This window comes from Carettochelys insculpta, chromosome 13 (genome assembly GCF_033958435.1).
Source record: "Carettochelys insculpta isolate YL-2023 chromosome 13, ASM3395843v1, whole genome shotgun sequence".
NCBI lineage: Eukaryota > Metazoa > Chordata > Testudines > Carettochelyidae > Carettochelys > Carettochelys insculpta.
Window position 1 is genome coordinate 19417916 of NC_134149.1, and position 100998 is coordinate 19518913.

At 44.8% G+C, this 100998-nt stretch overlaps 1 protein-coding gene across 4 annotated transcripts; it reads right to left on the reverse strand.

Annotated features, from left to right (window-relative positions):
* Positions 1 to 366: 366 nt before the first annotated feature.
* CAPN6 (calpain 6) lies at positions 367 to 88037 on the reverse strand. Of its 4 annotated transcripts, none has more exons than XM_075008162.1 (13): positions 87519 to 88037; positions 74907 to 75086; positions 34501 to 34632; positions 33653 to 33861; positions 32685 to 32877; positions 28927 to 29120; positions 26431 to 26508; positions 24439 to 24634; positions 19941 to 20042; positions 16571 to 16773; positions 14511 to 14632; positions 5728 to 5864; positions 367 to 2710 (listed from the first exon to the last, which is right to left on the reverse strand). In XM_075008162.1, exons 2-13 carry the CDS (start codon positions 75069 to 75071, stop codon positions 2528 to 2530), a joined length of 1914 nt encoding a protein of 637 aa, XP_074864263.1. In that variant the 5' UTR covers positions 75072 to 75086; positions 87519 to 88037; the 3' UTR covers positions 367 to 2527. The 4 variants fall into 4 exon arrangements, with proteins under 4 accessions (XP_074864263.1, XP_074864260.1, XP_074864261.1 ...); XM_075008159.1 differs by having other exon boundaries at positions 19941 to 20063; positions 87519 to 88035; XM_075008160.1 differs by lacking the exon at positions 87519 to 88037 and adding an exon at positions 81891 to 81991 and having other exon boundaries at positions 19941 to 20063.
* Between the last annotated feature and the right edge of the window lie 12961 nt (positions 88038 to 100998).

The following is a 100998-nucleotide window of genomic DNA, read 5'->3' on the forward strand; positions in this document are numbered from 1 at the left end:
CTTGCTGCCCCTCACATGGCCTGCCCTGCTGAGCCCCCTACTGCAGGGGTGGGCCAGGCCACACTTTGGTTGTGCAAATCCTTTTTTAAAATTGCTTTTTCTTTCAATGGATGCACAGCTGGCACTAGAGGGAGGCACATATGTGTTTGTACTAGCAGTGCCAGAGGATAGTTACAAGAGAGGTTGCTAAGGCAATTGCCTTGCCTAGAAGACAATGAGCCCTCAGTCTCCCGAGTTAGGACACAGATTCCTGTAAAGGACACATTCAAGCGCAGAAACAGTTCCTTTCTGACAGCCAGTTTACCACTGACAAGGTGAAGGTTGCCTTTGCTGGCTCCAGTTACACAGACACAAAGACCCTAGTACTAACAAAGGTACAAATGTTTATTTTACAGCAGATGAATGTATTTTCCAAGACACTGAAGCCCCATTTCTGCAAAATGCTCTTTTAGCATGATAACCAGCAGTGCAAGAGGTGAAAATTTCTTCCTGCAGGGGTAATCCCATCTCAGGTCTTGGCACAATGGTGGTATGTACAATTGATCACAGTGACCTTGTTTAAATGCCCACGTTTTCAAATTTAGCATGTGGGCATCCACAGCTCCCACTAGGGTTATTCATCATCTCTGAAAAATTAGGCCCCTACTAGTACAGGACTTCTTCAACAGCCACTGAAGTTAGTGGGTCTCTTTCTATTGTCGTCAGTGGGCTTGGAGTCAGGCCTTAAATGAACAGACAGGCTGAAGGAAGCTGCTGCTGATCAGCGACCTTTGATTTCGTCAGGTGACAGTCACCATCCAGAGCATCAGTACTGGAGAGCCCAGCTCTACTGGCAGGCCTTTGTACCAGCATGTTCCTTCAGAGTCAGGAGAAAAGTAAGAGGTGACAAGTTAGCAGAACACATATGTAATGGTACTGGAAGCCCGGGTAGGAAGCACTAGTATTTATAAATACAAGAACAAGAAGGGTGAAGATAGGGAAGCAAAGTCAAAAACGAGAAAGGGAAAACACCTTAACACAATGCGTAGTTAGCTTGAGGTGCTCACTGCCACAGCATATAACTAAACAACCAGCTCTAGTTTCAAACTCTTTCCCGTAAATAAGACCAGCAAGTGGTGCTACTACAGGAAGATAAAGTTACAAGGTCATTCCCTTCTCATGCTTCACAGAATGAGCCATTCTCCAGCTGGGATGAGAGAGAAACTTCCAGTGCTGTAGGAGGAAATCCCAGGGGAAAGTGTGTGTGGGGGAACGAACCAGGAAGTCATACAAAATGCTTGCTAGGTTCACTTTTGGCTTAGAACATGTAGGGAGAATGTGATCAGACCTGGCCTGCAGCTGATGTCAATCAATGCATGGAGATTAAAGCCAGTGGTGCTATGCTGACCTATCGCAGCTGTGGATCTGGCCCCTCTGTCCAAGGAGCTGTCAGCTTGAGATCACCATACTGAGGAGGCAGTGCAGACCATTTGGAATATTTGTACAAGTTTTGAATGGGATTCAGCCAAAAGGCATGGCCTATTAATATACATGGGTATCTCATGGCTGCCCCTCTTCCATGGCCCAGCTGGGATAGAGAGGACACAGACAGATTCACAGCAAGAATGCGTGTGCACTCAGATGCCAATGAGTGGCAAGACAGCTTTGAAGCACCCATGCCTGGAAGCTGGTGGAACTGAACGCTGTAACTGCTCCAGCGCACTGAATCCTGAAAGGGCACTGTTACCTTCGACAAGCCAAAGGAGTCAGGATCTATTCCAGCAGCCCTTCTGCAGGCAGAACTCCCACTGGCTCCAGAGCCTGAGTAAGGACTGCAGATTTGAACAATGCCATTCTTCTTCCACCCAGTTCCCATGCCTAGGTGTTTTGAATGACAGCACTGACTGCCCTAGCAATGACAGGGCAGTGGAGGCATAGCAATGTATGATTAGTAGTAATAATAGTGCTGTTAATACAGGTTATTGTCAGATTAATTGAGAAGCCCTCGTGAGCAACTGTAACTCAGACGAATCCCTCCCAAACAATTATGGGCTCGGAAATACTTCAATGGGTGGAGGTGAATTTAGTCACGGGTCCCCCAAACTTCACTCCAGTCTGTGCCCCACGGATATTGGCACCTGGCCTGCAGGGCTCCACTCCCATTGCCCGGAAACAGACCACAACAACCCCCCTGCACTAGAAACCTCCAGCAATAGTTGGCTCCACTGCAAGGTTTCACACTTCCGTCTACCACTATGTCACCAGCAGCTGGCTCGTGGGGGGGTTGGGGGTGGTGGTTTTGCAGTGAACATTGTCACTGAATTTTCAATTGACCCATCTGCTGCCACAGTTGCTGCATAATATATATTTTTCCCTTCAAGAAAAGTCACGCCTCCCTCCTTCTCCTTCCTCCCCCTGCTCCATGCTTAGCCAGAGAAAGAGAGAGCTTGCTGGAAACCTTTGCTCCCAAGTCGGTTGCACTGAAAGCACAGACAAGCGTTCTTGCTGCGAGGTGACAGCCTTGTCTGGGGCTGCGAGGCGCTGGTATTCACAGCTCCATGAGGTCGTCGCTGGAAACAACCTTGATGGTGATGTGACCTGGCACTTCGTCTGCTTCTCGGCTGCCTCTTCCCCGGAGCTGGAGCGTCTGTTGCTCTTTGGGGTCGCCGGGTAGAGCTGCCAGCAGCACTTCTCCAAGAAACTGGTCACATAAGACGTTGCTATTCCAGACCTACCAACACAATTGCAAGGGAACAGAAATAACTGCCGCCAAGCCAGCCCTTCTCTGTTGCACACCACTGAAAAGGGTCATTCCTGCTGGAGAAGGGTCACCATGTTCACACTCTGGCACAGGAGTGCGGGAGGGGAGCGTCTACAGCTGGCTAATTATGTAGTCTGAGGACCGTTCTTGGTTTGCATATTAATTCACATACACTGGTAGAATAAAGAGCTGAACCTGCCCCGCCCCCAACACTGAATTTGGCTTGCCCTCGTATCTAACATAGGCAAGGAACAGCAATGGGCTGTTTGGGGTCATGACCAAGAAAACCCTACATCTAATTAACTTGTTTCCTCTTCCCTACATCCCATGCCTGGCCCTAGGCTACCCATGGCCCCAGGGACTGTCCCTTGTAAAGCCAAGCCCAGCCCACCTCCACCACAGGCTGCAGAGCTTTGTTCCCTCTAATTTTTAACATCTATGTGCAGAATAAAGTTTGTTATGTGCACCAAGGCATGTGAGAATGTGCACCACCAATAGACACACGTGCTGCCTGCTGTGGGCACTCTGCTCATCAGCTGGGTAGCACATGTCTCTCTCCTGGCTGGCCACCCAAGTGCTCAGATGACAGGGAACACTGGTAGGGAGGGGGCCTTGGGCACCTCTACAGCAACTCCACCACCACCATATGGGGGGATCCTCCACTGCCAATTTAAGGTTGGTTTGTGCTGCCGCAGTGGAACATGGAAAGCCTCAGAGGCCCATGCATCAGGTTCTGCTGAAACACTGTCATTGTATAGTAGTCAGCTTTTCTCTATTTTTTTTGTGCTGAGACTTAAGGAGGTGACGAGGGCTGTGTTAGACTGATCTCCAGAGGGCTTGTAATTCTGTACGGGTAGGTCTACACAGCACAGTCATTCCAAAATAACAGACGCTATTTCGAAATAACTAACCTAGCGATGCAACGGCTACACGATGCAGAGGCTATTTTGAAATAGATTCAAAATAAGAGGCATCTTATTTCAAAATTGCATGAGGCATAGCACCTATCTTGGAATAACTATTTGAAAATAGGAGCTGTTTGGACAGGGAATAGAGCTTATTTTGAAATAAGCCATAGTTTGGCCAATGGCTCTGTTTCAAAATAGGTATACAGATGATGTATTTAGAAATAGCGAAGTGCATTTTAGGGTGTAGCACTGTTATTTCAAAATAAGCTATTTTGGAAGAGGGTCTTCCGGAATAGCTTATTTCAGAATAAGGCTGCTGTGTAGACATGCATTTAGTGATGCATCCCCAGGACAAATCCAGTCCTTCCAGAATGGGCAACAGACCCTTTCCTTCAGCTGTGTTATTAGGTGACATTCAGATCCTAACTATACTCTGAGGGCTGTGTGATGCCTGTTTTCTCAACCTCCCATCTCTCCTACTGGATGGAGCAGATTCCTTTCAGCTGAGAGGAGAATGGTGCCAGAGGAATTCTGGGTACAGTGCAGTGACCTGTCAGAAAGGGTCACTGCCTGGATGGCAGTGAATTGTTCTTAAAATCCCGTGGAAGCACGGACCCCAAGCAAGGAGGAGAAAAAGACTTTAAGTTTTCTTACATTCTTAAGATACTAGGTACCTACTGATTGCAACAGGTTTCTATGTGGGCACGGTCCCATAACTGCACAGGTCTAGCTAAATCTGACTTCTCTTACGAAATGACTGGATGATTTACATAGCCCTCTGCTGAGGCTGCGGCTAGCCTGGGGCGGAAGCGGCTGTACAGCCCACCTGCCAGCTTCTCTTCGGGGCAGTGGGGGGCTCTACGGCCCAGTCAGTGGCTTCTTCCCAGGGCTGGGGTGCTTGCTGCCCCACCACCCCATGGTCACTCATGAATATAACTGTCCCTCTGTTTACTTACTCCCTGTTGTCACTTATGAGTAGAACTCCCCCTCCTATCACACCCATCCCTTTCTGTTTGATGTAAACCATTCACATTCCTGGCACATCCCATTGTCCTGACACAACCAAACCCTTACCATGATTTAAGTTATGATAAGAGGAACTACTAACCAAATGTGGTGGTCCTTGCTCTTACCTTTTAGGAGGATTACTTGAACAGACTCACAGATGGCTGGACGGACACATAGACAGACACACACAATCTCAAAAACAAACAGTATAGGTTGAACCTCTCTAATCCAGACCGCTCCCTCATCCAGCTAACTCCGTAATCCACCATGATTTCAGTTAGCTGCACAACTACTTATGGCCAAGTTTCCCACAGTCCCATAAAGTTTGTTTATGCCACCAGTGTTCTGTACTGTTATTTAGTTGTAATTTACTCCTAAATGTCTTCTAAGAGCCCAGTAAGCAGTGACAGTGGTGGTAATATACTAAAAAATATTGACCTCCCATCATCCAGCAAGTTCCCGCATCCAGTGCTAGTCAGGTCCTGAGAGTGCTGGATGAGAGAGGTTCAACCTGTTGCTGTGTGGTTCAGCTGATACAGTCTGAGAGTCAAAAGATTTTTTTTCTTGGGTTCTAGTCTTGGCTCTGCCATTAATTCAATGAGTGACTTTGGGCAAATCCACTCAGTTTTCTAGGCCACTCTTTCCTCAGCTACAAAAACAGGGGTGAAGGTGTTTAACCAGCTTTGTAAAATGCTTTGCTGCTTACAAATGAAGAGTGCTACGTCAGGCCCAGTTATTATTAATGGTGCCTATTTCAGGAGGTGGATATAAGAGAATCAATATAAATTGCTCTAGCCATTGGGCCATTATGGAGAAGTGGTAATTCCCCCATTCTTCTGCACCAGCTGCCCCCGTTCTGGTTATTGATCTTGTGAAGGAGCAGTTAATACTTGTCAGGCTTTTAACTCACCAGTGTCAGGTTTGTTTAAAACCCACCACTGCTTTGCTTTGCTGCATAAGCTACGCAGGGATGCTGTGGACGGACCTTTCTGTTTCACCACCTGTAGCTTTCTGCTGGTTGCCTTTAGGAGCACAGACCTTGCTGCAAAGCACTGGAATTCCCTTCCTTACCTGGACAATGATGGGACACTCCATGTTCTTTCTGTAGAAAACTGCTTGTGTGTCAAAAATGGGCTGGACAGTGTCTTGCTGGACAGCAGAGTGAACTTTTTGATTCTCACACTTGATAATCAGGTAGGGATCTGCTCCTGAAAGAGTCAGCAGAGACTTTATTAGCCCCACGGTACTAGCTGAGAAACTGATTCCGAGTCAGAAAAACTGGCGGGAGTCAGAGGAACAAGTGGAGGCATCACCGACGGGGATGGGAACAGGTGGCTTGGCTTGGCGGGTGAGAGTGCAAAGGGTTTGCAGATTCCTGATCCTGGCCTAGGTTGTCCAGTTGCCCTGTGATGTTCTGAGAGGGATGGATCTTTCCAGCTCTTGGCCATGGTATCCTTTGAAAAAACAGGGATGTCTGGAAGAGGCAACTGCTGAGCAATTGGAAATTGCTTACTCCAGCTCTGTAAATAGCACTCGTGCATGTCGTACAACAGAGGGTACGTCTTCACTATGCAGAAGATTGGCCCAGTCAGGATCGATCTTCTTGATTTTGTATGCAGAGTGGGAATGCACAAAACTGAACTACCTGGGCTCCAATGGGAGCTCAGAAATTGTGCTGCACTGCCCCCACCCCAGTAAAATCTTCCCACTCCCATCGGCTGCTTTCCCCAATAGGAGCGGAGAGATTTTGCTGTGGGCAGGGACAGCATGTGAAACCAGCAATGGGAGCTGAGAGATTTTACTGGGGGTGGAGGCAGGACCCGAAGCACCCTCGCCCCCACCCCACCCCGGTGGCTGTAGGCTGTGAGCTGGATTACAAGTCTTGGTCGGCCACATCCGGCCTGCAGACCATATCATGCCCACTCCTGTTCCAAGCCATCTTGAGCTTTACTGCTTGGCTAAGTGGGAACCCAGCCTTTATGTACTACTGCACTTTTTAAAACAACAGCAGGTATTTTTGTCCCTAGTAAGAATACTGTGGCTATAACTTTATACCCATATGTTCACCATCATCACCCTCCTGCCAGTGCTGCCCCCTCCCGTTTAAGGCAGAAGACAAAGAGGGGAAGTGATAGAGATCTGGGGTCCTTCAAAACTGAGCAATACACAATAAATACACAAAGTGGAGAAAAGATGTGAAACAAGCCCAGCTTCCACTGTGACAGCCACACTGGGCTGATGAGTATTTTAAAGCCCACAACCAAGAGGCCCATCTCAAGAGATGGCCTGCACTTAAAAGGCAGAACAGATGCTTTGATGGACAAGATGACAAAAAGGATTCCAAAGGCTCGAGCAATGAGTCTTGTCCAGCACACAAAGAAAGGCACTATTAAATATCCCTGTGCATTCTCTGTTCACCAGGGTCTTGCCTATCGTCAGCTAGCACCTGTGACCCCATTTCAGGAAAGAAAACCTGCCTGGGTCTTACCTTGGAATGTCCAGGAAAAGTCCCTCTCCCTTTGCCTTTTGCCAGAGATCAGAAGATTTCTCATCCCACTTGGGGATGAACTAGTTGTAATGGTCCTAACACTCCAATCACCATGAGGAATCATAGGGAAGCTCTCAGCAAATTAAAAGTAAGCTGCATAAAATCCAGGCTAATTGGAGGTCAGGGGAACAGCCTGGAAAGATGGAGCATGGCCTTCTGGTTAGAGATGCATTTAAAGAAAAGAGCATAGATGTGCCCTTCGTAAAGGTCAGTGGTGTTTCCAGAACTCCGGCTGTGTGATCTCTTTTAACAATACCACCTAGCTGGGATGTAGGGTTCATCATCAGTACACCTCAAAGCATTGCATCACGACGGTCATCATCATTAACTCCACTTTAATTAAGTGGGGGGTGAGGAAGGAGCTCATGCATTTCAGACTGGATAGAACCCAGGTATCCTGAGGCCTAGCACAGGCTTTGACCCACTAGGCCATACTGCCTCCAGCTTTCTTTCCCTGCTTTCTCCCCATACTATGGTCTGCTTGACAAACTCTCTCTGTCTTACTACTAGTTTACACAGCAGACTCTCTTTAAAGTCAAATGTGAGGGCAGTTGACACCTCTCTGACCAGTACGTGAAAAACATGAGAGGATAAAATTAGAGATGGTCAAGAGATGCTGATTCCCACCAAAGGCAATGAGAGACCACACTCAACACCCCTCAACGCCATTTTCATGTAGGTCCTGAAACAAAAAGGCTATGTCTCCACTATGGCTGCGTCTACTCTTCTGACTCCAAAATACACATGCAGATGCACAGCCCGTGGGGATCATCTGGAAGGAAATTCTCTTTCCGGAAGCTCCCTCTTCCTCAAAATTTTGTCTCTCATTGCCTTTGATGGGAATCCACACCTCATTAGCATCTTCAGGACTGCTCATTACCTTGCCTCTTCCAGAAGAAGCGGCACTTGTAGACAGAGCATGCCACAGTCCTTTTGAAAGATCTCCACCATAGACGAAAAAGCAGATTGAAAAATCGATCGGCTTTGTCGATTCACAGCGGCCACACCCCAGCTGCTGTTTCAAAAAAACAGGCAAGGAAATGCTGCAGATTAAAAAATCCAGGGCCATGAAGGACTGCTCTTTTAAAAAAATAGCGGGCGGGGGGGTGTCACTGAGGGCACCTAAACACATTTTCTTCCAAAAGGATCTTTCGGAAAAAGATATTGTTCCTCATCCAGGAGTGAAAGAGGGTGGCTGGAAAAAGTGCTGCGTTTTTCCAATTTAATATTGAAAGAATGCATTTTGTGTGTAGACCCTCTGTAGGATTTTTTAAAAGAGTCCTGGCTTTTTCGAAAAAAACACGTTAGTATAGTTGTAGCCAAAATTAGATGCCTCATGTCAAACATCCTCTTTGCTATTAGGCCCACAGCTGAGCAAGTATCTTTCCACAGAAAAGTTTCGCTCTCAGGAAATGTAGATTTGTCAAATTGAAAAGTTTCATGGGAATTTGTCAGCACTGTCGACAATGAAGCGTCCAAACAAATCATTTAAATACTCATTTTGTTTTAATGCTTTCAAAGCACTTTCAAAACACTATCGCTTTAGACACCCCCGTTCCAATTATTTTGTTTCTAGTTTTACCTTGAATCTATAATATTTATGTAACAATTGCACTGGACCTTCATTACTAGATATCTTATTTTAACTGACGTCCATTTGTACAGTGATAGCTCTCTGCTCACAAAGAGATTGCTTGGGGTCTTTTGACAAAGAGCCAGGTGTAAAAAATGTAATTCCTTGTAACCACTACATTTAAAGTGATTATAGATCCTTAATAGATCTGGTATCACATGCACATATTACTTCTCTCATATGTACCTTCTTGGTCACAAGGACAAACACCAGATTCTCAAACAAAGAAACAAGAGAAAAGCTAAGAAGGAGCAAGTACCAATAATATTTAAGAAAAAGGAAGAAACTTGCCCATATTCTGTATGAGGACATAACCTGGCTATCCACAGAATAAGACTGTTGCCCTGACAACACACCGAATTTACAGATTACTGCAGCAGGTACCAATATATTGGGTTTTGGCAGAAAATTCTGTGTCCCTGAGTGTGTTGATTTAGCCTTTGGGGCACACGGTTGCAGTCTGTTACAAGTGACAGGTGACCCCACCCATAGTCAATGATACTGTGAAAACTGTGCTTAATAAAATGGAGTCTTTTCACAAAATGGTTTCAAGCACTGTGGCTTTTGGAGACCAACACTGCAAAATGATAGAGCAGACACTTAATAGCAATCAGGAGAAAAAGAGGCACAGAGAAGAGACAGAATGAAGTACACAGAATTCTAATAGTTAACAGGCACATCTGTTTTTCAGCAGAGAACTGTTAACCCAGGTGATTTAAAGCAATCAATCAATCAATCAATCGAGATACAAAACCCAACATTTTCAATACATGAAACAAATCTGTTCAGAAGTTCCAAAGATACAGAAAGAAGGGGGAGGAACAAAAGAGATGACAAGTGTCAAGGCAGGATAAATTCATGGCTGGAAGGCTGAATTCTGAGACTGTAAGTAAAAAAGATATACTCTTCAGAAGGAACATGGCTCAAAAGCGACATGATGCCATAAAGATCTGAGAAAAGGCTAAGACATTTTCTAAATGTTTGTCAAGGGCCTGGTTTGCCATTGTCCACTTATTTGTAGATCCACACCTATACAAAGCAAGGGGTAAGAGCTACACAATCAGAATGGTGGCATTTCATATCCGCATCATACAAGGTGTACAGGCTGCAGAAATCAGCAACTAACAGGTGTCAGATGTAAAGCATCAGGTCTATGAGTCTGACTGTTCAGTCCCCAAGGTCACACCTGCACAGTCGCTCTACCACAATCCACTGGCTGTGATATATCACCATAGTGGGCACATGGCAATATAAGGAAAGGATAACACAGGGACAAACACAAAGCCAAGATCATGAATGAAAGCCAGCAGCTAATAAGAATGTAGCCCCAAGAAAAGGGGTGAACTAGCTGAAAGTTTTACTGAGCCCAACTGAGATCTGACTAGCATTCCCCTGATGGTGCAGGCAGGCCATTGCTTTCGGGATAACTGACTTAAGACAAGAACATTCACAATAAGTTGCTATTGCACAAGGCAAAAGCTTTCCAGATTATATGGAAAAAGCATTCTGCACTTCAGATCTTCAGCCCTTCGTCTGTACTCCATCCTTATTCAGCCAAACCCCCATTGGCTCAATATAAACTGACCAAATACATGGCCTGTGTTATTAAATAATTGCAATATCCTGGAGCTGACTGTTACTTGGCTAGTCACAGAAAGGTAGCCGTGTTAGCCTGTAACTTCACAAACAAAAAAGCAGCCCTGTAGCACTTTCAAGACTAACAAAATGATTTATTAGGTGAGGAGCTTTCGTGGGACAGACCTATTTCCTCAGATCAGAATTTTCCAGATCTGATGAAGTGGGTCTGGCCCACAAAATTATTTTGTTAGTCTTTAAAGTGCTACAGGACTGCTTTTTTGTTTTGTCAAATTACTTTGATAGCAAGCCCTTTGCTGCATAGACCATTGTTTTGTTCTCTGCTTGTACAGCACCTAGCACTGGGAGGCCCTGATTTATAAGTGGGAAGGCTAGGCAAAATAAACAGCAGAATACTTCTCGGGATATTAGGAATTGGGCAGGCGCACCAAGATTTGAAACTGGCACTCAAAACTCTTTCCTCTTCCCCCTCAGGGGATATTTGCAAGGTCTTATCTGCACCCTCACTTTTACCTGCTTATCAAAAGGCCACAAGTGACAAGTATTAAAATACCATTTTAGAAAGAGAGGAAGCCGTGAAACCACAGTGAAAGAATTACACGTGGGAATCCAACATGAAGCTTCAGTGGCAACATTTAAAAAATTTAGAGGCAGGGGAGTCAACAGCCTTGCCAGGCCCCTGGCCGAGGCAAGGGGATGGGAGGATCAGCCCTGTGCTCCTGGAAAGGGCCAGGCCTCAGGCAGAAGGGGCTCTGCCGGGGGCAGACGGCCCTCAGCACTGCCTGTACCCCAGAGCGCCCAACTCCAGCCCTCAGTGCTGCCTGCAGTGTGGCACTGGGGTGCTGCAGCAGTGATTTACAGGCCTGGGGACCCAGGGTTGCGAATTGAATCCTTGAGGGGACCTTTCCAGGGTCTGGGACAGGTTAGATTAAAAAAAACGTGTCAGGGTGGTGATAGGTCCTGCTGTTAGTGCAGATGTCTGGACTCAATGACCTCTCGAGGTCCCTTCCGGCTCTAAGAGATATGTATATCACTGCTGCAGTAGCAGAAGCCCTGGGTCCTTTCGAATCACTGGGCCCCAGAGAAGTTGCCCCCTTTGCACTCTCCTATCAGCAGGCCTGCTTGGAGGGCTGTCTGGTCTTAGAGATGAGCTGTGTTGGAAAGACCAAGACAGACAGAGCTGGGATGATCTTCAACTGGACTTGGAATGAAGAGAGGAAAAGCAAAGCAAACATCCCTTCTTTGTCCCCTTGCAAATCTGCCACCATCGCTGGCTCGACAGTAATTGGCGAAATCTCAGAATGTGTTCGCTCACAAGTGGATAACTTCCAAGAGAAGCAGAAAATATGCAAATATGTGCCTGGTATTTGAGCAAACAAACTCATTGCTTAACCTTATCCCCATCAAACAATCAATTATTTGGACAGGGCGGATCAAGTATAACAGCAGCAAGCGGAGCCTTCGGAGCAAGTATTTGAAAAACAAGTAAATGAAACAACATTCCCAGGGCAGGAAGTAACATTGTCACAACAGCCAGAACAAGAGCCATGCTCAGGCATGTGTTTGCTATGGCTGAGCTCTGCTCAGCTCCAATCTTTGAGTAGTTTGCACAGACATATGTATGGCTTTTCTCAGATATTACAGACAGGCTTTAAGAGGGGAATTGTGTATCCAAATTCTAGATTCAAAGCTGCTCCAATCAGACATTCCAGTTCAGGCCTTTCTGCACAGGACTTTACTGTGTGGTTATCAGTCCCTTACATGTAAAGCAACTATATCTCCCTGTCCCAAATACAGGACAACGAGATATGGGGGGAACAGGCGGCTCTTCCCAGCTCCACCAACCCCTGGGGAGCCAGGAAGGAGGCAGCAGCTGCTGGCCCTTCCCGAGCCCTGGGGAAGTGGCAGCTCTTAGCACTCCTGGGAGCCTCGGAGAAGCAGCAGGAACATGGAAGCCACCCATGCTCTCCCCGCTACCCTGAGGCTAGGGAAGTGACCTATGTGCTCTCCCGCCAGCAGCTCAGCTGGCAGAAAAGGTCAGCGGAAGGAGGGCCCAAATATGGAACAATTTGTCCCTTTTAAAAAATAAGTTGGGACGCCTTTTTGGTGTCTCATATCCGGGAGCGTCCCGCCAAATCCAGGACGGATGGTCACCCTACTTACATGACTGTTTACCCCACATCCTGATTTACTGATACCTTTGTGCTAACATTACAGCACAGACTGAGTTAGCAACTCAGTGAACTGGAAGATCCTACAGGGTCCGGCCTGTGTCCCGGAGGCTCAAAAAGAAACCCAACCATATTCATTACCACCAAGTCTTGAATCTTCTCTACCACAAGGGACAGGAGAGATGCCTCACCCAGAATCGATCCTGGCAGTTGGTGATTTTACACCCAAAACAGATAGTGAGGATGGCGGACAAGGGAAGCTAAGGGCAAGGAAGAAGGAAGTTGGCTTTAGAAGTAGGAACTCTGCAAATCAGAGAAGACGGGGCAAATGAGGAGCTCCCATCCCAACTCAGAAAACACTCACATTTACATAAACAAACCATGATGGGATCCAAGCAAATTGAGAGGCTCATCTTGTAAGTCAAGGGCTACAACTAGACACTCTAAATTGAACCCGGAAGATCGACCTCCAGAACACTGATTTGTGGTAAGTGTGAACAAGCCCTGACTTGTTTTTTGTTCCAAGTTCACCCAGCCTGTCTTGTTCCCTCTCTTTCTTCCTCTTAACCAGCTGCTCTCTGCCAGTTGTCAATGGCCACTTCTACCCCTTTGGTCACTGGAAGGGATATTAATTTAACCACAGGAGACAGAGAGAAGATGTGAAAAACTTGGGGCGCAAAAGACAGTGATGAGGCAAGTCTGTTAATTAGCTGTCAGTAACAGGCACCAGAGGGTTTCTGGCTTCTCAGCCCCAAGACAGCTTTTCTCCTTGACAAACACTAACATGTAACTGGTGCTGTACAAGTCACTTAACCTCTCTGCTCTATTTGCTAAGCTCCAAACAGTTGCAACAGAACAGTAATTACCTCACAGTGATTAAGCTGTAATTGGCTAGATAAATTCTGGAATATTGTATAGAGTTCTAGTGTCCGCATTTTAAAGTGGGTATTACAAAAATTGGGGAGGGCACTGAAAAGAACCGAAAGAAATTATTTGAGGGCTGGAGAAAGTTTGTTTCAGTGGGAGACTTAATCCAATTCATCTAGCCAAAGGAGATTGAGAGGTGACTTGATTACCCACAAGGGGAGAAAATACTGGGTGCTAAAGTGCTCTTTAATCTAGCAGGGAAAGGTGTAACAAGAACCAGTGGTTGGAAGCTGAAGGCAGACAAATGCATATTGGAAATGATTCAGATATTTTTAACAGTGAGGGGGAGTAATCACTGGAACAAGCTACTGAGGAAATAGTGGAGCCTTCTCTTCAAATCTAGACTGCATGCCCTTCTGGAATATATTCTTTAGCCAAATACAAATGATGCTCTAGTCATACAAGACATTGAACTCACTGAAGGGGAAAATGGGTGAAGTGTAAGGGCCTGTGACATACAGGAGGTCAAACTAAATGATCTAGTGGTCCCTCCTGGCTCTCTATGCTATAAATCTATTGAAACACAAAGTACATGTAAGTCCTCGGATGAAAGGTAGCTAGATGTACATAGCATGATGACCTCTTACAGGCCATTCCCACCAGCCGACTCATTGGTCATTTTCAATTTCAAAAAATAAGTAAAGCCCACAGAGCAAATGATTACTGTGAATTTCTGAATAATCCCCACTGCTTACTTATCAAAAGCAACTATCCTTTATGCACCACCTGAGCCAACAGGTTTAGCTCATAGTGCCTGTCTCTTGTGGCTGCCTCCTTAACCCCAGGTCTCCTTTTGAAATGCCACTCTGATATCACAGTGTGCCATAAAAGATAGTCGTACCTCTCTGGACACAAACAGCTCAAGCTTAAGAGACACAAATCATTTTAACAAAGTGAAAAACTTGCATCCCAAATGAGCATGGGCTCAGAGGAAACAGCAAATAATTCCCACTCCTTTAAAGTCTCCCTTTGCACCTACCACCGGATCTGTCTTGTCTCTGTAGGCCTTCTGCAGAGTGAATTTTAATTTCGGTGACTATGCGAGGGTAACCACACAGAATGCTCCAGCACGTCTGTTCAGGCTTATCTAGCTTCAGCTCCCTGGAAGATCAAGATTAAGCCGTTAAAACAGATGATAAAGCATTGGTGATGAATGTCAAGCAACAAAATGGTGAACTTCAGTGGAATATTAATCTTTCTGGAACATCACGTTTGTAGTTCTTCACCTGTTTATTGCCAATGGTTTCTGTTCCAGGACTGTCATATAGTTAAGTAAATAAAAATGGCATAATCTGTGATATGACAGCTACACATGGGGAAAAAAATCTATAAGTTATAGATATTAATATAAACACAAAAACGTAATGGGACTAATTGCCTTTTGCATCAATTTTAACTTACATGTTTCCATCAGTTTCAATGAGCTTCTCCATATTTGGTGAGCTCAAGAGTGGTCAGGTGTAGAGGCTGGAGCAAGAATCTAGCCTACCAGCTACAGCTGAACCTATATGGGCAGCTCGAAGAGTGAAGCCAACTCACAGCCTAAGCAAAAGGGTTAACTGGAGTAGCAGTCAGAAAATGTAGTGGAAGATCAGAGCTGATGATCAGAAGCCAAAGCCTAAAGGGAATGGGTAACAGAACTTGTAGTCAGAGGGCAAAACCAAGGATCTGAGCTGGGAGTCAGAAATCAGGAAGAAGCTAGGGCTGGAGAAGGAGCAGTTGAAGTCTGGCGGGGAGCAAGACTAGAGACAGTAAAGGCAAGGACAGGACCAAGCATAGCTGTAGCCAAAGGATGTAGTGAACACCCACTGGAATACTGATGTACTCAGCTTAAATAGAAGCCAGCTGACTCATTCGGTAAGACAGCTTCTATTAGAGCCAGCTGCACTCATTAGGTTGCCCAGAGACTGGCTTGGCTGCAGGCTGGTCCCTTGACAGTTTTGCACTCATGTAAAGAAAAATAAGAACCAATAACCGAAAAGGTTCGCTGTGTAGCTGACATTAGGGAAGCATGTGTTTGGGAGATTGCACGGCTGAGGAGAGTGGTAATGGGGTCCAGACCCTTTCCATCTGTAGATCCCCAGGTTAAAATCCACCCCGACATTGCAATTTATAGATGTTATTGTCATCTGTGCAGTGGCTTGTGATAAGTGAGTTTGGTGCTCAAAAGAACCTCTCCACCAACAGTACAAACTGGCAGTCGCCCTGGAAATGTCACAGTAAAGAAGTCAAAGACTGAATGGGCTGTGGGGAGATTTAACTATCCTTTCATCCCTATGGGTGATCCCCTCCAGAGCAGGTCACTGTGGGGGGTGTTTGGACTGCTGCTGCCCACCATGAAGTCCCAGTCCCATGAGGTTTCTCAAATGAATATCTCATGAGATTGGTTTTGAAGGCTGACTTGTGTCAGGGACCTCAACTCCTATTTTGCAGGTGCAAATATTTGGTGCCATTGACATGTCCCACTGCCTGGTTGGTGAACTAGATTTCAAGAGAAGTAAATGGAATCAACTGCACTTGCAAATACCAGTATCCACAAAATTGCACCTGCAGAATGGGAGATGACTATAAAAGTTGGATCCATGTGCAAAAATTTCTCAAACTTGAGTGACTACAGTGGCAGACTGACAATGTCTTGGCATGTCCTGGACAGATCTTTTGGACTTAAGATAAACTGAAATAACTTAAATGTCGTTGAATTAAGTTTAATACCTTTGAGGTCCATTGTATTAAAATGAATGGCTGTGTCTACACTGAGCCCCAGTGCCAGCAGTTTGATATAAACAAACAGCCTTGAAAATGCAAAATGGCAGCTCGTTGGCTAATGTGCATATTCATGAGGTCAGTTTGCACATTAACAACAGAAATCATGCCATGTAGACTGTGGACATCTAGCTTTGAAACTCTGAGAAACCAACCTGCAACAGCAGAGACTCATGTGGAGTCACACAGTTGCCTTCCAGGACTCATTGGTATTTGGCAGGTTAATCTCTGGGGAAAGGGGAACTGGAGTTTACACTGTTGTAAAGAAGCAAATACCTCAGTTTTGATGGCACATCCGAAAAGAGTGTCAGGATAAATGCAGTGACAATGCCAGGACGGTAGGTGGTTGGGATAATGACATAGCGACCCTGGGCAAGGAGCTTCCTCAGAAACACAGTGCGTGTGTTGACGTACATGGAGGTTGCCACTCTTTCTTGTATTTGCAGCTTGTGTATCCGATAGTCTCTGTTAAGCTCCACCTACAGTCACACAGCAGAACAAGACCTGGCATGTTTAGTTCTCACTCACAGTCTCCCTGGGTGCGTTGTCTGATACTGGTTTCCAGAGAGGAGAAGTGAATGCATACAGTGGGACGTTCAGTCATGAAGGCAGGAAAATCGAATGTTTGGGTTCCCTAGCTAGCCTGAAGGTACATTTTGGCACTTCCTGGACATCATTACAATGTGGTTTAAAATGAATTTTGTGCGAAAGCAGTTGGCTGACATAACCCTTCACCCTATCGGGACTGAGAGGCACCGCAGGCCTTGGGACAAGGTGTGTGGGAGCCCATTTCCATGTCCAAGAAAAGGCAGGGCTGAGGGAGGAAGGGGCGGGGCCAAAGAAGAAAGGGACTGGGCGAGGTCAGTCCACCCTTAGTGCTGCTCCAACTGTGGCACACTCCAACTCCTCCCGCCCCCTGCAGCCTACAGAGCCGTGCAGAACGGCACTCTGGCAGCAATTCAAAGGGGCTCAGGGTTCTGGCCGCCACTGTTGCTGCAGTAGCAGCAGCAGCCGGGAGCTCTGCATCCCTTTGAATCTCCAGGACCTGGTGTGATTGCCCCTTTTGTAACCTCCCTTGCCCCCAGTCAGTAAGCCTGCTTCACCCACAAACACCACATAGCAAAATGGGCCACATTTTCTAAAGATTAATATGATAAACTATTTATAATGGTCCAGACTAATTTGGAGCTTTTAATCCACGGATCTCAAAGCTTTACAGAGGGATCATTATCACCATCCCACAGATGGTGAACCGTTCCTGGAAATACTGCAAAACCAACCCGATGCATGAAGTGGCTGGCGCAAGCTCCTGTGCCAGCTTCCACATTTAAAATTCCACAGAATACAGAGTTTTCACAGAGAGACCACAGCAGGTATTGCACTGATAAGAATGACACTCAGTGAGGCAAAACACTTCTGCGGTAGAGGCAAAATTAGAAGGTCTGACTGCCCAAAGGGAGAGTGTGAAGGCCCTTCTCCCTGTCCTGCACTATGTATGCAATATATCTGTACAAGTGCACATGAAGGGAGGCTTGTTGATTTTTAAAGGGACACTGCAGAGAGAGCCGCCAGTACATGTGTCCACAGGCAGAGGTGCAGTAACAGAGCAGTAGAGCTCTGAAAGTAGAAACAGAAGCCTTGTTCAGGCCCTCGTTCACACACAAACATCTCAGTTCTTTAAACACTACTGCTCTGTTATGTATGATTATGACATATCTGTTTAGGTTCTCTGGCACCCATCACTAGAACTGTAGTTGTCCCTCAAAATTAACCCCTTAAAATATAAACTGTAACACCAGGAATATGGGCTCGCACTTTGCTTGGCGTTCCCTGTTCTGCTACTTGTAATCTGAATACAGAAAATGTTCAAATGACCTCTGTGCTTGGCTCAGAATTTTTAAGCAATATCTTTTTGAGGGCCTGCAATATTTTCTGCACCCTCATTACAAAATATATATATTTCTCCAGCCATTCTACTGCCAAAGGTAAACTAGATTTTCTGCTGACATAAATTTTTACTTCACAGAAACAAAAAAATGCCTTATAAACTTCAGAATGTAATTGGCCACATTAATTATAGGGCTCATTGAACATTTTCAATACTCAAAATTTTGACACCGCCCTCCCCTTCCCCCCAAAAAGACATTTCTTTCGTGAAAATGTTACGCTGTATTCAGATTGTTATCCTACAATTAGGTTTACTGAATAAATAGGAATACTACATAGACAGTTGATGTCATGTTCCATAAGCATGTATTAATTATACTTCTCCATGTATTTAGATATGTGAAATTATCAAATTTATAATAATTAAATGTATAGCCCAAGTAAAGTCTGCTCTACAGCCTTAGTTAAAAGGCAGATGGCTCTTAGCTTATATAATAAAGGCTTGTTGCTTGAGACCCTAAGGTCCCAGGTTCAATCCTACCTCTATGTGACTTGGGTCTGGCAACTTTACAAATGTAAATATCAACTTGTTCTTTATGACACAAATAGCTTGTGTACTGTTGTTAAGGACTGACTGATGATTATACAGTGTGGGGCTCAATGGCATTGTGCCTACAGCTTTGGAATGGCAGCAATAGAAATACTAATACAATAGTTGTAGGTATCATCAGTGGACTCTTTCTAATGATTGAAAAATCTTATCTGGGGACTCTGTTCATGCTGTTGGACCCTGTTTATTGGTACAATGAAAAACAAGGGGAAAATTAGAAACCTAACCACCCTCCAAAACCTTAGCCTTTCAAAAACTGAAAATTTTAGGTAATTTTTTTGCAACAATTTTTTTTAAAAAAAATGGTTCATTTCAAAACCTGAGGAATGAAAAAACTTAAACATTTTCTACAATCCTCCCCACCCCACTCAACTGACTCTTGTGTTGTGATGAGTGGTTCATTATAAGTGCAACATTAGAGGCTGTCACGAGGTGGGCGGAGTGGACACAATTGTTTTCCATGTGTCTTGCCATATCCTACTAATCGTTCAGCTCAAGAAGCACAGGCTTGAGCTTTGAAACTGAAGCTCCCAGCAACAGCCATGGGGTGCATCTACACTGGCATTCCTCTTTTGAAAGAGGTATGCAAATGAGGTAAATAAAAATGCAAATATGATGTGGATTTGCATATCCAGCATCTCATTTGCATATTCTAATTTCAAAAGAGCTTCTTTCAAAAGAAGAAAGCCAGTGTAGATGCTGCTCTTTCGAAAGTAAACCCATCTTCAAAAGAATCCTTCTTCCTTTTATTTAATGGGAAGAAGGATTCTTTCCAAGATGGGGTTTACTTTCAAAAGAGCAGCATCTACACTGGCTTTATTTTTTCGAAAGAAACTCTTTTGAAATTAGAATATGCAAATGAGATGCCAAATACGCAAATTCACACCAAATTTGCATTTTCAATTTACCTCATTTGCATGCCTCTTTCAAAAGAGGAATGCAAGTGTAGACTCACCCATGGTGTTCGAATGTATATGAAGTAACTGCAAGAATCATGTTGACAGAAGATCTTGGGTCACTGAGACCCCATTCTGGGTGAACAATGCATCTACCTGCCAAACACCGATTGCTGAGATGAAGCTGCAGTCAGATTCAGGCTTCCTGGCATGCATTCAGTTCTGAACCCACATTGTTCCAACAGTTGCCTACCTTGAAGATTTCAAAGCCAATAGGGAAGTTGTCACCCTTCCCGTCTTTCTTGTAAATGCGTTGATCCTGTTGCTGCAGTGAAATCAGCACTTTGTCCTCAGCCTTTTTGATATCAAAGACATACTATCAAGGGGGAGAAACAGGACAGACAGAGAGAGAACCAGCTGGTAAGGACAATATCTCTGGGATACTGTACTCAAGGGTTTAATGTACCTGGAAATGGTTTTGTTCCTGGAATGATCGTTCTGCATCAATGATCAATTCCTGACAAGTAGTAGCTGGAAATTAATTACTGTTGGAGAGACTTTGAAACTAACAGTGTCAGCGGCTGAGTCTAGATTCAGTCTGGCTGCTGGCAGCATGATGCAAAGGAGAGTTCACAAAATTGCAAATGGCTGCCATTTGCATATTCACTTGGCTTATTTGCACATTTGTGGCAGAAAACAAGCAATGTAGACACGGCTCTGCAGGAAGAATCCCCTCTGTCACCAGCTCCTTATCCATGAGTTTTTTCATGAACCCTCATTTGCATCATGCTGCTGGCAGCTGGAATGAATCTAAACGTAGCCAGAGATACTGAAGCAAGCATGCTATTCACTGCATGCTAAAAGCACATACTTCCAAGTACAGGTTGAACCTCTCTGATCCAGCACTCCCTCATCTGGCAACATCTGAAATTCATAATGACTTCAGTTAGTTGGACAACCACTTATCACGGATGTGACCAAGATTCTTGTAGTCCCATAAAGTTTGTTTATAGCCACCAGCCCTGGTTCTCCATGTTCTGTGCTGTTATTTAGCTGTAATTTACCCCTAAATGTTTTCTAGGAGTCCAGTAAGCAGGGGAAGTGTTGGTAATACTACTAGACAATACTGACCTCCTGTGATCTAGCTAATTCAGGACCTGGTTGATGCCAAATGAGAGAGGGTGCTGGACTAGAGAGGTTCAAGCTGTAGCTGTTCAAGTAGTATGACAGGAGATGTGCTTTGAAAACAATAGTCAAAAATCTTTAAAAAAATATAAAGAGGAAAAGAGATAAAGTTAAACAACAAACTCTAGACTGTTTGCTTTTTTTCTACATATCCAAGTAGGAACTGTTTAGATATTTGCCTAACGGGTGACATGAAAATGACAAATGCATTGTATTTGAGGATGTTTAAAGAAACAACAAAAAGGGTTCTTTGTTTGACACCCACAGCTCCCCAGTTACTTCAGAAATGTCTGTTTTAGTATTTCCTGGTTTACTGGAAATATGTGGAAGACTCACAAAATTGATGGAGAGGGCGGTTTGCATCTTTAACTGAGAGATAATTTATCCAAATAGTTTTTAAAAAAGGAATTTTAACTGAATATATTTCAATGAGACTAAACAAAAATCAAAATATTTGTACAGCCTGTATAAATTGTACTTCCCCTTCACAATGACTCATGCTACAATTGCTTTTTTAATTATGGCATCACTATCCCACTAGCTCATCAGGGATTCAGAGTCTTTTAGCAAAAAGAGGGTAAACAAGACCGACATTTCTAATGGATAAAAGAAGGCCTGAAGAGACTTTTTACCTCATAAAGAAGCAAATGAGGTCGAACACCAAATTCTTTCCCCCTTCAAAGACACCTTTAAATTCCCTATTCATTTCTCATTCTCACTTCTAATGGGCAAATCTAAGTTGTAGGAAACTGAAAAGGGAAAGAAATAAATGGTGCTATTTAGGTTAAAATGAAGATCAGCTAGGATGATGTGAGGGGAGTGACGCATTGCCCCAATCACGAGTCTAGTGAAAAACAGGATAACATTGCAAATCTGCCCAGCTGCACAGCACACTGATCTCGTTTTTAAAGGGCACATTGGAACATTTATGACCAGTATTGTGGGCAATGTAATCTGTAGCATGTTTAGTTTTCTTCCAGCCTGGGCTGCTATAAAACCTTCCCTCCCTAGTTCTCCTCTGGGGTAGACACTGGGATTACCTGTGCTGTTATTATTATCTAATCTACCACTGCTGAAGTTGTGAGATTCCTTTTAGTAATTCTGCCCTTTAAAATGAGGGATTTTCCTTTCTTTGCCCTCATGTTTGTGGCATTTAAATGTTGAGAAAATACCAATCCCTTGCAGAGGAAGTACAAGGAACGCTGTTCTGGAGAAAATTAACTCCCTTCCAGGCTCTCCTATTATTATTTCTTTCTGATTTAACTGTTGCTACTTAAGACTCAGGAGGCTTAAGGAGCCCTGCCTGGGGAGTGATAAATACAGGTCAAATCTCTCTAATCCAGTGCTCTCTGGTCTAGCAGCATCCATGGTAGAGCATGATTTTCGTTAGCCAGGTGTCCACTTACCATGGGTGTGTCCAAGTTTCCCATGGTCCCATAAAGTGTGTTTGCATCAACCAGTCCTGGCTCTCAGCATTCTATGTTGTTATTTAGTTCTCACTTATTTCTAGATGTCTTCTAAGGGCCCAGTAAGCGGTGGAAGTGTTAATAATGCTGTTAAACAATACTGACCTGTGGTTTGGCAAATTGTTTGGTTCAGCACCAGTTGGGTTCAGAGGGTGCCACACTAGAGAAGTTCAGCCTGTAACTGTGAGAACCACTGTTCTGGTTCCAATTTTGTTCTGGCAGCCAATAAAGTGACCAACAGGAGAAATTAGTCCTGGACCTCCATTGATACTTGATTATCAAAATGTTTAAATTCTCTTATTTTACAAAGGAAACAGAGGTCTTATAATCCCTCTGTGAAAATATTTGCTTCAATGGAGGCCTTCAAGGGAATTAGACTTTAGACCTAATCTAAATCTAATCTAATTTAGATCTCCAGATTCTTGTAGTATGTATCACAGAAATAACATCATTTAATTTGTTTCTAAGGGTATGTCTATACTTAACAGAAAATCAACCCGGTGCGCATCGATCTTCCACATTTTGATGTAGCGCGCCTAGTGTGGATGCACTTAATCAAACCATCAGGGCTTGACAGTCTACCCTCGTACTCCTCATTCTCAAAGAAGTAAGGGAGGTCAACAGGAGAGTTTGTCCCACCAACCTCCTGTAAGGAGAGCATGCTAAATCGATTTTAGACATATCAACTCCAGCTACACAATTGTCATAGCTGGAACTGTGTGTCTAGGATCAACTTTCAGGTCTAGTATAGACCTGCCCCAAATAAACAAAGATTTCACAGGAATGCTATTACCAATCTTGAAATTTATGAGTTTAGAGACAGGACTTAATGAAAGGAGCTCTGGTCACCGCATCTAACCTATAACATTCTTCTTACATCAGGAACTCTTCTTTTTACTGGCTGAACGCTTCAAAAGAAGATCAACACAAATATTGAGAAAATGTGTAAGATCATAAAGAGGAATTGCCACCTTGTGAATTGAATAAATTCCCACAAGTGCTGATCCTTTTCAAGAGAGACATTTGCAGAAGAGATAGAGGAAAGAGGCCATTGTTCCTTGCTAGCCACCTAAAGGCAAGAACAAGCGGGGAGTTACAGATGATTCCTATTCTGAGCAGTGAAGATTGTAGCTCTTTGGTGCCCTGCTAAGAAAATAGAAGGAATGCTGACAGAAACCACCCATCTAAATGCAGACAAGGAGGCACGAAAACAGTCTCTGCAATTGAAGGGGGTACTCCAAAAAATAAAAAAAATAAAAAATAAATTAAAAAAAAAAGGATAGGTCAATTTTCAAAGCAAAGCATGGAGCATTGACTGGCCAGCTCCCGATAACAATATGGGAGTTTCACATTTAATTCCTTATGTGCTCGGCTGGCAACGTATGACAAGGAGAAGAGCAAGGAACTGTCTAACTTCAACAGTTTGTGAGCAATCAGCTAGGAAAAGAAAAAAGACACTAGTGAGCAGTGATGTGAGAGTCCACTCTGGGGAAATTTCCAATTCATTTGTATATTATGGAATCTTATATGTCCTTATGGAACCTAAGAAATATCTCTTCCTCATACTCAGCCAAATTCTCTGCAGGGTTAATACTAGTCATAAAATGGATGTTTTAATTTTTGGACCTATGGTCCTGTGAGCGTTTGGGAGAATGGAAATGGATTCAGGGCAATGGGTCACTTACCTCTTCTCCTCATTATAATAGAGGGACTCCTCTTTCCCCTTGGACTGTGTGGGCCAGGCTCAATAGATCTAAAAAATTGTCTTAGATAAATACCTTTGTACTCTGCAAAATACTACAGAAGCTGAAACACAGATTGATCTTCATACAGTGACAATCTCTGACAATGCTTAAACCTAGGTGGGATGTTTGCCTAAAAGTTCGGCTCTAGGGTGAGTGAAGCCCCCAGCCTGCGTTATACAGGAGGTCAGACTAAGTGATCACAGCCACTTTTGGTCTTGAAATCTAGGAAACAATATGCTCCCAGCTACAGATGTTCTTTAGACAGAACTGTGCAGATTTCCTGTTCAAGAGACATCACTGACACCCATGTATTGTCTTCTCAATGCAGTGAGATGCAATGTAAATTAATTCCTACCTGGGGATTCTGTAAGAAAGTATCTCTGTAATCAAAACATCCTCCAGAACGGTTTTTCAGTGGTTCTGAATGCTTGGTCCAGAGCCCACGCACCATTTTCTTCTCCCAGGTTTTATGGATGCTGAAGTACGAGGTGTTTACAATACGACAGACGTCAACGTCAGTGAAGTTCTTGCACCAGTCATCAAATGCCATCCTAAGCCAGGGACACGAGTGAGAAATGATTTGTAAAAACTCCTCAGCTCTGCATAGAAATGACGATCTTGCCAGTCTGTGGCAAGGCATTGTATGGTCCCTTCTTAAAGCTTAAGCGGAGGCATCGCTCATCTTTGAACTTAAACCAGGAAGCTAACCGATCCATTAGAAATCTTTGCTGGAGGAAGCTGTGCAATTGGTTAATGCATTTCCTGTTTGTTTAATTATGGAATCTGGTTATAACTACTGGGCTGGAACTGGCTCTCTATGTCTGGATCTGGCACAAGGTGAATGCCATCTGTATATCTGCGGGAAAGGTTTCATCTACAACACAGAAGCAACCATTTCAGATGACCTTGTTACAGCCAGTTGGTCTCCATACATGGTTCCAATGTGCCTCCTTCCTGAAGTGTACTCAGGATTAGGTAAAGTCTAATACAGTCCTTAAACTGTGCTAGGACATGTGACACAGTTAAAAACCCATTTAAATCTCATCTATAAAAGAGTATTTTAACCAGGGAACATTGCTGTGGCCATGTCGCCTGACATACTTGCCCACGGGCCTGAAGATTAATATCCAGTAGGGTATTAATATCCACACTGCTTTTTTTTTTCCTAGAAAAAAAAAGGTGCCAGAACTCAAGTCTGATGGTGCCTCATAGGGTTTAGGGTGTCCTGTTTCAATGCCCCAGTCCCTGCATTGCTGTGGGACTGGTGGAGACCCCAGTCTCAGTTCCTGTACTGCTGTGGGACCGGTGGTGAAACATTTCTGGTTTTCTAATGGAAAAAAGGTACTAAAACTCTGTTGTGGTGTGTTCCATCAGAAAAAAGCCCTGATATCTAGTATGGTCTTTCTATCATCCCACAAGGCCTTCACCTCTGAGCTAGCAAGAGTAACACAGCTGTTCACAATGATCTGCTATATTACCCACCATGTCCCCAGTGCTTGGTCATGCTAAAGTCAGTCTAGTATTCATGGATTGGGGTCTCCTCTGACATAGAAGAGACCTAAAACTAAACTCTGCATTTAACTCCTTGTTCCCAGTTCTATAAAGCTAATAGGATGCAGTGACACACTGAGCCTTGGGACAGGAGAACCTCAACACCCTGTCAATGCTATGTCAGTGCAAGACCCTCCCAGATGACTCATTAGGGTTCCAGAGATTCTCTTTGGAATTCAGCTCCGCATCCCCGGAAAACAGTAACTAAGATCAACATTAGCTAGTTACACCTGTATTTATAGGTACCTCACTACTACAGTGATGTGTGCTTTGGAAAGCCATTAAGTGGATACTGGACAAGACAGATGCAGTTTCAGATGAAGTTAGGGAGAGTGCCTGATAGTTGATAGTTTGCCATGCACAAACGTAGGAAGAAGGAAGTTTTCTTTTATGCTGAAGTATCATGGCTTTGAGGTACAGGAAATGTAAGTACACATTCAGGGTTCGGTATTTTGTTCTTCTGCTACTTTCGCATGTTTTCCATCCCTACCGCCTGAGAATCTGAAGAAACACCACTAGCTAATATATAATGTCAGTAGCTGAAGAAAAGTTACATGTTTCATGCATTCAGAGAACTTATTCTTGAGGGAGGTGCAACTCCAAACTGTTGAACTCAATCAGCTCAAGTAGCGGTTCTCCAAACAATACATATCAGAGGCGTTAGTCTGTGTCCGCAAAAACGAGAAGTCCTGTGGCACCTTACAGACTAACAGATTTTTTGGAGCATAAGCTTTCATGGGCAAAGATCCACTTCATCAGATGGATATAGACAAACCACGCAGACATTTTTACTCACCAGAACTCTCCGTCATTTTGAACAGTGAGTCCTAAGCTCTTACGCTCTGAGTCGGTCACTTTCTTCCATTCTTCAGACCTGGAAATAAAAATTGGTTCAATACGTGAAATTAAATCTTCTCAGTTGAAAAAAAAAAGTCCTTTCCTTGTCCCCTCACATTAAAATACTGTCTGTGCATTGAAAACTTTGCTCGTATAGAGGAATGCTTTGTTACCTCATACAGAGATATTTTTTTCAATCATCACTGAAACGTTTGAAGACTTTAAAAGGCTAAGCACCGTCAAAGCAGCACTTGATTTACTTCTTTTGACAGCCTCTCCCTGAGCATAGCTGATTCACTGGCTTGGAAGTTCAGAGTTGGATGAAATTTCCACTTGAGAATGACATTATTCCACCAGGCCCCTCAGCAGTACGTGAGCCTCTCTGGATACAAAGCCGGAATTTCTTCATGGGCTGTTCATCCTGCTCCTCTCTTGGAGGAGCACGATAATCTAAGAGCTAACTACTTGAACATTCAGTTTGTGGCAAGCCTGGGTGTGAACCAAACCCACATTAGCCTGCCTGTTCAGGGGCCAGTCTCCTGACGTCCATTAGCACTTGGATCTAGCCCTGTTTCAAAGACAAAAGTGCTCTAGCTCACTGTTCACATCCAAACCTCTCCAAACCTAGACTAAATCACGGTGGGTTGGCAAATGGTTAATGGGCATCAGCAGGATGCAATCAAACAGCTAAACTGCTGGAGCACACTTGGTGAAGACACTCTCAACTGACAGCACTGAACTCTCTTGTCCACTCAATAACTCCACCTCTGTGAGAGGTAGAAGCTACGTTGACAGGAGACGCTCTCCCACTGACTTAGCAATGTCTACCTGGTGGGTAAAGGTTGATGTGACTGTGTCACTGAGGAGTGTGTACTACTTTTAAAGAAGTAGTAATGCTGAAGAAGACATGTAGCGTGGTCCAAGCCTGAGTCATTGAATCTCCTTGGAAGAAACAAGGAAGGGAGTATCTGAGCTCTTCCTATCATCCCAGGAGGCCTTCAACCCTGAGCAAGCAAGAGTAACACAGCTGTTTGTTATGATTTGTTATATTACCCAGTGTGTCTCCGCTGTTCTGTCATGCTAAAGTCAGGTCAGTGGGTGTTGCAGGCTGTCAGCTCCTTTCTGACACCACTCAGCTCGGCATGGGATTAAGTCCCAAAATGGTGAGATGGAGGGAAGGGAGTTAGCTGCTTAGGACACTCGTTTTACCACGTGGGATGCTCTTGCTTTTTCACTGCCTTGGGCCACAAACAATGGGTCGGCACCAGAGATCTTGCAGATGCCAAACTCTACCTAAGGGGAGTTTTACCTGAAGAAGGACCGAGAGAGCACTTCAAAGTCTGGCCCTGTGTCCCTAATATAAAACAAGACAACTTGTTCCGTTTTGGTTCAGGGCAGCTCTGCACTTTGTTTAAGCTAGGCAAGAGTGCCCACTGAGAGTAAGAGCCTCTGCGTCAGATAAAAGAGTAACGACAGGGAAGTTGATACACTCTCAGCAAGGGCCAACATGCACTTAAGTCTTGAACGCATTGATTAAATGCCCTAGAAATGGCCAACCTACTTTTAATGCATTATTGTTTTCTTTTGATGTTTAATGCCTCACGTCATGGAACACAACCAACAGAACAAGTCACTCTGCTCCTCCTGAACAAGCTGGAGGAGGTCTCTGCAGAACCCATGACCCATGTGACGATCCATTACAACATCAAGTGGGTTTTACCCATAAAAGCTCATGACCTAATCAGTTTGTCATTCGCTCAGGTGTTAGAGGGCTGCTTATTATTTGTGAAGCTACAGACTAACACAGCTACCCCCCGAGACTAACACCATTTAAGAAATTATACAATTCACACTTTCACAGCAAATTTCATTAGGGCTTCCAGATATCCTAAGAGGTAGAATTTTTCAGATGGGAAAGTGAGCCACAGAGAGATTTGGTGGCTTGCCAAGGTCTTGCAAGGGATTTGTGACACTCCTGAGCACGGACATCCTGCCTTGACTCGTCATCCTTAGGCATTAGCCACAGTCTGTGCTGCTTGCCAGAAAAATGCTTTAAGAGGCATGCTACAGTCCAGAACGTTAAGTAACCCATATCTCCCTCATGGCATTTATTCATAGGCTGCTACACTTGGGAAGAGAGGTCAGAACTCTTCCAATGTCAGCAAGGCTCTTGCCTTGTGGAATGATACTGCATTTCACAGAGACGCAAATCTGGGGAGCTGGTGTCTTCCACTGGACCAGCTTCTGCTGGTGGAAGATACAAGCTTCCAACCTACACAGAACCCTTTTTTTCAGCTCGGGGAAGGCTGCTTGAAAGCTCTTTACCTTGTCTGTCCTATCCTGGGCCAAACACTGTAAACAACATTGAGTTTCTTAGCATTTAATCACACATCTAACTTCCAGCAGCCACAAATGACAGCTGAATTATTGTGCCACAGAACCACTAAGTACATACTGGTCACTCCATGGACCGTTCCACTCCTTCCTTCCCCACGGGTTCCTCATTCTGATCATGAAGAGCTTTTCTGACTTAAAAGAGAACAGGAGCTGCTCTCCAAGGCGCACCTTCTGAATTGCTGTCACTGAGTAGGCATGGCCTATGATCAGACCCATCTGTGTCTCCACCTCAATGTCACTGGGGGACGAAGCCTGCAGCATACAAAAAAAAAAAAAAAGAAACAGAAAAAAAATCTCACACCTCAAAGAGCTAATAAAAACAAGAATAAGAATAAGAAGAACAAATTCAAAAAGGGCACTTTGTGTGTACATAAGCCAAAAGGTTTATTTTTTTATGTAAAGCTGTTGGTTGCCTTGTAGAAATATAGTAGCAGACAAATTGTCATAGTGGATTGAAGGCAATATGCCTCTGCCTCACTAACAGGCAGCCTAAGGATCCAGGGGAGTAGAACTCTAGTCTCTGGGGAAGCTGATGGCCTCACATTGCTATCAGGCAGCCATGCAGAGTAAAACCCAGGGCGTCCTGTGGAGATTAGGCACAAACAGCACCTCCATCCCACAAGGGTCAGAGAGACATCATCCTGTGACCATCTGATTGGTCCATGCTCACTATTTAACCCTGCAGGTGGCCCAGCAAACTGTCTGGGGCAAACACACATTGTTTGTTGTGATGCCACACTTCAGTTTGCTTATTGATCTCCAGTCTGTCCCTGATTCCTACCTGGGACTACATCTGATGTCTGAGCCTGGCCTGACTCTGACCCCGACTGTCACTCACCCATTGATCCCAGCTCTGGTCTGTGTGCTCGCTCCTGCTATGTGACAGTCCATGTCTCTCTTGCGTATGCTGGTGCTATCCCACTACTTTCCTCAGAGGACCTTAAATTAGACTGGAACCCTGGAGTGCTGATTGGCCTGACCAGTGACTCCTCTAAGAATGCTGGACATGTGTTTCTCCTGCACTTGGATTTCTACCTGTTTTATGCAGATGGGGCTAATTTAAAGCTATAGAAGCTCATGGAAAAAAAGACTCCCATTTAATAAATGGGTGTTGGTATTCTCCAGGAAGCCAACCCTCCCCTTGGAGCAGTAGGACTCAGTGGTTAGAGTTTGGTTCAGTGTATGTCTCAGTTCCCTGCACTGAACAGCACGACTAGAATTAAATGTCAGGGACTACATCACCCTTTGTGCTGCTGGGAAGAGAGGGACAGACAGCAGCTCTAGTAGCACTGTGTCACTGTGCCAGACATCCTTAGCCATTGCAAATCAGCTGGAAGATCTTAGCAGAAAGGGATTCTCCCCTAATACTTCTGTTTAATTAGCATGGCAGTGTTCCCCTCCTTGGTACATACATGAAAGAAGCAACAGAGCAACTTCTCACCACCTCTAACTATCAAATCAGGCCAGACTGCACAGCTTGAAATTGCAGGACTACTGCCAAGACCATTGTGCATTTCAGCAACAACAGCTCACAAAGAATCAGTTCACACGTTGTGCTGAGAGCTGCTGACATTTCCCAGGGGTTCCTCCTCCCAGTCTAACACTTTCTTCCATCAGTAACTGGTCAGAAACAAGAGCACAAGTTTCCATGACAGCAGAGGAGTTCAGAACTACTCCTGCCTGTTAAACTGCAGAGCCAGAAGAAATCTCCATTAGCAACCACAGTCTTCTTTCCAGCAGGGTGGCACCTGGATTTTCGCTTTATATTAAAGGCTCCTCCCCCTACTCCATTTTTAGATAAGATATGTAAACTACCTGCTGTTTGAACTACCAAAGGAGCATGTTGGGTAACTTCTAAATTGGGATGTAAGTCACTTACGTATTAAATGTTCTGCATTTACCAAGCACTGTGATACACAGAACACACTTATCATAGCAAAGAGGTAATAAGGTAGTGAGGCAGTTTTATACACCACGATAAATCATTAAACATAGGGCCTGCATAACAACATTGAGGAGCATTTGTTTTTTATTTGACTAATTCAAAGGGCAGACATATAACTTCAAGGGAGAATGGAAAGCCCTGGCAAGAACTTAGTTGATTCCAACGACCTCAGCTTTTATTGTCTCCCCAGCTGTTGTTATTAAACAAACAGCAATAGCATGTTAGTGATAATTTTAGTCACCACCCCAGGTATTTCTTTTCATTGCAATCACCTTACAAAACAGGATGCCAGTCTAAGAATCCGGGGGAAATTAGTGAAATTTGTCAGAATTTATTTTGTTTGTCAAAAACAAAACAAAACAAAACACAGCTCCCAAAATATTTGGATTGAGATATGCAGCTGCAGTGCCTCATGGGAGTTGTAGTTTCAGAGCATCATGTTCCCACTCTTCTCTAGAGCCTGGGTTCCCTGACTGGACTACATCTCCTATGCTGCACCATACTCTCCTGTTATGGGGAAGGAAGATAGTGCATTGAAACAGTGGAAGCCTAGTTGAGAGTCAATTCTTTGGGGGCACCTCCCAGTTTTGTTAACTTGCTTTGGCATCATGGGGTATCTTTAGATTACCACCAACATTCTGCTGCAGAAGTGGAGCAGATCTGATTTCTCTGGAATCTGCTCAAAAGTGCCAATGTTTATAAACTCATATTTTCCAGGAACAATTTCCAAATTAAGCAGGTAGTTGGGAAATTGCAGACTACACATACTACACATACTAACCAGGCAATTACCACGTCTTCTATGGGGGGATGTAAATGGTATAATTTCCTGTTTACACAGAGGGAAATGAAGCAGAGAGATTAAGTGACATGACTAAGTCCACTGAGTTTAGCCTGGATTTTTATGGGTCTACAGAATTGAAAGGAGAGGACAGTGCAGCCAGCAGCATCAGAGAACCTCAGTCCTGTCCTTCTGAGACAACAGGCCCTCTCCCGTCTCCAGGGCTCCAGTCCAGATAAAAAGTAAACCCCATTTCTAAATAATTTTAAAATAAATTCAGAGAAAGTCCTAAAATGTGTGGTGACCACTTTGTTTTCCCTTCACTTTTGACATGATCTCCATTTAGGGTGGGACTTTTCAATGGCTTACTTCAGGGGCCTAACCCTGCTTCCACTGAACTCAATGGGATTTCTACCAGCATCTCTGAGGGAGCAGAAGTAGGTTCATGACCAGTCCTTTTTATGAACCCTCCTTTCAACTGGTTTCTCCTTGGGGAGCACTTAGCCCACTGTACAGCACCTAGCCCACTTCGGGCGGTATGTAAATATATATAGGACATCTTAACCTGCAACTATTAACTGTGTTTTTATTTAAAAACAAGCTTTAGTTCGAAACATGAAGCCAATGTTCTTGCTGTGAAAGGCCAGGTGAGCTCACCTTCACCACCAGCAAGAAGACCTGGCTGCTTGGTGCTTGGAAAAGTGATTTCATAAACAAGTTTCAGAGAGAAGCTAAAAGTCTTACAGGCACATAGTGCCAGGAGCCTCATTTGGAAGTCAGGATTCTCTAAATGTATTCATTTCTGCTCAAGTTACAAACTGGGTATCTCTCTCCAATCAGAAAGGAGAGACCTTCAGATCCATGGTACGGTCAACACTGGGGCACATGACTGTGGTTTTCTGAATTATAGTTGGTGGTTTAGGGAATTGTTTTTGGCTGACAGCACTGCGAAGTCATTAGCCTTCTACAAACAGCCTTCTCAAAATACAAATTGAGGTTATGTTGAATATACTTATGCTAATATAATTTTTCCAGGCAAGAAAAACTCATCAGAATAAATCATTGCATATCAAAAAGACTGCACACATACCGTGATGGAACAGCTGATTAACCCGCCTCTTTTATGTACTTTCAGCAAGTCTTCAAAAAGCTTCAGCTGCTCAGATATATTCTCACTATATTTGCCCTTTACCAAGTCGATGGATTCTGCCACTGCTCCAGTGAAATCGATAATTGCCTCTGCAGCAGTACCTCCATCCAGGGCTTCATAAGACCCAGCCAGCCTAGAGGTAAGACAGAAGAAACTGACTCACCTTATAGCTGTTACAGCCATGCCAATGGGATTATTTATGTGTAATATAGGACACCAAACAGAAAAAGGATCACAAAAGATATGGGGAGAAAGATCAGTTACACAGCTATGTAATATACTCTAGAGTGTCCCTAAGATTTCTGCTCTCTGAATGGCTGGGATTAGATGGGATGTAGAGGAATCATGCATTTTGAAAAAACCCGGAGGAGGGACCACTCCCTTAAAAGCACCTCCTGGTCAAAAATTTTTTTTTTCAGTATGAAAAGCTGTTTTGATTTATTTGCCCCAAAACTGCATCAATGTCAACAAAAAAGTAGAATTTTTTTAAGTGTTGCCACATCCAGTTTTGATACTTTCAGAACAAAAAGTTTTGAGTCTTTTTTCCCAAGCAACTTTTCATTTTGAGATTTTTTTTAATCAAAACACTTTCAATAAATTAAAATGAATTTTCAGACTTTTGTTTTGAAAACATATTAAAACATTGGCTTTCTGTCCAGAATTGAGATTTTTTTTTTGTTTTGAAATGTTTCATGGTAATGAAAAGTCTGTTTTGACAAGTTCTGCTCCTATTAGTGGATTAACGCAGGGTCTTGGGGGCAGTCTCTGCTACATATTCTCCAAGAGGACAAACTGGGAAAGAACATTGGGAAATATGATAGGAATGAGAGAGGCATAGTATCTGAAATGACAGGGTGGATTTTTATGTGTAACTGAAATCACTGAAAGGAGATTAAGCTAATTCATACTTGGCATAAGCCTTCTCCAGTAGTGCACTCCAGAATTCATTCTCCACATTGGAATGGCAGTAGATCAGCTCTCCGTTAATTGTTGGCAATCGATCATCTATGACCACATCGTTCCACTCCCCAAAACACCAGAACTGGAAGTGAAAAATTCCACCATATTTCTGGGGTCTCTCTGAATCCCATTCTTGCTCCTTATAGCTCGGAATCACCTGGGAAGTGAAGAGAAGCACAGATGATCAAACACAATGAAATGAGAGCTGATCAGGGTGTAGTTCCTGGGCAGGTACCACAAAGAATACTGCTTTGGCAGTCCCATCAGCCTCTGAAGATCCTGAGGTGAAATCAGTGGAGTTGCACCCACCTGCACCAGTAGTGAGTTGGGTCCCAAAGTACATAATGTCCCCATTAGTGCAATACATGGGACCAATGAAAACCTGAAGCATTACAGGACAGGTGCCTCCTGGCTCTGCTACCTCCTCTGACTGATGCCAGTGAGGGTCTGGGGGGACTCAGCTCAGCAGACAGTTGCTTTCTTGTCCTCCGGGGAAGACACAGGTTAACAAACCCTGGAAGCAGCAACTTGTGAGAGGGCAGGCATATAAAAATAGGCAGCTCATGAAAATATGGACCTGAAATGTCAGCTACTCCCAGAAGTATATTCTTCCTGAAGAGAAGGGAAGGGAGGTACTGCTTTACTGGATATGCTAAATTATCACTGACAGGAAGGAAAATGAGGAGGTGTGTATTGAGAGCTGCCCTACCACTCTGCAGGACACCTGGGTTCAGAGCACTCAGGTCTCTGGAGGCAAGCGTTATGTCAAGCACCCCAAGCACACTGGGTCACATACCTTTTGCCACAGATTCGCCCGAAGAGCCAAGCAGGAGCAAGCCGCCACGAACCAGCAGTTCCCCAGCTTCCCTTGATGCAAGTCATGGGCGCTGATTCCATTGACAAACAGGCGTGGGTCATCACAGATCTCCTTACAGAACAAAGGGGAGGTTACTGGTGTGCTTGGCAACGAGCGTGTTAGCCTAGTGGGCAGTTAGAAATAGAACTGACTGGACTTAAGAACATGTCTGCCTAGGGTACATCCATATTTACCGGAAGATCAATGGGCTGGGGCATCATTCTTCCAGGGTTCGATTTAGCATGCCTAGTGGGGCTGTGCTAAATCAAATTGTCATGGTGCTGCCATCAACCCCAGTACTGCTGGCAGGCAGGAGGAATAAGGGAAGTCAAGGGGAGAGTTTCTCCTGTTGACCTCCTGCTGTGGGGACAGTGGCAAAAATAGATTTTAGGCATCTCGACTCTAACTACACAATTCTTGTAGCTGGAATTGTGTACCTTAAAGCAGTTTCATCTCCTAGCGTAGATCTGGCCCCAAGGATATTCAGCAGAGTTAAGGTGAAAGGAATGTTGGGTTTGCTTTTTTTCCCCCAATACTATTTTACTCATTTAATGCCATGTCTTGGGGAACTGTTGAGAATTGGGAGACACGGGTAACAGATCTTTTATAAAGTGCTCTATTCTTCTGTCAGTAGTTCTCACAAGTAGACTTCATGTATTAAAAATTTTACAAGAAGTTTTGAATAATGTAAGTCACCAGCAAAAATACATGGAAAGCTTGGTATGGCTCATGTCAGCTATGCACAGATTACTTATCTGCACAATTCACTGATTCCTTGTGCCTGGCTGGAATATACAGGAACTTTAGCACAGGAACTCAGGAAAGATCTTCAGCTTCTTGCTATGATTCAGACAGTCTGAATATTTGGACCTTTTTTTCTTTGGAAATGGCAGTAAACACTCCAAACTAAATGAGAATAACTCTCTTGACTGTCTCTTTTGCTGGACTGAAGTAATACTGGCAGTAATATTTTCTAGTTTGTTTTTCCTGTTGAAAGGTGGTCTTAGAAGCATAATTAATTTGGGTGGATTTGTTCTCAGGGACAAAGCTGTCCAAGCATTTTTGTTGCTGTCTCTTTAGGAAGCCAAAGAAAATGTACTTTTGAAAGAAACTAAGCACACCCATATTTGACATGTCCCAAAAGGAAATTTATCTCATTTTTATACCTTGCCAAAAATAGCCATATTAAACAACGAGCAGGAGATTGTTAGATAGCTTTTGTCAAAAGCCTACTATAGACCTTGTGTAGCATCCCCGAGTAGCTTGTGTTGAAATGCCAACCATGTGGATATGATTAGGGGAAACTGACCATGATGACCCAAAATAAACACTGGACAGAAGAGCTAGTCGGCTCTGCTTCCTTGTTTTTTCTTGCCTTTTTTAAAGATCCTGCCTGACACACTTTTACCTACTAAATATTTTACCTACTAAATATATATTTAGCACATTTGGAATACTTGAAGGTAATAACACAAATGCTGAGATGTATATTTTTCTTCTTATTAATTATAAACATTGAAATAGTACCAACTCTCATGGGATCTCAGTTTAGATGAGGCAACCAAATAACTCCTGCATGTAAACATACTGTTTCCTTTTTTCCTCCATTGTTTTCACAGTATAGCACAAGGATTTGATAGCATAGGAAACTATTGCTCCGTCTAGTCCAGAGCTCCTTGAAGAGGGTCAGATCTGTCTATATTGCAACTATCATGATCCTCAGGGTTCTGATCATGCTGTTCTTAGGGATCCCAGGGGCCTTTCCTGAGCCTATACCTGTAATTTAGGTGCAAATCCACTGAAATCAGTGTAAATACAAGGGTCTAAAGCTGGTGCAGGTGAAATAAGAAACTGGACCCCAAATATTTGCAGTAAAACCCTTCTCAATATATGCTCTGTCCCTTTACTAGTGTGCTGAGTCACTTGTAAACCTCATTGCCGTAAGTAATACAGGAAGAAAACATCTGGATATTACGCCTATATGTGTAGAGAATTCTGCCTTAGAAAACTCAGTTCACCCAGTAGTTCTTCATCACACACACATCTGCATTATGTGTAGAATTATAATTGCCAATGGTAAGGAGTCTGCGTGCAGTCTGGAAAGGAGGCAAGAGGTTACAGCTAATTGAGACACTCAGTGAAAATGATGATGAAGCCCTGTTTTCACAGGAGATTTTTATTAAGGTAATTGGATTCTGCTTGTGCCATTTCCTATTCTGATAGCTCTGAGTGATATATCTGTAATTTAATGTTCCTCGCACAATGGTACTGTGAGAAAGAAAGTGACGCACTGAGCCTCTTTGTCCTCCTTTAATTGGCAGTGCAGCCTGTTCTGAAAGCTGGCAAGCTGTGAAGCAGTGGGGACAGTCAGTGAATTGACTGGTGAGCAACTCAGCAGAATACTGAGCAGGTCAAGAGGGTAGAACGCATTACTGCCCATGACACAACATGCACTACAATTTTATATATGTAAAACCTATATTTTAGCTTTCGTCTGCTTGAGATCAAAATGGTTGGCTGGGACTTTATATGCTAGTGGAAAAGGGTTTGATGTGTTCCTGGCAAGAGTCAGAGATTTACTAGAGATTTCATTCTGAGTCATCAAGTGATTTGTACACCTCTGTGCAATGGAATCCTTCATAGGAGATGAAGGGCCAGGCCCGCCGACGAGCGGGTGGGACAGCAAAGGGGGCAACTGCCCTGAGGCATGGTGTTTCCAAAGGGCCTGGATCTCCCAGCCACCGCTACTCTATCAGAGTGGAAGCTGAAGGCCCTGGCCCTTTAAATTGCCATTGGACCATGGGGTGACACACTTTGGGTGGCTCATAGGATTAACTGGCAGGGGGATACGGCGTGACACAGTCCGGGTGGCACAGAGGGCTGGCTGCCCCCAGCCCTGCCCCTTCTGCCTGAGGCTCCACTCCTTCCAGGAGCACAGAGCTGCCCTCCAACTTTCCCAACATGTCTGTCAGCTCCCCTGTGAAGGGCTGATATTACCTGTGACTAAAGTCACAAGAGAGAGTTAGAGACTATTGGGAGACTAATTCCAGTCTAGAGGGTTGTCTGCAAAATGTGTAATTAACTGTGAACGATCAGACAGAGGAGACAATCCATTGCCCTCATGCAGTGGTCCTTGTTACTGGAAATAACTGTCTTTAGACGAGCTAGCTTTAGTGTCTCCTTTTACCAGTAAAATTGTGTCATGGTCTAAACATTACCAACAGCCATAGAACGGCATTATGACTTGGGCTTTTGCTGGGGAGAAGCAGCCTAGTTAGGCTTGTAAGGATTAGATGTTTATTGGTGAATGTTGGTAAACATCGACTTCAACATACATCTTGCAGCAGAGCTTCAGCTTTGCCTTGGGGGTCCTTCACTTTTTGGTGGTTAGAGCTAACCTGACAGGCTCACTATGACCCTCAGCACAGCCACTCTCCCTTTCCAGAGACAAGGGTCACTGCCTACCAACCCACCTTCATCACACGTCAGTCAATGAGTTTGCTGGAAGAACCCTCCATCGTCTCAGGATTCCCTTGTCTCGGTAGTGGTATGGGGAGAAACCTGCGCATGCCCTCTACTCTGGGTTCCAGCTCAAGGACCCTACTGCTGGTGACAACATATAGTTCTCCACCACTACCAGAGCTATAGCCCTTCATGGGGCCACTTTCCTGCCTTCTTCCTGGTACCTGACCATGCTCCTCCTTCCAGCTCTTCCACAGCACACCACCCTACTCCTACGCCCTAACACCTCACCCTTGCTGAAGGGGAGCCTGTTAAACTATTTCCAGCAGGTTCTTAATGGCCTGCAGGCATTTTGATTAACCTGTCCCTCAGCTGCTTCTAACAAGTTCTTAAATGGCTCCAGGTGTCTTAAGGTGTCTACCTGACGTGAATGATTCTAATACATTTCTGTTTGCTCTGGAGCACCCCCTGCCCTGGTCACTTGGGTTAAATCTACATGGCCAAGTTATCTCGGAAAAAACAGCCGTTATTTTGAAATAACGTTGGCATTGTCTAAATGATGCACACGCTGTTTTGAAATATTTCTGAAATAACAGGTGCATTATTTTGACTGTAGTAAGCCTCATTCCCTGAGGAAGAGCGCCTATTTCGAAACAGGCCATAATGGGCTCCAATGGCACTATTTCGAAATAGCACTCTGGACCAGGAAATGCTATTTCAAAATGGCTAAGTGCTATTTCAAAATGTATTTTGTGTTTGATTGTGTTATTTTGAAATACCTTATTTTATGATAAGGCTGTCATGTAGTTGTAGCTTCAGGGATCAGAAAACCTCATCCTGTGACCAGTATATTTACCTTCTACCAGATTACTGCAGCCAACTAGTCTGGGTATGTCACAATATGTTGGCAGAAAAATATTTCCATCAGAAGGCAATATTTACAGCTAAACAAGGAAAGAAAAATTCTACTTGAAAACTTATTAGAGTTTCATTTAAGGGTATTTATTCTATCTGCTTTAACGTGACAGTAACAGTTCGTATTTTCACGGTTACGAAGTGCCAACTCTTTGAATTGTATCATCTCCTGTCATTAAAAAATTACTATCTAACTCGCCATATCCCACAGCTGCAAACATTTAAAACAGACAAAAAGGCTTGAGAAAAGACAATGATATTATCCACAAAATGGTCAAAAATTGAATTCTTCCAAGCCTAAAATTAATTAATTCATGACACTGTTCACATCAGTACCATTGAAACTACACTGAAAAGCACTCTGAGAGGCTACAGAAATCTGGGGCTGGGAAGGATCTGATCTGTGCCTTGGACTGGCAAACTTGGAGCTGAAGAGAGGGTGGGTAAGGGAGAGTGGTTAAGGAAGAGGGGGAAAAAAATCATTCAAGCCGAAGTCCCCTGTAATTCCAGCAGGGTTTGGGTGTGTGACTCCCTCAGTATCCTTTGGAAATCAGAGCCTTAAAGATCTAAAAGTGAGACACCTTTGTCTTGCTTGTAGGACAGCTGGGGTCTGGGGTTGTCCTTGGGTCCATAAGGCTGGGGGAGCTGGAGACCATACTCAGAGCAGGTGAAAAAACCACATCTTTGTCAGCATCAAGTTCTCCTCCAGGCCCCTCCTCACACTATGTTATTTCAATGGGCAACTGGGACATGGCAGATGCAGTGATTCCTCTTTCCTGCTGTTGAATGCAGATAGGCAAGTTCATCCTTGGATACGGCTTACCCACCTCTTAAGAAGCAACAACATCTAAAAGGAGGCAGGGGAAGGACACAGCTGTGGGTTTTGTTGGTGTGGTATGAGAGGTAGGGGACACTGTTGGTCCCATAATAGTTCCCAGCTGTGCTGGCACATTTACAAGCCCTTCTCCATTTTGGGCTGGACGTCAAGACAACGGCATTTAACAATAATAAAAAAAATCAGTTCAGCTGTGCCAGATGCACAAACAACCTTTTAAAATTGTATGTCCAAGATGACTCTCTGTACAGTATGCAGCCTGGCTGCCATGCCTAGGAAATGAATAAAGAGAAGTCTTAATAATCATGTGCTTCTAATTGCCTTTAGAATGTAATAGAACTAGTAAGTTACAGGAAAGGTCCCTGTCCCTGATGGACTTACATTTGGGATTTATGACGCAGTCTAATCTCACTTACTCTGCTGTACATCAGGAACTAACTACTGAAATCAGTGATGTTTCCCCTGTATAAGTCAGATCAGGATCTAGCTCTTTCTTTTGTTTCTACACTGGGCAATTTCTATCCTCCTTTCACCTGTGCCCCACAATCTATCCAGAACTGTAGTGAGGCATGGCCCACTTCTTTTAAAAACAGAACCCAAGTATGCAAGCTGATCCAAGGGGCAGAAGAACATGCCAATTTTGATTGTTGTTGATTACACAGCAGGCGCTTCTTGTTAGCAGCTTGCACTATTTGGAGTTTAAGCAGCACTTTTTTGCCTCATATGAATCACGCTGCAAAGCTAAGAGCGTTACAAACATGTTTATATCAATCTTCTTTTTTGTTTTATTTTTGGGACTAACAATCATGAATGCTGCACAAAAGCCCAGCAGCCTGAGCATCACACAGGTTCCACAAAACAGTTTCTGGGGAGGTTCTGAGTCAGTGTTTTGGGAGGGGAGGGGAGGAAGATGCTGTGAAATGTTGTGTGGAGGTTTTTTTGGCCAGCACTCATCTTCCTCCTGACCCTTAGAATTCTCATCACGAACGCTGACATCTGAGGGAAAGGTTACAGCTGATTTTCCATAAGGGTGACCTTCCATTGAACCTCACTGGCAAGCAATGAGCTAATTACAGTTCTGAGAACCTTCTGACATGTAGACCTGGAAAACATGTCAAGACTATTGAGATTATCTAGTCAGCCCCCTTATTCTAGACTCATGACTCCAAGTGCTATATTATAGACTCATGGCCCTGTGTGACTTATACTATTGTTGGCCACGGTGATTTGGAGCATTATTGTGAAATACTGTGACGTGATAATTTAAGTATTCATTTTACATAAAGGCTGCCTTTATGAAGAGCAAAATACGGACTTGCTTGTAGTTCTTTTTGTCTTCTTTCTTCAAAAGAGGAGAGTTTTCTAGTTAACTGTAATACACTTTTTGTTACTTTTCTAATGGACTGACATGTAAAAATGCTATGCTTAGAGTGTAAACGATTCCACCATCAGACCCCCTTGTCATCTAATTTTCAGATCACCACGTATCCACAGCAGTGACCTGCCTGGTATCCATCCCAACATCCTGCTATAAGAAAGGAAATACAACTATGATCTAGTGAGCTGAAATTGAACCAGAGTACGGCTGGTCAAATAATTTTCACAGAATAGTTCTTTGATGGAAATAGGGTTTTGGACAAATTGATATTGCTCACAGAAAGGCTATTTTGCAAGAAAATTTTATACATTGTTGAAAAACTGAACAACTAGAAACTGAACATTTTTAGCCATAGCCAGCAAAGACTTTGGCATGGGCATCAAGGGGGTTCAGGTCATGTCGTTCAGGTGCCTCATTTCTCCATTTTCCTCTATAGGTCAGCAGAACCAGCCAGACTATATCTCCCCGATGCACCACAGTCAGAGGCTCTCTTGATAAAACACAGTAGCTCAGCAAGAGGGAGAGGCCTTTGTACATCATGGGAGATGTAAACAGCCAAGGGAAGCAGATGAGGGCACAAGAAATCCAAATTACCACTTCCATGAGTCACCATGACACAATTTTTAAATCAAATTGTTTTGTTCTAAACGGGAAGTTTTGGGTTCAAAATTTTTGGATTTTGGAAGAATATGTTCAACTTCTAAATTTTGGTCAAGGTAACATTTTCCCACTGCAAACAGACCATTTTCTAGTAATCTCTTATCCACAGAATTCTCTTCCAAAATGCTGTTTCTTTGGAATTTTGGAAGCATATGGGTCTGTCAAAAGCCACCTATTATCTTGGACACCTTCAGGAGATGGAAATAGATGGTTGGGCCCTTATTCAGCCTGGTGAACACTTGACATGCAAGCAGTGAAATCCATGGGGGTCTGGATGAATAAATTCTCACAAACGGGAAGAAAAAGATTTATCTGGCTTCAAATAGTTGATGAACTGCATTCATCATGTCCTATATAAATTCTGTGCGTTGGTTAAATAGCAGAATATTTGAACATGAAAATGGCATGTAGGAAATTTTAATGCCTTCTCTCTTTTGGAGCACTCAAATCTTAAAAATTTAGGAAAGTAAAGTATATATATACAGAAAGTATATAAATGCAGAGAGAAAGAGAAAAAAATCTGTTAATCTTCTAATGAGCCTCAGGGTCTTCAAATCTGAGCAATTTTTAGTTGGATCCTCAACTGGTGTAAATTAGCATTATTTCACTTAAATCAGTGGCTATAATGTGACTTACACCAGCTGAGGACCTAATCCACTACAGAAAAGGAATGAAAACTACATAACTGAGATCAGACTCTGGCTGTAAATCTTGTCCTAATTCTGCAAATCTGACAGCCATCTACAAATTCTGGATTACACTGCTTTTGGAAAACAGGCTTTTCAATCAAACTCTTGGACTGGTTTCATAAGATGGGAGGAAAACAAACAAAAAATTGGAAGTTGTCTTGAACAATTCTTCATAACAGTGAAATATCGAAAACTGGCCTAGTCTGGAATAAATAATTCCAAAGTCTCATAGTCTGAGCTCTTGTCTCGTTGGCTGAGGAACTGGCTGGTCTACCCTTATGTCAATAAGCACCATGTTGGCCTATGCTCTTGGCTTCCCCAGTTTGAGAGGTCTCAAGGAGTTGGCATTGGGACACGTCATGGTGGCTGGGTTCATGGCCAGTATGGGAATCACCTGTTTGCAAGAGGAAAGTTTAGTAGATTGTACTGAACTCTGATTTTTGCCAGTGTAGTCATACCCTGGATGGCCAGTGCCTGGCAGGAATAGTGTCAAGTCTTCTCGGAGATGTTGTCAGGGTGGAAAGAGCTGAAAAGGATGGTTTGTGAGGGCTGAAAGTTCTTGTTCTTTCCTGCATCCCCTGCAGTGAAAATGAATGATGCCGTGGGCACAAGAGAAGCTCACTGTGCCTGATATTACATATGATTGCAAGTGCTCCAGATCTGATGCAATTACAAGATTTGCCCATTTTCTCCTTTTCCACTTGTTTATGACACAAGCTACTAACGATACATGGCACTCATAGTGCAATTAAAAAAAGCACAGAGCAAATATTGCTCACCCATCTCTATAACAGAGCCCCCTTCCTCAAAAAAGTCCTGAACGTTCTGCTTCCCCTGCATCCTGCTTCCGGCAGGATTTTGTTTCAGTCTAGACAGTAAGATTTATTACATGCAGTATTCATCCCACATACTGTCCCTGAGACCATACAATCCTTCATGCTCTTTTCCAGATGTTGGTTTTCCCTACCCACCCCAAATTATATCTGACACCTTTACCAGGCACCTGGGCATGTCCCCTCCAATTTCACTTGCAAAACTAAAGCTTTTTGTTATTTGTTTTGGGGGGTGGGGTTGGGTCAGCCATAAAACATAAGGTTTCTATTTAGGTTTCTGGCTGAATTCTAAATGGATGCATGCCATTTCACTGCTCTAGGTATTCCTCCTTCACATCACAAGGTTTAAAAGGCTATGAGTTCTCCCCTGACATTCCCAACAAGAAACTCTGAAACTTAAAAGCTTGTTAAGCCTAATTCAGTGTTTGGTAGGAGGTAATACAGCTTGATTCAAAGTTCCAAATCTTGGGGCTTGATCCAAAGTCAGTGGAAGTCAATAGAATCTTTCCACTGAGTCTTCCATTGATTTCAACGGGCTGTGACTCAGGCCCTAAGGCTATGTTGACATTGGCATTTTGTTGACAAAACCTGGGGAGCAAAGGGGTTCCTAAGGCATTCTGTCACAGTAAATTGACAGAACGCAGCACTTTTGTCAACAGTCTTATCACGCTCCCCATAAGGCACAGCGCCTCTGTCAACAGAGGTCTCTCGATAGAAAGCTGGTCTGGACGCTCTGGGGGGCCCCTTATCGACAGACATTGCATCTGATGAAGCAACTCTTTGCTCACCAAAGCTTATGCTCCAGATTATCTGATAGTCTCTAAGGTACCACTGGACTTCTTGTTGTTTTTGCGGACACAGACTAACATAGCTATGCCTCTGATACTTGTCAACAGACAGGGCTTCTGGGACACTGGGCAGCCCTGTTTGCTGTGCTTTCAGTTGGCTGTTTTCTTGAGAGAGCACTTGGCAATTTGGCTGCGATCTTTCGAAAGAAGTTTTGGCAGAAGATATCTTCCAACAACAACTTCAGTCAACAAATCACTGTAATCTAGACATAGCCTAACATTTTGGTCTGGACATTCATGCTGGGAAAGGGTATAATGTAGAAACAAGGGAAACAGTTTCTGCTATTAGCTGTTGATACACCAGATACATTATAGGGAACTGTAAAAGTGCTCTTGGACCACTGGAACTCCACCAGAACCCACAACTCTAGCTCAAAGGTGCAGCCATTCTGGAAATACATTGTCCAGTCCTCATTACCGGGGGTGGGGCAGGGCGGGGCGGTCTTTGTGTTGTGATTGACTCATTGTTCGTTGCCGCAACCCAGCCTTGATCTGCCACCATGAGAAAGAAGAATGATAGCGTTATCTACGCCCTTCTGACTGCAAAGAAATATTAAAATGGAACTGTGCTATTGTATGAGGATAAACACTTTCTGATGCTATGATAGTTTTACAACAAGGAGCCATAACCCACAGAAAAATGTTGCTAAGAAACAACCACAAATATTGCAGTAGAAAACAGACAATCAAATCTACGTGACACACGTATGTCAGACTATCTGTGCAACCCAGTAAACCGATTTATGGAATACCACAGGTTGCATGCCTTAGGCTTGGAATACTTAGCTATACAAATGTAATATCAATAATAACATGCATCTTTTTTAACTCTGATTCTAGTACGAGAATTTTATGACTCTGCTATGTCAGTGTGGCTAATCTGTTATAAATTGAGAGAAGCTAATGATGACATCTCCATGTTTTAGTCACTCTTTGGAAATCACCACCAGCTCGTATGTCCACAGCAACCTTTAAAACTGTGCTCAGAATACTGTTCATTTAACCAAAGAAATTATCAGCACCTTGGAACAATTTCTGAGGCCCTGAGGGAATGTCTTCACGACAGCTGGATCTACATGCAGTGATCGGTGCAGTAGGTGTTGATTTAGAGAGCCTAGAATAGACATGATAAATTGACTGCCAAGCATTCTCCTGCCAACTCTGGTACTCCACCAAAATGACAAGAGTAACCAGAGTCAATAGGAGAGCATCAGCTGTCCACGTACCCTAGTGAGGATACCACAATTCATTCTTACTTATGAAGCCGAAGTTACATAACTTAGGTTGATGGCCCTCAGTAGTATAGCCAAGGCCTCAGTGATGAAATGGAACAAGCTTCTCTGATTGCAACAAGTGGTAAATTTCAAAGCCAGAATAGAAGATAAACTGTGATTTCCTTCTTAGTCAACCAATCAGCATGCAGTTCTCTCCCACCTTTAGAATCATTCTGATTTTGCCTAATGTATGTCTCAAGATTTAGTGACTTAATATGCAAAACTCAAGGCTAAGCAGCAAGCCATTGACATACCAGCTCATTGTCAGAGTTCCTATTCACATTCACTCACCTTCCTTTCCCAATCTCATCTCTCATGTTTCACTCTTGCCCTCCCTTCCATTTTACTGGTTTCTTGAAAGTGTAGGGAAAAGAAAAGGAAACAAAGGCCTGATCCTGAGATGTGCTAAGTACCTATTTCTCCCACAGTTAGTCAAAGGAATTGTGGGCAAGCAACATCTTTTCAGAATCAGGCTCCAACTGTACAGTGACCTTTACACAGCAACTTGGTGCCAACATCAGGAGAAACTCAACTTGACATCCCAAGGTGCTCACTCGTCCTACTTATTATTTCACTCTTGGAGGTTTCTTCTCACTTTGATGCCAACTACAAGAAACTGAAACCCCATGACTGCTATCATGCCCCAGGAATTTTCCCATTTAGATCTGGAAGCAGAGAATAAAGCTGATACAATGAGACATTAATGTTTACTGAGACCTTTGCTTTTCTGGAAGTAATAAGCTAATAATCAGCCCTTGTCCGAATGTTTACTCAATTATGATTTTATCTTGGTTGAAGTTCAGTCAGTTTTATCTGTATGGTTCAATTGTGAGGTTTGTAGAAAAGCTTTCACTGCAGCGATATGCCATAAAATAGATTATTTAGATGACATATGTTCATATGGTGCAGCATTGGATCTAGTTAGCCTCAAATTTTCCTAATGTGATGTAAATAAGAGACCTCTGGAGTTTAGTGCTTATTATTGCTTTGTGAAACACTCCACTGCTATGTCTACTCTAGAGCACTCAGATTAGGAAAGAACAAAATCACTCAGCTGTCGGAAAACAGAGACAAACTGGGTAATAAACGATAGGCACAAAATCGTCTTAACAAGCAACTTCAAGTTAAAAATACCGGACTGTTCCAATGTTTAAATCAACTCAATGCAGTGATCAGGAGGCATATCAGACTCACACTACAGTGGGTAATGGTTCATCAGGAATAACTTGAACTCTGACTAGATGCAACACTTCAGCCTCTTTGTTCAAGTAAGTTATATCTCCTTCTAAGTGTTCCACAGCATCTAGTACAGGTGAGTGTCAAGTTGTCCCCTGGGAGAACCAGTAGTTGAGAAGGAAATGAGCAGGATGACAACAGTGATCACTATGGGTTTCGGTAATATCAGTACCATCTTGATAAGACAAAATTAGCCTCTTGGCTGCCAATTAAGGCAAATTTGGTGGATGTACTGATAGAGAAATTCTGAAAATCTACCATATACGGCCAGCTCCTATATACTTCTACTGGTGCCAGTGGGACCCCTCACAGGGTCTGTTACATAACAATTTCCTAGACGATACTATTATTCCCTTGAATCACAACTTCTGATTCTAGGCTAGATCCTTCAAAACCAGGTGTGCATGAATTTCTGTGTTCAGTTCAGATACGGTCAAATTTTTCTCTCCAAGATGGTTTTAATGAGACTATCTAACCTTTCAAAATTTCTTCCCCTGAAGATAACAGGGATAGCTCAGTGGTTTCAGCACTGGCCTGCTAAACCCAGAGTTGTGAGCTTAATACCTGAAGAGGCCATTTAGGGATCTGGGGCAAATAGATTTAGAAGGGAAAAAAAGTCTGTCTGGGATGGTGATAGGTCTGGCTGCGAGGGCAGGGGACTGCACTTGATGACCTCTCAAGGTTCTTTCCAGTTCTATGAGATAGGTAGGCAAAGTATCTCTCATTTAAATGTACAAAGGAGATTGTGAACACAGCTGCTGTTGAGCTACATAAAGTCTAGCTATGGGGTGCAACAAGGTGCTTTTGGAATCATAACCTGTAGGAAAAGGAAATATTTTGCACTTTCCAAGTGGTGTCAGCTTAGCTGCATCTCCTGAATGGAAATTCCTGCTTGTTTACTTAGGCTGCATGGACAATAAAAAAACAGTGCAAACTACAAAGTTACTATGTAGAACAGCATGCAACAAACAAAGCTCCCCTGAGGAAAACGTTCTGTGAAGGAGCCTCAACACCGCAACATTACACTCATAAAAACAACAGAATACAGTGAGTTGAGTCAAATCAAGTCAGGCAAATAGCTAATAACCCATGTAGCCGGATGAACACCTCACTTTTACCCTGCCCCTGCCATGTATCTTATCTGAAATTAAATCATAAGCCCTTCAGATCAGAAACCAGGTTTCCGATCTGTATGATGCCCAGCAAATTGGGACCCTAATCATGTTGGCCCCTTTGGGTGCTAGCACAACATAAAACTGGCTTCAAAATAGGAAAAATGGGCTATAAAACGAACAGCATAGAAAGCTTTAAAGATCCAGAATTTACTCTGAATTAAATCTTGTTTGATGTTTACCTGACCATTCAGATCAGTGACTATTCATAGTACCGCACTAATCTCTCTTTTACAAGAGAGCCCTGTAGCAGACTCCCCCTGGACAAACCTTCCATTCACCCAAACATAAGTAATCAAGTCAAGTCAAGATGGGTTGAGCTGACCCACCACACCACACAAAATAATCTCAGCCATCTTGAGGAAATACCTTGTGATTTCTACCAGTGACAATATTCAATTACCTTGGCTTGAAATTCTAAAATTCCTAATGATAAGTTTTGCTGAACCCAGAAAATGTGAATGAAAGTTTGCTCTCAACTTTAATTACATTTTTGCTGCTGTAAATCATTTTACTGGAAAATCTGCATTTACACAATTGTCCCCCCAGACTCAAAAGGAGTCAATTAGTACTGTTTTGAAGCTTGGCAATGGATAGGTGATAAAACTCAGAGATGCCTTATAAAGGAAACACTTGTGCGAAACATGCTTTTAAGAGGCTTGGCTATCTGCAAAGCACAGAAGAGACTTCCAGCTATCTAGAAAAACATGTGGCTTTATTTGTTTAATTTATAAATTGACTTACCCCAGAAGGAAACATGCATTTAAATCACAGGAAAAACACTATGAATACTTGAATTAGTTTTGTAAGCCTAGAAAATAATGGTGTATGAAACCACAAACTTCAGCTCTTTTCCCCCACCATCTCCTACACTTCTAAATATGGAAGCAAACACAAGAATGGCACAAAACCCAGATGTGCAAAACATTATTTTCAGTTCATTTCTAAAGGGTGCTGCAACTTTTGGTGAAATGTCAACCGAATAATGTTTTTTTTTCTTTTTATACAATATATTCATCCTACCTTTTCCTTGAATGAAGCCCAACCTTTAAGGTTCAGTCCTTAGTCGGAGTCAACATAGCAGTCAATGAAGAAATACTGAGTTATACGAATTGATGATCTTAACCTCATTTTTTAGTCTTGCAACATTTGTTTTGAACATTACGAACATTGGAGACTTGCCCCGGGACAAATTGAAGCCGAGTCTCTAAGCAACCATTTTAATTTAAGAGAGATGAAATTAAACAAACTTGACTTATTAAACTTTTCTTTTAAGAAAACATTCAAAAACCCACAAGTCTAGTGTTTATTATCTAGAGGTGACACTGAGATCTTTTCTAGTCTCCATCCCATCTGTCGGATAGAAACACAAACAGGCAAAACTGCCAAAATAAACTATGCGCTGCCTGCGTGATGAGCATGTGTGTAATTTACAAATGCTTGCCTGTCATTATATCTCTGGCAGAGTTGGATGTGTCATACTGCTGACAAAGTTGCCTTTTCCAAAATAGTGTCCTTGCTTGAAGCGTGAGTAAATTTAACCATACTACTAAAGTTTCCTGAATATAGTGCCAGAGAAGTAAATAATGGACAGATATGCAAGTTTTCCTAGTTCTGGCAGTGGGAGGACGCACAGAACTGGCTAAGGCAATGGACTACAAAACCGGACATCCCAGTTCCCAGCTCTGTGACAGACTCACCTCCGCTGCCCCCATCAATCTAATCTACACAAGGTCAGCTACACAAATAGCATCGCTGAAGTTTACATACTTACCATGGTGTCCTCTGCACGGTAAGGTCAGCAGGGCCTGCTGTCCTGTCAACTTCTACTACTCTCCTCATCCTGGTGGAGTAGTGGAGTCAACAGGAGAGCACTCAGAGATCAACTTATCCTGTCTAAGTAGACACAATAATTTACTGCCAGTGGATTGACTGCTGCAGCATTAATCTATCATGTGGTGAAGCCAAACCCTTCCTTTGTGAATCTGGGATGTAATAGTTTGGAAGGAAATAGTGAGAGAGGCATCAGACACCAATGGGCACTGAGCCCATGGTTACTGATGTTGATGTTGACGTAATAGTTCCCTACCTTACAGGGGCTTGTCGGTGCCCAGTTACCATGCTATTGGCAGCCATACAACTATGTAGAGGATGGATGTTGAGGGACCACCTCTGAGGAACCAAAAACAGCTCATTTTCTTGCTTATTCAGTTTTTGGTCTTTCTGGAGAGACTACCAACAAGGGTGCCAGCCATATTGGTGAGTTTTTGTGAGGGGGGACACCTATCCTCTAGAAATAGGGTTGAGACCACAATCTCTTTTCAGATAGAATCCCTAAGGCCCTCTGATAATACCATACATCTTAAGCATAAAGCATGGATAGAGCAATGGATGGCTTTAGAGCTCAGATAACACAGAGGCAATGCAGCTGAAATTATTTAAGGGTTTTGTTTTCTTTTCCCCCGGGGGAATAAAAAGAATAAAGCAGAATGTCAGGGGGAGTTGGAGCTCCATTCCAGTAACTTTTTACAGAGGTATCCACTGCAGAAAACCAAAAACGTGGAAATCTCAAACAAGAGTTAAGGACAGAGCAGTTTGTTAAAAAACTCTGCCTTTCAGTCCAACCATATGTTTCAGTTTTGTGTAAGAAATCTTCACAAAGTCTGTCACACCCAAGCAGCCAAGTGGGTCAGCACTCCAGGGGCAGAATCCTGGCTGCGCTGAAGTGAATGGAGAACCCTCCCATGTGTTTAGATGGCATTACCAACAAGGGGCTATGGGACGAGCAGTGTGGGCGTGGCCGTGCCTGGCTGGCTGGAGAGACTCAGCCTTCCCCAGCCTCCCCACCCCGCTGCTCATGGACCTATCTGCACCAGTTTATTATTTTACTAGCACTCGTGTGAGGACTTCCAATAAAACAAAAGTAGGGTGATTTAGGCAACAATGGTGAGTTAACTAGAAACAACAGTGTAGTGTGAAGAAATGGTTACAATGCAAATATCATAAGACAGGAACCTGGGGCTACACCAGGCCCACTGAATGGCAGTGGGGGGCTGGGAGTGGGAAGGAATGCGGATGCAGCACGTGCCAGGCATACTGAGAGCTGGTTGCCCCAGCCTCGTCTCTTCCGCCTGAGGTCCTGTCCCTCCCCCAGGGGCCCAGTCAGTCTGTCAGCCCCCCTGGTCTACAGAGAAGAGTTACCATTCCTTGCTAAAAGATGAATTTTTTCCCCTGCAAGTTCAGTCTGGTGCAAAACTGACTGCCTTTGCAGGAACCAGGAGCCCAGCTTCCACGAACACACTCCCAGGGCAGGGTGACAACGCTCCCGTTTGAATGAGTTGTCACCACGACATTATCCCCTGGCAATTTCCTTTTACTCCAAGTCCAGTACTCCAATACGTTCAATATAAACACATCATTCCTTAAATAATACCCAGGCATACATTTCCCCACGTTTATGATTTTGACAAGTTACAAGGTTTTTATAGACACCTTAGATGTTACTTTATGGATAAATATCCTGGAAGATATCTGTTTAGTGTAGTGACTTTGTCAGGTCTAAAGTGAGAGTTGTTTGCAAAGAACACAGGCCCTTTCCCTGGGAGCTGTCCGTGTCTCAGAAGCCCATATGAAATATTACCTGAGGTTTTCAGAGATTCACTAGCTCAGAGTTTGTGGCTGGACTCCAGAGAATTATGCTTCTCAAAAACTGTGTCCACATGAGCCCCTTCTTCCTAACACCAGATAGGAAGAAGGGCTTTCAAAGACTGGGGGGGTCCTTTCGAAAGGTCCCCATCTCCACGGGCGGCGTGTGAGTCGAAAGCCACACTTTTGAATTGCCACAGCTTCCATTATGCTAATGAGGTACTGCATATTCATGGTAGTGCCTCATTAGCATCTTTTGAACTCGCTCATTAACATGCCCCTTCCAAAAGGAAGGGGCGCATGTAGGCACAGCTAAAATGTTTATGGTCTGTGGAAGAAATCCAAGCTTTAGTTTATAAAGCAGATTTCTATCTTCTACCTTAAAATGGGAAATAAGCAGGATTTATACAGCTGAATGTGGCCCTCTGAGTCTTAAATTATGGCCATGGATAGCATCAGCTGTTGGGAACAGCGTAAAATAGTTCTCATTTGGCTATCTGAGTGAGATCCTCTGCATGATGAGCATTGTTCTCTGCTCACAGTATAACCAATCATTCGAGCCGGTTCAATAGGGACAAAGGATTTGTCAACAAAGCCCACAGAGAGTACAGATTTCCAAGGCATTCTGTCGACAGTAAGTCAACAGAATGCAGCACTTTTGTTGACAGATGTACCCCGCTCACCATGAGGCATAACACCTCTGTCGATAGAAAGCCATCCTGGACATTCGAGGGGGGGGCCCTCTGTTGACAGACAGGGCTTCCAGAATACTGGGAAGCCCTACCTGCTGTGCTTCTGGTTGGCAATTTTGCTGACAGAGCATCCGAGTAGTCCAGGCATCTCTCTGTCAACAGAGTGGATCACTCTTGCAATCCACTTGTAAGTTTGGCCGTGATCTGTTGACAGAAGTTTTCTGACAAAAATTTCTGTTTACAAATCCCTGTAATTTAGGCATAGCCAGAGAACGAGCATTCTAAGAAGAACAACAAGTCCCTGGGTATAAGTGAGCTCTTTCAGAAGATGGTTATTTTTTCTGCTATATCTCCAGGAACTTCTCCATGATTCTTGCATTCTTTTCTCCATAGAATACTAATGTATTATCCATCTGGAATGGCTATGTTTTCCCATTCCTGTTATTAGTAATCTGATTCAAAATTGGTTCTGATGAGGAGGAAAGTAATTTGCTTTACTTTTCTGAGAAGAAAAATAAAAGGTACGTTTAAAAAATGCTTTGTTCTTTTGAAAGCCACACTCTGCTTTCAGAGTGAGATGGATTTTCCCTGGATTCACTGGCATAATTGTGTGTACCCCAAATCCAACTTCCTTCTACATGCTCCCCTAGCAGGGTCACTGCACTGTGTGACACTGAGTTAGTGGGTGTAATAGGCAGGGGGAGAAAAATCCCTGGTGACTCTGAGTCTCATGATTACATTTGGAATCAGAATGGAGAATAATGGTAAGGACATTATGGGAGGTGCACAGAGATTTCAGGGATGTTCCTCTGGGTTTACATTGGTCTAAACAAGTGAAGAATTTGACCTTCACTTTTAAATGTATCTTTAACACAGTTCAATCAACTACAGACCATGATGATTTGAACCCTTTGCTGGTAATTTCATGTCCACCGAGTAAGGCTGCAGTAAAAGGCCTATTAATCAATTCGCTGCCTTTCAGCAACTGAGGTTACTTTAAAAAAAAATCCAAAGCTGCAGAAGGCATCAACATAACTGTTCAAGCCTACATCCCTGCCACAAATGTTCTAATTAAAGTGTCTGCTGTGACATGCAGTGTCTGGGAGTGTGTCAGACTCACACACAGAGGGAAAGGATCAGTGTGGCTGCTTTGGATGATCTGTCTCTGAACACAAAGAGTAGGCTCACGGAATAGCAGCTCAGACCCATTTAGCAATTCGAGACAGGACCATGTCCTTTTCACTGGGGTCCTGTAATCGAAAACAAGATGCCATGAAGCCTCAGGGGAGAGGGAATAGCTTTCTGGTGCTGCTTTCTTCTCTTTGGAGAAGATGGCTCCTCAGAGACTAGCTGACAGGAGGAGCAGACAAATCACAACCTTAATCTTACACAAAGGGGGGATTATGTTGAAGCCTCTTTGCTGCCTCAGTGGGAGCTTCAGTGATTTCCCCAGACCACTGTTGTCAGTTGTCAGCAGTGATTTATCTGGCTAATGTGAGATGCTCTCTCTTAAATGCCAGTATGGAAGGAACTTAGTCTGCTTCATTTGTAAGGGTCTTTTCTCAACTCCAGGTGTGAGGTTTTATAGCCAGGTAATTCCAACACTTAACTCAGAAATCTCTGAAAAATAAGACAAGTAAAGACTCAGGAGGACTTGGGTTATTGTGAAGGAAGCTAAGGAAATTCTCTACACATTTTCAAACAGGAGTGGACACAAGTAGGCCTAAGACTATGTCTACTTCAGGGAAAGTAAGTTGACTGCAGATATGCAATTCTAGCTACGGCAATAGCATAACTAGAACAGACATATCTGCAATTGACTTACCTGGCTGTCCTCACTGTAGAATATCAATGGGAGAGTTTTTCCCTTTGATTTCCCTTAATTCTCACGAGAGGTGAGGAGTACAGGGGGTCAACTGCTGACCCCTGATAGACTGATTTTGTGCATCCTTACCAAATGTGCGAAACAGCACCCTGGAAGATCAACCGAGTGGGTCAAACTTCTGAGCTAGCATAGACATAGCCTGATTTTCAATCACATTATGGCTACGGCTACACTAGCCCCAAACTTCGAAATGGCCATGCAAATGGCCATTTCGAAGTTTACTAATGAAGCGCTGAAATGCATATTCAGCGCTTCATTAGCATGCGGGCGGCCGTGGTGCTTTGAAATTGACGCGGCTCGCCGCTGCACGGCTCGTCCAGACGGGGCTCCTTTTCGCTACTTCGAAGTCCCCTTATTCCCATCTGCTCATGGGAATAAGGGGACTTCGAAGTAGGCGGGGTCCTTTTGAAAAGGAGCCCCGTCTGGACGAGCCGTGCGGCGGCGAGCCGCGTCAATTTCGAAGCGCTGCGGCCGCCCACATGCTAATGAAGTGCTGAATATGCATTTCAGCCCTTCATTAGTAAACTTCGAAATGGCCATTTGCATAGCCATGTCGAAGTTTGGGGCTAGTGTAGACACGGCCTACGTCAGGTTAAGTCCACTTTATACTGCCAAAGCCATTTATTCCTACCGAGGTGGGTGTGCAAAAGCATTCATGCCTGCACACAAAATGGGTCGTATACCTATCCAGGTGTATGGGAAAGCTGTAACTTGCCTGTCTTTAACCCCATGTTACAAGTATCTACTTCTGGCAAAAATTTGGTAGCTAGCCCATGACAGTGGTGTCAAAGTTAAGGAGCAGAACAGTCATTCTCTCACACCCTGTTCCTCTGGAGTAGGAATGATTTTTGCATGCAGAACATTTATTTTTTAAACGCACCCAGCAAGAGCTTTTTTAACATCAGGAGTTTGTGTGCTTAAGCCAGGTACTCACATCAATTTTCATGTTACTTTTGAGCACCTGTACTAAAAAATGAAAACTTACAAGAGAAGATAGATGTTGAAAATCAATCTAACTTCCTTCTTTCTCCATCAGTTGACCATATTGACAAAGGTATTAATCTCACTTTATCTAATGAGGGAATTCCACCTGATTCTAGTTTTCTTTAATGTTTCAAGGTCATGACACATGGTTGCATAGCTAATTTTCTGCAGATACTGACAGTGTCACAATGCCTGCAGATATCAGCTCGTGGATGAAGAACTGCTGGCTCAGATGTATTCTGCACAAGACAACAGTGATGCTGGTTGGAAGTGAGAGGTGTTTTGAAGACCCAGCTGGGACAGATTCTTGCCCTTCTGCTGAGCACACAACAGCCTTCACTTGAAGCAATGCAAAACATCAGGATCTGACTAAGCCTGGACAATCCATCAGCATCAGTGACAAACAATGGCTTCTTTCCCCTCCTTCTTTTTGTCCCTGTTCTTCCCAGAAATGGCCATGGCCACCACAAATGCTGCATTTCTCATCGCCTGACTGGAGATTCAGGTATCTTCCCCTGAAAGCGAGAAGCTTGTGAAGGCTCCAGTCAATGCTGAGTGTTACATCTACAGTTCAGACTGCTATGAGCACAGCACATCTATACTTTGGTCCCTCCCCTCACTCCTGATCTGTTTCTGCAGCCAGTTCAAAGCCTTGATCCTGACTTTTTGAGCAATTGATTTGATCATGTCTCAAGAGCACTAGAGATTATCAATGATAAGACACTTGTGCTTTTCTGGGACAATGCAAGTCACAAAGCCCAGAATGAAGCATATGAGAAGCAGAGGCAAGGCATTCTAGGTGGTTTTGGACAGAGAAGAGATCAGACCAATCCAATATAATAATATTGGATAATATTATCATAATAACACCAATCCAATCCAAATATAATAAATCCTTCCTCATAACCAGATTGACACTCATGACAATTTTATTTCCCATCTACTACCCCTCTTCTCTCAAACAAGGAAACCAAAACCACCTTCCCTTCCACAAAAACCAAAAATAATCCCCTAGGCCCACAAGGGACAACCTCAGCTAGTGAGTGGGCCACATGAATGGACATCACTCATTTCAATGGGCCACAAGATTGTTGTAACCCAGATTGTCTCCCACGGGAGGGTGGTTTTGCTAACAGCACTTGCATACTTAGAATTTGTGGGGTGTGCTGATTGTACACTAACAGTGCTTTGATTAGATGAGGAGGGACTGCCTGGCTCTCACAGGCAACGTTGTGTGCAATCAGCATGCACCTCACTTCACGGGCCCTTGCTTTACGTGCACGTCATATTAGTAATACTGGCTGGGAAAAAACGACATGGACAGAAACCAGTGGAATATGGCAACCCTGTGCCTGGGCAATGATAAACCAAATGTCACATGGGCCACACATAGAACCCTAATAAGCCACATTTGCAGCCCCTGGGATGCAGGTTCCACACCACTGCCCCGATAACCAGGTAAGTTAAAAGAGCAAAAGACACGCTCGAGGAAAATGGTTCTGACCAAGGGTTACAAGTACCTCTGGAGGTATTTGGAGGTCTTCCAGGCTGTGCATCAATTCATCTAGATATTTGACTAGTTTTATAAACAGCCTAAAGAAGTTAATACAAACTAAAATGTCATACAGACAATGATTTGTTTATACTGCACTAAATATACCACAGACTGAAATGTAAGTATATTTATATTTTAATGTACTTAATTTATTATATGGTACAAACAGAAATTAAGCAATTTATGAGTAGAAATGGACAGAGACACTTTTGTATTTCTATATCTCATTTTGTATAAGTAGTTTAAGTGAGGTGCAAATTTGGGCTACACAGGATAAACCAGAATCCAGCAATAGGTACAGTCATGTGGAAAGGATGAAAGACACTGCTCTAGGAATCTTACGTCAAGAATCTACTTAATCTGGGCAGCACTCAAAACTGTGAGGATACGTATGGATATAAAATCCTAAAACAGACAGGGGAAGACCAAAGTTATGTCTGAAAAAGAAAACCGTGAGCCTGACTGGAGAAGGTTCTGAGCAGAACCATCAACTGAACTATTGTCAAAAAAGTAGTGATGATTGAACTGGAAGAATTTCTAGGTATAACTGCAGTATAGAAATTGTAAAACAGTAGAAGGAAGAGCAGTAAAAAGAGAGAGATAAAGAGAGAGAGAGAGAGACTACATCTACACTACAGCGATCTCTTGACAGAAGTTACTGTCGGAAGAGATCTTTGAGCAACGCTTTTGTCAACAGATCACGGCCACACACAAAAACAGACAGAAAGAGCAATCCGCTCTGTTGACAGAGAGTGCCCAGACTGCCTAGCTGCTCTCCCAGAAGAATGGCCAATAGGAAGCTGAGCAAACAAGGCTGCCCAGTGAATCGGAAGCCCTGTCTGTTGACAGAGGGCCCCTTGGACCATCTACATGGCTTTTTTGTCGACAGAAACTGCCGACAAAGGTGTTATTGCTCATCGTGGAGCGGAAGAACGCTATTGGCAGAAGTGCCGAGCTTTGTCAGCAAACTGTCGACAAAACGCATTTTTGTGTGTAGACGTTCCACGAGTTTTGTCGACAAAACTCTCTAGTGTAGACTTAGCCAGAAAGACCACAAAACACAATGGAAACACCGAGAAGGGAACAGAATTAAGGAAATGTGCACATGGATACTAAACATCACCTCCTGTTCTGAATGCACCATTCAAAAGAATAAAAGCCTTTGGGGAAAATAATGGAAAATGTGAAAATAAACAGTGTTTTAAAGACTGGAACTATTTGGATGGATGCGATCAGAAGGTCCTGTTCTTCCTGCAGACCTTCTAAGATACATGGAAGTCTTCTGTGTCTTTTCATGGGACATAGTCAACATTTTTTAAATCACATGAGAAAAATTATGTGGGACTTGGTCAGGTTATCAGTTAAGAGTGAGTCAGAAAACGTTCTCCCTCCCCTAGTGGAAAATTTTCAACAACTTCACCATGCTGCCCCGCCCCTTCCCCCCCCAAAAAATCAAATTTTTTTCAGAAAAAAAAAATCAAATTTTTTATTAAAACCAAAAAACCAAAAAGATAGTTTTGTTTCAACTGAATATTTTTTGCTTTGGAATTTTCAAAGAAAAATTAAAGGTTTTCACGCAGACCCTTTCCATGGATGTGATCATGTTATTCAAAATGCAATTTTCGGTTGGAAAATGAGTCAGCCAAGACTGTCTGGTTAAGCCAGTGCGGTCTCTTGCCATATGTTCACTCTTTTTTACACTGTGGGATAGTTTGCATTTGCGTCTGTTTGAAAAACTGCCAACTGTCTTTGACCTTAGATTTGCTTCACATAGGATTTTATCTACCAGCTCCTTGAATTTGCTAATATCTGCCTGCTTGAAATCCTATGTCTTTATTTTGCATTTCTCCTTCCTACCATTCCCTAGCATGGACACCGTTATTTCAAGATCACTGTTGCTCAAGAAGCCTTTCGCTTTCAAATTCTCAACCAGCTCCTCCCTGTTTGTCAAAATGTGTTATATAGCAAGGCGGAGGGGAACAAAACCCTCTCACATGAAACCAATAATTTTACGTTTGCTGATTGTGCTGAAAGTTAGACAAAAATCAATTTCACTAAAACAAAAACAGAGGGGCCACATTCTGATTCCAGTTATCCAGGACACCCCATCTAAAAATCTAAGATCATTATTTTGAGGACTTCTATTTGGATACCCATTTTCCATTAAAATGAGTAGGTAGCAGGCGCCCAAAACTTCCAGGTGTTTTTGAAAATCTCATTTTGTAAAGTTCATTAATTTTGAATAGCAAAAAGGCAAAAGGGGATTTGGGGCTTGTGTGAAGGCCAACCCCTTCTTAAATCTTCACCTTTGTTCAAACCTCTAACCAACACCAAAGAGCTCTATAGCCAAATTCCAGTTTATTCCACAAGAAAACAAGTCTCAGAAGGGAATGAAGGTTAAAATGCAACTTATTGAGGAAAGACACATAATTAAGAAGCCCTGGTTATACCAAGACCTTGGTTTGGTGGCAATTCATTGTGAATATAATTGAGGATTTTTATTTTTCCCTGCCTGGCTGAAAATTACTACTAACAACCTGAAGACAATGTGACTTAACTGCAGTGTGGAATGTCATTGCCATTTGAGTGTGCAGTTGCTAGGGTAACATGTGAACAGCATGCCTTCGTATTGCCATGTACATCTCTGGGAGCTGTGCCAACATCTGAGATACACAGCTGGGATGGATTTAACACCTCCTTCACCAGAAGCCATTTTTTCCTCTCGTTACACAGCACCAGCCAGCCAGCTCTTGGAAAGCAGCTATTCATAGTCAGAAGAGTGGCATTTGCATTAGAATGATGGATGGTTATATCAAAAGGTCAAAGTAAACAGGAGACAAGGACACTCTAACCTCTTAGCAAATCAAGTGTTCCGTGTTAGTAGATTTCTTTTGTAGGCTCCTATGGAATGCAGAGCTTGTTATGAGCTCCCAGAGCCTGGGTACTGACTATACAGGCTAACTAAAGAAAATGATTTTTAAATAACAGCAAATTATTGTTTTCTTTTGATGGTTCCACCACTCTAACCACCAGGCACAAGATCACATGATATGTAGATACCTACATCAAATATATTTGCCTATAAAATTTCAACCTGTGTGACAGAACTGCAATATTTCTGCCTAAACCTTTCAATTAGCCCTCTGACTGGCATACTTAAAACTGAAAAAGAGCTCTGGATAAACTCATAAGTCCATCTCTCATCAACAGAAGTTGGTCCAACAGAAGGTATTACCTTATCCATCTTGTTTTCCTCATATAAACGACTATTCCATTTGGATCCCAAGCTTTGCACATTTCCTTAAATAGGTACTGTTAATGTTTTAGGTCTTAACGGTTGTTTGTATCCTGCAGGCTAATGGGGAAACAAATGACACCAAACACACATCTTCATTTATTTCCTGATAAAGATACAAATATACCTTGTCTGCTCCCAGAGCTAGTTTTATGGCAAGACCTAGAATAAGTCACACGTTTGTTTGTGTTATCTAATGGTTGAAGCAAAGAATCCCTTGTAAGAATCTACAGGTCAAGATCAACATTTAAATCTGCTTTTAATGGCAAGTACAATTTTGTCTAGAAAGCGTTGACCACTCTTTCAGTGCACGTGCTGACGATCACTGATAATTACAGTGCATGAATGCCACATAAAGCCAATACTTGTAACGTTTACGATTATCCAGTGCTTTTTTCCTAGACAAAAAAGTTGCTCGAACTCAAGTCTTGCCAGCAGCCTCAGCTGCAGGATCCCCAGCCAGGGGGAAAAGCAGTGCCAGAACCTCGTTCTGGTGCATTCCACCAGAACAAAAGCCCTGCTATTACCTAACAGCCTCTTTCCCTGCCTTACAGGGCAACTTATTTATCTAATGTAGACAAACATACCTTTATATCACACATTTAGTCCCACCGCTGTTATAGAAGTCTCCTTGTTCCATCTATCATACGTGCAGGATAACAATCACTAGGTGAAACATTATGACCTCCGTGAGGGCAGCCAGCAATCAGAACCACCCAGTCCACAGCGCACTTCTCACCAGCCCTCAGAGCTGCCAGCAGCAGCACTCCAGTGTTGACTGAAGGGACATGGGGCTTGGAGCTGCCGCTTCTGCTGCATCTAGGAGCTGTGGGTCCCTTTGAATCACCGAGCCTCTGGGTGAACGTTCCTTTTGCCCCCTACCATTGTTGGCTGGCCAGGCTAGGGCACAGATTATGTTCTTTCATTGCTGTGCAAAGCTCAGAGAAAACACAGGAACCTGCTAGGGAAAGAGCCAACTGAGAAGCTCCTGAGGAGCAAGTTATAGTTCCTCATTCTCGCAGTTCAGATTGTTACTTTCCCCCACTGTCGCGGCTGTCTGGCAGGAAACAAGCTCACTTACTTTGCTTTCTCTGAGTATAATCTAGGACATCCTCCCAGAGCAGGGGAATCGTCTTCATTATTGTTTGTTTACCACTGATGAAAAATTAGGATTTAATATTCTTTGCCAGGAGACTCTCTGATGATGATGAGACCTTACATTTTCTCAACTTTAGTTAAAACAATTAAAAATCCTAAATCTTCTCCCAGGTGAATGGCACCAGTTGTGGATGTTTTCATTGGTGGTAAAGTGACAACTCCTTAGAGATTGGTACTGACCATAACTGCCACAGAGGGAGACAGCATTTCCTTCCAACAGCAAGGGGCAATGGTGGGGTGGTACATGGCTGAAGACACACCCAATTACCACTGGAAGGAGAATCCCTGTAATTTGCTAGGTTACTGCAGCGTTTCACACTCCATGTTTCCAAAAGCAGTTAGGGAGAATGGAAACTTCAGGTAAGCAGAGAGTGGGAGGGAGGAAACCTGAATGGGAGGGGTTGATTTTAGTATCACCACCTGGACATATTTCTCCAGGGTGGTTTTAAATGGAATCCAGCTTTCTGCTGCCAAATAAAATCAGAGATTTTCTCAGGCAGTTCATTTCCTCCCTCACTCCTGTTTTCAGTGGAGAAGTTTGGCTTCACTTTTAACAACACTACACCCCCAAATCCGTAAGATGTTGTGGGGAAAAAAATCAAAATTCCTTCTGAAGGGCAATGGGCCTTTTTTCAATCAGCTTCTCTGAGCACAGCTCCAGGCCTTCCATCCCAGGGTCATAGCATGCTTCAGTACATTCAGAGCTGCCACAGCTGCACACATCGGCCTGGCCCTGAGGTGCCCCACCTAGGAAGGGAGCACGTAGCTTCCCTGGCTGGGCATGGCCCAGGTAAGAGGCAAGCTGAAGTGCAGTGCCTACATTCTCATGGCATCCCACTAGGATCATGTGGGTCAATGGCCTGGCTCCTCATCTACACTCTCTCCCGGGGCAGAGAGCAAGAGATCGTCAGCCCGTCAGCAGGTGTAACAGGAAGCATGCACCTGGCCTGTTGGGCATCTCTGGAAGGCATTTTGAATGTTGCACCCAGAACCCTGGTGGCACTGCACATCTGCCTTGCCCCAGTCCAAGGATGTGCCTCAGATGCACAGCCGAACCCTCACTATGAAGTGGGTCTTTGCCCACGAAAGTTTATGCTCCAAAATATCTGTTAGTCTATAAGGTACCACAGGACTTCTTGTTGTTCTCAAAGCTACAGACTAACACGGCTGCCTCTCTGATACTCCTCACTATGTACGCATCCATCAGTTCCCCTGTGAAGTATGAATGACCCCACTTTGCAGAAGTCAGAGACACAGGGAGGGTGAGCTAGCCTGATTTGCAAAAGCAGCCAGTGCCCATAAATCCAGTTGATGTTAATGGGCCATGTTGATTGGCCTGCGTTCTTCAAAGGCAGGGAGAGGCTCAGTCAGCAGACCTGCCACATGTTCCCCAGTGCTCTGTAGAGAACAAGGGGTTAGATGCTCCAGGCAGACTTTGACCTTCTACATGCAGTGGCTGCCCCCCTCAAACAGGGATGGGACTTGGGACAGGGAGGACCTGGAGTCACCTGGGAATGAGTTCTCTGTAGTAGCTCCCTTGTTGGTGCGGCCCACGTGCTCAGGGTCTACCCAATAGCCATATCTGGGGTTGGGAGGGACTTTCCCCTGGGTCAGATTGGCCAGGGCCTGGGCGGCTGGGGCGGGGGGGGGCAGTTCCTTCTTCTGCAGCAAGGGCCCTGGGTCACTTGCAGGTTTAAATTACCATAAATGATGGATTGTCTAACCTGAAGTCTTTCAACCAGTAACTGCACTAGACATCAGGGCTCTATCTCAGGAGAGTGAGGAGTTTCATAGCCTGCAATGTGCAGGTCAGACTAGATGGTCATAATGGTCTGTTCTGGACTTAAAGTCTTGGAATCCAAGCCTGAACCCATGTGCAGTTTGAACCACTAAACTTCTGGTCTGCGCCCCCAACTGAGTTGCACTGACATAGTGCCACTTCTGCACCCAAATAATGCAAGACCCCAATATACACTGCACTGGAGAGACCTCCCCCTTTGGCCCCAGATGGCTGATTGGCTTGGGAGCCTTAAACCCAGTGCTCTCTCTCTTTGAGAGTCCACTGCTGGGAATTCCGGCTGTCACCGAGGGACTGCTGAGCGATACACAGTGCCTTTCTTCATAGCAATTTGTTAATCTTTAGGTGTAAGAAGAACAAGACCATACTGCCCATGTTCTGCTTTCTGAGGGCTGTTATAAAACACAGGTTATTAACGGCAGTCAAGTTAGCCTGGTGCTCCTGCTAATCTGACAGCATTTGAGAACTAGTATGTACTAATCTCACAGGTGCTGATCTGAGGAAGACAATGATAGGGAAAATGCTGCATTAGAAGCCCTATTTTAGCAGATCAGAGTAAAGTCTCTGCAGAGATATTTCCATAGACACGGCCTCCTTAGCATCCATTTTGCGTGGAAAATGTCAGCATTTTAAGGATTAAGCAAGGGGTTAGCGTTAATGCCTGCTAAAAATAGAACACCAGACTGGCAGTCATGTGTGCACCATTTCTCAGCAAAAGGCTAGACAGACAGGACTGGAGAGTACAGCTGTTAATAATTGGAACTTGCATGGCTCTTCTCACAAAACACTGTACAAATAATGGAAAATTTGGCCTTCCTTCAACCCTGGGCTGCCAGTGTTCTTTGACTTGTTTTATGGATGGGGAAAGAGAAGCAGGGAGTTAAAGTGATTTGCCCAGTGCCATGGAAGAAGTCAGTGTCAGAGCCAGGTTCAGCAGTCAGATCCTAGCTCCCTGTCCTGTGCCCATGTCTCTCACTAAGGGCATCTCTACGTTGCAGTCAAAGGGTTTAACTGCACATGCAGACCTAACAGAGATAGCTTTAATGAGCTGCTTCACCTACCTATAGCAGGAAGTCACAGCACTACAGGCTTTGCTAGCTGCCTGAGTAATTACCCAGTGTGCCAGGCAGGTGATACAGCCAGGCTGAAGCTGATGCTGATGGAGTTTCACTGTTCTTTGTACCCCTGCTAGGTAGATTAAAGCTAGCTCAGGCACATCCACACAGGCTGCAGAGTCGCCCTGCTCTCAGAAAGACGCCTGGGGAAAGCTCTCTGTGAAAAGGGCAGTCGGGTGTTGTGAGTTACCTGTGTATGTGCAGAAAAGGAGTTATCTCCCATGTCAGACAGGACGCAACCTAAAAGCAGCAGAGGAGAAATCTACGCGTGGGTTAGCTAGCAGCAGGCAGATTCTGTCCTCTGCTGCGGTGGATAGAAACCAGCCCCTTGGAGAATTCCTCCATTGCAGAGACAGCTTAGGAACAACACAGACAGGCCTGTTCCACCCTCTTGGGCAGGAGTGGGGCAAACAGACAAAAGTTCTTGCTGGTATCGGAGGAAGGAGGCAGGGTGACCTCCCTACAGGGCCCCTGTGTGACCTCACCCTGCTCCCAGCCTAGGACCCCTCACTCTTCCCCTCCCCTCCTCTCTACTCTTCTGCACCGCCCATCACCTGGGCGCAGGACTGGGAGCATTAGGGCAGCCAAAAGCTGCTATAGTTCTACTGTGTGCGTGTGCCGAAAGCTCCTTCCTCCAGCACGGCTGGCACCTGGGCAGGGGCTGTGGGAGAGCTAGGGGGTGCCAGATTTTTGGGGAGGGTTTGTGTGACAGGCAGCCCCAGCCGCAGGATCCCCTGCTGGTGCAGGGGGGAAAACAGCAGCCCCATGGCTAGGAGGCTTTTGCCAAGCCGGGACACCCCACACCCCAGCTGGCTCCTAGTCACAGCGCTTCCAGGATTTCCCCCACATCTCCCTACTCCCACTGGGTTTCCCATGGCTGGGAGCCATCTGGGGGGTGGGGGGCACAGAACCCCACCACCAGCCTCAGGCAACCCGGCTGGGGCTAGGAATTGGGACGAAAAGTCCTGCACTCACAAAATAATGCTGCCGCGGGAGGTTTTTGTGTGACTGCAGGTCCTGGGACTTTTCATGGAAACCCGGGACCATCCCGCACATTGCCGGACATCTGGCAACCCTAGCGGAGAGCACAGCATGTGGGTCGGGGCTGCAGCCGCCTGATGAGGTAACAGAGTGAGTGCAGCCAGGCAGGGAGGAGAGCTCAGTGCCCAGGGCAATGAGGAAACAACGCTCAGAACTGCAGGAGTGTGGCCGCCCCAGGGCTGCGGAGAGCGGTTTGAACCGGGGGGCGCAGGGAGCTAGATTTCCCTGACCCTCCACTTTCCCTCTCCCCCAGCAGTCCCACCCTGAGCCACTTCACTCCCTCTCCCAGTCTGAGTGGGTGAGTGTGGGCTGTGACCTGGTGCATGGTGAGGGGGAGGTGGTCATGGTGGTTGGTACATGGCTCACGGGGGAGGGGAGACTGCAGCCAGAGCATGCGGCACTGGGGGGCAGCCGGTGGCGGGAGGAGTGGTGCAGAGTAGCACAGGAGGCAGCTGTGGCATGAGAGGGTGGGGTGGCAGGTAGCGGAGCTCCTTGGGGGAGAGGCAGTTGTGCATGGGGAGGTGGTGAAGTGAAGGGAGGACAGCTGTGAGTGGGGACGACACTGCGAGGAGGGGCGTTGGGGGGATGGTGATGGAGAAGATAGGGCATCGGGGGGGAGACGCTGGAGCGGGGAAGGGGTAGTAGTTTCGGTGGCAGCGAGAACCTCATTTTTCACCTCAACCCCCCCGTCAGTGATGAAGCAGGTCGCCTGCACTGAACGGGCACATAGCACCACTCCAGTACAGAGAACCTGGATACAGAGCCGGAAACACAACCCGCAAGCCAAAAATGCATGACAACACCAGGTGACATCAACCCTAACTCTGGAACTAACCGGTGGCGGGCGGGCACTGACGCAAGCCTAGATGATCATGTGATGCAATACCCCTCTGAGCGCAGGAGCCCTGGGTAGCGGGGGCACGTGAATGCCCCCAGGAGTGTCCTCTCTTTTGAAAGTTCACATATGTTAACCCTATCATAGCACTTCCCTTCTCTCCTTTTCAGAGAAGAGGGGAACCCCTTACCCCTACAAATACCTGAGCTTTGAATGAAGCCTTGGAACCTCTCCACTGGTCTAAAACTCAGAATGCTGTCAGGCAGCACCGTAAAAGTGCTCTCCCTTTTCCCTGCGCACAATCTCATCTTGTAATTGGAAAACATGAGCAGACAAAACTTCCCACTCTGCTCACTGAACTCTTTTAGGTTTATATTTTTGTGCTTGTAACATTAACTCTAAACCTGTACAGACCAGAACAGCGCAAATTAGCACTAACCCAACCTGCCTTGCCCTGACCTGCAGGATACTGAATGCAGGTCTCAAATGTGTGGGAGAACAGCGTGTGGGCGCACACACACACTTTTTCTGGGTCGGAGGCAGTTCAGCCATTTCGAGAAATCCGCCAAACAGGCTGAAACTCTTTAATCCGGAAGCCTCTCATCCGACAGCATCTGTGATCTGGCGTTATTTTAGTTAGCTGGATGTCCACTTATCATGGGCATGGCCAAGTTACCTGTGGTCCCATAAATTTTGTTTACAGCCACCATCCCTGACTCTCAGTGTTCTGTGCTCTTATTTAGCTCTAACTTACCCTTAAATGTCTTCTAAGAGCCCAGTGAACAGTGGATGTTTTGGCAATGTGCTAGACAACATTGGTATCCCATAGTCTGGTAAATTCTCTCGTTCAGCACCAGTCAATTCCCAAGTGTGCCAGACCAGAGAGGTTCAACCTGCAGATTTCTGCTGCATGCAGATTGTTCACTAGACAAAAAACTGATAGGCCTCTTAACTCATTGCACTCAAGGATGAAAGTACTTTATGGATCCAACTATAGAATTTCCACACTCCAGTGCCCCATAGCTATCCAAGCATAACCCTACTGCAGTCTCCATTGGAAAACTTTACTTTAATTCCCTCTGAATTACGTGCTTATGTGCTACTTGGACTAGTTTCAGGAATGCAAAATTAACAAGCCATAACCCCCCGCCCTGCAAACTGACTGACAGACCCACATACAATAACATCAGCAATAGAAACCTTTCAACACAGCAGCAGCAGCACCCAGAAGAGAATGAGGGGACATGTCATTTAAAACATCTACATCTCAAGAGAAGTCCTCTCCCATCCCTATGGAAATCCATGGCAAACCTTCTGCCAACATCAGTGCAGCCAGAACATTGTCTCAATCCCCACGACTGATGAAGGAAAAAGAACCCACCCATACAGACTTGGCTCAGCAGAATATTTTTGGCAGGGGCCCTGACAGTTGAGCCTAAGACATGACACCAATTTCAAAGGGCTCAGAGGAGAGGAAAGACTCCACAAGCCTCGTTTGGATGTGGTGCCCCCTCCTCCCCAGTATCACAACCTGCTTCCTTTCCCATTCATCTAACATTGGGCTCATTCTCCTCCATCCTGGAGATGGATTCTCTGTGATTCTCAGGCACCTTTCTATGGAGTGGCCTGGGACTCCTACTGTGAGCCTCCTATTTGCTATTGCAGAAGCCACAGGAACAGCTGTTCTATCTGGAACTAGCTTTGCTTGCTCATAGATAGTAAACGCCAGCCTTCGGAACCCACCTGAGTCCATGAGGTTTCCTCAGAATGTTAGGGCAGGTCTATGCTAGACCTGAAAGTCAGTCCTAGAAACACAACTACATCTGTGACAATTGCATAGCTGGAATCAACTTACCTGGGATCAACTTATTTGGCCGTCCTCACTAAGGGAGGTCAACAGGAGAAACTCTCCCATTGGCCTCCCTGTCTCCTCACGATAATGAGGCATAAAGGGGTCGATTCTGGAGAACTGATAGTTCGATTTTGTGCGTCCCCAATAGGCACACGAAATCGAACCCTGGGAGACTGACCCTGACTGGGTCAATCTCCCAGTAAGTGTAGCTGTACCCCCAACACTGTGAAGAGTTCAGGGAGTGGCTCTTCTAATTGAGGCACTGGTCAATTCTCGATGAGAGGGCAATACCTGGGAGCAAAGGGATTCACGACACACCAATGAGGGGAAGGTGCTGCAAGCTACTGAATATGCTCCACTTTTCTGACGTCCATGGCAGACACGGTTGCTCTGGAGTTGGTAGCATTGTTCTCACAGGGAGGTTATAGAATACGATGATATCACCTGCTCCTGCCTACCTGCTGCTCCATAGCTGATGAGATGATGTCTCTGCTCATTCCTGTTCCAGTTCCCTCCTCCCCCAGAGAAACAAGATGTATGAATTCTCATGCTTCAGTGCATACACCAGCTAGCTACCAACTGGTGGCAGGAGGAAATTTCCCCTTTTGGAAAAATTCTTCCATAACTTTCCCTGTAGAACTTAATGGGGCTTAAAAGAAATTACTCTAACCCTCCCCGCCAAACCCACAGAGTTATATTAAGAACATAGCAGAGTTCTCTTTTACAGATTACTGGAACCACCCTGTAAAATTCTACAGAGAGGAAAATAATTTTCAATTCCATAGGAAAGTTAAAAAAAAATGTGTGTGTGCATAAATAAAATGTTCTCCCAAATTTCTGAAGGGAACTACATCTTCCTCTGAAAAATTTAGTATTGGACAGCATCAGAAATAGGACTCTGCACTGGATGGACCCTGGTGTTGACAGTTTGGGACCACTGGGATGCTAATTGAGATGTTCAAGATACCACTAACCCTCCTTCTCACTCAGCCTGGGCCCCCTTTTACCTGGTCCTGCGGAGCTAGGCTCTTCATACTCCTCCAGCAAAGTATGTAGGCTGGGCCACAAACAGCTGCTGATACAGACACAGATCAGTTCTGGGAGGATCAGTTTAAGGGATTTACTACAGCACCGAGATGCTCACCCCATTTTGGGCTACAAACCCAGAGTTCTAGGAAGTTTACCTTCTTCCTCAGTGTGAAGGGAAGTTTGCACAGCCTCTCGCCCTCAACCCCATGTTAGAAATTTCACATACTGGTTATATTATAAACCAGAAATAAGCTTAACAATGAAAATGTAGATTTTAAGTGGTCAAAGAGGTAACAAACAGAACAAAGCAAATTAATAAGAAAATACAAAGCATGCAGTTTAAGCTAGTTTCACTAAAAACACTGGTTACGAACAGTAATTTCTTGCCCTAGTTATTGTCTCCCCTGCTGCAATTGCAATCCTTTTGTTTCCAGATTTTTTTTGAGTATCTCTTGGGGGGTGGGGTGGCAGAGGTAAAGCGGGCTGAAGAAAGTCATCGTTTTCCTTCCGTGCTCTGAGGAGAATTTCCATGAGGTGGAAAACCCTTTCTTGACTCCCCCAGCCCCACTGTGGAACTGTTCAACAGTCCAAGATGCAGGTTAGTATCAGATGAATACCTGACCCCGTCTCCCATGAGTCAGGAGTACTATGGAATGTCCACAGGAAGGCCAAGCTCATTCACCATCCATTGTTCTAGCTGATGTGCCATTAGCTCTGTCTAGCTTTCCCATGTGAGCCCTTGAAGTGCCTACAGTGGGAAAGCCCCAAAGCAGCAAATAATAATACAGATACACACGTCAATTACCACAGATACACAGGTCAATTTTCCTAACTTCAATTGCAAAGCGATACATGCATACCAAAAAGATAACCATATTTACTATATCAAAACCTTTCCAATGATACCTTACATGAGCCATCTGACATAATGTATTCATGTCATGTCATATTCATGTCATAAGCAGATTTTCATAAATCATATGGAATGCCAAGTCACATATGGGTCTCAGTTGTTATCTTCAAAGTGCTTCATGGCCTTGGGCCCCATCCCAGGGTAATAAACAGATCATCTGAAGCTCTGAATCAAGGACCATAGTCAACAACTGTGCTATTCTGGCTCAATGGAACTTTGCAGAATAAGAGTAAAGCTTATCCTTGTTGGAGACAGAACTTCTGCCGAGGTAGTCTGAGACTGTGGAATTAACTCCCCCAAAAACTAATAACTGTCATAAACCTCACTGTCTTCCACCCAATGTGTGATGGATAGTTCTCTGAGCTTGTCTTCTCCAATATAGACATATAGCAACAGGCATATATAAGCAAAAATACTGTAAATACACATGCTTTTCCTTTTGGGGCAAGGATGAGAGAAACACCAGGGCTACGTCTACACTAGCTGGCTACTTCGAAGTAGCCGGCACAACATCGAAATAGCACCCATCACATCTACACATGCCAGGTACTATTTCAACGTTGAAATTGATGTTAAGCGGCCAGACGTCGAAATCGCTATTCCCATCAGAAGATGTTCAACGTCGAAGTAGTGTGCGTGTAGGCGAGCCGCGTCCCGCTACTTCGAAATAGCGGAGTCCTCCATGGTGGCAATCAGCTGAGGGGTTGAGACACTCTGTCCAGCCCCTGCGGGGCTCTATGGTCTCTGCACTCAGTGGCTCTTAAAGCCGCAGGGACCCAGAAACCCCATAGCAGGAAGCTGGCAGCGTGCACGCAGCAACCCTGCCACGTGGTGTCCCTGCACTGCCAGAGGGACATCATGGCAGCCAGCCAGCCTCACGAGCGCCCCCACAGCTCCCCCTCCAGGCCATCCCAGAGCTCCCAGACCTCCAGCCGGCAGGGTAGGAAGCGGGGCCCCTCCTGGACAGACGCTGAGCTCCGAGACCTGCTGGGGCTCTGGGGGGAGGAGGAGGTGCTGCATGTCATGGGGAGCAAGCGGCGGAATGCGGAGGCATTCGCCCGGCTGGCCGAGGGCCTGGCCGCCCGGGGTCACTCTGCCTGCACTCCTGACCATGTCAGGAGCAAGGTCAAGGAGTTGCGGCAGGGTTACACCTGGGCCCGGGACTCAGCCAGCCGGTCTGGGGCTGCCTCCACCGCTTGCCCCTATTACCGGGAGCTCAGGGCTATCCTGGCACCTCCTCCCCGCCAGCCACCCTTGACACCACGGCCTACAAGCCCCAGCCGGCCTCGGAGACAGGGTCAGGACTGGAGTCCAGCCCTGCACCCCCCGGGCTAGAGCCGGGACCCTCCACCCTGGCCACCGAGTGGTCCAGCGAGGAGGGGGAGCTGGTGCTGGATGTGCTGTCCCGCAACTCCAGCTGGGTGTCTGCCTCATGGGCATCTCCAGAGCCTGGCAGTGCATCATCAGGTATGTACCCCACAGGGCACAGACCCCCTGAGCATGGGGCGGGGGCACCACTTGATGGGGGGACCCACATCCCCACAACACCCCAGCCTGACATGGCCTGGGCAATCCACAGCACAGGGATGGTGCACAGCCACCAGTGCCCAGCAGCACCTCCACCCATGGACAGTGCCGTGCCCCACCCCTGGTGGGAGGGGAGACGGGAGGACCACTGGAGGGGGCCACCCACATGATCACTGCATGCACCAATGGGAGATGGATGGGGCAGGGACACAGGCCTTTGGGGGGTGGGTCATGGGTCAAGGCTGGGTACTCATGGCCTCCCTTCCCCCTTTCCCCCAATTTCTGCAGCCGCACCATCCGTCATCCCCGACAGCCCTCCCAGACCACCGGAGCACCAGCTGTCGGGGACACTGCCTGCCCCAGTCCAGGTCCACTCCCGGAGATGACACCGCCGCACCACCAACACCTATGACCCGGAGGTGGCTGCCGCCCTCCGGCGCCAGGTGGCCCTCATGGAGCGGAGGCTCCAATTCGACGAGCAGGAGGCCGCCTGGCGCCGGGAGGCCTGGCGCGAGTTCATGGCCACCTTTAACCGGGTGGCCGATACCCTTGAGGAGCTGGTGGCCTGTCTGCCTCCCCCCGCCACCCTCTGTCCTGCCCTCCCCACCGCCCCGCCCACTGCCCCACCCACCAGCTCCTCAGAGCAGGAGCCACCCAGGGCCATGGACCCACCTCGGCCATACCTCCCTGTGCTCCTGGCCCCCAGCCAGCCTCACCGGGGACCCCAGCTGAGAGGGGGACCAGCCAGCCGGACGTGGCGGGGGTCGCGCCCTTCCACCCCCGCCCCAGAATGATGGGCCAATGGGTGGCCTGCCCACATCTCCCCCCTGTAAATAGTTGTCCCCACCCTTGTACATAGTTATTTATAGTTGACCCCCCCCGTTATAGTTTGTAGAGATGTCCCCACTTGTACACAGTTATTATTTTCATTAATCTGTTCTTTTTGCTAATATTATTATTTATTTGCCAAAAAGAGGTGACATTTTTGTTTTTCCTGTAAATAATGACAGTTTTATTTTCCCAAAACCTGTGTCCCATGTGCTTTTGGTGAGGGTGAGGTGTGGGTGCTGGGGAGGGATGCAGGGATGGCGGGCGGGGGCGGGGAGTTGCTCACTGGGCCCCCTGGTGAAAGTACTCCCTTAGGGCCTCCCGGACCCGGACCCCGATCCGGTGGGCCTGGCGGCTTGGGGAGGCGGCTGGCTGGTGGTAGGCTGTTGCAGCCTCCTGTGCCCAGCCCTGCACAAAGGCCTCCCCCTTGCCTTCCACCAGGTTGTGGAGTGTGCAGCAGGCCCTCACAACCTGGGGGATGTTTGGGAGGCCCAGATCTAGGCGTGCCGGGGGCAATGCCAGCGGCCTTTCAGGCACCCGAAGGCTCGCTCGACCACTTGTCGGGCATGGTTGAGGCGGGCGTTGTAGCGCTCCTGGCTGTCAGAGAGGTGGCCTGTATAGGGCCGCATAAGCCAGGGATCTCTCTCTGGGGGATGTAGGTCCCCGCTTGCAGTCAGCGGCATAGTCCCGAATTCCGGAAAACGCAGGTGTTGTGGGTAGAGCCAGGCCAGCCCACGTATATGTCCTGGAAGTGGCCACAGCTGTTGACCATGGCCTGCAGGACCACAGAGTGGTAGCCCTTCCTGTTGACATAGCGGCCACCACTGTGATCTGGGGCACAGATGGGGACGTGGGTCCCATCAAGGACTCCGAAGCAGTTGGGGAATCCCATGGCGGCGAATCCCTCGACGGCTGCGTCCAGGTCTCCAACTTGGACGGCCCTCTTTAGCAGCAGGGCATTGAGTGCACGCACCACCTGTGGGGAGGGAACACGGGTGCCTGTGAGGGTTTGCGGAGTGTGACCCCCTAACCCAGGCCCCCCCTCCTGAGGCCCCCCTCACCCAGGCCCCCCTCCCCAGCAGGGAGTTCAGCCCCAGGCCTGCTTACCTCCATCAGGACAGCGCCGACTGTGGCCTTTCCCACTCCAAACTGCTGGCCCACGGAGCGGTAGCTGTCTGGAGTGGCCAGCTTCCAGACAGCTATTGCGACCCTCTTCTCGACGGGGAGGGCACGCTGCATGCGGGTGTTGTGGTGCCTGAGTGTGGGGGTGAGCCACTGGCAGAGCTCCATGAAGGTCTGCCGGCTCCTGCAGAAGTTCCACAGCCACTGTTCATCATTCCATTCGCCCATAACCAGGTGCTCCCACCACTCAGTGCTGGAGGGGTAGCTCCAGAGTCAGCGGGGCACCCGGCGGGGGAGGGCGAAGAGGGCCCGATGGTCGGGGGTGTCTCCTGGTGCTCCTGGGGAGGGCTCCCATTCCAGAAGCTGCTGGGCGGCTGCCCAGGCAGCATCTAGAAGGGCGCCTGCTCCGCGGGAGGTGGCTTGGAGGGCTTCCAGCTGCTGCTGGAGGCCCATGTCTGCGGGCACGAGGTCTGCGAGGCTTGTATCACCAACGCAGGATTGCTCGTGCAGTGCAGGCCGAGTGTGTCTGGGAGGGGACCTTTAAGGGAGCGACTTGCAGCTGCCCCGGAAGGGCTAGTGTGCACTGCGACCCGGTTCGTGGGCTTTCCTGGCCCCTTATTTCGAAATAGGGGGCTTGTGTGTGTGTGTGGACACTCCGCGTTTCCCTCCAGGGTGGCTCTTTTTGATGTTCCCCAGCACTACTTCGACGTTGAACGTCGACGTTTGCCAGCCCTGGAGGACGTGTAGACGATAATCGTCGAAGTAGCCTATTTTGAATTAAGAACTTCGAAATAGGCTACTTTGACGTTGTGTTCTAGTGTAGACATAGCCCAGGTGACAGATACATAGCTGTGCAGCTTAATGCATAACTGGAAGGCCATCAGCAATTATGGTGATGTGTATAATATAAAAAACTATAAATAATTGAATGCTGTATAGCAATTCCTCTGTTCCTACATAGGGATTCAGGAAGTGACAGATCAGGCGCTGTGTTATGGTCATGGCACACAAACAGATGTTACATAAAATAAATCTTGCTGCAAAGTTACACTTACACATAACTCTACTTTCATTGTAAAATTCAGAACCTTACAGCCACAAAATCAAAACCAGACAGAAACAAAGCAGGCTGTTCCCTAAGGCAGAATGCACAAGTACTGCCACTGTCCACCAAGCTGACTCCTGGCCTGAAAGGAAGACGGAACACCCCTTAAAACTTAAAGACGGATAGCTTGTAATTTTAGTTTTCAATACATCACAAAGTGAGACCACGATTAACCAAGTCTGTCATATTATTGTACTACTCCTTTTAGCATTGTAGGCCAAAAAAGGACTTCTCTGCAGACTGACCCAGGTAATCAATATTTTACTCCAAAAACATTACTGTATTGAGTAATCTGTTTGAGTTTTTCCAGGGAACTGAGATAACATGGATTTAGATAGAACTAATTATAGCCACGTGATTTTTTTTGTTTTATATTATAGTTACCAACAATAAAACACACAATTAGTCACATACACCATAATTTCACATTGTGTCTTCCTATATTTAAGGCATCGTTGTAGTTTAGACAGCTACTGACAGAGTAAGTCCGTTGTCTCTACCTTAGAGCTATATGAAATAAATGAGGTGGGGTGGGACAGGAAGGAGGAGATTTGTAAATTATATTTTACCACTAACAGATGTCAATCGGTTAAAAGAATTTTGTTAACTTTCCAAATGAGCAGCACAAACAGTGCTCCATTCATCACCAAATGGTGTAAAGTTACCTTTGGCCTCTTCCATTCCACTCTTCCAGGAGGGTGCCTGTTGTAGAAAAGGGATTCATCCGAAGCTGGAAACTCAGGATCTTCGAAGAGTCGTCTGTGTTTGATGCACTCCTGCTTGAGTTCATGATACTTCTGATCTTTGAATGATCTCACGGTTGAATACATACTTCTCTATCCAGCCTACATTAAGATTAACAATTTGTGTAAATTTGGAAGCTTCTTTCCCGTTTTTTAGCAATTCACCCCTCATCAAGCTATTAAATCCAACAGATTGCACAAAGACTGCTTCTAGGCAAAATTACAGACTGGTGGTGTCCAATAAAAAGGTGGATTACAAATTAAATTAGGGTGGGATTAGAGTATTATGTTTTAAAAGAATTTCTCTTTTTTGGATATTACCCAGGTCCTCATTTTTGAATTGGAGAGAACTCTGAGGGTGCTTCTCATCAGGAAGAACGATAAAGAAGATTCCAGAAAGGGGAAGTATGTGGCACTTCCATCTTGGCTCCTGGTTTTAGGAAGGTACACTTTGAATGGAGTAGGTGCAGACTCCAAAGATAGAGTATCTGGCAAGGTTTTTATCTCTTTCCATCTCGTACGGGATTCAGCATCAAAGTTTAAGGCTAGAAGGGACCACAAGATCATCTAGTTTGAACTTCTGTATACCACAGGTCACTAAACACAACCCAGCATTCAAGCCTTAGCCCCAACAACTGAAAAGAGACCAAATTATTGCAGCTCACAAGAGACTAGATTATTATGGACCAGATAGAAGGACTAGAGGGACTGAAGTACAGCAATGCTCTAAGGCTCCATAATGGCAGGGAGAGGATTAAATAAGAGGTTCCAAGACTCTCCTGTAAAGTAACCATTCAAAACCATTACAAAACATTGGAAACCCTCCTGACAATTCCATCCTTGCCCTCATGGATGTAGAGGCTCTCCAGACCAGTATTCCACATGAAGATGGACTACAGGCTATCAGGAATACCATCCCTGACATTTCCACAGCAAATCTGGTGGCTGACCTATGTAACTTTGTTCTCACCAACAATTATTTCCAATTTGGGGACAATTTATACCTCCAGATTAGTGGCACTGCTGTGGGCACTTGCATGGCCCCACAGTGTGCTAACATTTTTATGGCTGACTTAGAACAATGATTCCTTAGCTCTCATCCCACTACCCCTCCTTTATTTATGCTACAGCAATGGCATCTTTATCATTTGGACACACAGTAAAGAGACTCTGGAAGAATTCCAAAGAGATTTTAACAACCCACACCCCACCATCAATCTTAGCCTTGACTATTCCACACAAGGAATATACTTACTGGATAGCACAGTACAAATCACCAGTGGCCACATCGACACCACTCTCTACCAGAGACCCACTGACTACTACACTTACCTACATGCCTCCATCCAGCTCACACCACATGATCCATCATTTATAGTCAAGCCCTTAGATACAACCGCATCTTCTCTGACCCTACTGACAGAGACTGAAAACTACAAGACCCCTACCAAGCATTCATAAAACTTAATTACCTACTGGGAGAAGTGAAAAACCAAATTGACAGGGCCAGATGAATACCCAGAAACCAGCTACTTCAAGATAGGCCCCAGAAGATCAATAACGGAACACCACTTGTCATCACCTACAGCCCCCAGCTCAAACCGCTGCACCGCATCATTAAAAACCTACAACCTATTCTGGATCATGACACTACACTCCAGAAGCTCCTAGGTGACAGGCCTGTCCTTTCCTACGACAACCTCCTAACCTAAGGAAGATTCTCACCGGCAATCACAGGCTACACCACAGTAATACCTGGAACTTTTCCTTACCACAAACCCTGGTGCCAAATTTATCTACATATGTATTCCGGGGATACCATCACTGGACCTAACCATATTAGTTACAAGATCAAAGGCATATTCTCAGGCACTTCCGGCAACATTATATATGCCATTATGTGCCAACAATAACCTGCCACTATGTAAATTGGACAGACTGGGCAAAACCTTCGCCAAAGAATAAATGGACACAGAGCAGACATCAAGAAACTCAATACACATAAGCCGGTCAGTGAAAATTTCAAGGGAGTGGGCCACTCTGTTAAAGACCAGAGAATTTGTGTCCTGGAGCAAAAAGAATTTAAAAACAAATTAGAGCGAGAAATTTGTGAGTTGGAATTCATATTCAAATTTGTCACATTAACACCGATATGAACAGAAATATCAATTACCCCAAACATTACAAGGACTGTTTCCCTTCCTCTGATGCTCATATTTATCTCAGGCAGGACAATTAACATCCCCCCCCACCCATCATCCCCCTCTTACTCACTTGATTTGTCAGTTTTTATTGCAATTTTTTTTTTTTTGGTCCTCTGTACATATAAATGTCAGTCTGAATTGAAAATGAAATTAATCTAATGAAGTGGGTCTGTCCCACAAAAGCTCATCACTGAATAAATAATTTTGTTAGTCTTTAAAGTGCTACGTTTCTGCTGTTTTGTTTTGTTGGAGTACAGACTAACAGGGCTCCCTCTCTGTTACCATTCCAAGCAGTGTGTTTATAATCAGCCCCACCAGGGCCCCATAAGTGTCTCCTCTTCTGTGTCTCTCTGTGTGTGAATGGTGAAGACTGCAACACAATTTCCATGAGAAGCTATCTGAATTTTTAAAGGAATGGACATGGGATGACTTTGCTTTTTTGCTGATACTATAGCGAATGCCCACAGAAGCAGCAGGTGTTTGAGAATATTGGTGGAAAATGAATAAGAAATTTGCTTTCTGTGTTTGCACTGAATCTAAGAGTTGAATACTTGACTTAAATTTACCCAAGTTTAAGCAGAATATCAGAATAGACCTCGTTAAGTATCAGCACAGTCACCTGGTAGAGTGACAGGAGCATTTTTATATCAGACATGCATCCTCCATTGCTGCATTTATTTGCAAACATACTCAACGCCAGCATTTGGTCCAAAGGTGTAACTAAGCATGGCAGATTTTCCTCTGGAGCCACATATCTGACCTGTAATGAAGTTGGTGAGTCAGCTGTATGTGGAATCACACAGCAGAGACTGGGTGACCAACCTGCACTAGAAAAAAATGATAGAACATTATCCAGTATTTCCTTCCCATTTCTAAATTTCACTGACCATCATCTTTATTCAGGCAACACACCCTTTGACAACAAATGGGAATTTTGCCCTAGTTTAAGACTTATGAGGAAAACCTGGTCCCAGTGAGGTCCATGGGAATTCCTTCAGGATTAGATCATATGATCTGTCACCACCTATCCAGCTCCAAGAAGCTTCCCTTTATCAATACAAAAAAACATTTGAGCACCCTAAAACACAATATAAAAGATAGCTCAGTGGTTTGAGCATTGGCCTGTTAAACCTAGGGTTGTGAGTTCAATCCTCCCTGATACCATTTAGGGGCTAGGGCAAATAGATATTGGGCTGCTACTTGGTCCTACCAAGAGGACAGGGGATAGAATTATATGGGGTCCCTTCCAGCTCTAAGAGATGTGATGATATATTTAGGGGCAAAACAGCTCAGTGATAGTGTATCATTTTAAACACTAGTTTTTTCTTGAGGGCAATTCTTCCCTTATTAATAATCCTGAAAGAAGATATCCTACTTGGCAGTTGGTCTCTAAGGACCAGGAATGTTAAGTAGATTTTGGTTCTTTCCACCTGTTTCAAAGTCCAGTAATAAATATTTTGCCAATTAAAAAAAAAGATGAGAAAAATTACACTAATTTGAATGGAATACAGATTATTACCTCATGAGAATACTCAGACACTTTCTCATTAAAAAGTCTCCATTGACTAACTAAAATCGCAAATGAGTCTATCTGCAAAATATGGTTGTTTTTAAAATAGTTCCAGGGGGATGAGGTTTTCAGCTCATCATTGCTTAATTCACCAAGCTAGGTTTTAATGACATTACCCTTCTCCCCTCTTGGTGTGCTGTACTAGATGGGAATTCCAGTCCTTTCATGTTTAACACTCCTCCCCTAACAGCTTATATTACAGTAATGTTTAAAGGCTGTCATACATAATCTAACCATTATGTGCATGGCTGTCTGAGTCTCCAGGGCAGCAGTGTTCAAAGGAGTCAGTTTTGCTAGCTATTAGGCAGAGCTGTGAGAAAGAAGAGCCCAGTAGTTAGACTGCAACACTGAGATCTGGGTGACACTCATTTCTATTCTCTGCTCTGCTACAGGCTCCTTCTGTGGCCCTGGTCAAGTCATTTAGGTCCAGAGCCTAAAAGGTATTTGGAAGTTTGTCTCCGACAGATTTCCCACCACTGAAGTAGCGGAGAACATCCATTTGGGAGTATGTTTCTATGAGTACTTCTCTACCTTGCAGGGGTGCTGTGTTGTGAGGATAACTACACTAAATATAGTGAGCTCGTCAGATACTACAGTGACCGGGAGGAGGAGGAAAAAGAGGAAGAAATAGATGGCATTGTCATAGGCTGGAGGATGTTTCACCAGTGTACCCCCCAATCTCTTGGTTAGCCACTATAAAATACTTACGTCTTTCTGAACTTACAAGCATATACAGCAATTCTTGGCAACCTGAGCTGAGTGCCTGTGAGGGCTCAGTACACCATCCTTTGAAGAGAACCATTACCTGTGTAATGCTTACTATTGCTTGGCCCTAAAAATATATTTGTACAATTTGAGATCCTCTGCTTTTACACTCTTTGCTTTCCAAGCTAAGCTTCCTGGCACTGGAATGTAAAGCCTCATTCACTCCCCTGCCTAGTATTACACAATCAAACGGGAGACCAGAAAGCTTATTCAGGGGGAGCTGGCCACCCACAACTCCTGTTGAAACCAGCTGGAGTGGGAGCACCTCTCTGCTACAAGCAACAGTCCTGGAAGCACTTTTCTAAACCTTTCCTTTTGTCTACAGTAAACTCATCAGCCCAGACAGCAACGATAATCCAGGCAGACAGCTCTCCTGTCCGATCTGCCTCCACTCACACCGCCCCTTCCTTCTTTTAACTGCCAGAGCATTATTTGGATTTTATTTACAGTGACTATCTAGCCACATGTCCTCAGCTGGAGTGAGTGCAGAACTAACCAATATAGAACACAGCTGCAAGTCATGCCAGGACTCTTCATCAGGAGTTCTAAAATTAAAAGGCCATCAACCTGAAATCCAATCCGTTTAAGGACAGTTAAGAACAGTTTCAAACAGGATAGCTCAGAGTGTGGCTGCTACTTTCTCAGGTTTATTATATATATTTGCTAAGTTTCTCTGCCCTGGTGCTATGCGGGAGACACATGGGAGCGAAAAGAGAAAGCTCACTACCTCTCCAAGAAGAGAAGACAGTCAAAATGATTATACACAGATTTCTATAGCCCATGTGCGTTGCTGCCTACAAGCATACCTTGTTTTCACAGCAGGGAGGTTACTGTGAAGTCACAAAGGCTGTTTTCATCTTCATAAAAGCAAGCACAAAGGAGCTTTTCAATTCTGCAGGCTAAAACATCTCTGAGATGCTGCAGCAAGCACTGACTTCTCATCTGGATTTCTCTTTAAAGAGAGCAAGCTAATCTATTGGAAAGGCATTTATTTCAGAATACATCCAAGCAGTTCAGTCCATGGAATTCACAAACATGGACTTCCACACAAAAGCCAAAACAAAAAGGGAGAACATGTTTAGCCGTATGTATTGTATTTGTTCTGCAATTGCACATAGGTCTGGGTAAACTCTCTCCTTCCAAGTGAATCCTGTAGCGAACGTGTAACCCACACGCCTACTGGGTGTGGTTTACTGTCCCACGTAGTAGCAAGTTGTACAGGCTCATGCACTAAAGCTTTAGAGATCCAAGGTCTGAGCCCCCCATGCGAGATTGCAAAAGCACAGAGAACGAAGACAACCATCTCTCATCTGGCTGGTGGAGAGCGCTTGGCAAGAACAGCATCTGTGCAGGTCTGCAGAGCTTTTAAGGAGCCAGAGTAATGGAACTATGCTGCCAATGCACTTAGATTTTGAATGAGTTGTATCATTCTCCACAGCCAAACGTCAAGATCCTTAGTTTATTTCATCCACCCCCTCAGTTTTAGCTATGCTTGTGTAACCCACACACCTTAGTGATATATTGTCCCATGTAATTGCACCAAGACCACTCACAGAGCGAACGAATCTCCTCTACTGCCTTAGCTACTAGCAAACTGGCTTTTAGCTCGTGTGGCAGAAGCTCCTACACAAAGCTCCACAGGTCTCAGCGTTGGTTTCACCCCTGCATGACTGGGGTCTGTTGGCATTACACTTGTGTAGGATGTTAGACATTTTGTGCCAAAAACAAAAGAAACTTTTCCCCAGTTGTTCCTCTGACTCTTCCTGTTAAAAACCAACAACAACAACAACAACAAAGGATTGCCTAAATAATACGCAAGCAAAGTAAAAAGCCAGCTGTTTAATTGTGATCAAACATACCTTTTTGGCCTTTAGTAAGCATGCAGCTCTTCCTGGTAGCATATGCACCCAAAACTCACTTCACAACACCTAGATCAGCAGACTAGTTTTACAGCCAGAGGCTTCGAATGACTGCTAGCTCTGAACTATCTCCCTGAAAGATTCCTAATACAGTATAAGGAGGGTCCAGGAAACCAGAAAAGTAATTTTTTATAATGCTGTGTCTGTTTGTATTTGCTCAGCTTTAAGGGCTTTATAAAATGTTGGCTTTTCAAGTGTGTATTAACAGCCTGGCTAAATTCAAAGCAGTTGTGAAATCTCTACTTTGCTCAGAACCATTTTGGAGAGAAATGTTTTCATGTTTGCTGAGTTGCCAAGTTATGTTTCATGGTCTCTGTTCCGCTGGTAGCTTAACTGACCTGAAGGATTAGCCCTTCTCTTGTCCAGCAGTAACTCCCTCTGTTAGAAAGGAAAATGGAGCAGAAAACATGGACTTGAAGCATGTGAAGGTTTCACTGTCCAAACTCACTTTTAGTTCCATTGACAAAATGTTCTAAGACAGGGGTCTGCAACCTGCAGCTCTGGGGCTGCATGCAGCTCCTTGGGGACTTCTTTGTGACTCCCAACACTATAATTTCAAAGTAAAAAAACCCTCATTATTATTTGATAAACGGTCAATGCCTAAAAGCCCAACAATGAACAACTCATATCTAAAGAGCACATGATATGTGATCTCAAAACGGTGGATAACTCCCACTTTACTACGCGCAGTGCATTATGGGATATGATACTGTATCTGTGTTTTGAGAGTGTTGCTAATAAAGTTTTGATTTTGAGAAGGAAAAGGAAGCTTGTGGCATTCCTGCTGTGAAGGGCAACAGGCATTTTAAGAAAGAAAACTAAAATTAAATGTGAAGTAAAACTGGCATAATTAAATAGGTTCAGGAGTGAAAGTCAGGAACATAGTGATACAAACACACACACATGTAAAATGTGAGGAAATAGACTATGCGAGAAGTTTGTGAATATCCTGTAATAAACATGTATAATGCTGACAGACCTGGGTTGTTGGCCCCAGGGATAGAACCTACAAGCAGAGGGTCTAAAGCCCTGCACTCTAGCATGTGAGCTGAAGGCCAGCTGGTTCTCAGCCAAGGCTACGGAGCAGAGACTTCACTCACCCCAGATGAGGTCTCAGTACCTCTGGGTACTACACATGTACCCCATTACAAATCATTGTGTGTGTGCTGTTCTTAAAATAGGGTGTACAAAAAGTAAGGTTTGATGTTATTTATTAAGGACTGTCTTGTATTTAAATGCATTGTGGCTCTTGAATTATTATTTTTTTTACCAAATTTGAAACAAAACGGCTCTTCTTGCTGTATTGCTTACTGACCCCTCTTCTGAGAGAAAGAAAAGCACAAGCATAAGGTTGTGTAACCAAATAAACTGATAGATGCCACGCATTTTTAGTTGTACAAGTATGGCAGTCCTCTTGCTGTGTGTCTACCCAGGGGAAATCTACCTACTGTAATCTGCCTTACACTTTCTAGTGAGCATATCTGTCCTTTATATTCTGACCAACTGGGGAAGATGTGGAAGGAATGATACTGACCTGGCAACAGCTGTACAGGACCAGACCAGACATAATCAGAGGGGACTGTCCATTACCAAGTGAAACAGCAACTGCTTTTAGTTGACACTGTCAGGGACTCAGGTGAAGTTTCTATTTGCAGCAAGATTTAATTTGGAAGGTGAAGGAGGACGTGAGTATATGCATTTTTGGCACCATTAATTACCAAAGCTAGCAACAGCTCTGCCAAAGCTACATTATGATGTTCCAGCAAAGTTTTTTCTTTCTGCTCACGCTATGACAGAATGTAGGATTTCAGAAAGAATTATTTGGGGGAAAGATCTGCAACCAGTCTCATACAGGTGGTCAGATGAGGTGATCACAGTGAGGTCCTTTCTGGACTTATTAACTTGTCCATATACAGCCTATGGAAGAGGAGTTAGGAAAATGGATGCTCAAAAATGGAGGCTCATGTTACAAAGAACACTGTAGTTCAGAGGTGGCCAGCCTGTGACTCTGGAGTTGCATGTGACTCTTCAGAAGTTAACACATGGCTTCTTGCATAGGTGCTAACTATGGGTCTGGAGCTATAGGTAGCAACTTTCTAATGTGCTAGGAGTACTTGCTTCTTAACCCCCAGCTCTGCCCCGACTCTACCCTGTATGGGCTAGAACTGTGATGTCCAATACACTAACCACTAGCTACATGTGGCTGTTTAGCCACTTGAATGTGGTTGGTTGGCTTGGACGCCAAATACATTTTCAGAATAATGTGGCTAGGTCTATAGCAGTAGTCACTTTGGTGGCTACTGCTACAGAACTAGTTGAACATCACAGCTAGTGTTCAAAGGGCAACTGAAGCTTCATGGCTCAAGCCCATCCTTGATGGGACTCCAGGTGCTTCACTCGAGTTCTGCAACTATGACGTGGACCCTAAAGTTTGTTTCATGGTTTATATTCATTATCTGTTTTTCTCTTCTTAAATGAAGATAGCAGGAGGGAATTTTTCAGTGGTGGGTGAAGCAACTCCTACGTATCGTGCTCCAATAAAGGTTACCTTAACTTGCAGCCAGGCCTGCAGCAATAAACAGGGCTTCTTGCCTGCTTACATCATTCCCAGAGCAAGTGGGTGGGGTGTAAATGGGGAACAGATGGAGCTTTGGCAGTGTGCCACTACTTGTTACAATGGAGTGGGTAGTTAATTTACATCTGGAGTTGGCCAGTGGTAAATTAATCTCTAGACTTAAGGTGAAAGCAGGGATGGGAATTTGAATCATGCGTGTGCCACAGAAGAACAACCCTTCCCAGGGATACTTCTAGGGAAATGGAGTTTGTGCACAATCTCTTGGTTAGGCAGTGTTTGATGTCATAAACTAGCCATATACAAAGCTGGCAAAGATCTGGAGGACCTTCTAGATTGGGGTGGCCATACTTACTGACTCTCTGAGCCATATAAGACAATCCTCAGAAGTTTGAAAGTTCACATTCAGGAGGGAGGGACAGCTCAGTGGTTTGAGCCCTAGCTCCTAAATGCACGGTTGTGAGCTCAGTCCTTGAGAAGGCTGTTTAGGGATCTGGAGCAAATAGATTAAAAAAAAAAGGGGGGGTGGTCCTGCTAAGAGGGCAGGGACTGGACTTGATGATGTCCCTTCCAGCTCTATGAGGTGTGTGCACTTTGGCCTCTCAGCAGCAATACCTGACAGGGTTTGAGGCTTCTGCTCTGGTCTTACCGATGCCTTCATGAGCCTGTATCCCAAGAAACTGCTCTCTACTGGGCAAAAGTACTTAGCCCCTCACCCTGCTGTGAAAGGGAAACTTCCCAGGATTCCACCACAGAGTCTGGATACTGGGGAGACATGGAGGAGGTGCTGAAAGCTATATTTTAAGGATAAAAGAGCCGCAAGTGACTTGTGAGCTGTGGTTTGGCCATCCCTGTTCTAGGTGAAATAAGCTATATAAATACTGAAGTGTACAAAAGTGACAGGCTACATCTGTGCAATCCTATTATCTCTCTGGATAATGCCATCAGTTACAAATATGTAAAGTTACTTAATGCTAATGACAGTAGTCACGTGCTTCAGGGCATGAGCTGAAGGTAATAGGGTTCCTCAGGTCTAGCTAAGGACCTCTATTACTGGTGATACTGCACAAATGGAGAGAACCTAGCTGGCCTCTCAGAGCCCAGACTGAGTTTCCAGGGCTGGCAATTAGAACACACAAATTTGAATTTACAAGCCACATAACTTTACACATGCCAAAAAACAGCTGGAGGTTATGGAACTCCGTGATGCCATTTTTTCAGTCACCACTGTGCTAAGTGCCATATTTGAACTTTCAAAAAAGGATACCGCTGACAGAGAGAGATCAGTAGCTACCAACTCACATTGTATTATTGTACTATACATACCATAACACATTAATACAAACGTGAGCTGGTAGATACCCATACAGCTCCACTTCCTCTTAGGGATGCCCTTTTATTTTTTAAAGTTCAAAGATGGGAACCCTACAATACTAGTACCCAGAGAAACACCTCTAGTTTCACTCAGTCCCTTTTCCCTTTGTTGCCCTATGTAGAAAAAGTTTCTCAATACATGGCTGCCTGGGAAATATATCTTAACTGCTTTCCCCTCCATATGCAAAGGAGTAGAAGGATGGATTTGACAGAAGAGCTGGACGACTGGCTTAGAAGTCTAGCATTTTAGATGAAGAATGGTGCTGGAATCAAAGCTACATTTACAGGCAGGGAGTGGAAAGTACCAGCATATACTTTTTTTATACACTCAGTGATGCAGGAAACCCACTTACCGTTGTATACCTTCTGAAACAAATGTGCTACCTCTATCCTTGGGTATAGCATACCTTCTTAAAAGAAATATGTATACCCATGAAGATGGTTTCGGTCTGCACTGGAGACATTTTATCCATTTGAAAGTTATATAAGAAAGTATACATAGTAGTAAATATTATAGATACACACAGCTGCCCAAATTTGAGTCTTACGGAGACTATACAAGCATTTTTCTTGTCCTACTTCTCAAACATTCAGAAAGTAGGAGTTAATCTCTGCTTATGAAAAAAATACAGCTTTGCTACTTTACCTTTTTGCCACCTGCTGTGTTCTCTCAAGGGGCAAAATTCCAAACCACACCAAGTTGGGAGCCAAATCAGAACCAAATCCTGGTAAATTGTTCCTAACAACACCTGCTTTCAATAGCTCAGCATTGTAATTCTTTTTTTACAGATGGGAAAATTGAAGCATGAAGATCCAGATACTCAGAAATGCCTTGGTGCCTAACTCCTATTTGTGCTTTTGAAAATCCTATTCAACACCGTTCTGAATCCTTAGGTATCCAAATCTCTTTTGGGATTTGAACCAAGGAGGGCCCAATTTTCATTTAAGTGCCTAATGGGAGCTCACTTTTCAGCTTCCAAATACCTTCAAAAGGCTGTCCTAAGTATTTTTGCAGTGGGCATAAAACCTGTTAGTTTACAGTCAAATTAATTCCAAAAGCAGAGGGTCAGAGCCTTAGACTACACTCTTGAATCACAAAGGAAATTTTTGAGCATGTTTGAATTATGATATGTTTGCAAGTAACACTAATGCAAACAAGAATAGCCTTAACAATAAGTAACAAAGAGGAAGCTGTGCTAGTCTATACACTAACAAAACAAAAAGCAGTCAAGTAGCACTTTAAAGACTACCAAAATGGTTTATTAGGTGAGCTTTCGTGGGACAGACCCACTTCTGATGGTCTGAAGAAGTAGGTCTGTCCCACGAAAGCTCACCTAATAAACCATTTTGGTAGTCTTTAAAGTGCTACTTGACTGCTTTTTGTCTTAACAATAAGGTGTACCGACTGGAGAAAGAATGACACCAGAAATACTTGTGGAGTTTTTCTAGACATGCTCTCTGCTTGAAACTAAACCAAGCAACTTTTTAGGAGCCATGAAGACAAACTTATTCTGCTCTCACATTCTATTCAGTTTTAATGATGATCATGAAATTAATGAATGTGAGTGAGGCCAGAATATCAAGTAATCTTGTGAAATTATTTTGAATGCTTACTTATCCATGATGCTAGACTCCCACTTGCTAAATACTTACTCTATACATTTCTTAAACAAAGATTTAAAATGTGCACACAAGATTGCAGTAGAATAGTCCCCTACAAGAACTAACTGCACTTATGAAATCAAAGAAGATGCAATACCTTGCCTCCTGTGAAACTAGTCAAACACTGAGATTGCAATCACATTGTTTCTCAACACTGGCCCTTCTGCAGGTTTTTTGGGGGTATAACACCTGTAGAACAGACTGCATGTAACTAAAGGCAGCTATCCCAGAAGAAGTGACTGGGAGTCATGCTTTTAACATTTACAAAAGTCTGAATCAGAGTTCAGTATCTAACTGAGACACAATTACCTATAAGTGCATATATTACTATGTTAAAACAAGTATAGGATTTTCTTACTGTGGATATCAAAGTGGTGATTATAATTACAGTAAAAAGAGTTTTGGTTCTGGTAACAAACCAATCAAACCCACTAAACATATTTTAGTGTTATTAGCATTGGCACTTACCTGGCTGATATAGACTCTGCTCCTGATCCCTCAGCCTAACAAATCTCCAAAATCAATACTGCAAACAAAGCCTCCCTGGCTTCTTAACCTGAAAATTCTTTGGACTGTACCAAAATCGATTCAGAGGGGAGGCTCAGAGTAACTTCAGAAATGTTTGTTCTCCAGTCTAACTTCTGCTTGCAGTAAATGATTATGAGTCATAAAGCAAAATATGACAAGAAAGAACAAGGATCCTCTGTCTTGTTTAGTCCATGGTAAATTCTGTTAATTTGTTTTATGGCTACAACAGTGATGCAATTTTTAAGGAGCAGACAAGGGAAGGGAGATTTGTGAAGATTTTGGACATACTTTTCTGACAAACAGGACAGATTCTACCACAGCATAAAAATGCAGTGTTCCATATTAGTTTGCAAAATATTTATATAGCGGACTCATAAGCATTTTGCTTCAGCTTATTCCTTCAGCATGTCTCTGCCAAAATGTGCCAGTATAAAAAAGAAACAAAGTGGAATACGTAAGTGGTTTAACTGAGCCCTTGTTTTTGCTGCACTTCATGAGCACCAGAACAAGCCCAGATGAAAAGCAAAGGTACTTTTTTGCCACCCCTGTACTCTGAATTCTGAAGCCCTGCCTAAAAACCCCAGAGGTTGCTCGAAGTTATGGGCGTCAGATGTGGTCACCTCTTGACTATCAGTTTGCCCTGAGTAACCAAAGCACTCTCTTCTGGCTGCATAAAGTCATTACTTTGGAATCCATCAGCATGGGAGGCAGCTGCAGCAGCTGGAATGCGGCCCAGAATCAGGATGTCATCAGGAGGCAGATTTTCCTAGCAGTCTAAGTGGGACTGGAAACCAGGAACTCTTGACAGCTAATCCTGTCTCCGCCACTGACTGGCTGAATGAACTTGGCAAAGTCACTTAAGCATTGAGAATGTTACCACGTATTAAATAGATGTGCTCTCACGATAAGCTCCTTTGATTTAACGACACCAAGTAAATAGAGTTTTATCAGTACTAAATTTCACATTTAAGGCTATGAAAGACAGTTTGTACATGGCCCTCAGGTGACGTGCAGATTAAAAACTAGAAAAACATTCCTAAATAAAAGGGTACCTCAGAGTTTCTTAAATTAATGAACTCTAAATTACATGTTTGTTGAACAGCTCCGACATGTGATTAAAAGTCCAGCTAAATTAGGAGCTATACAGGCAAACACACATCATTAACAGAGTCCTATTCAAGCATTCCCTTAGTCTACAGTTTGGGGTAGATCCTTTGGGTGCTTACATTCACTGTCTTCTTTAGTTGATTCAAAATCCTGGTCAGTAATTTCTAGGTTCGTCCTGTTAAGCTGTATCTGGAAATGAGAGTGCTAGTGATAACTGGATGAGATCCATGGCATAGTTACCGTAGTCTGTCAGTATCGCTGACATACTCTAATTTGTGCGCTGTAGCATATATAGAGAGCAGTCATAAATGGTGGATGTCATTTATGGGTTAGTGTGATGGCCCTTTAAATAGTTTACGGGCCCTCTGGTGGCACTGACAGAGTCCTGCATAGGAGAGCCCAGTCAGAGGAGCAGTGAGCATGTATTATTCCTGGGACCATTCTGCACAGCATATTCTAAGATTCTCCAAATTTTATCTGTCCAAATAACAGTACATAATTGCTCCAGTTCCAATTATTTTGGTAATATTTTTTTTCAAAATGCCTATCAGCAAGTACATTTTTACCAGGTCAGGCACACACACAAATTCCCCCTGGAGCAGACAGTTAAAGAAACCCCTATTGCAACCCAGTTCCTGTTTCTCTGCCCCTTCTTCACCCAGACCAGAGCCCAGCCAGGGGGCCAGACAACCACAACCCCTCACCTCTAGAGTCCACCTGTGTTCCCGCAGCCAGTACATCCAAACTCCCTCCTCCCCAGAGCCCAACACAGGACTCTTCCACTCTGGATATACCCACACCTCCCTGCCTCCTCCCAAACTCACCTGCAGAGTCACCCCTGCCCAGACACCTGGCTCCCTTCCTCCCCCAGAGATCCAGAGGGAGAGATAGCCTGCTGGTAGTCCCAGGCTTGCAGTTTCCTTGACTCGGGGCATGCTGGGAACTGCAACTGTGAGGAACCTTATAGTTTGCTCTCCTACTCTGTGGAAGCATCTTCTGCCTACAAGCTGGGCTCTGACAAGTCTAATGCCCTTTAGTGGCAGCCAGCAGCATGGCAACCCATTTCAGTGGAGAAAAGGAAATTCTGCACGTATGTTAGTTTCTGCAAAATTCTGCATTGCACAGCGGTGCAGAATTCCCCCAGGACTAAGATAATATATGCAGCAAGGACTAGTGTATTTTATGAGTTTAGAAACCACAGCTATTTGGACTTCATTGTGCTTGTGCAGCTCCTTCCTATTATGTCTGTTATGTAAAGAACAAGAGACACACCAGTGGTGTATGTCGCAAGTGAGGAAGCTGATCTGGCTCAGGTCTGTGATACACTAAAGCACACTTAGCCTGTGCTAAATGTTGCCTGGTTTGTGCTGAGTGTGTGTTCATATTGGTATTGTATATTAAGTTGTAATTCAAGAGCTGTGTGTGCTTTAATGCTCACCTGTGCGATAGCCCTTTTTGGGAAAGGAAGTACAGTGGTGCTCTTGAAAGAAGCAACTCCCTCTTCAAAGCAGTTGACCACATGACTTCTGCAGTGATCGAGGGCACAGAGACAACTTCATCCCTTCTCCCCAAGCATGACAAAACTGGTACCGAGGAGGAACTAGCAAAGGAGTTAACTGACCACTACCTAGAACAATGTATCACTCCAGTCAGACCTGTCCCACCCCTAGGATGAGGTGGGACTGCCGCCCCAGACCCTGCACTTTTGGGGCCCCCCGTGGCAGCTGCCCCAACCAGCTTATAGATATGAGGGGGGAGGATTACCTGGGGCAGGTGGCAGGGGGTTGCCTCCCTTCACACACACACCTCAATCAGCCTGCTGTGCTCTGCTGCGCTGTGGCCTCCTGGCTCACTGAGCCCCACAGCCCCACAGCAGTGGGGAACAGCCTCTGCTCCCCGCCGCACACAAGAGGGGATCAGCTGGCCGGGATGGTAGAGCAGAGCAAAGTGGAGCAGGCTGCTGCTTGCACCACGTGGTGTGTGCAGGGGCAGGGGAGAGGCTGAGGGGAGGTGTCCCCCTCCCTCCATGCAGTCCTCTGTGTGTCCTGCTCCCAGGTAATCCCGGGCCATGCTGCTTTGAGAGCAGGGGAGGGGGCAAGGTGGGGTCAGAGTGGTGCCTGCAGCAGTCCCAGGGCCCTGTGCCTGGGGACTTGGGGGGCAGGGTTGCTCCAGGCCCCACTTCCCCTTGGGAGGGCCTGACTCCAGTGCTCTGGATGCTGCATCCCCAGAACATGGCATTGCCCTGTTGCGAAATGGTGCCCTGTAGTGTCATTTCCAGCTGCCTGTAGCCGTGCTATTGCAGGTAGGATAAGCAACATTCCCACAGCATTTCTAGGGGCGAAATTAAAACAGCAGGTCTCTGCAGGGCTCTGATTTCTTGGCGATAGGAGACTGGAGTAATTACACCCACAGGCATCCACGTGGCCCTACATATATAACGTGACAGAAAGCTGGTGGAGTCAGCCGGCTTGGTCTCACAGCAACCAGGCCTCCCACCAATGGAAAAAGCAGGCAACAAGACGAATTGTATTGTCTAACAAGGGCTTACAATACATCATACAACACAGCCTCAGTCTGATAACCACTGGAATCAGTTCCAGGTGGACTTATGGTGCCTGACAGGGCACATCCTTCAGCTTCCAAACTGAACAGCTTCCATCTGGCATGAGACAGGCCTCTGCTCCCCCTACGCATGTTGGAGGATTATGTTGGAAGTCATTTACTGTACTGTTTGACTCCTGTCACTTTACTAATCACCAACACCTGAACATTCCCTATGGTAAACTATGTTCACTGGAGTGGCCTAGGTTAGATTTGTTCATACTGTCTTCCTAGAGGGATGTTTTCTGAGGATCTCAAAGGTCTGTTCCCTCTCACTGGGCAGGGAAGTTGTTCAGGAGAATCTCTTGGCTGATGAAAGTGTAGGTGCTTCAATGGTTAGTGTCCAGACAAGGGATTAACTTCATCGACTGCAGCATTCAGCATGATTAGATACTTAACTACAGCACTTTTAAATAAAAGGACTACTCAGGGCAAACATATTTTGCTTTCCATTTTCTTTAGTGTAAGTTTTAACACGCTGTTACTGCATACAGATGACTGTACTTTATGCGTAGTAGATGATAACACAACTGGTTAGCGCATTAGCTGGGCAAACCCAAGGTTGTGAGTGCAGCCCTTGAGGGGGCCTTTCAAGAGTCTGGGGCAGGTTAGAGTTAAAGGAGGGAAAAAAAGCTATCAGGGATGGTGATAGGCCCTGCTGTGAGTGCAGAGGACTGGACCCCATGACCTTGCAAGGTCCCTTCCAGCTCTACAAGATATATATAAACTCCTTTTATAAAGCTGCTTAAAACCAGACTACATGCAATTTGGATCTCAGAAACAAGCTATTTCATGCCACGTTATCCTTTGAGAGCATGTCCAACAGGTCTGTTAGTGTCATGTATCCTCTAAAGTGGAAGTGTCCTAGCTTAAAAATGTCTAGAAAAGATGAGATTCCCAAAAGCTCAGAGCATTGACAAAGTTGCTTTCACTGGAGTCAGTGGTTGACCTCTGTGGGAGCAGAGTTACGGCAATGTTTAAGCTCTTTTTCAAACCTCCATTTATACTATGGCCCTGACACTAGCAAACACTTGAGAATCTGATGAACTCCAGTCCTATTCAGAAGAGCATTTAAGCAAATAGGTATCTTAAAACATTTGCTTTTGTCACTCACTTCATGTGGTTTCATCAGGGTTTAAATAATGTCCTTAACAGTGACGCTTTCCTGAACTGACTCAGTGGAAGGTGAGTTAGGCCAACGCTGTGTCTATGTTAGGCCTGGTCTAACATGAATTACTAGACTTGATGAAGAGGCATTACATTGCTCACTAGAGTTCAGCAGGAATCTCGCCCACTGCAAACTTGCCTCAGAGTCCTGGGCCGCAGAACCTGAGCTTGGAAGAAATCCCATAGTAAAACTTATCCCCAGGCAGGGGAACAGACATAGAAGTATGTACAGTGGCTGGTTCTGCCATGGCTGTCACCGTTTGGAAGTGCTTATACATGGCAAACATCTGTAAAATCATAGTGTGCTAGGATCAGGCCCAGAGACCAATCAAGCCAATGGGCGGTTTGCCATTAACCAGGTCTCTAGTGCACTGCCGTGGTGTGGTACTGATTTGACACGTGCAAGCATCCCAGCCCACAGACTGAGGAATTGTTTTGCATTCCCCACCCAGAACAAAAATCAAGAGAGCTTTCGTAAAAACACTTCCGTCATCATGCCCTGCGCTGCGCCAGCCAGCTGGCAGGGTCCTGATTATTTCACAACAGGTGCCCCAACTCGACTTCTTTACCTGTGTCCCATTCCTGATTGCCTGACATATGTTTCACAAACCACTGACTTTAGCAGAGCTCCTTGTGAGGGGGAGGGGAATGAGATTTTTCTCCATTCATTTATTTCCCAGGCCCCAACAGCATTCTTGGCTCTTTGCAAACAAATGCCTGATGCTGTCAGCTTCTCCCTTCCCGCCAGCACACCATTCATCAATTATTAACAAACTGCCCGGTGCAAACAGTTTAATAAAACATGAGGTTGTTTCCAACTGGGAGTCTCTGAACAGCTGCATGTTTGTTTTAGTGTTCCCTCATTTAAGCAGTTTTGTATGGAGAAGGACTCCAGAGGCAGCATCTGGAGCCCAGTCAAAATTCACATAAGGTTTAATTTTGGGTTCATAGTCGCTGAGTTCCCCTCTAGCCAGGAGGTACTTGACCCCCTCCTGCCCTATTCTGCTTCTGCCCCACCCCATTCCCCCCCTTCCCAAGTCCCTGCTCTGACCCACCTCTCCCCCAGAGCACACCCGCTCCTCACTACCCCTGCTCCTTTCTGAGCTTCCTAGAGGTTGGAAACCAGCCCTCTGCAGCTCTCAGGCAGTGCTGGGAGGGTGTGGGGAGGTTGGCCAGATGGCTCACTAGTGGATGAGAGGTCCAAGTGGGAGAGAGGCGGGGGGAGGGGGAGTTTGGTGCTGGGATGTGCTGAGCACCCACTAATGTTTCCCCATGGGTGCATCAGCCCCTGGACAACCTTGGAGCTAGCACATATACTTGGGTTCACAGTTGGGTTTGAGGCTGAATTGAGATTAGGGCTTGGAATCAAGGGCACCAGTCCCTACACTCTGTTCTTCAGAGATTTTGGCCACATCGGACCTGGATCTTGAAAGCTGCCCTCTTCCTGTTTTTTATCTGCTCCCAAACCCCAACACAGGGCTGGTTTTATTCAGCGAGAGGGACTTGAACTCTTCCCCACTGAAATCTGGTTTTGACGGCTCTTTAATTTGTCGGCGCTTTAGGGGTGAAAGCACCACATGTTTCTGGGCTAAGCAGCGGGGTGGCAATGAATGCAAAGATTGCAAAATTCAGAGGGTTAAATTCTATGTTTGGATTCACATCTTCTACTCCCAGTGACTTCAGAGAGTGATGTCTGCAGGGAGGTTTTGGGGCAGTCTCTGGATGAATGTATCTGAGGGCAGAAGACATTCGTAAAACACATACTCTGGAAAGAATGCTAAAGGCCATGAAGCAGACGTAACAAGCCTTGGCCTCGTTTCCATTGAAATCAAAGGAATTTTAACAGGAGGAGGCCAAAAGCAATGCAGCCAGTCACCAAACCCAACAGTGCAGCAGATGATGAGCTAGTCAGAGGTGGGAGAGAGGCCGAAGAGAGGGAGAGGCGTGGGGTCTCCACAGCTGGGGAAAGCATGCGCCCTTCACTGGCCAGGCCAGCAGCCAGAGCAGAGATAAGGTCAGTTTTCAAAATGACCATAATTAAGAAGCTTCTCTGGCAACAGCAGACAGCTACAGTCACTGCTGCTGCTTCCTGTACTGCCACCTCCCCTAACAAAATAGATGCACATCTGTCTGCACCAACCTCTTTTCCTACAAAACCTGTCCACACCAAACAGGAAGGTTAATAAAAAAAAAAAAAGCAGTGAAAGTTGCATACTCACCTGTGCTGACTTCTCAGAAGTCTGAGGTCATCACCGCCACTGTAGGCACTGGCAGTACTTGCCCGAGAGGCCAGGGCCTTCAGAACCTCACTTCCCCATGGTAGCATGATACTCCAACCCCAGGACTAGTCATCATTAGCATACCTGTTACTGATCGCAAACTAAATTATTGGCCACGGACCTCAAAGTGGGACACCCAAGGGAGCATTCATTCAGCTTTGTGTAACCACCCACAGGCAGACTTGACCCCAGGGTCTCTGGAGCTTAGTGCATGGGCCACTATGGTTCGACCTAAGTCAGGTGGCTTTGAGCTAAGGCTGTAGAGGAGATGCATTCCCTAGTTGTGTAAGTGGTCTAGGTGCCATTACATGGGACAGTAAACCATGCCTAGGTATGTGAGTTACATTTGCACACCCATGTCCCGCTGTTGTCCAGAGTCTGGCCCTTTGTAAGTTAAAATTGGCAGCCTTGCCGTCGAGCATCCATAAGGCTGCTTTAACTTTTGCTTGGGCTTCCCAGAGTCCTCAGGAGCCCAGGCAACTGAGACTAGGCAGAGCCCATTGCCTAGAGCCCCCTGCTTACACACACTTGAAGTGGCCATTTCCTATCCCTAAGTCCCCTGCTCCACTGGAAGCTGAGAGAACCTTGAGTACAGCTGTGCCACTACTTTTGTACTGGCAAGGGCACCCCTTATGCCTCACTAGGATCTGCATGAAACTGGCTCTAGTATATTCACAATTAAGACTCAGAGACTCCTGAATTATACACTTGAAAAAAAAAGTCTGATTCTTTTGAAAGCCAGAATCCTCCTTTTGAAGCTGCCTGACAAACCTTTCCTAGCGCTTACCAAGAGACAGAAGAATATTGAAGCCAAAAGGAAAGTAGAATGTGGCTCCCATAATTAAGAGTCGTCTCAGAGGGGGAGCCGTGTTAATCTGCAGCTTCACATAAAACCAAGCACTCCTGTAGCACTTTAACGACTAACACGTTTATTTATTAGGTACTGAGCTTTCACGGGTAAGACTCACTTCTTCAGATTCATCTTACCCACAAAAGGTCATTAACGAATAATAAAATTGGCAGGCTTTAAGGTGGTACAGGACTGCTTGTAATTAAGAGTAGAAATGGGACTATTACCAGCTCACTAGAAAGTCACAGAGAGGTGGCTGTGGTCATCCGTGTCCTCACAAAACAAAAAAGCAGTCCTGTAGCACTTCAGCACCTAACACAATAATTGATTAGGTGATGAGCGTTCATGAGCCAGACCCACGTCTTCAGCTCTGGAAAATTCTGATCACTAGATGGCAGTATTGTTTAATCTTAGCCTGCTGCTGCCCAGCGCGCTCTGCCTTCCTCCTTACTGATCCAGGGTTGTGTAAGGTGTGGCTTTCTCAGGCAAGTTAGCCATGTACCTGCACAAAACCCTAAGCTCTGCAGACTCTCCACCTGCCCCACCCCATGAATTGCTTACCCAGTTTGGCAGAGGAAAGGATAAGGGAAGGATGTGCTCCATCAGTCTGGTCACGCTGGTTCGGCTCAGCTGGGCAGCTGCTGTAATACTGGCACTGCATGTTGCCACATATCCTGCATTATATTATCGTAGTGCCCAGGCACTCTAGTTACAGACCTGAACCCCACAGTGCATCAGTAAAGCATGTGAACAGCTCAGCTACTATGGCAAGTGTTCAAACTAGGACATGCAGTTCTGAGGCCATCTTTCCTACCAGACCCATAAGAACAGCCGCAAATGCTATCACCGACCACGTCAGTCTTGCTGAAAAACCCACGCAGAAAGAAACCCAGCCCAGGGGCGTCTGAAGGGGATACTAGCTTCTTCCTTTTCAACGGTCACGGATTTGCTGAATATTGTGTCAACATGCCATGTTGAAGCACAGCCTCTGGCATTTTTGTTTCAGAGTGGAACTCAGGTAAAGCCATTCCCATCACAGGGTCAAGAGAAAGGCTGAGGAGGGGACCAGTTCAGTTGAGAGCCAAACAGCTGGAGGCTGCAAAAACTCAACTGCTTCTAAAACAGTTTACATCAAAGCATCATCTACATGTCAGGAAAACAGGTTCTTCAAGTAGCATTTCCTCCCTTAGGGACATTGGGAAAGTATGAAACATCCTCATCATAATCCAGCAAAATACACCCCCCACCTCAAGGTATAAAGTGAACAATCACAGAGACCGGCCCGGCTTAGGCTCACGCACCTGAGGAATAAATGTCTCAGGCCTCGCATGTGATGTTTCCTAGTTGTTAGGAATTAGTTGTTACTTTGCTTTGGTGGCTCTTCTAGAAATCAGCAGTTCACATCTGGTTTTGAGTCTCAGAGGGGCAACCATGTTAGCCTCTTTCTTTTACAAGATCCATGTATGCTGCTGATTATGGAAGATATCTGCCTTTCTTAGGCACATGGTAGCCTTCAGCACAGAGCTCTTGGGAAGCATCCATTATTATGGGGCAGCGATTTGCAGCCACACTGAATTTAAAATGCAGCAAAGCTATAGGCTGGGGGTATTTTACATAAGGAGTCTGTGGGCCCCTTATTCAAACTCATTTTTGGCTGGCTAGTCCCACGACCAAAACGGAAAGCGAAGGGGAGATGAGAAATCAAGACCTTGAAACAAACTAGCCCCAGGCATGATGGAAAGAGACCAATGCTCCAGGTCAGCCTCATTGACAGGGCGGGCAGGCTAATGAAGTAGTCAGGAGGCCGACTGTTCTCATTCATACTGCTAAGTGGTATAATTGACTGCTATTTTTACAAGTCTTGTGTGATCTACTTCTTTCACCCATGATGAACAGAAGAACAACTTTATTTTGAGCTCTGGGGATATTTCTGCATCTAAATCTATGTCAAGGGCACCTCCGGCAGAAGAGGTAGTTTATATTTTGTAACTCAGTAAATCAAAACAAACATACACCTGTCACATAGGAAGACGCTGTACCTGATTTGCTTTCTTTCGAGAGTCACTCCTGCTATACAGGGAGCAGGCCTGCCAATGGCGGTGGGTGAGCAAAGTGGCAACTGTCCCATGGCCAAGTGATTCAAAGGGCCCTTTAAATCTCTGCTGGCGCCCTGTGAAGCACACTCTAGACCCTTGGGCAGTGTGGTCTGGGCAGCACTGAAAGACAGCTGCCCCAGCCCCACCCCTTCTGCCTGAGGCCCCGCCCCTTCCAGGAGCATGGAACCACCACACAGAGACATTGCCCAGGGGCCTGGCAAGTCTGTCAGCTTCCTGGCAGCGAGATCCCTTCTTTGCTCATGGCTAGAGGTTTGTATTTTCTGTGACACTGATGCTGACATATGCAGTGCCTCTGCTGGAGTAACTGCATAAGTGCTCCCTGGACCTCAGTGCCCCCTAAGTAGAAGGTGCAGGTCCCTCTTATTAGGCCTTAAGAGCCTGAAAAGTTGGCGCTTTCCTCTGGCAGCTTTAAGGCTTTAATTCAGGACAGCAGTTCTTTGTACTTGTGCAGTTTCTAAGGTGCTAGAGACTCGACCCAATTTGCTTCCATTTTTTTTCCCACATAGGCTGTTGATCATATTGTTACAATATGACGCTTCCAGGCTGCTAAACAGCCATGTCGACAATTTTCAGGCTGATAATAGATTCAGTTGTGTATGGCAAGGTACGTGGCAGGAAGCTTTCGGGGTGTTACAACCATGCTAATATACTCTATTACCACCAAACCCATAGCAGTATTAATCCATTTTACCATGAAACTAGATGTCATAAAAATTAAGATGTTTAGCTGGACAATGAAGCCCTTTTTTCTTTCCCTACAAATATTGGTCTTTAATTGGGATTATCAAAGCAAACGTCTCTATTCTGCTCTACGAGTATTGCTTAAAAGCTGAATTACAGCAATAACCTGGGGGTGAGGGTGCTGGAATAATTTGTATGGGGGTGGGTAGGGGACACTGAGAGCCATCGAACCAAACTGTAAACACTGTACATGATAGAAACCACTTCATCAGAAGCCCTCTGAATAGCCTCTCTGCTAAGATTTTTAGTCAGAAGGCCAGATTTTGAGACACAGCCCTAGGTAACTGAGAGTCTTCGCAGAGACTCTCTTAGCAGAGAGCCTTTTGAAGCTATTCAGAAGGCTTTTAAAGATGCAGATAAGCATCTAGTTGGATTTTTCAAAAGCACCTAAGTAGATTGGGTGGCAGGATTCAGGCAACTAACCTGCTTAAATGCTTTGGAAAATCCCACTAGGCGGCTAGCTGCATCCTTCTGCACTTTGAAAATCTGTTCCTTAGTGTAGTGGGGTATTCACCCCATTCCAAGTGAAAAGGATTAAAGCCAGCCCCAGGAGAGGTTTGAGACAGTGAAGCCAGCAGCCGAGACAATTATCTGCCAATTAGGGCCCAGATGGGGCTGTATAAACAGGAGCTCCAGGAAAGGAGAGAAGATTCTTGTTCCAGCTGTAGAGCAGAAGGGGCCTGGCTGCCAGGGAAGCTAGAGGCTCTTCCTGAGACAGAGTAACTCAGGGGAAAGCCAGGCTGTGCTGGGGAGCTCTGGCCTGATCCCACTCCCAGCTTGCAGGGCCTCAGACAAGGCATGAAGATATTAGGACTGCAGGGAGATAGCCAGGGAAGGAGAAGGCAGTAGGTCTACAACTACCTTGCCAATGATGAATGGCCATTTCAAGCTGAACTTTGCCCCGGAGGTAACGGGCTAGATGACACCTGAGAGTGGGTCACTGAGGTAAAGTAGATTTTGGGGTTCCCTCTGAGAGGAGGACCCCAGAGAGTGTGGGGCACTGCCATGGGACAGTACTCTGAGGAAAGGGCCATATGATCTGGGAGGGACACATGTCCCTTATGAGTGGTGAATAAACAGGTAACAATGAGCAGGATGGTGCCAGGAGATGGCGCTCCACAAGCTGATGAACTAATTCCCAAGGAGACCAGCAGGAGGTGCACAGCAATGAGTCCTCCCCATTTACGCTTAAAACCTGGACAGACTCCCTCAGACATGTGCTAAGTAGACCACCAAGCAGCTGCCCAATTTGAATACCTTCAGGTATGAGGTTCCCAACATTTGATTTGGTGTTATTTTGTGATTTTTATAGCACAGGAGATAGGATCGCTCTTGAAATGGCATTTGTCTACACTGGGAATAAGACTCCTATTCTGATGTAGCTGTTGAATATCATCCCCCGTGATCTACAATCTCTGTTTGAACCTCAGTCTCCTAAGACCTTTAAATTTAATAAAACTTCTTGCTCAAACCTGAAGTGCTATATGAATGGCAGCTCCTATTACTGAATGGACATGAAGCAGGGACCTGTAAAAATGGCATACATCTCCTTTGCTGTTCCTAGCTGTCATTCTCACAGTGACTAAAGGAATATGTGTTATTTTACCATCAGAATGGCACTTCCCCATTTCTCCTGCTGATAGTAACAGCACACTCAAAACACTTAAATTAGAAGATGACAGGCTCAGAACACAGTTGTTAGAAAATACAGTTAGTCTGTCCAAGCAGGTGTTAGGTTCCTAACATTTGCTTGGGTGTAACAACTGTGGGAATACCTATGCTTAAAATAATCAGGATTCCATAACAAGGATAGTAGCAATTCATTTAGCATCATTTAATACCTAGCTCATTTATTGCAACCTCACTTCTGGCAAGTAGCATAACTGAATGCAACGTTCCTGGCAATGGTAAATGCACCACATCAGAAACCCATTATAACGTTTGAAGTTGAACTCAATATTTAGTCCTTGTGGACAGGAAGACTCATCTGGATTGAATTTCTCTTCGTGCTGGCCAGCTGCACTGGGATGACTTTCACCCACAAAGAAAGGTGCATTCCTGAAGGCATTAGGCTTCCAGATTGTCCTATTGATTTGGGACTGTGTGGCAAATGGCTTGATTATAAATGGACCAAGCCATAGCTTCTTGCTGTATTATTGATTAATGCTTACACTGTGCAGAGCTGCAGGTCTTTTGGAAAACGCTTAGTGCCCTTTAAAATCAGTGGGAGTTGAGAACACTTGGTATCCCACCTGTTGGCCCCTCAGGCAGGAAGCTGTGTGGGTTTCTTGCACTGCACTACGAACCAAAAGGAAAATGTAAAATGGCAGCAAACTTGTGCGTCTTTTCACCAAGTGCCGTTTTTTGACAAATAAGGTTGTATGCCTGACAGCCTGGGGACTCTTCACTTGATGATGAATTTCACATGCTGTGAAACTAGAGGTGCCATGCATGGGACTATTTACAGTATATTAAATCTTGCCACAAACAGAATAGGACACACAGGTTACTGTGAATGATTCCTGCCATCACAGTGCCTTAGATGTACGTGGTGATTT

Coding starts and splice junctions, on each gene's coding strand:
- CAPN6 (XM_075008159.1), bottom strand. CDS start 75,071: ATGTATTCAACCGTGAGATCATTCAAAGATCAGAAGTATCATGAACTC. Junction 34,633..74,906: donor TGGAATGGAAGAGGCCAAAG/GTAACTTTACAC, acceptor TTGTTCTGTAAG/GAGATCTGTGATGACCCACG. Junction 2,711..5,727: donor AGTGTCCCATCATTGTCCAG/GTAAGGAAGGGA, acceptor TTGTGTTGGTAG/GTCTGGAATAGCAACGTCTT.